Genomic DNA, 144,179 nt, shown 5'->3' with positions numbered 1-144,179 from the left:
AAAGAGTGATAGGCAAATCCATATTTAGAACAATTTCCAAATCTGAAAGGAATTTCCTCAGCTAAACAGCCTTCTTAGTTGCTTCACAAGACGCTACATATTCGGCTTCCATAGTGGACTCCGTGATGCATCCTTGCTTGATGCTTCGCCATACTATAGCCCCTCCATTCAGAGTAAACATTGACCCTGATGTCGATTTGCGAGAATCTCGATCGGTCTGAAAGTCAGAGTTGATGTATCCTGTAAGGATCAAATCCTTATCTCCATACACGAGCATGTAGTCCTTCGTTCTTCGAAGATACTTGAGGATCGTCTTGACCGTAGTTCAGTGATCAAATCCTAGATTGGATTGATACCGACTGACAATCCCTACTGCATAGCAAATGTCGGGTCTGGTACACAACATTGCATACATCAAGCTTCCTACAAAAAAAGCATAGGGAAACCATCTCATCTCCTTAACCTCTTGAGGTGACTTAGGACATTGATCCTTAGACAAAACGATTCCATGCCTGAAGGGTAACAAACCCCTCTTGGAATCCTGCATTTTGTACCTGATCAACATTTGATCAATTTACGATGTCTGAGATAGGGCTAACCATTTGTTCTTACGATCTCGAATGATCTGGATCCCTAGAACATACTGTGCCTCACCCAAATCTTTCATTTAGAACTAGGAAGCTATTCACTTCTTAATGTCAGGCAGATACCCTACATCATTCCCAATGAGTAGGATATCATACACATATAGTACCAAGAAAGCTACTGAGTTGTTGATGATTTTCTTGTGTACACAAGGCTCATCAATGTTTTGATTTAAGCCAAACGACTTGATAATAGTGTCAAATCTGATGTTCCAAGATCTAGATACTTGTTTCAGCCTATAAATGGTCCTATTAAGCTTGAAAACTCTTTGTTCTTGATTAGGAACTATGAACCCCTCTGGTGGAGTCATATAGATGGTCTTCTCAAGATTACCATAAAAAAAAAGGCAGTCTTGACGTCCATTTGCCATATTTCATAATCATAAAGTGTGGCTATGGATAGGAGAATCCAGATAGACTTTAGCATGACAACAGGTGAGAAAGTTTCCTCGTAGTCAACTCCCTCAACTTGGGTATAACCCTTTGCCACGAATCTAGCCTTAAAGGTTTGCACCTTTCCATTTACACCTCTCTTTCGCTTATAGATCTACTTACACCCAGTAGGTTTTACCCCATCAGATGAATCAACAAGCTCCCAGACATTATTGAAGTACATAGACTCCATTTCCTAGTTCATGGCCTTAACCCATTCATCTTTGGCATCATCCTCCATTGCTTTCTTAAAAGACAACAGATCCTCGACCCTATCATTCATAATGATGTTTTGGGCTTCAGTCAAACCCATGTAGCGATCCGGTGGGTTCATAACCCTCCCATTACGTCGAGGTAGTATCAACTCTTGAGCTGGTTGACTAGATGTCTCGACCTCAACAACTCTTGTTGATTTGTCAGTTTGTTCAACAACTCTTGTTGAACGCTCAGCAATCTCAGTCTCACTAGAGATATCATGCAAAACGAGCTTACTCCATGGCTTATGATCTCTCATGTGATCTTCTTCCAAGAAGATAACATTAATGGAAACAAACACTTTGTTCTCACTCGGATCATAGAAGTATCCGCCTCTTGTTTCCTTGACGTAGCCTACAAAGAGGCAAACCTTCGAATACGGTTCCAACTTCTTTGGGTTTGTCGCTAGCACATGTGTCAGACAGTCCCAAATCCTGAAGTGGCGTAAACTACCTTTATGACCTCTTCATAACTTAAAAGGTGTTTCAGAAACACTTTTCGAAGGAACGTTGTTCAGGATATAATATGCAGTCCCCACTGCAAAACTCCAAAACGAGTCTAGAAGATGAGCATAACTCATCATAGACCGAATCATGTCCAACAAGGTTATGTTTCTCCTTTCAGATAAACCATTCTGCTGAGATGTACCAAGGGTCGAGAGTTGGGACGCAATCCCACGTTCTATCATATAGTTTTGGAATTGGTGGTCCATATAATCTCTACCACGATCAGATCATAGTGTTTTTATCTTCTCACTTAACAAGTTTTCAACTTTAGCCTTATACTCCTTGAACTTGTCAAGAGCTTCAGACTTATGTTAGATTAGGTAGAGGTACCCAAACCTTGAATAATAGTCTATGCTATCTATCAATTCCTAGAGTTTGAAAGAGATGAAATATTCATATCTACCTTGAGCTTTAACATTCATCAGACCACAGAGGTCTGAATGTACAAGCTTCAAGGCTTCTTTGGCTCTGTAGCCCTTTCCAATAAAAGGTTGTTTGGTTATCTTGCCTTCGAGGCATGATTCACATATCGGCAAGTAGTTTTCTTCTAAACTCTTTAGAAGTCCACTTTTCACCAACTTCTCAATCCTATTGAGGTTGATGTGACCTAACCTCAGATGGAAAAGATGGGCATTTTCCGTAGGAGAAACCTATGGTCTTTTAGTTGTTGTTGCCGTACTGAACATTTCAGTGTTAAACAAGGCTTTTATGATTAACGGCCCTAGTACATATAAGTTACTTTCTATTGAACCATAACCAATCTCCATTCCATTCTTGAAAATAAACACTTTATTCTTAGAAATGGAGACGGTATAGCCTTGTTCAATGAGATAAGAAATCGAAATTAAGTTTCTCTTAATATGAGGAACTATGAAAACATTATCCAGTAACAGATAACATTTCTTGTTAACAAATAACTTCAGCCTTCCTATAGCAACAACTGAAACAACCTCACCAGTACCGACTCGAAGAGTCATCTCTTCTAGTGGTAACATTTGCCAGGAACTGAATCCTTAGTAAGAGGAACTAGCATGATTGGTAGCACATGAATCTAGGATCCAGGCAGAATCATCATTCTTTACCAGACACGTCTCCAAGACCAATAAATCATATTTACTACTTGTCTCCTCTTTTGGAGAGTAGTGGGATCGAGGTCGTTTGCCATGAAATTCGTTTCACACGATTCTTTCCACTGTAAGTAGTTGCTGAAAAGAAAAACACATTGACCTATGTTTGGTTTTAAGCAAATACCCGTTGTAAAACAAAACAACATCCAATAAAGTTTTAGAAAAACTAATATGATTCGTGTGTGACATCTAATTTCACAACGATGCTTCAAAGGTTTAGGACAAAAGCCGCCGAATGGTGGTCAGTTATCCCTCCTCTGAATTGAGAAGTTCTCAACCAGTCATTAATACCAGAACAACTTTTGCTCCTATAACGACTAGCCATCATTGATTTGGCCAAGAGATCATTAACATACTTAACAATCTCCCATAAGTGTGACCTGCCATTTTAGGCCCTAGAGGTATGCCCAAAAAAGATAATCCAAAGGGAAAAAATCCAATTGGGGAAAAATCTAAAGTGACCCTATCCATTTCTGAAGTTCACCTTGATCTTAACCAACTGCCCTAGAGGCCCTAGAGTTCACACCCTCAGGGCGCCACGAGGGAGTACAGAATGATCTCACGGTGTGAACCAATGACAGAGACCATAGGACATGTTGACACACACTCTTCACCCATTTACTATAAACACTCTCTCCGTTCACCTTGATATTGACTCATGCAAACACCATCCGAAGGGAGATGCTCCCAGGGCACCACGAGGCCAAACATGAATCTCATAGTGTGAACATACAGGAAGAAACATGAGTGGAATCATAGACATATCAGATACATCTCTTCCTCCCACTGAGTATTTTATAACCTAGGGTTTAGCTTACTTAAAAAAACATGGCTAAGAATTTTAACTAAGTGATTTTTAGGTTTGCCCAAAAGTAACATTTACCTTGGATAGTGAAACAAATTTTGATCATCATCCATTAAACTCTTTAACGGAGTCTTTGACCAAATCGTCGCATGCTTGTTGAAAATTTATCTAATTCACCTTTCCAGGTAGGTTTCTAGGTAGGGGTGTTATGTTTCCGTCAACTTAAGAACCCCAACCTAGCCAGAACCCGCCTTATACAAAAGGTCCCTTATAGATAGATTTACAACATATTTAATCTTTTATCCAAACCAATTTAATCCTATTAAACCGATTTTGAAAGATTAATCTAGGTTACTAAACTCTTCAGAACCACTTGAACTTAGGTCTATCTTAATCCAATTTTAAAACCCTTTTAAAAAACTTGAGTTCATCCTAGGTCCACACACAACTTTTTCTTATTTATTTTTGGTCTAATTTTCTTTATAACACTTATAAACTAAAACAACCACCACAATGCGAAGCTAACACATGCAAGACATTCATAACGATTATAAACAGGCTAAGTGTCATGCTTAATGCATTGTCCATTCATTGCTACTTCTTTTATATAACACTTATACAAAACAGCAATGAAACAAGCAAAACATGCTTCCATTCACCCTTAGATATAATATTTATAATAAAAGGATGATGCATGACAATTCTCACTGCATGCAAAATATAACTCTTATATTTCATGATGCATGTGCATGCTTTCAAGTAATTTCTTCATGCTCAATTATAAAATTTATAATACATGATGCATGAATAATTGCACAACCTAAGGTGGGTTTTAAACTATATGTCAAACACTTTGGCATATAAGAACCATACATCACATGTATAATAAACCAATGTTGATGAATCGGGTAAAATTGCCTTAAAATCACAAATGGAAAGCTATGTATTACAAAGACAATGAGTCTCTGGTTTAAATAGACGAACTGGGTCTTGAACCGCTCGGGCAAAGCATCGCGTCACCAACCATCTTGTACTAAACTCCTCGCGATCGTCTACACGATAAAAAACAAATGCTTTGCTCTATTGCTTACTTACGCTCCCAGAGCTAAACGATCGTTTAGCAATTACTACACGATTATTTAGAAAAATCTAAATGATAGTTTAGCTATTACTACACGATCGTGTACCATTTACTAAACGATGAAGCCTGAGATACACGATCGCTTAGCGCGTTCCACACAATGCACGCGTTCCGCGATCATCTAAATGACTACAATGCCGCGAAGCACCATCGCCTAAGCGATCGCTTAGCTAGCGCCTCCGTATCGTATACGCGCGATCGTGTAGGTAGTAACTAAGCGATGAAGCTTGCTAACTACACGATCATCTAGCACTGCCTTTTACTAAATGATGAGCACCACATGCTCCCACTACGATCGTCTACCTCCAGCGCGTACTCGATCGGGTAACCAACACTACGCGATAGAGTAAATGATTTACCCCATTGCTTAGCATTAGCTAAACGATCATTTAGTAAATACTACACGAACATTTAGAAAAATCTAAATGATCACTTAGTTAAATCCCAACGATTGTTTATCTAAGGCTACACGTTACAACCAACACTTGGTCTTCTTCTTCATTGCGAAGCGCATCTCCATGCTTTGAAACTTCATCACGAACGACTTGACTAACTTGAACTCTTTGAATTACAGACTCGATTGTAAAATTAATTACCAAAAAACACAGGGGCCCTTACAAATTAACACTTTGTAATTACAGAAAGCTTTAACTGAAGGCAATTAAGCCTGAAACATTCATCAACTTCATCCACAAATGCACTTAACGATTAAACACAAGTGCAGAATCCCACCACGACTGTCAAATGAAGTTCAAAACAGAGTTGTAATTTGGAATATCAGAACAACCTGGTTCTGATATCAATTGAAGGAAATCAAATACGAGGATTTCCATGAGCAACAAAATAGATCATTCCAAATTACAATCATGTATGAACATTACAAATTATAGTTGTAAAAAAAAACATATGGTTATGCATTCATTACAGAAATTACAGCATGATAACTACAAATGAACAAGGAAAATGCTACGAACATTTGTAGACTCATTTCCATGCTCCTTGCTCACGAACGCTCGAAACAGCAACCTCGAATTCTCGAACAACATGACTGCTTCGCAGCACGAACACCACATACTCGTCCTCAGCGATCGCCTCGGTCATGAACACCACAGCAACACGAACAGCCTCCACAGAACCTTGATGGCGTCGAGTTGAGTATGACACCACCAAAAAGGATACCTTGGTATTCTCGGTGTGAGAATCTAGAGGTTGGGTTCTATGTGGACTTGGATTGAGGCAGAAAATGGAGGAAACAACAATTGTGTACATGGTTGGGCAAGTGGAAGATGGTTGAAACCTATCATATAGGTCGATGCCCAATCGTTTAGCAAAAGCTAAGAAATCGTCTAGCAAAAGCTAAGCGATCGTTTAGCTCATCTTTTTCAAGAGAGAAATCTCTAAATCAATTTTGACAAAAACTTACTAAAATTAGGAAAAAAAAATTCCTTTTATCTTACAGTTACCATGAACCACCAATAACCTCCCACTTAATTGATTATTAGAGAAAAAGATTTAATTATCCAATAATTAAAATTATTATAAATATAAATGATAACCAACTTATCTACTATATTTATAACCTATAGTTTTAATATTTCATCTCATGAAACATATAAACTATAGTTCTTTTTCTATTCAACGATACTTAATGTAAATCTCATTTACATCAATCCTCCACTAGATGTATCTCAGACATCATACCGATCATATCATATATAATCGAATTACCTCTTGTCAATTTGAACATTTCAAATTAACACCAAGAACTGATCCTCAACTGAATCCATTAACTACCAAGTGGACCTTATGGACCTGTAGCCTGAAGCTCTAATGGTACGTGAATAACTGACTAAACTCTTTAGTTGCGTGATCCACCATCCGTTAACTACCAGACACTCCACTAAAAACCGATAGCTGAACTCTCCTTACCACAAATATATTATGTGTCCATCCTAACCAATCAATAGTGCGATAACCCTTCACGGATCGCTTGTAAGTACAGCTGGTCCAATAACCGTTATGCTCCTGTAGTTACATCTAACTTCTTAAGTACCACTTATCCCTCTAATGAACATAAGTCATAGTCCTACTATGATTGAGTCATCTCTTACAAAGAGAAGTTGTGGCCACTATGTTCAAGCCCTGGAATCAGTCCTTAAGGGAGCAATCTCTCTACTTATCCCTGGAAAGGAGTGAACTCCATCTTGTGGATTGAATTCCCAGCTCCCAGAACAGACAAGTCCCCAAAAAGATAGGCATGTTGAGTTGGCAAACTGGCCACTCTCAGCCATACTAGTCAAAGGACTGCCCCTCAAAGGCAGGGGTTCCCAAAACATTCAAGATTGAGGTCGTGTCACCTATGGTCATTTAGGTGAGATGTAAGTCTCTAGTATCAACGACGTTATATACAGAGTCTAGTCATCTCGTGGTCTGGGTCTTATACAAACTCTTTGTATAGAATACCCCCGCTCGCACGTCTCCACATGAATGGTCAGGATCTACCATCTGTAGTAGTTTACAACACTTGTAAACCTCTACAAAGAAGGTCGTATCTGTAGTGTCACTGGGATTAGGTATCCCACCTTAATTCTTATACTACAGACCTATTTAGGTTATCACTTAATTCATGATCTACTTGTATATCACATATACATGCTTAAGTTCACATAAGATAGCCAAGGAGCTTTGTTTATTGGATATGAGTAAATGTCAGAATTAAATAACAATTATTTTATTCATCAAACAATGTGTATCTTTACAAAACAACTAGACTCTGGGAGAATTAGGACACCAATCCCAACATGACTGACTTTAATTATACGACGTGGAAAGAATCACTTAAAATTTTTTTTCGTGGTTAACGACCTTAACATTTTCATGATTGAGGATTGTTCTCAAGTCCCAACCCCTGATGCAACACGGAATGTTTGTGATGCATACGAGATGTGGACAAAGACTAATTCTAAGGACCAAGTTCACATTTTAGAAAGCATACCTAATGTATTAGCCAAAATATTTGAGAGCATGGTCACTGCACATTAGATCATGCAATCAATACAAGAATTGTTTGAGTGAAAGTTCTCAAAATTCAAGCAAATTGTGGTTGATGACAATGAAATCAGTAATGTCAGCTTCTTAGATAAACTTTAGTCCATATTGAATGCTAAGGGAAAAATAAAGAAACCAATTATTGTTAAATCTAATGAAGTTGAATGACAAATGTCCTCTAAGATGAAACTTGAAGTTTATGATATAGGTTGTGGAGCTGATCCCACTTCTCTTACGAAAAGGAAGAACTCCAAATAAAATAAATCTGATTTATTTTTCTTGGAGACGTGCTTAGTAGAGAATGATGATTCTTCCTGGATAGTTGATTCAGGAGTTACTAATAACGTATGTTCTTCCCATCAAGGATTTAATTCCTGGAAATAATTAGTAACTGGAGAGATGACTCTCAAAGTCGGTATTGGTGAGGCCATTTCAGCTATTGCTGTAAGCAAGCTTAAGTTATTTTTAGACAAGAAACGATATATGTTATTAGATGACGTGTCACACCTCACCCCGAGCCCGAGGAGAGGAGTAAGTGACCGAAAATACCACCCTTTGGCGATACCTACTGCCCATCTGAACTTCTTTACTACACTCAGTAAACTTTAAGTCAAGGAGATAACAACAACTGATTAAGTAGGCCCATTTTATTCCAATAGAGTAATGTTTATACAACTCCAAGACTTAAACAACAAGGTTTACAACAATCACTCTTTAAAACCCTTTGGAAGTGTGACTGTGGCTTGTGGCAGACCTTAACCTTAGCAGCACCCTGGAACTCCTCACGTTTCACAACCTGGGAAGAAAAACATTTGAAAACGAGGTGAGCTTGCTAGCCCAGTGAGTGACAAGAAAACTGATTCTTATGTAAAAGAAGTACCGTCATGCCTTAGGTACTTTTGCTCAGATACCTTCTCAAAACTCTTCCTTCAGTATCGAGCTACTCGAATACCTTCTCAAATGTCCTTCGGTATCGAGTTTCAAGTAAAACTAGTCATATAATGACTTTCTTTGAAAAGCATAGAAAACATGTCTTTATCTGAAAGATCTTTCTTTAGAACACGGTTTCCTTAAAACATTGTAAATATTTAGTCAAATATTTAGTCACTCACCTTGGTCGTTTAGGAACCTTTCTCTCTAGAAATTCCTTGATCACCTCAGGCTCCCTTTTGAACCTTAAGATCCAGATTCAATTTAATGCTCAGATTATTCATAGTTCTAAGCCTTATCTCGATATACTTCATTCTACAAACATTCTCTAAAATGTCTTAGGAAGCTTACCTAAAATTCTTAGCTCAAAACTCTTCGTGGTTTGGCCGGAATCATCAAAACATCAAGACTGGCCCAAGCTTACCTGACAGCTCGACCCTTCTTTCTTTTCCTCACTCTTTAGCCCGATTCCTTGGATATTCTTCTTCGGCAGCCCTACCCTAAAAAATAGACTTAGGTGGCTTTAGAATCACTCCAAATGCATAAGTATTCTGGGAGATATTCTCGTCTGAAGTTGATGCTACTTCCAGTCTTTACTATCCGACAACATCTCCTTCTCTTGGAACTTCATGACCATTGCATGATCTTCTCCTAACGCATGGTCTCCTTCAAATCCACCTTCTAACACTCTTCCTTACATTATTTGAAGAGGATTTAGCTTATGAATGGAAGAGACATCTTGTGGTGGTATTTATAGGCCAAAGGAAATAATCCTTATCATCTTTACCAAACCTCCAATGCATGACACCTCCTACTTTGGGGTGTTTGCACCATGTTTTGCCACCACCATCTACTTCCTTAACATTCACCTACTCTCATGCCACACACCTACTTGAGTTGTCCTACTCATGCATAAGACTTCCTTTGCATGAAACTTAATTCATCCAGCTCTTACTAACTCAAGTCTACCCATCTCTCGGTATAGCCATTTGTCCGGATGAGTTCATCAATCTTGCATAACGCAAGCCTCAGCACTGCTCCATTGCTTAGTTCCTGCATCTGTCGCTTTGCTCCAGTGGCCCATCGTGTAGCTCAATTGTTTAGTAAACGATCTCACTCTAAATGATTTTGCACATAGCCTATCGCTTAGCTACCGTGCCCATCGTTTACCTCCATCGTTAAGCGCTGGAGCCTTATCATCTAATGCATCCGCCTATCGCTTAACGTCATCACTTATCGCTTAGCATTCCGCCTATCATGTAGCTTTTCTACTCAACATCTAGTTAGCAGGGCTATTGTTTAGCGCCTACGCCCATCGCTTAGTTCTATCGTGTAGTCTATCGCTTAGCGTCCGCGCATCGCTTAACGCTTAACGCTATCGTCTAGTGCTATTGTCTAGTGCTATTGTATAGTGCTATTGTCTAGCGCTATCATCCAGCTTCTTCGTTTATTGCCTAGCGCTTACACTGATTGTGCAGTACTTTGCCTATCGTATAACCTGATCGTCTAGCGCATCACTCCTCATCGTTTAACGCCATACGCATCTATACGATCATCTAGTGCATCGCTTAGCTCCGCGCATTGCTATACATCGCCTACCTCATCGTTTAGCTTCTCGCATTGTGATGGTTGGGAAGATGGAGGTAAATAAATATGCATTTATCGTTCGTTATCCATGCGTCGCTGGTCATGCGTCAAATATGCAATATGCGTCTAAGAATGTATGCAAAGACCATGCGTTCCTGCCACAAGTTTTCTTGCTCTCTCGGTAAGTATAATGAGATCGTAAGTTTCTCAAGTGATCAGAGGTCAAACTCAGGGACTTGTAGCTAAATATTGCGAGTAATGTGTTTGCGGTGAAGAATAAAAGAATATTGAAGGTTATGGGCTATGCGCTACTCTTACTCCTAACTAATAAGACAAGATAATCATGTAAACATGGTTGACAAAAGATTATTCCCATCTCTAGGAACACTGCTTACTGTTCTTAATACGTTCAATTACTTATCCTCTCGGGCAGTTGGTCGCTGCTGATTCTACTCATAGACAAACATTGCGTCCACTTATAGACAAGCGTTGCTACAGCTTCACACTAGGCAAATAGGATTTTCTCACAACACTCATGCAACGCACACCTCTTGGTGGTTTGCTACATGCTTCATATGTCTATGCCACATGATTAAGTATGCGACACTTTAGCAGTCTTACTTAGTGGTGCAATGAAAGTAAAGGATGCTAAGTAAATGAAGATGGAGATGGAATCAAAGGAAAATATAGAAATGCATTGATCACAAAATGTATTAATCGCTTAAGCCACAATATAATACAATACAAAGATAGAAAAGATATGGAGGGCTAGATGGAAGTAATGTCTTGCTTCCATCAGATGAGTGTCAAGGCTGCCGGTGGTGCCATGGACAGGCAGTGGAGTAGTCTCTCTCGAGATCTAACTCCGACGGAGCTTCGGTCGTCACTTGGAATGGTTGAAGGGATGAAGAACTCTCAAGATTATCTTCTCACGCTTTGGTCTGGATCACAAGGATCTGCCCGAAGGCAAAAGCTCGGATGTCTTCAAGCAGGAAACCCCGGATGCCTTCAGGCAGGGAACCTTGGATACTTGAAGTTGGGCTCTGAGGTTTCTATTTATAGAGCTTGATCGCCGACAGCAGTAATGGTCTTTTTCTGAATTTCTGCTACTAACAGCATGATGGACCTACTTTGAATCTCTACTGCTAACGGCATGGTATGTGAAATGTCAACATCACCTTTTGATACTCTCGAGGTATGCGTTCATGTTTGGTTTCTGGAGTATCATCGCGTTCCACCACCCTTGCGTTTATTCCTCTATTATGGTTATCACTCTGTAGTCGCACCCACTATGTGATGGATGCATATGCGTCGAACATATGCGATCGCGTATGCGATGCCTCTGCGATGGCGAGATTCACCACATGCAATTGATTCCTGCGTTAGCTACAAAAATAGAAATTTGTTCGCAAAATAACGCATAATAGTGGGTTAGCCAAGATTCTTAATGCCGATCAACGCAAGCTCATTTTCTCATGAATTCTTAGTACAATCACGCATATTTTACTTAACAACCCTCATAATTCTAAATAAAAGGCCTATAATGACGTACATTTCTACCCGTTATCACCCCCCCCCCCCCAAACTTAGAATCATGCTTGTCCTCAAGCATGCTTTATACTTAGAAATTCATAATTCATCCTCTGACTTTCCTTTGCGATGGTCAACCTCTCAGAGTATAATTTACTCATACCTCTAACCTTGGCAGCAACACTCTCCTCATCTTCGGCTAGTTCTTCAAAGAAATCTTTTCTAAGCTTAAATAAGGCAAGCCTCTGCTTAAAAATTTTTTACTCATGCCCCGCAACTTTGCGTTTAGCTTTTAACAATGCGTCCATTTAAATTGATTCAAAGCTTTGCAATTTATTATTAGAAATTCGGCGTTGAACCTAGTTACGCTCTTCATTTTGGCTTGCCCCCACGGGTGTCATGCGGATAGCCAACTTCGGTTGCATGCCATATTCAACTCAACTCTTGCCTTGGCTTAATTTGGCTTGCACCCAACAGAGGAGTTGCTTTTATCCGTCGATCCTGGCTACTTACTTTCGTTTTAGCTTGCCCCTATGGGTGTCATGCGGACATCCAACTACGGGTAAATGCCTTTCACAACTTACTCTTATCACTTGAGTTTCCCCTTTGTGCTGACAGTGGAGTTTTTTTTTTTTTTATAGTATATATATATTCTCTTTTTTTCTTTTTTTGAATAGCATAACAATGTGATAGACACATTTTTTCGGGACCACTGCCACCCCGAAACTTAGAGAGTGGTAGTGCTCTTGCCTAAAAGCTAAAGACAAACTCATCGGGAATGCGGTAACAAATGTTTGAGCAGAGATTTACACATAATAAAACTTAGATTGTCAAATGTTAAAGAAGCTATTAAAAGAGAGGTGAGCTTTGCGATGTCTAGTTAGTAGATGTAGTGAATTATACGTACCATCATAGATGCAATGCAAAGGTAGGCAAGCAGACAAAAGAGAATTTAAAAAGGATAATGCATACAAGATAACAAGAAAATAACCTTTGAGTAGAATAACACTTGCAACCATGCCTAAGAATTAATGTGGTCAAAGCCATGCATTGAATGATGGAGAGGATTCTTCCGCTGTAACTGTGCACCGAGGAGAATTATTGTTGCACCTACAAGGAGCAAATGCACCGCATCCAAGAAAGCAGCCGCATATCCAAAATAACAATAAAAATAACTAAACTAGAAAAGCAAGGTAAAGATAGAGTAGAAGACGTCCCTGAAGAAATTGGAGTGAGGTTGTCGCAAGGAGTCTTCCATAAAAGAGATTGATCTCAACTGCTTATGTCAAGAGGCTCACTCTGACCATTGGAACTTCCGGCAATTGTTCGGCGCTTGCTGGTCGCTACGCGCTTATAACTACCTTCAGCTCATGCGACTAATTGCCCTTCTATTTTAGGGTCAATATAGGCTTTTGGCGCATCGCCTACACTTCAAATATTGTTTGCAACTTGGTCGCACAAGCTACAATACTCCCAAGGTAAAAAGGTTGCCTACGGAAACACAAAATTCAACAAACTATTAGCTGCCAAGTCTCTGACAACGGCGCCAAAAACTTGATGGTTGGGAAGATGGAGGTAAATAAATATGCGTTTATCGTTTGTTCTCCATGCGTCACTAGTCATGCGTCGGATATGCAATATGCGTCTAAGAATGTATGCAATGACCATGCGTTCTTGCCACAAGTTTTCTTGATCTCTCGCCAAGTATAACGAGATCGCAAGTTTCTCGAGTGATCTGAGGTTGAAATCAGGGACTTGTAGCTAAATGTTGCGAGTAATGTGTTTGCGGCGAAGAATAAAAGAATAGTGATGGTTATGGGCTATGCGCTACTCCTACTCCTAACTAACAGATTAAGTAGTGGAAGTATGACTATGAAAGATAGAGACACGATAACTATTAACGCGTAATAAAATACATGGGAAAATAGATAAAATGGCAAGGATGACTTCACCACAACACTAAGTTTGATCGCAAGGGTAACCCCAGCTAACGCAAGCTATACGATTATGCTACACACACTTAACAAAGACGCATGCGATGTATATGCGATAGTGTCGAGAGGCCTTATTTCTATGTCTCTATTCTTGCTCATGTGCTCTCACACATAAACAAGATGACCGCATACCACCATATACTACTTCTGGACGCATGCACTGTGATCGCATCCTATAGGGTGTATGCAATGTGTAATAGCAAACAGAGCTTATCTCTAAGTCTCTATTCTTGCTTATGCAATCCAGTCAGACACTCTCAAGCCTAGATTTAGTTTTTAGACCCCTCTCTCATGTTTGTTTAAATGATGAATGATGCGCTCATAAGACAAGATAATCACATAAACATGGTTGACATAAGATTATTCCTATATCTAGGAACACTGCTTAATTTGCTTAATGCCTTCAGCTACTTACCTCTCGGGCAGTTGGTCACTGCTGATTCTACTCATAGACAAGAATTGTGTCCGCTTATAGACAAGCGTTGCTATAGCTTCACACTAGGCAAATAGGATTTTCTCACAACACTCACGCAACGCATACCTCTTGGTGGTTTGCTACATGCTTAAGTATGTGATACTCTAGCAGTCTTACTTAGTGGTACAATGAAAGTAAAGGATGCTAAGTAAATGAAGATGGAGATGAAATCGAAGGAAAATATAGAAATGCATTGATCACAAAATGTATTATTCTCTTAAGCCACAATGTAATACAATACAAAGATAGAAGAGATATGGAGGGCCAGATGGAAGCAATGTCTTGTTTCCATCAGATGAGTGTTAAGACTACCGGTGGTGCCATGGACGGGCAGTGGAGTAATCTCTCTCGAGATCTAACTCTGGCAGAGCTTCGGTCATCACTCGGAATGGTTGAAGGGATGAAGAACTCTTAAGACTATCTTCTTACGCTTTGGTCGAGATCATAAGGATTTGCCCAAAGGTAGAAGCTCGGATGCCTTCAGGCAGGGAACCTTGGATACTTGAAGTTGGGCTCTGAGGCTTCTATTTATAGAGTTTATTGTCGATAGCATTAATGGTCCTTTACTGAATTTCTGCTGCTAATAGCGTGATGGACCTGCTCTGCTGCTAGCGACGTGGTAGGTGAAATGTCAACATCACCTTTTGATACTCCCGAGGTATGCGTTCATGCTTGGTTTCTGGAGTATCATCGTGTTCCACCACCCTTGCGTTCATCCCTTTATTATGGTTATCACTCTCTTGCCGCACCCTCTATGCGATTTACGCATACGGTTAATTTCTGCAACATCCATGCATCAAACATATGCGATTGTGTATGTGACGCCTCTTCGATGGCAAGATTCATCGAATGCGATCGATTCCTGCGTTAGCTACAAAAATAGAAATTTGGACGCAAAATAATGCATAATAGTGGGTTAGTCGAGATTTTTAATGCCGATCGACGCAAGCTCGTTTTCTCATGAATTCTTAGTATAATCACGCATATTCTACTTAACAGCCCTCCTAATTCTAAATAAAAGGCCTATAATGATGTACATTTCTGCCCGTCATTACATTGCTACATGATCGTCCAACGCCCGCCTACATGGTCGCCTACCTCATCGTGTAGCTCCCCTCACTTACCAGACGATCGTCTACCTTATCGTTTAGCTCCCCGTATTGTTACACGATCGTCCAGCACCCACCTACACGATCGCCTATCTTATCATGTAGCGCCGCACACTTACTAGACTATCGTATACCTCATCTTGTAGCACTGCTCAATTGCTACACGATCGTCTGCCCAACACCTTGCATTCAACATTTCACTTTCTCTGCTCTTACTCATGCATACCCAACGCATGAGCAACTCTTGGCAACGCCTCTTGCCAATACTTCGGCTAATCATGCGTTCAACCTCACAAGCGCATGGGGTCCTTTCTACTCATCTTATGTATTAATGTCTCCAAACACTCAAGCATGGGTTCTTTTTGACTTTACACTTAGCCAAATTTCACCCATTAAGGCTTAACTCAAAACTATTCAAGGAAAATCTATTCAACACTTAGAAATTTCCTTCTCTTCAACATAGGATTTAACTTTCACTTAGTTAATTCCTTTTATCACCTGCTTAAGTAGGAAAAATGGAAATCCGGGTTTCACATAACGTATATGTAGTTCCTCGTATCAAGAGGAACTTAATTTCCGTTTCTTGTCTAATTGAACCATTCCTTATCATTCTCTGAGTATAAAGTGTTTATTTTCAAGAATGGAATGGAACTAGACTTTGGTTCAATGGAAAATAACTTATAAGTACTAAGTCGTTAGTTACAAAAGTCGTGCTAAATACTGAAATGTTCAAAATGGCAACAATTGTTAAAAGACTGAGAGTTTCTCCTAAAGAAAATGCTCATCTTTGGTATCTAAACTTAGGTCACATCAAGCTCAATAGGATTGAGAAATCGGTAAAAAGTGGACTTCTAAATGGTTTAGAAGAAAACTCTTTACCTGTACGTGAGCCATGCCTTAACGGCAAAATGACAAAACGACCTTTTTATTGGAAAAGGCTATAGAGCCAAAGAAACCTTGGAGCTTATACATTCAAAACTTTGTGGTCCGATAAATGTAAGAGCACGAGGAGGGTATGAATATTTCATCTCTTTCATAGATGATTATATTTGATTTGGGTATCTATACCCAATACAACATAGGTCTGAAGCTCATTAAAAATTCAAGGAGTGCAAGACTAAAGTTGAAAACCTGTTAGGTAAAAAGATTAAAACACTATGATATGATCATGGTGGAGAGTATATGGACTTAAGATTCCAAAACTATATGATAGAACATGGAATTAAGTCCCAACTCTCAGTCCCTGGTACACCTCAACAGAATGGTGTATTGGAAAGGAGAAACAAAACCTTGTTAGACATGGTTCGATCGATGATGAGCTATGCTCAACTTCCTGACTCGTTTTGGGGATATGCAGTAGACAATGCAGTTTATATTTTGAATAATGTTCCCTTAAAGAGTATTTCTGAAACACCTTTTGAGTTATGAAGAGGTCATAAAGGTAGTTTACACTACTTCATAATTTGGGATGTCGAACCCATGTGCTAATGGAAAACTCCGAAAATTTGGAACCTCGTTCAAAAGTATGCCTATTTGTAGGCTACACCAAGGAAATGAGAGGTGGATACTTCTTTGATCCAAGTGAGAATAAAGGGTTTATTGAATAGGGTAAAGAACAAAAGGTTTATAAGCTTAATCGATCCATTTATGGGTTGAAACAAGCATATAGATCCTGGAATATGAGATTTGACACTGTGATCAAATCGTATGGTTTTGAAAAAAAATGTTGACAAACCTTTTATTTACAAGAAATTTGTTAACAAAACTGTCACTTTTTTGGTGTTGTATGTTGATGATATTATACTCATTGGAAATAAAGTAGAATTTCTAGCTGACGTTAAGAGATGGCTAGCTATGCAATTCCAAATGAAAGATTTGGGAGAAGCACAATATGTTCTTGGGATCCAAATAGTTCGAAACCGCAAGAACAGAACTTTAGCACTATCTCAAGCATCTTATATAGACAAGATGTTGTCTAGATATAAAATGTAAAATTCCAAGAAAGGAATGTTACCTTTCAGACATGGAATTCATTTGTCAAAGGAACAAAGTCCTAAGACACATCAAGAGGTTGGGGATATGAAATGAATTCCATATGCATCAGAAGTAGGGAGTTTGATGTATGCTATGCCGTGTACTCGTCCTCATATATGCTATGCAGTTGGAATATTCAGCAGATTTCAGTCCAACCTTGGATATGATCATTGGACTGTCGTTAAGAATATTCTCAAGTATCTTCGGAGAATGAGAAATTACTTGCTCGTGTATGGTGCTAAAGATTTAATCCTTATAGGATACACTGATTCGGTCTGAAGACCGATATAAATTCGAGGAAATCAACTTTGGGGTCAGTATTCACTCTAAATGGAGGAGCTGTGATGTGGTGAAGTATCAGGCAAAGTTGTATTGCTGACTCCACAATGGAAGCAGAGTATGTAGCTGCAAGCGAAGCAGCGAAAGAAGCAGTATGGCTTAGGAAGTTCCTATCTGATTTGGAAGTGGTTCCAAATATGCTCATGCTAGTCACCTTATATTATGATAATAGTGGAATGGTTGCAAATTCAAAGGAATCTCGAAGCCATAAACAAGGAAAGCACGTCGAGCAGAAGTACCATCTCATCGGGAGATTGTACACAGAGGAGACGTGATCGTCACGCAAATAGCCTCACAAGACAACTTATCTGATCCATTTACAAAGGCCCTCTCGGCCAAAGTGTTCGACGGTCACCTAGTAGGACTAGGTCTACGAGATATTTGTAACTAAGGAAGTGGGAGAATTTATGGGTATTTGATGCCTTAGTTTATTGTATTTATTCTTTTGTATTTATTCTCTCATTGTAACTCAACATTGTATATATTTATATATAATGATCCACTGGAGTTCCAGTCCAAGTGGGAGTATTGCTAGGTTGTGTGTCCTAAAACTCGCAGTTTTTAAAGTTAAACGTATTCTATTATCAATAAAGACATTATTCAAAATTTCTTCAATAAAGTTGTTATTGAATCTTTAAATTGCATTCGTAAAGTCTAAATCCAATAAAGTAAGATCCATGGCTATTACATGAATACTTGAACTTCATATAGAGACATAAAGATGGATCAAGTTTGAGTAAATAACAAAAATGGTCTATAGTATACGAATAAAATTGGGTGCCTTATTCTGGTAACACTATTGGATGCGACCTACTCTGTAGCGATTATAAGGTGTTGTAAAGGTGCTACAAACGAAGTGATTCTGATTCGTTCATGTATTGACATGAGGAGTGGGGGCATCCTATGCAATGAGTTTGCATAAGATCGAACCAAGAAATAAGTCACTCTTACTTTATAACGCTATTTACTGTTTAAGACTGACTATTTTGCTGAGATAACCTAGGTAACTCGATCTTAATCCTGAGCTAACTATGAACTCTTATTTATTCGAGACTCTCCTTAGATTTGCATTGGTGAGGGTTGGCTCAACAGTGTCAGCTCAATAAGCCTCCCATTTCTAGGGTAAGACCGGGTAGATAGTTGGGGACATAGGGTGCAAGATGGAATTTGCACCTACCCGATTTAGGGATAGGAGAAAGGTTGTTCTCTTAAGTACTGAATCCAGGTCTTGAATAAGGGGCCCCACCCTCTCACTGGTACGAGAGCGGTCCAGTTTAATGATTGGAGTCAGATGTAATAGAGGATCAGTAGGAACTTAAGGAGCCAGATGTAATATCGGGGGTAAAACAACATATTGACCCAGCTGTTATTACAAACAACCTGTGAAGGGTCGACTTACTTATTATAGTTAAATCATGTGAACATAAATATATCTACAGTGAAGAGAATACAGCTATCGAGCTATAGTGGTGTGACTTAATAGTTAACTAATATTGATTAATTTGAATTAAAGAGTTTAGCTAATTAATCTTAATCGTTGGAGCTCATGATCTGTAGGTCCATAAGGTCTCTCTACTAGCTCGTAAAATATGAACACCTTGAATTAATAAACTAAGTGAATTTGGAATGATATCAAATTGAATTTCAATTTGAAAATGGGGTTTAAATTTAAATAAGTTCAAATTCAAATTAGGTTTGTATAATTATATTTGATATAATTAGTATTTAATTTATTGACATAAACAAAATTGGAGAGTTTATAATATTTAAATATTGATTTAAATATCAATTACATGAATGGAATTCATGTTTAAAATTAGGTGTGTGATCAATTTAATATTTGATATGTTTATTAAAAATCAAATTAGTTTCCAATTTTAAATTCAATTTAAGAAATTGAATTTTGTAATTTTAGATTTGATTAGTTGAGAGTCAATTAAATCGAAATTTTGATTAATTATAGAATTAATTAAAAGAAACAAATTTGGAAAATAATTTGAAAATAGAAAATGAGAAATTGGGTTTTTTTCCCACATTTGACCCAAGCATCAGGTGTTTTTTATGCAATCACACACAATTCCACTTAAATATTCAAGTAGGTTCTGGCATGTTGGTTGATTTGAAGTGCTTGTATGTTGAAGAAGGATAAAAAAAACCTCTCAATTGACTGAGATTAGAGAGTTCTATTGCTGAAAAAAAGGTTTTCTGCAAACTTCTTCTTCTTCCTCTCAAACCCAGAAACTTTACCTCACAAATTCACTCAAATTCAAGGCTGAGAATAGTAGAGAAGATCTCTTGGTGGTTCACTAACGATTTGGAGCTGAATTGACGTGAAGAGCAGTTTGGATTTGGAAGAATTTATCAAGGTATGTTTATTTGAAACCCACTTGTGATTTTCTGCAAAAACATGCTTTAGAACTCAAATTAAATATAATTATAGTGCTTATTGATTCTGTTTGCTTCCATTGCAAGCTAGTATATCCTATCAATTGGTATCAGAGCGTGATTTAAGCACTTAATTAATGTTAATTTGAGTTTTGGTGGGTGAATTTCTGATATTGCATGTTTTGGACTAATATGGATGGTTTTTCAGCTTTGGTACTAGATTTCTCTTTGATTTCTAAGTTAAATTTGTAATTGGCTCTTGATTGATGAGGTTATATGTTTGCTCAAGAGTTTGTAATTTATTTGGAGTCATTAGAGTCCAAATTAGGGTGTAATTTGGAGATTGAAGCAAGCAAGGTCGTGGAGCAGGTTTTAAAGGACAACCATCTACCCAGGCAGCGTTGCAACGTTGCTCATCCTAGCTGAGCAATGCGCGGTTCGATCTGGTTCACGCGGGAAAGGTTTTGGTTCGACCAGTTCAGGCCCAATCCGGTTCGGTTCAACCATTCTTGGACTGGTTCATCCCATTTTAATGCTTTGGAGGTCTGGTTCAGGTCGGTTCGGGCGATTCTACACCAAATTGGAGCTATTTTTGGATCGGTTTTATAGTTAATTAGTTATTATGTTGTCTTAGGATGCCAAAGTTGGACCATATCAGTATTATTTAAATAATAATGCATATGATGTTTGTTGTATTGAAATTTAAACATGTTTGTGCATGTTGTATGCCACTTAGATTTAAAATCCCACCATTAGAAGCATGGTACATGCATTATGTATATGTTATAAATTGTTATAATGTATAGAATGCATGTTTAGGGTTTCTGTTATTTAATACGATTGTTGTATTAAATTTTGAATGCCTTTGATGTATGTTGTGGATGCAAAAGCATGTCTATATTTATAAGTTGTTATAAAATTTGAATTAGACATTAAAATCCATAACAAAGATACTGCATGCTCACGTAGGTTAACCACCTATTTTAATAAGTTAAAATAGGTCGACATTTTTTAAAACGTGGTTACAAACTCAATCGGTGTATAATCCTGTCTAAGGCTGGAGGTACTTAAGTTGACAGTCTACGGAACACCTCCTACCTGGGGATTATGGCTGAATAATTGAGTGTTGTTAACAGGTTTTATAAGCATATGTGAGCAGTGTGAGGTAATAAAACGGTTTATCACCTAGACATTATAGGTTTAAAATCCATTTATAAGTGTCATCTAGTAGGTTCGTTCCACCTCAAGAGTTGAGGGAACCTCGACGTAGTGGAAGGGTTGCGAACCCACCCGTTCGCTATCTGGATCTCACGAAAATCCTTGCTATGGTAGCAGATGGTGACGTTGAGGATCTGTTGTCGTATCAGAAGGAAATGGAGGATGTAGACCGGGATGAATGGGTTAAAGCCATGGATCTCGAGATGGAGTCAATGTACTTCAAATCAGTATGGGATCTTGTAGATCAGCCTGATGGGGTAAGACCTATAGGTTGTAAATGGATCTACAAGCACAAATGGGGTGCTGATGGGAAGGTACAAACCTTCAAGGCTCGACTTGTGGCAAAGGGTTATACTCAGGTAGAGGGAGTTGACTATGAGGAGACTTTCTCGCTTGTTGCCATGTTAAAGTCGATCTGCATCCTCCTGTCTATTGCAGCTTATTATAACTATGAGATTTGGCAAATGGACGTTAAAACGGCCTTTCTGAATGGCAATCATGCGGAGACCATTTATATGATGCAACCCGAGGGATTCATAGCCCAAGGTCAAGAGCAAAAGGTTTGCAAGCTGAATCGGTCCATTTATGTGCTAAAACAGGCATCTTGATCTTGGAACATACGGTTTGATACTGCGATCAAGTCATATGGCTTTAACCAAAACGTTGATGAACCTTGTGTCTACAAGAAGATCATCAATGCTTTAGTAGTCTTCTTAGTGTTGTATGTAGACGATATACTACTTATTGGAAATGATGTATGTCTACTAACTGTAGTTAAGAACTGGCTAGTGACCCAATTCCAAATGAAAGATTTGGGAGAGCCTCAGTTTGTTCTAGGTATACAGATCTTTCGGGATCGTAAGAACAAAGTGCTAGCACTGTCTTAGGCATCGTACATTGACAAGATGTTGCTCAAGTACTCGATGCAGGACTCCAAGAGGGGCCTACTGCCATTTAGGCATGGAGTCACTTTGTCTAAGGACATGTGTCCTAAGACGCCTCAAGAGGTTGAGGAGATGAGACGCGTCCCATATGCGTCTACCGTTGGCAATTTGATGCTACGCTGTGGGCATAGTCAGCAGGTATTAGTCTAACCCAGGCCAGGGTCACTGGACCGCAGTGAAGAACATCCTGACCATTGGAGCTTCAACCTATAGGTCCATAAGGTCCCCTCTGTAGCTTAACACGGATTTATTTGAGAATTAATTTTGGATTAATTTGAAGTGTTCAAATTAATTGATGAAATTAATTATATATGTGATATAATTAATATAATGTATTTGATACTTTATAATATGAAGTATTTGAGAGAAATTTGAATATGATTCAAATACTAATTATATGAATGAGATTCATATAATTAAATTTAATATAAAAATGATTTATATTAAATATCATAAATAGTTGAGAGGAATTAAATATTTGAATATGATTTGAATTTAACTATATGGATGAGATTCATATAATTGATTTTAATATAAATATGATTTATATTAAATGTCATGCATTGTTGAGAGAAAATAAAAGTATAGATTATATCGTATTTGATACAATATAACAACTATAGGTTATGTGTTATATTTGATATAACATATAGTGTGTGTGTGTGTACATATATATATATGTATATATATATATATAAAAGGTAGTTATTATATATATGTACATTATTATTATTATTTATTTATTTGATTAAATTAATTTTAATTTTGTTTTAATTAAAGGGAGGGAGTTACAATTCCCTTCCCTAAGTTCTCCGGAAAAAAAAAATGTGCAATGTGTGGTTGGGAGTTTAGTCGTCTTCTTCCACCATTTGAGGAATTGGAAAAAAAAAAAAAACTATCTTAGTTTCTCTCCCAAAAAATTCACAGAGAAGAAAGGTTCTTCTCGTCCTCTCAATGTCTCCTCTTCTCTCTTCCAAATATTGGGAAAAGCCCACAACTCCTGCCAATTCTCAACACTAGAGAATACAGAAGGTTCCAGTTGTGGTGGTGTCCTAATCAAAGAAGAGATCGTGATCTAGATTAAGGGAAACGTGAAGAAACTGGCTTCAAGGATAATTTTTTCTTTCCATTTTCTTCACTCAAATGACTGTTGTAATTTTTAGATATTATGCATAATCTCTCTTTTATTCTGTAATTCTAAAATTCTGTGAAAATAAAAAATGAGATCTATCCCACTTCCACACAGAAACTGTCATTGGTTTCCCTTCAGAAGGGACGTTTTGTCTAAGGCTAATTCTATCTAGGCTGGGGTATTTAAGTTGACGAAAACGTAACACCCTTACCTGAGAACTTACATGGAAAGGTGAATTAGATAGATTTGCTACATGCATGTAATTGTTGACTAAAGTTTATCAAAGTGTTTAATGAACATTAATCAAAATTTTTTAACTATCCAAAGTAAGTGTACTTTTAGTAAATTTAAACAATCGCTTAGTTAAAATTAGTAGCCGGATTTTCCAAAGTTAAAGTACCCTAGGTAAAACACTCGATGGGAGAAAAATGGGGTATATGATACTTTATTTTACTTTTTCACTTTTCTCCCTAAAAGTTCACATTGTGAGATCTATATTCGGCCTTGAGGCACCTTGCTTGTGTCCCCCTACGGATGGTGTTTGTATAGGTCAATATCAAGGTGAGTGAAGAGTGTTTATAGTAAGTGGGAGGCGGGACGTGCGTCAACACATCCCACGGTCTCTCTCATTAGTTTGTAGTAAAGCTTTATGCTCGTCCTCAAGGCATCTTTGCTCGTGTCCCCCTACGGATGGCGTTTGCATGAATCTTTACTCAAGCTCCAGAAATGGATAGGATTGCTTTAGTTTTTTTTCCAATCGTTTTTTTCCCTATGGTTGGTTCATTGGGACAGAACTCTAGAATCTAACATGATGGTGTTACACTTACAAGAAAATGTTAAGCGAGTTTAACAATTTCTGGACCGAACATTGGTGACTGATAGTTACAGTAACGAGGAGTTGTTCTGTCTATTGGTTGAGATTGTCTCATTTCAGTGAAGGGACACTTGATCACCCTATGGTGGCTTTTGTCCTATATTATTGAAACATCATTGCAAAATAGATGTCACTTAGGGTGTATTAGATCTTTTTTCTAAATTCGATTGGTTTTTGCAAATGGGTTAATGCATAGAGTACTAATATAAATAGATTGTATGGTTTCAATAAATTTCATTATGACTTCCACTACATTGAATTTACTCGATGCTGAAAAACATAACAGTGAAATACAACATGGAAAAACACAATTAATACAATACTAATCATCGATGACCTTCGTTTTGTCCTAATGGAGGATTGTTCTTCTCTTTCTACTCAAAATGTTCGGGAGATATATGAGCATTGGACACGGGAAAATTAAAAGGTCCACGCGTATATCTTGGCAAACCTTTTAAAAGTCTTGACCTGAGCCCATGCTCACTACTCGTGAGATCATAGAGTCCTTGAGGGGAATGTTCGGATAATCGTCCACACAACTCAGGCATGACACTCTTAAATTCATCTTCAATGTTATATGCAAGAAACGGCATCTATTACAGAATATGTTCTCAACATGATGGTTCATTTCAACATGGCAGAGATGAATGAGTCTATCATCAATGCGACCAGTCAGGTTAGCTTCATCTTGGAAACTGTACCAGAAAGTTTCCTATAGTTCCGTAGCAATGCTATTGTGAACAGGATTGACTACAACCTGACCACCTTGCTCAATGAGTTATAAATATTCAAATCCTTGATGAAAAGCAAGGAACAAAAGGGTGAAGCAAATGTTGCTTCATCCTCTAAGAAGTTCTATAGAGGTGCGACCTCCAGAACTAAGTCCATACCTTCTTCTTCTAGTGCCAAAAAGTGGAAGAAGAAGAAAGGTGGAAAGAGGAAAGCTAATCCACTAATTGCTGCTAGAAAGGCGAGCCAAGGCTACAAAGGCAATATGTTTCCATTGCAATCAATAGGGACATTGGAAGAGAAGTTGTCCTAAATACTTAGTAGAAAAAAAAGAAGACCAAGCAAGGTAAATATGATTACTTGTATTGGAGACTTGTTTAATGGAGAATAATGATTCTGCCTGGATAATTGATTCAGGCACCACTAACCATGTTTGTTCCTCATTTTAGGGAATTAGTTCCTAGAGGCAAGTGGTAGCTAAGGAGATGTTGATGCGTGTTGGAACTGGGCGCGTTATCTCAACTGTGGCAGTGGGAGGACTCCAACTTACTTTACAGAATAAATATATTTTACTTGAAAATGTATTTGTTGTTCTTGATTTAAAAAGAAACGTAATTTCTATAAAGTGTTTGATTGAACAAAATTATACCGTTAATTTCTTCGTAAATAAAGTGTTTATTTCCAAAAATAGTGTAGATATTTATTCTGTTAAGCTAGAAAATAATTTATATGTGCTAAGATCATTGGAAACTAGGCCCTCCTAAACACTGAAATGTTAAAAATTTCGATAACTTAGAATAAGAGGGTTAAAATTTCTCCTAAAGAAAATGTCCAACTTTGGCACCTAAGATTAGGACACATCAATCTTAATAGGATTGAGAGATTGGTTAGGAATGGACTTTTATGTGATTGAGAAGAAAATTCTTTACCAGTGCGTGAGTTATGCCTTGAAGGCAAAATGACTAAAATATCTTTTACTAGAAAAAATTCACAGGGCAAAGAATCCTTGGAACTTGTACATTCAAACCTTAGTGGTCCAATGAATGTTAAGGCAAGTGGAGGGTTTGAATATTTCATCACTTTTACTGATGATTCTAGATATGGTTATGTTTATTTAATGCAATAGAAGTTTCAAGCTTTTGAAAAGTTCAAATAGTTTAAGGTTGAAGTTGAAAATGCATTAAATAAAATATTTTGATCTGATCGAGGTGGAGAGTTTTTTGGATCTTAATTCCAGAACTATTTGATAGAACATGGAATAGTATCTCAACTCTCAGCTTCTGGTACACCTCGGCGGAATGGTGTATCAGAAAGGAGAAATCAAACCCTGTTGGACATGGTTCAGTCTATGATGAGTTATGTTTTCTTACCTGATTTGGTTTGAGGTTATGTAGTATAGACTGTAATTTATATTTTGAGCTGTGTTCCATCTAAGAGTGTTATGAGAATACCTTTGGAATTATGGAATGGACATAAAGGTAGTTTACATTATTTCAGGATATGGGGTTGCCCAGCACATGTGCTTGAGGCAAATCCTAAGAAATTGGAACCCCATTCAAAATTGTGCCTATTTGTAGGAAACCCTAAAGGAACGAGAGGTGGCTACTTCTACGATCCTAATAGAAAATAAAGTGTTTATATCGACAAATGCTGCATTTTTAGAAGAGGACCCATAAGGGAGCATAAGCCCCGTAGTAAGATTGTGTTGAATGAGCTTTCCAATGAAACTACTGAACCTTCAACAGGAGTTGTTGAAAAACCCAATACGTCAACAAGAGTTGTTGAAGTTGGTTCAACTAGTAGATCACCTCCACCTCAAGTGTTGAGGGAACCTCAATGTAGTGGGAGGGTTGCGAACCCGTCTGTCCGTTATATGAGTTTAACAGAAATACTAGCTATAGTAGCTGGTGAAGATGTTGAGGATCCATTATCTTACAAGAAGCTAATGGAGGATGTTGACAAATATGAGTGGATGAAAGCTATGGATCTTGAAATCGAGTCTTCAATTCTATTTGGGATCTTGTAGATCAACCTAATGGGGTAAAACCTATAAGTTGCAAATGGATCTACAAGAGGAAATGGAGTGCTGATGGGAAGGTGAAAACCTTCAATGATAGGCTTGTGGCAAAGGGTTATACCTAAGTAGAGGGAGGCGACTATGATGAGATTTTCTCACTTGTTGCCATGTTAATGTCTATCTGAATCCTCCTGTCCATTGGCACTTATTATGACTATGAGATTTGACAAATATACATCAATACTGCTTTTCTGAATGGCAATCTTGAGGAGACCATTTATATGAAATAGCCTGAGGGATTCATAACCCAAGATCAAGAGCAAAAAGTTTGCAAGCTTAATCGTTTCATCTATGGATTGAAGCATGCTTCTCGATCTTGAAATATAAGATTTGATACTGCAATAAAGTCTTATGGCTTTGATCAAAGTGTTGATGAGCCTTGTGTTTACAAAAGAATCATCAATAGTTCAGTAGCTTTTCTAGTGTTATATGTAGACGATATCATACTCATTGGGAATGATGTAGGTCTACTGTGAAATTAAGAATTGGCTAGTGACCCAATTCCAAATGAAAGATTTGGGAGAGGTACAGTTTGTTCTGTGCATTCAGATCTTTATAGATCGAAAGAACAAAATGCTAGCCCTGTCTCAGGAATCGTACATTGACAATATGCTTGTCAAATTTTTATTATAAAACACCAAGAGAGGTTTACTACCTTTCAAGCATGGAGTTATATTGTCTAAGGAACAGTGTCCTAAGACACCTCAAGAAGTTAAGGAAATGAGACGGATCCTCTATGCATCGGCTGTAGGTAGCCTAATGTATACAATGTTTTGTACTAGACTTGACATCTGTTATGTCGTGGGGATAATGAGTAGATATAAATCTAATCTAGGATTTGATCATTGGACCGCCATTAAGAATATCCTCAAGTATCTACTGAGAATGAGCGATTACTTACTTGTGTATAGTTCTAAGGATTTGATCCTTACAGGATACAAGGACTCTGATTTTCAGACTGATAAGGATTCTAGGAAATTCACATCAAAATTAGTGTTCACTCTTACTGAGGAGCAGTAGTCTAGAGAAGCATCAAGTAGGGGTGCATTGCTAACTTCATCATGGAGGCTGAGTACGTAGCGGCTTGTGAAGCTGCTAAGGAAGCTGTGTGGCTCAGGAAGTTCTTGACAGATCTGGAAGTAGTTCTAGACATGTCGAAGCCCATCACCCTTTATTGTGATAATAGTGATGCTATGGCTAATCCCCAAGAGCCTTGGAGTCACAAGCACGGAAAGCACATTGAGCAAAAGTATCATCTCATCCAAGAGATTGTGCATCAAGGGGATGTGATCGTCATGCAAATAGCTTCGAAGCACAACACTGTTGATCCATTTACAAAGGCCCTCATGGCTAAGGTGTTTGAGGGTCACTTATAGAGTATGGGTCTATAAGACAGACCACATTTAGTCTAAGGAAAGTGGGAGATTTTGTACTAGGCACGTTTTATGCCTTAGTTTATTGTTTTGTGTACTTGTATATTAGTATGACTTGTATATTATACACCCCACTAGTTTTAGGACAAGTAAGAGATTGTTGGAGTTGATGCCCTAATCTCGTGGTTCTGTAGTTTGTAATTGTATCGTACAAATATTTTATTTATTTAATAAAATGTGAGATGTTTTATTTGACATTTAGTAGCTTTAAACCCACAAACCAATAAACTAACATCCAAGATTATTATCTGTAGCTTAAACATGTATGTAGAGACATACAGGTGCATCATGTTTAAATGATAACCTAAATGGTCTATAGTGGATGGATAATACTGGATACTTTATCCTGGTGATACTATGAATACCATTCGCTTTGTAGATGTTACAATTATTGTAAAGTGCTACAAATGATCTGATCCTGATCATTCATATGGAGACATGTGAGTGGGGGTATTCTATACAAAGGAGTTTGTATAAGACCAAACCACAAAATGACTAGTCTCATTATATAACGACGTTCATAATAGAGACTTACATTTCACAAGGATAACCATAGGTGACATGACCTGAATCCTGAGTGAGTTGTTAACTCCTACCTATGAGGGTAGTCCTTTGATTTGTATGGGTGAGAGTGGCCAGATTACCGACTCAATAAGCTTACCATTTCGACGATTCGTCTGATTGAGGAGCTGGGAACACAACTACACACGATGGAATTTACTCCTTCCCCAATGTTGGGGTAAGTAGATAAATTGCTCCCTCAAGGGCTGATTCTAGGGTTTGAACAATGTGGCACCACACTCTCTCCTAGCCCGAGAGGGGTTTAGTCATAGTTGGACTATGACTTATTATTCATTAGAGAGATCAATGGTACTTAAGGAGTTAAAGGTAACTATAGGGGCAAAACGTTAATTTTGGCATTGCTGTACTTACGAGCAATTTGTGAAGGGTCATCGCACTTAGTTATATCCAATAAACACAAAAAGATATCTGTAGTGCGTAAGAGTACAGTTATCGATCTTTAGTGGAGTGATTGATAGGTAATGGATGATAAATAATTTAACTAATTATTCAAGTACCATTGGAACTTCAAGCTATAGGTCCATGAGGTCCCATCTTTAACTCAGCTGGGATTAAATGAGAATCAATTTTGGATTAATTTGAATTTTTCAAATTGAGGTCCCATCTGTAACTCAGCTGGGATTAAATGAGAATCAATTTTGGATTAATTTGAATTTTCCAAATTAACTGAGGAAATTAATTATATGTGAAATAATTAATTTTACTTAATTATATATGATATAATTATTATAATGTATTTTATATATTATAATATAAAGTTTATTTGAGAGGAAATAAATATTTGAATATGATGCAAATATTAATTATATGTATTGAATTCATATAATTAAATTTAATATAAATGATATTTGTATTAAATACCATTGATGAGAGAATTAAAACTATAGGTTATATTGTATATAATACAATATAAACCATAGATTATATGTTATATATGATATAACATATAATTATATACATATATAATATATATTATATATATACACACATATAATAAGTTAGTTATTTATATATATATATATATATATTATATAATATATATATATATATATATATAAAATTAAAATTACTTTATTAATTATTTTAATTTTATTTTGAATTAAATGGAGGGAAATAATTTCCTTCCCTTAATTTCTTTTAACTCGTGTAGTGAGTGGTGGTGGTTTTTTCTGGTGTTGATCTTCTTTTAGTAAGTTTCATTACACAAAAGAGAATGGGGATTAAAATTAGTGTGGTTGCTCTGTAAAAACTTCCCAAGAAAAATTCTCTACTCCTCTCAATTCTCTTTTCCCTTTTTCCAAAAATCAAAGAAGCCCACAACTCTCTTTGTGATTCTCATCCTTAAAGAGAATACAAAAGGTTCTAATTGGTGGTGGCCAACAGAGATTGTTCTGATTGATCCACGTTTTTGCTCAAGGCCTTCATAGGTTCCATCACCTCCAATCGCTTAGAACATGTGCGTGTAGGGGTTAGAGCACTGCGACACTAGTGTCGTAGCGTAACGCTACACTGCCTCCAACATTGCGACGCTTGGCAGTAGCACCGTGGCATTGTCACCTAACACTATGGCGTTGGGCTTTTATGCTGTAGTGTAAAGCACAATATTGCAACACTGTGCCTTTACGCTTCAGCACAGAACACATGTATCTACTTCATTCTTGGCCTATTTCTTCTCTATTTTCCACTGATCTTCACATTAACTCTTGCTCCTCGATCGACACAGACTTACATACTTATTGCATAAACTAAAATGCCCAAAAAAACAGGCCCTTACACATTTAATAATATTAAAGTGATAAATCTAAGTGCCAAAATTAGAAATTATCCATTTTTGCAAAACAACATTTATAATGCAGTACAATCACCTTTTCTCTGATTTTCTTTTCAAAATTGAAAAACAAATGCACGATTTGGCTCTAATACCAATTGAAGGAATGAAATTTCTTTGTATGCCACGCAATCGAAATTCAACTTGAAACACATAAAATGTAGAGAAACAAATACAAATTTACAAAGGATAAACACTGATAAAAAAAAAAAAAAAAACTATAAGCATGCTTGCTAATTGAGAGGAAAGGAAGAAAAAATTGCTTACCCTTGAAGAATTTTTCTCTTATCGTAATTCCTCTCCAAGAGTCATGAACAACATGAATTGTTTTGCACGAACCCCAGAAAAACAACCCAACGAACAGGACACCATCACTTGGAACCTTTGTTATTCTCAGGAAAAGGATAGAAAGTGTGGTCTCCTTTTTGCTTTTGAGAGAAGGGCAATGCAGAAGGTTTGAAAGAGAGTGAGATTTCTTGGGAGAGAATTCTTCTGTCAATTTTTTCACGTTATGATCATTACCCTTGAATTTTTAATTTAGACAAAAAATCAAAAAGAGAAGAGATGGGAGTTACTGTAACTCCCATCAACGTGAATGCAGAATAATTCTCCAAAAGTGGAGAGTTATTTGACTAATATTATATTAATATTATACTGATAGTAAAATATTAAATAATATAATATTAATTATAATATATGGTTGATTAGTTAAGCATTGATCAATGAACCATATATTATGCACCTTGATCACATTAAAAATGCAACGCTCCCTTATAACATGTAGTTTTAATATAAATATTATTCATATTAATGTTAACTTATAGTATTTATATGAATCTTATTATATAAATAATATTTGAATCTTATTCAAATATATATCTCTCACATTTTATATAGATTTAATTATAAACCATATTTATAATTAACTATATACTATAATGTATCGACATACATTATACTTATATTAATCACATTAATATAATTAACTCCTTTAATTCCCTTAAATAATTTGAACAATTCAAATTATTCTAAAAATAATTATTCCTTGTTTTATCCTTAGTGAGCTAGCAAGGGGACCTTATGGACCTACAAACTAGAAGCTTCAATAATAAGATATTAATTAAACTCTTTAACTAATTAACCAACATTCATTAACTGTCGATCACTCCACTAAAGACCGATGACTACACTCTTCACATTGTAGATATATTTTTGTGTCCATAGATATAGCCAATCAACAATAAGTTAATTCTTCACAAATTGCTCAAAACTACAGTTAGGTCAAATTACCGTTTTACCCTTATAGTTATACCTAAATTTTTAAGTACCACTAATTCCTCTATTGAACAATTAGTTATAGTCTGACTATAAACTAGATTCTCTAGTCAGTGAGAGGGTGAGGGTCTTCATTGTTCAAGATTTGAAATCAGCTCTCAAGGGAGTAATTCATCTACTTACCCTAGAACCGAGAAAAAATGAATTCCATCTTGTGTAGCTATGTTCCCAGCTCCCTAATCTGACAAATCCCCAAAGTGGTAGGCATATAGAGTTGACAAATCTAGTCATTCTCACCCATACAGATCAAAGGATTGTTCTCATAGACAATAGTCCATAGCTCACTCATGATTAAGGTCGAGTCATCTATGGTCATTCTATTGAAATGTTAATCTTTTCAAGTAATGGTGTTATAAAGAGAGCCTAATCATTTCGCAGTCCGATATTATATAAACTCTTTTTATAGGATACCTCCACTCACATGTCTCCACATGAACAATTAAGATCAAATCACTTGTAACACTTTACAACAGTTGTAACAATTACAACGTGGGCCATATCCGTAGTGTCATAAGGATAAGGCACCTAACCTTATCCATATACTACAAACCATTAAGTTATTACATAAACATGATATACTTGTATGTCAACCACATACATGTTTAAATTACATAAAATAGCCTTAGATCTTAGTTTATTAGATTGAACTAATGCACAATTAAAATAATTTTTATTTTACAATTTGTTTATATAAGTTTACAAATTATGAGAAAAAAAGAGATTTAGGACACCGATCCCAACAACTTCAACTTTGATTTCTTCTCTATTCTACAATTCTCTTATTGACTTAAGCATCAGAGCCATTTTTCTTTGTTTTGTAGAACCTCTCTTCCCTAAATTACAAATTTACCGTTGTTGTCACATGGAGGTCAGGTGCGTTTTCTCTTGGCCAAAATTTGGCATCGACAGTTGGTGTCGTCTGTGGGGACGAGAATGATTTACTAATATAAGATTGAGAATCTTTGTAAAATTAAGGAAATAAAGGCTATAATGGCTTAGTTTCTATAATCATGTTAACGAAGAATTTCTGAAAGTGGAAGCCATGGGTGAATTAGATCCCCATGGCCAAAATCGAAGGAAGCCAATGTGTCGAAGAGTTGAAGTTGAGTTGAAGATGACTTAAACCAAGGTCGAGGCCGAGGCTACCAATTTCAAGGTTGAAGTCGAGGCTGGGACTACCAATGCCAAGGACGAGGATCCAAGTTGAAGAAAAGATCTAAGTCGAGTTTAAGATTACTTAGACCGAGGCAGAGGTACCATTGCCAAGGCTGGGACTACCAATGCTAAGGCCTAGGCTTCCAATGCCAAGGTCGAGGAGACCAAGTTGACACGAACATCCAAGGCAAAGATTGAGGCGACCAATGCCGAGGCCGAGGAGACCAAATTGAAGTGAAGAGCCAAGGTCGAGGCTAAGGCCGAGGCCGAGACTATCAATATCGAGGTAGAGGATATCAAACTAAGGCTAAGGAAGCTAAATTGAAACGAATAGATAAGGCTGAGGCAACCAATGCCGAGGCCGAGGAGACTAAAGTGAGGCGAAGAGTCAAGTTCGATGATGAGGCTTAACCTAAAGGAATTAAATTTTTTAGCAGAAGCATGTGAATGCAATGCCAGTGTCAAACAATTTTAAAAACTAAAAAATTAGAGAAAACAAAACGAAAACAGGATAAACAATAATTATACAACATCCTCCTAAGAGAGGAGAAGGAATAAGGAGGAACTTACCCTTGAAGACTACTCTTAATGTGATTCCTCTCCTCCTCTGGGACAGCACGAACAATGTTTAACTCAAACTTAATGTACTACAAAATCTTCCCATGAACTAAACAGATCACAAATAGGGAACACCATGAAAAGGACTTCCTTGCTATTCTTAGGCAAGGAACACAGAGTGTGGGATCTATTTGTGGTTTTGAAGGGGAATAGTTCTTGAGAGTATTTTTTTGTGCTCTTGAGAATTCTATCATTTCTCTGTGTTTCCTCAACAGAGAAATGACAGAATCCTATTTAATGAGCATAATTTAATATATATTAAATCCTATTTAATAAATAATTAAATTAATAATATTAATTAATTAACAATTAAATATCATATATTTAAATTTATTTGAATCATATTCAAATGACATCCTCTCACAAACCTATAGTTTTAATATGAATCTCATTCATATTAATTTTAACCTATAATATTTATATTAATCACATTCATATAATTAATATTTCAAATATTAAAAATCACATTTATAATTAACTATATATTATAATGTATCAATATCCATTATACTAATTTGAATCTCATTCAAATATTTATTTCTCTTATTAATTATAAACCATATTTATAATTGACTATAATGTATTTATTCGAATATTTATCTCTCTTATCAATTATAAATCATATTTAAAATAAACTATAATGTATATACATTAATTTGAATCTTATTCAAATATTTATCTCTCTTATACATAGTATTAATTATAAATCATATTTATAATTAACTATGTATTATGATGTATCAATATATATTATATTTTATACTAATCACATTAATATAAAATTTCCCTTAAATAATTTGAACAATTCAAATTATTCTATATTCTTTGTTTTATTCTTAGTAAGCTAGTAAGGAGCTCCAATGATGGAGATTAATTAATTTTAAATTAATTAACATTCATTAATTGCAGGTCGTTCCACTAAAGATCCACAACTGCACTTTTCACACTGTAGATATATTTCTATGGTTGTCCATGGATATAACCAATCAACAGTAAGTCAACCCTTCACGAATCACTTGTAACTATAACTGGTTCAAATTACCGTTTTACCCTTGTAGTTACATCCAACTTCTCAAGTACCACTAATTCCTCTAATGAACAATTTGTTATAGTCCAATTATAAACTAAAACCCCCATGGGTCAGTGAGAAGGGTGAGGCACCTCATTGTTTGAGATCAAAATCAATTATTAAGGGAGCAATTCATTCATTTAACCTAAAGTCGGGAATGAGCGAATTCCATCTTGTATAGCTATGTTCTCACTTCCCTATTCCGAACAAATTTCCAAAATGATAGGCTTAATGAGTCAGTGAAACTAGCCACTCTTACCCATATAGATCAAAGGATTGCTTTCATAGCAGAAGTTCACAACTCACTAAGGAGTAAGTTTAAGTCACCTATGGTCATCCTATCGAAATGTTAATCTCTTAAAGTAACAATGTTATAAAGAGAGACTAATCATTTCGTAGTTTGATCTTATACAAACTCTTTATATAGGATATTCCCACTTGCATGTCTCTACATAAACAATCAGGATCAGATTGTTTGTAACACTTTACAACTATTTTAACCATTACAAGTGGATCGTATCTGCAGTGCCACAAGGATAAGGCATCTAACCTTACCATATACTATAGACCATTTAGGTTATTACTTAAACATAATCCACTTGTATGTCAACCACATATTGTTGGGGTTGATGCCCTAAATCTCATGGGTTTCGTAATTTGTAAATTATATGTAAATAAAGTATTTATTTAATAAAAGAAGATATTATTTTATTTGACATTTAGTTTTCATTAACCCAATCCAAAAAACTAAGATTCAATGTTATTAAATGTAACTAAACATATATGTGGTCGACATACAAGTGGATCATGTTTAAGTAATAACCTAAACAGTCTGTAATATATGGATAAGGTTGAGTGCCTTATCTTGGTGATACTACAGATACAACCCATTTTGTAATTGTTACAGTAGTCATAAAGTGTTACAAATGATCTGATCCTAGTCGTTCATGTGGAGGCAAGTGAGTAGAGGTATTCTACAAAAAGAGTTTGTATAAGGTCGGACCGTGAAATGATTAGTCTCTCTATATAACGTTGTTCCTTGAAGAGACGTATATTTTACTAGGATAATCATAGGTAGCTGATAATGGGCAGAAATGCACGTTATCATTGTGCTAAGTTATTAAACAATGTTGGATTGCATTGATGAAATATGTTAAATTGCATCCATTAAGCATAAATTCTATAATATTGCGGGCGCATGCGTTCAACGCATTAGAACTATTGATTTTTGTATTTTTGTGCAAAATATGCGTTAACGCAATGCAAGATTGCGATCATAGGAAATCATCGGTCGAGCGCAACTTTACCGCAAGAACTTTGCATTGATCGTGCTCGCAAACATTCACCCGAGAAGGATCACCGCAACTTGTTAGCGCAACAAGGTGGGCGCATCTGGGTGAAATGCCAATTAAGAGCGATGGGACAAAAAGCTGATGACAGTCGAATCCAAATTAAGTTGACAGCCGATAACGGTCACAAAGTACATTCAGCTTTATCGGTAACAATCATTTGGCGCGTCAATCAGGAATTAAAGCTGTCCCATCTGTACAACCGGGAGAGAGAAGCCATCTTTTATCATTGATGCTCTATAAATACCAAGCGCATTCTTTAGAAAAGGGGTTCACGATATATATAACCGGTTCACCGCACGTTTTGTTCATAGTTTTCTTCCATTTTTAAGGCGGAGTAAGAGAAGAGTGGTGGCACCAGAGATTGCCCAGGAAAACTCGAGAGAAAACCTTGAAGCGTAAGAGCAGAGAGCGGGCCGACTCTTGCGAGAGCGAGAATATCTTTAGAGCACGAATAGAAACAGCGTAAATGCCTGACAATAAGAAATTGCTATCAGGCTCTTTACTATACTTGCATTGTCGTTTTGTACTTCATCTTCATATCATTCAATGGAAGTTCTATTTCTACATCTGCTCACTCTCTTAATACGCATGAGTAGCTAAACTAGTTGAATAGGTTGAGAAGAACTAAGCCAACATGACCTAGGAAGTTCATTGCTTGCGATTGTCTTATTTCATGTTGTGCCAAATACCCTTTAGAGTTACTCGAGAGAGAGTCTAAAGAAAGAACCTAATGTCTCGAGAGAGCTAGGTTAGAATCTGGACTCGAAAGAGCAAGATTAGGCTTGTATAAACAAGAGATACGGACTTAGAGATAAGCTTTGTTTGTCAACTTGCATCGCATGCATCCTAGGAATGGGAATGATATTATGTGGTCGCATGCATATTTATGTGAATGTCATGTTGTCATCGCATAAATAGAGATAAAGGTTTATGTGTAAACCCTGTAGACTTATCGCATATTTATCGCATGCGTTCTAGCCTTAGAAGCCACGGTATTCACATCGAGAGGTGGTTTACTGTTGTATGCAGGTTGCATGATCGCAAGCATGAACACATTCTAGGGAGTGTTAGCCAAAATCTTTCTCAACCCGTTCACCGCATATTCATCGCATTTCCCGTTTACCAACTCTTTTCAAACTCTGCCGCATTTGTTATTTATTTTTAATCAACACAATCAACAACCAAACACTTTATTTATTTTCCCGATTACTACAAAGTTTTCATAAAAAATTACAAACGCAATCTATTTTACACTTGAATTCCGCTGGGAAAACTTGAGTGCACAACGCAATTCCATCAATGCATGTCATCCATATTTCCATTCAATAAAATAACGCACCAAGTTTTTGGCGTATTTGCCGAGGACTTCAGCAAAATAGTTTATTAACGGTAATTTTTTTTTTATTTGCAGAACTCTCAATCTCTGACAAATTACGACCTGGAGATTGAGAGAACGTTTAGAAGAAGATTGAGAGACCACCAACAGCAATCACAATCCGATAAAGAAGAGATGGCGAAGCAGCCTGGAGGTGGAGCACCAAATGATAACAATGTCATGGCGAATCCGATTTTATTGGCAAACGATTACAATAGGCCCATTAGGAGGACTCTATATTGGGCAAGCCTTGTGTGACTTGAGGGCCAGCATAAATTTGATGCCACTGTCAATTTTCAGACAATTAAATGTGGGGCAACTTGTGCCCACATCAGTGACTCTCCAATTGGCTGACAGATCTCTGGTTCATCCAGAAGGTAAGGTGAAGAATGTGCTGATCACGATTAATAAATTTATTTTGCCAGCTGACTTCATCATTTTAGACTATGAGGCCAACAAAGATGTGCCCATCATTTTGGGGCGACCTTTTCTATCAACAAGTCATGCTCAAATTGATATGCACAGGGGAGAAACCACTTTGAGTATAAACGGACAGAAGCACAAATTTAATATAATTCATGCCATGAAATTCCCAGATGAAGCCTGCAAGATTCTGATGATGACTTGAATTTTATTGAAGAAGAAAATTCTTATGAAGAGTATGAAGAAGAGAATGCCAACGCATCCGTTGCTGCCTGTAATGCGATCATAGCAAAAACAAACAAAGAAGAAGAAATGATCGCAACGCAAGAAGTAGAGTCGACAGAAGAAAGAAAAACAACATAACCTTCCTTAGTGGAGCCACCAACACTTGAACTAAAGACCCTACCAACCCATTTGAAGTACACATTTTAAGGGCAGAATGAGAAGCTGTTAGTGATCATTTCCTCTGCGCTAAAAAAAGAATAGGAGATGCATTGATGAGCATTCTCAAAAAACATGTGCGAGCAATTGGCTGGACGCTCACTGACATTAGAGGAATTAGCCCTGCGTACTGCATACACACCACATTCATCTTGAAGACAACCACAAAGCAACAATTGAAAATCAACATAGACTCAAACCTGTGATGAAAAAGGTTGTCAAGAAGAAGATTATCAAATGGCTAGATGCGGGCATTATCTATCCCATAGAAGATAGCACGTGGGTCAGCCCTATGCAATGTGTGTCGAAAAGGGGCGAAATGACGGTAGTCCTAAATGAGAACAATGAGTTAATACCGCAAAGAACCATCATTGGATGGCGCATACGTATGGATTACCGTAAGTTGAATATGGCCACAAAGAAAGATCACTTCCCTCTGCCTTTTATCGATCAAATGCTAGACAGACTAGCAGGGAATAATTTTTACTGCTTCTTGGATAGGTATGCCGGATACAATCAAATCATGATAGCTTCTGAAGATCAAGATAAGACCACATTCACCTACCCATATGGGACATTCGCTTTTCGCTGCATGCCATTTGGCCTCTGCAATGCGCCAAGAACGTTCCAAAGGTGCATGATGGCGATCTTTTCAGATTATCTCAAGGACTCAGTGGAAATATTTATGGATGACTTCTTCGTTTATGGGAACACTTATGAAGTCTGCCTAGCTAACTTAGAGAAAATTCTGAAGAGATGTGAAGAGACAAATTTGGTACTCAATTGGGAAAAATGTCATTTCATAGTCAAGGAGGGTATAGTGTTGGGACATAAAGTCTCCCGGGATGGCTTGAAGGTGGACAAAGCAAAGATTGGCGCAATCGAAAAACTTCCACCTCTAATCAGTGTGAAGGTTGTGCGAAGCTTCTTGGGGCACACCAGATTTTACAGACGATTCGTCAAGGAATTTTCTAAGATAGCACGACCACTGAGTGCGTTGCTAGAGGATGATAGAAAATTTGAGTTCGATAACAACTGCCTCAATACATCCAGAGTTTTAAAAAAAGCGTTGATTACCGCACCCATACTGATTGTGCTGGACTGGACATTGCCATTTGAAATCATGTGCGGTGCAAGCGGGTATGTGATGGTTGCAGCTTTAGCGCAAAAGAGAACAACAATTTTGCACCCCATCGCATATGCGAGTAAAACTTTAAACCCTACTCCAACAAATTATACCACTACAGAGAAAGAACTCCTGGCTGTGATTTTTGCGTTGGAAAAATTCCAAGCATATCTGTTGGGAACTAAGGTACTCATCCACACCGATCACTCGACAATCAAATATATAATGATAAAGAAGGACGCAAAGCCGAGGCTGATCAGATGGGTTCTCCTCCTTCAAGAATTTGATATAGAAATAATTGACCGGAAGTGGATAGAGAATCAGGTTGCAGATCATTTTTCTAGACTGGAAAATCCTAAAGTTGACCGCAATGAGACTGAGGTGAGTGTCGTGTTCTCGGATGAGCAGTTATTCCACATAGAAGAATTGCTCTGGTATACAGACATCGTAAATTATTTGGTTTGTGAACAATTCCCTGAAAATTACACTTATCATCAACAGAATAAGCTCAAGAATGAATGCATACATTATTATTGGGATGAGTCGAATCTGTATAGGAAAGGTGCAGACCAAATTATTCGGTTATGCGTACCAAATGCTACTCAACAACGTATATTGTCACAATGCCACAACTCATCATATGGTGGGCACTTTGGAGGGCAGCGCACCACAGCAAAAGTTTTGCAAAATGGATTCTTTTGGCCTACATTATTCAAGGATGCGGCTGACTACGCAAAGAAATGTGATTGGTGCCAACGCACAAGCAACATTTCATAGAAGAACACAATACCAATGAACACTATCTTAGAGCTATAATTATTCGACGTATGGGGAATTGATTTCATGGGACCATTCCCCCCTTCACATGGTAAACACTATATTTTATTGGTCGTTGATTATATCTCCAAGTGGGTAGAGGCAATAGCATGCGCCGCAAGTGATGTGGCAGTAGTCTCCCAGTTCCTGAAGAAAAATATTTTCACTCGATTTGGTACTCCTCGTGCCACCATAAGTGATGAAGATCCCACTTTATCAATCACAATATCAAGGAGCTGTTGCGCAAGTACAATATCCTCCATAAAGTGGCTACCGCATAACATTCGCAAACAAATGTTCAAGCTAAAGTGTCCAATCGAGAAATTAAGTTGATACTTGAAAAGGTAGTAAAGCCTTCACGGAAAGACTGGGCGACTAAGCTTGACGATGCGTTGTGGGCATACCAGACCGCATTTAAAACACCCATAGGTATGTCCCCCTATGCGTTAATATTTGGTAAGGCATATCATTTGCCTTTGGAGCTGGAGTATAAAGCACTGTGGGTGGTAAAGAAGCTGAATTTTGAATTAAAGAAGGCAGGGGAAGCATGGAAAATGCAACTGGTCGAGCTGGAAGAATAGAGGAACAACACATATGAAAATGTGAAGATTTATAAAGAGCGCACCAAGCACTGGCATGATCAACGCATATGCGGTAAGAACCTCCAAGTCGGGCAAAAAGTCTTGCTTTTCAATTCACGTCTGCGACTCTTCCTGGGAAAGCTAAAGTCACATTGGTCTGGACCGTTCGTTATTCAACAAGTACTTTTGCATGGCACGGTGGAATTATCAAATGACGACGGAACCAACATATTCAAAGTCAATGGGCAGCGAGTAAAGTCATACCATGGAGAAGGCTAGCATCGCCAAGTCGACTCCACAGAACTAAAGAAATTTGAATGACGAAGGAAGTAGGTGGTCCCTGCGTTATCAAATGATCGCAACTTATCAGGGACGCAAGTTTTAAGAAACCTCAATTCTTCAACTTTTTTCTCTACTACTCGGAATATTTACTTTCTTTTCAAATCCTGATCTATCCTTGTTTTACTATCACTTTCTATTTCTACAAAAAAAAAAAAAGAAAGAAAAATGAGATAACGAGTTTTATTTTGTTTAAAATAATTTGACTCTCTCTTTTTTTCTTGCAATGATTGAGGCGCTGGATTGCGGAGATGTTACGCGAAGAGGCACTTATCTTATTCCATCACCGCAACCCAAAGAAGAGAGATCGCCACAAAGATGGATGTGTCAATACAATGTGGGCGATAGCGCAAAATTTGGGGGTGTACTCTTCCTTATCTTTATTTCAAATTTTGCGCTATCACATCGCATGTTAGTTTTTCAAGTTTTACCACCGCATCTTCTTTAATCACCGCAATCATTTGACATAGATAAATTTAGTGAGTTACCGTATTCTATTTCTTTGCCAAGTATGATTTCAATGATGAAAAATATGCTTCTATTTCTTTCGTATATATTAGAGTCAACTTAATCTTAAGATAGTCACCTCATGAAATATTTCTAGAAGTTAGGAGTTTGCTAGCTTTCTTTCAAACTCTCTTTACAACGACTTCAAGAACGTCACATAACTTATTTTAATCTTTTGGCAAAGAGGACATTTTCGTATTTTAAATTTGGGGGTGAGGTATTTGTTTTCGACCTTGCTATTTCAAAAAAAAATTGAGAATAACAACTCCACTGTCAACGCAATGGGAAACCCATGTTGATAAGAGTTAAGTTGTGAAAGACACTTACCCGTAGTTGGATGTCTGCATGACACACGTGTGGGCAAGCCAAAACAAAAGTAAGTTACCAGGATCAACGCATAAATAAATGACCACAACTCCACTACCGAATCGGTATGAGTTTAGTCTAAAAAAGAGTGCATTGCTCGTAGTTGAATGTCTGTATGACACATGTGGGGGCAAGCCAAAACGAAGGCAAGGCACTTTGATCAGCGCAAGTTTAGAAAAAAAAAAAAAAAAAGCAATGAAGAAAATTTTTGTGCAAGGATAAAATCATTTGTCACCCCTGTAGAAAATTTTCTTTTTGAAATAAATCATGCGATGTTCCGGAATTTAGTAAAGCCCTTTTAAAATTTAAGCTTGCAATCCCTAGGTCTTAGACATATTTTAAGAAGAAACTTGAATAAGACTTAAGAGAATTCTGGTATATAGAACTTGAATAAAGTATCCTTGAGAAATCTAGGAAAAGAACTTTGCGGTGGACTTGCTAAAGGAATCTTTAGCTTATGCTTGAGGACAAGCATTGTTTAAATTTGGGGATGTAATAACGGGTAGAAATGCACGTTATCATAGTGCTAAGTTCTTAAACAATATTGGATTGCGTTGATGAAATATGTTAAATTGTGTCCATTAAGCATAAATCTAAAATATTGCGGTCGCATGCGTTCAGCGCATTAGAACTATTGATTTTTGTATTTTTGTGTAGAATATGCGTTAACGCAATGCAAGATTGCAATCATAGGAAATCATCAATCGAGTGCAACTTCACTGCAAGACTTTGCGTTGATCGTGCTCGCAAACATTAGCCCGAGAAGGATCGTCGCAACTTGGTCAGTAACAAGGTGGGCGCATCTGGGTGAAAGGCCAATTAAGAACGATGGGACAGAAAGCTGATGACAGTCGAATCCAAATTAAGTTGACAGCCGATAACGGTTACAAAGTACATTCAGAGCGTCAATCAGGAATTAAAGCTGTCCCATCTGTACAACTGAGAGAGAGAAGCCGCCTTTCACCATTGATGCTCTATAAAAACCAAGTGAATTCTTCAGAAAAGGGGTTCACGATATATATAATCGGTTCACCACACGTTCTATTCATAGTTTTCTTCCATTTTTAAGGCGGAGCAAGAGAAGACTGATGGCACCAGAGATCGCCCAGGGCAACTCGAGAGAGAACCTTGGGGCGTAAGAGTAGAGAACGGGTCGACTCTCGCGAGAGCGAGAATATCTTTAGAGCACGAGTAGAAACAGTGTAAATGCCTGGCAACAAGAAATTGCTACCAGGCTCTTTACTATACTTACATTGTTATTTTATACTTCATATTCATATCTATTCAATGGAAGTTCTATTTCTACATCTGCTCATTCTCTTAATACGCATGAGTAACTAAACTAGTTGAATAGGTTGAGAAGAACTAAGCTAACATGACCCAGGAAGTTTATTGTTTGCGATTGTCTTGTTTTATGCTGTGCAAAATACCCTTTAGAGTTACTCGAGAGAGAGTCTAAAGAAAGAACCTAATATCTCGAGAGAGCTAGGTTAGAATCTAGACTCAAAAGAGCAAGATTAAGCTTGCATAAATAAGAGATAGGGACTTAGAAATAAGCTTTGTTTGCCAACTTGCATCGCATGCATCCTAGGAATGGGAATGATATTATGTGGTCGCATATTTGTGTAAATGTCATGTTGTCATCGCATAAATAGAGATAGAGGTTTATGTGTAAACCCTGTAGACTTATTGCATATTTATCGTATGCGTTCTAGCCTTAGAAGCCACGATATTCACACCGAGAGGTGGTTTACTGTTGTATGCATGTTGCATGATCGTAAGCATGAACACATTCTAGGGAGTGTTAGCCAAAACCTTTCTCAACCCGGTCACTGCATATTCATCGCATTTCTCATTTACCAACTCTTTTCAAACTCTGCCGCATTTGTTATTGTTTTTAATCAACGCAATCAACAACCAAACACTTTATTTATTTTCCCAGTTACTGCAAAGTTTTCATCAAAATTACCAACGCAATCTATTTTCACAAGTCCCTGTGTTCGACCCTGGACTTACCAGGAAACTCATAGGAATTTACACTTGAATTCCGCTGGGGAAACTTGAGTGCACAACGCAATTCCATCAACGCATATCATCCATATTTCCATTCAATAAAATAACGCACTAATAGCTTGACCTTAATCCGAGTGAGTTGTGAACTCCTGTCTATGAGGGCAATCCTTTGATCTGTATGGGTGAGAATGACCAGATTCGTCAACTCAATAAGTCTACCATTTTAGGGATTTTGAGTAGGGAGTTGGGAACACAACTACACAAGATGAAATTCACTCATTTCCGTCTTTAGGGTAAGTAGATGAATTGCTCCCTTAAAGGCTGAGTTTGGATCTTGAAGATGTAGGATCGGTATGACAACTCTAGAGGGGGGTGAATAGGGTTTATTTAACTTAATGAAAACTTTACTAATATGGGCCCAAATAAACAAGTTAACAATTTTTTTGTTAATAATTTATTTAAACAATAAATTCATGCAAACAAATTCAACCCAAGATAATTAAAAAGTTAATAATACTACTTTAAAGCACCCAATTTGATTCTAATAACAAGATTAATAAGGGATATAGAAATTCCAGAACAACCAATCAAAATAATCCAATATGAGAAATTAATTTCAAGAACAAAAAATTGCAATTAAATTCAAGCAATAAAATATATTAATAAATTAATTGCAAAATTAAATAGGAGAGGGATATGAATGAAATCAAATTCTCGTGAAAGCATGAGATCGCCTTGCATTGAGTTTTTCAATTTTATGGAAATAAAATATAGCAGTCCACACAAGAATAATAGAGGATGAACATCAAAATTAGCATGTTATAGAAGAAGAAGAAGAAGAAAAGGGATAAAAGGACCTCACCTTTGTTGAATCTAATCTTATCGTAAATTTCTCTCGCTTATCTCATGAACACCTTTTGGACGATAAAGGACACCACCGTAAGAATAACCTTGTTATATCTAAGACTTCAAGAGTTAGATGTGTGGTCTCTAACATTGGGAAGGGGGAAAGGTAGAGAGAATTTGTTGAGAGAGTAGAGAGGAATTTGGTGGTGGCTAGGGTTCTTTTTCACAAATGAATCTCATACCCTAAATGGGCTATAAGGATATATTTATATGGAGAAGAGTTAACCCCTTCTCCAAGTTTTTCCAATTCCACCCTTTTTAAACTAATTAATTAAAAAGCCCTTATTTAATTAATTGGCATACAAATTAAATAACCATATATTAAATCCAATTTAAACATATATTTAAAGCCCTTTCCAATATTGCATCTCATTCAAATTTAACCCGTTAATATTCCATACACCTTTCCAATATTAACGTTAATTAATTCTTCATGAATCTAACTCATATGAGTTTAATATTTGAATCTCATTCAAATATTTCTCTCTTTCATAATTTGGATTATAGATCACATCTATAATTAACCATATTTTATATTAATCACATTAATATAAAATTCCATCAAGTGATTTGAACAATTCAAATCATTCCTTTTTACTATCCTTTAGTGAGCTAACAAAGGGACCTTATAGACCTATATATTAAAAGCTCCAATGATATGAGATTAATTAATTAAACTCTTTAATTAAATTAATCGATGTTCATTAACTACCAGTCACTCTACTAAAAACCGATAGTTACACTCTTCGCACTATAGATATATTTCTGTGTCCACGAATATAACCAATCAACAGTAAGTCGATCCTTCACAAATTGCTCATAACTACAATTGGGTCAAATTATAATTTTACTCCTTTAATTACATCTAACTCCTTAAGTACCATTGATTCCTCTAATGATCAAACAATTTATAGTCCAACTATGAACTGACACCTCTCAAGCTAGTGAGAGGTTGAGGCCTTAATGTTCAAGACCCGAAATCAACTATTAAGGGAGCAATTTATCTACTTTTCCTAAGGTCGAGAAGAAGTTAATTCCATCTTGTGTAGTTGTGTTTCTAGCTCCGTACTTGGACAAATCCCTAAAATGGTAGGCTTGTTGAGTCGACTAACATAGACATTCTCACTCATACAAATTAAAGGATTGCCCTTATAAACAAGAGTTCATAACTCACTGAAGATTAAAGTCAATTTACCTATGGTCATCCTAGTGAAATGTAAATTTCTTCTAGTAACGATGTTGTATAGATTCATTTTGTGGTCTAGTATTATACAAACTCTTTGTATACAATACCCCCGCTCACCTGTCTTCACATGAATGATTAGGATTTGTAGCACTTTGCAACAATTGTAATAACTACAAAGTGGGTCGTATTTGTAGTGTCACCAGGATAAGGTACTTAACTTTATTCATCTACTACAAACCATTTAGGTTATTACTTAAACATGATCCATCTGTATGTCGACCACATACATGTTTTAAGTTACATAAAATAACCTTGGACCTTAGTTTATTGGATTGAATTAATGCAATCTAAATGTTAATAAAATATTTTTTTATTTTATTAAATATATATTTTGTATTTACAAACTACAAGATGCATGAGATTTAGAACACCAAATCCAACATTCTCCCACTTGTCCTAAGGCGAGTGGGATGTATAATATCAAATCCAATACAATAAACTAAGGCATACAATATACCCAACAACATCTCTCATTTTCCCTAGATTAGATGACTCATATCTTGTAAACCCATGCTTTCCAGGTGGCGCTAAAAAACTTTAGCCGTGAGAGCCTTTGTAAATAAATTAGCAACATTGTGCTTGAGGCAATCTATGTGATGATCACATTTCCCCGTTGCACAATCTCTCTAATGAAATGATACTTGCGCTCAATGTGTCTTCCTCGTTTGTGACTTCGAGACTTCTTGAGCCACTACACCAGTATTATCACAATAAAGGGTGATGGGCAAGTTCATGTTTGGAATGACTTCCAAATCCATTAGAAAATTCTTGAGCCAAACAGTTTCTTTAACAGCTTCACAAGCAACTACATATTTTGCCTCCATTGTGGAATCTACAATACATCATTGCTTAATGTTGCACCATGTTATAGCCCCTTCATTCAGAGTAAACACTGATCCTGATGTGGATTTTCTAGAATCCTTATCAGTCTGAAAATCAAAGTCAGTGTATCCTATAAGGATCAAATCCTTAGCACCATACATAAGTATATAATTTCTCGTTCTCCTAAGATACTTGAGAATAGTTTTAACCGCTGTCCAATGATCAAATCCTGGCTGACCATTCCCACTGCATGGGAGTTGTCGGGCATAGTACACAATATGGCATATATAAGGCTACCTACTATAGATGCATAAGGAATCCGTCTCATTTCCTAAACTTCTTAAGGTGTCTTAGGACACTGTTCCTTAGACAACATAATTCCATTCCTAAAAGGTAGTAAACCTTTCTTGGAATTTCGCATTGAATATTTATCTAGTATTTTGTTAATATACGATGCTTGAGACCAAGGCTAGAGATTTGTCCTTACGATCCCTAATGATTTGGATCCCTAGAAAAAATTGTGCTTCACCCAAATCTTTCATTTGGAATTGAGCAACCAACCATTCCTTAATTTTGGTAAAAGAACCTACATCATTCCCGATGAGTAGGATATCATCCATATATAACACCAAGAATGCTATTGAACCATTAATGATCTTCTTGTATAACCCAAATATAACCCAAATAACCTTCCCACTACATCGAGGCTCCCTTAACTCTTGAGTAGGATGTGCTTGACTCGATGAATCAATATCAATAACTCTTGTTGAAGTGTTGCCTTCTTCAACAACTCTTGTTGAAGTTTCAGTAGTTTCTTTGGTGAGTTCATTTAATATGATTTGACTCCTTGATTTTTGCTCCCTAATGTGGTCTTCTTCCAAGAAAGCTGCATTTGTCGATACAAACACTTTATTCTCTTTTGGAATGTAAAAGAGACCACCTCTTGTTTCTTTGGAGCAGCCTACAAAAAGGCACAATTTTGAACGTGGTTTCCAATTTCTTCGAACTTGCCACAAGCACATGTGTTAGACATCTCCAAATCCTGAGATGTCGTAAGCTACTTTTACGAACTATCCATAATTCAAAAGACATTTCAGAAACACTCTTTGATAGAACTTAGTTCAAAAGGTATGCTACACTCTCCCCTGCATAACCCCAAAACGAGATAAGAAGAAAGGCATAACTCATCATGGATCGAACCATGTCTAACAGGGTTCTATTTCTCCTTTCAAATACACCGTTTTGTTAAGGTGCACTAGGTGCTGAGAATTGAGATGTGATTCCATGTTCTATCATATAGTTCTGGAATCTTATATTCATGTACTCTTCACCTCAATCTGATCAAAGTGTTTTTATCCCCAATAAATTCTCAATTTCAGCCTTATACTTCTTGAACTTTTCAAGTATATCAAACTTATGTTGCATTAGGTAAACATACCCATATTTAGAATAATAGTCAGTAAAAGTGACAAAGTACTTAAAACATCCTCTTGCTTTAATATTTATTGGACCACAAAGGTCTAAATGTATGAGCTCAAGGATTCTTTGGCTCTTTAACCTTTTTCAGTAAAAGGTCCTTTTGTCATTTTTTTTCTTCTAGATAAGATTCATATACTGGTAAAGAATTTTCATCCAACTTGTTTAAAAGTCCATTCTTAACCAATCTCTTAATTCTATTGAAATTAGTATGACCTAGTCTTAAATGCCGAAGACGAGCATTTTCTTTTGGTGAAACTTTCCTTATTTTGTTTTGTGTAGTTGTGGTGTTGAACATTTCAACATTATGGAGCATTTTAGATACTAACGACCTTAATACATATAAGTTATTTTCATTTGTTGCAGAATATATATCAACACCATTTTTTATAATAAAAAAAAAAGCTTTATCACGAATAAATGATATATTATAAGAGTGTTCCAACAAACAAGAAATTGAAATTAAGTTTCTTTTGAAATTAGAAACAAAGTAAACATTGTCTAACAATACAAACTTAGATTCAAAAAATAACTTAATGCTATCTACTACAACTACTGAGACGACCTCGCCTGTTCCAACCTGAAGAGTCATCTCTCCAGCCTCAACTTGATTCCAGGAACTATTTTCCTGTAAAGAAGTATAAACATGATTAGTGGCTCTTGAATAAAGTATCCAAGCATTTTTATCATGCTCTACTAAACACGTTTCTAGAACTAGTCAATCATATTTACCTTCTTTTTCTTTCTTCTTTTCAGCCAAGTAGTTGGGTAATTTTGTTTCTAGTGCCCATCTTGATTGCAATGGAAACAGGTTTCTTTCACAACTTTGACCTTCTTACCCTTCTGGTAGTAGTAAGTGGATTATCTTTATTCTTCCCCTTACCACCTTTCCACTTCTTCCACTTTTTGGGGTTTGAGGAAGAAGGCGTGGACTTAGTCCCAGAGGTAGAACCCCTTTGGAAATTTTTTGAGGAACTAGCAATGTTTACCTACCCGATTTGTCTTTTGACTTTCATCAAGGACTCGTAAGTCTGCAGCTCATTTAAAAGGGTGGTAAGATTGTATTCAATCTTGTTTATAACCGTAATGATGCAAGAACTGGAGGTAACTTTTCAGAAAAGTTTCCATAATAAAGCTAATTTGGCTGGTATCATCTATGACAACGTCATTCATCTTGGCCACGTTTAAGTGGATCATCATGTTAAGGACATGCTCCCTAGTGGATGATCCCTTGTTCATGCGGGCCTTAAATATGTTCTTTAGAGCATCATGCTTGAGACCATGGGCTTGTGCTTTTTTGGCCAAAACTTCATATAAGCTTGCCAAAATGTAGACTTTGCCTTTGTCATTGGCCTTTATCTACCTGTCATAGGCTTCACAAACGTATTGTGAAGCATTGGGTCCAGGATTTGGAGGAAATTCCTCCACTAGATGAATTTTAAGTCGTCGATGACCAAAACTATATTAATCGTATTCTTCCATATCACGTAATTATCGCCATTTAGTTTATCAAATCAAACAAAAAGATTACTACGCTAGTCATTTTGTTAATTAAAAAAAAACACTTATTTTAGATACTTATGCAGACATTCATTTTAATCCAATCAGCTTAGCAAAACGATAATGGACCCAACATCATTTTATCTTGCAATGATACTTCAGTGATTTAAAATAAATACCACCTCAGGGCGAATAGTTATTCCTTCACTAAATTGAGACATTCTCAATCAAATATTTCTGCGAGTATTTTCCCATCACGATGAGCTTTCACATGTATCTGGGAAGGATAGGGCAACCAAACATTTTTGTGAGTGTCATTGGTGATGGTATCAAATTTGTTCTAGGAAATGGAGGACAAGATTCATCTAGTATCACAAGACTATGCTATCCCAGATAATCAACAAACCGAAACCCAATTGCTTGAGAATGTAATGAAGATCAAGTAAATATGTCCACAGAGAGAGCAAATGTACAAGATATCTCACAGGCAAAGCAAGTGTATCAGTGGAGCCATCTAGAGAGAGTAAGAGGAAACGATTGACATTCCAAAATGAAATGATTGACATCATGCGATCAACCGCTAATATATAGTTAGCACACATAGGCAAATTCGTATCATGGCAACGGAGAAGTATGAGTTAGAATTTGGATGTCAAAATGAGGTAGTTGATGCCATATTTTCTATTGATGGGCTGACTGATGATGATAGATGTGACCTTATTGATATCATTGGCACGGACATACAAAAGATGTATTGGTTCCTCATTGTACCGGAACAAGTACAAAAAATGCTATTGCATCCATTTATTTGCTCGGACCCTTTATATTGACCACTTATATTTCAACTCAACACTATATATTTGTGAATTTGTTTTTTGAACCTGACACATGTTTGGTTGTCTCATATTATTTTGTGATGTAAAAAAGAATGTAACTTTACTATACTAGCACCTTGTGAATATCATTATGATATGAAAGATAAATATTTTATACACACTTTGATTTTGACATAAACGATATTATATAAATATAAACTATTAAGTTATTGAATGCTTTAACATTTATGTATAGAACATGTTAATATTTTTTTTATAATAATGTTAAGTTAGCAAGATTAAATACATATAAAAAATCAATTCATAAGTAATTGATGGTTAAAAATGATTGTCGGATAGGAGCAAAAAGTTCATTTTTATTGGAATATGACATGTATTTTGGTGGAAAAATATAATTGTTTTGCAATTGTGTGATTAAAATTAAATATGTTACATTTTTCAAAAAACGAAAAAAAAAATGTTGTCCAATTTTTAATTTGGTATAATTTATTTGGAATATGTTTGGTGTTTAGAAATGGAGAAAAAATATGTTATGTAATTGAGTGTTAAAAAATTGAATTGAAAATTTTGTGTTTAGTATATCAATACTTTATAGAGAATTTGTTGTATTTTAAAAAAAAAATTGAAAGTTTTTTGTTTTTGTCTTAAAAAAATTGGAAAAATATGTGTACAATTTTCAACAATAGCAAATAAATAAATAAATAAAAGACAAAATCATTTTCATTTAGAAAAATTGCACCAAATACTCCAACACAATTCAACTCAGCACTCCAAACATAAACTTTCTGACTCAACTCAATTCAACTCAGCATCCCAATCACAGACAAAAATTACCAACTCAACTTAACACTACAAACCAAACATAGATAATTTAACTCTCCAAATAATTTATTTCCCTAGATAATAATTACCAACTCAATTTACGTGCCAAACACCCTTAAAGTAATAATTCTATCAATTTAAACTCGAACTTTTGTGAGCATATCAACTTACACCATTTATTACGTTCCATTTAGAAAAACATCATGTAAAATTTATAATTTTATCAATTAAATTCCTAAAATTTCATAAGTTGATCAATTTGGATTCTTAGACTAAATTTCTCTTGAGAATTGTTTACGCATTTGCTCTAATTGTCCATTTTGTTAAATCGATATTTGAAAAAGCGTACACACGTTTGAGAATTGATGCATAGATGAACTTCAAAGGTAATCGCAATGAAAGATCTAAATTTATTGACTGGACTTTAATGGGTTTAAATTAATATTTTGTCTTTAGCTTTGATATTTGACCTTAACTTTGGGGGTTGTATCAATGAAAATCCTAAACTTTCACAAGTGTCTCTCTTCTCCAAATTTGATTCAGTCAATACCATGTGAAACTTATAATTAAAGTCAATTAAACTCTCAATTTTTCAAAAGTCAATCAATTTAAACCCTTTATTACGATTATCTTTGAAAATCATTCCTGCATTAGTTCCCAAATGTGTGTAGATTTTTTCAAATGTTGGTTTTACAAAATGGACGATTAGAATAAATGCATGAATGAGTTTGAAAGAAACTTCTATTTACTCTAAATTGATTCATTTATGAAAGTTTAAAGGTTTAATTGATACAATTAGAAGTATTATAGAAGTTTTTCGAACAGAACGTAATGAAGGATGTAAATTGATACAATTACAAAAGTTCAAGATGTAAATTTGTACCATTATTAGTTGGGGGTTGATACAACCTCTAAAGTTTAGGGATAGAAGTTGGTACTTTCCTTTAATTTTATTTGGTCTAAATGCTATTTTAGTTATTGTACTCTTGACTTTAGTTTATTTTGGTTTATTTTTACAATGTTTATTTTGGTTTCTATATTCTCAACTTTAGTTCATTTCAGTCCTTGTTATCTAAAAAAGAGATCATTTTGGTTCTTGTATTTTTTTAAAGTACAAGGATCAAAATGAACATTTTGAAAGTATATAAACTAAAATGAACAAAAACAAAAAATACAAGGACCGAAATAGTAATTAAACAATTTTATTTGAACAAATTTATTAATTGAGAAAGAGAGATTTAACTATAGCGCGTGGTGTACACGCACATTTCTCAGCGTGAAAGTAGAACACACATGCATTGTTTCCCGTTACTCTCGTTGGTTCCCGCTAAAGACTTGTTCCAGATTCCCCACTTCAAAACCCCCACTCTCTTCTATTTCACCATTCTTCTCTCAAATCCTTCTTCCATCTCTCTCTCTCTCTCTCTCTCAATTTTCCTCTTCCTTCCATCCTCTTTCTGCAACCATGGATGAAGAATACGACGTCATCGTTCTCGGTACCGGCCTTAAGGAATGCATTCTCAGCGGCCTTCTTTCCGTCGATGGCCTCAAAGTATTCTCTTCTCTCTAACCTTCTTTTTGTATCATTATCAGTTTCGAATTGTTAGATGATATAATTGAATTCTCCTTCACCCATCTAATGGGTCAGGTCGATTGGTGATTTAAGATGGTATCTAACTAGATGGCCTAGGTAAGTCATGTGTTTAAGCTCAGTGAATTTCGTTGAATCTCTGTTGATCTAATGGCTTTGGGAAGAAATTGCGTGTGGTTTGTGTGAAATGTGAATCCTTTGTTTAGGATTAGGAATGTATAGAACCGATGTTGAAACTATTGTCGATCATTACTGTGATTTGTATTTTCGATAGATCTGTGATATGTAGATGTTTATGAATTTGGCGTTTGGAAAATCTGGTGAGGATGATAAATGGAGTTTGTAATGATGTAGTTGTATCGTTGGTGTACGAGAGTGTTGAACTCCTGAGGATGAAGTTTGTTTCGCTTTTCGCTAATGGTTTGAGGAATTTTTGGTTCGCGGTTGTTTTTTGTTTAAATAATTCTTGTCAATCACTGCTGGGTTTTGCTGTTTTGAATACACTTGAGAAACCTTATGTTTATGGTCTTTCTTTTTTTTAATTTCAATCATAGTAATTGTTTGTTTGGCCAGTATTCTATCTTTGCCTGAATTTTTTCTTTTGAGCTGCTAATTGATTTAGAACTATTTGGGAGGAACAACTTTTCTGCTATGGATAAATGTTTTTCAAAAATTTGTTTTCCTAAAACAATTTGTTTTTGTTGTAAAATCATCACATTTTGAAGAACGGTTTCAAGCACACATAATCTTTGAATAACTTACGACTCTTCTTTTGGGACATTTTCCTTGTCTAAGAATCTGTTCTTTGCCTGGTCTGGTCTTGAACATGGAGACTTTAGACTTTTCCCCCTTGATTTTGGGATTAAACCAGTAATCTTCTGGAACAGGTACTTCATATGGATAGAAATGATTATTATGGAGGAGCATCAACCTCTCTTAATCTCATACAGGTTGATTATAATCAAATTCATGGTTTAAGCTTCCAATTAATTAGAATTCTTATTCCCTTGACCAAATTTTCTGGTCTAAATTAAATGTTTCTCTTCCCCCTTACAGCTCTGGAAGCGCTTCAGGGGGAATGATAAGCCTCCAGAACAGTTGGGCTTGAGCAAAGAGTACAATGTTGATATGATACCCAAGGTAGGTACATAATTTTTCTCCATTGTCATGCTATGTTTGATATGATACCGAAGGATGGTTGTTTTTAAAATTTGGCTCTTACCTCAAATATGTTTAGAGAAAAAAATACAATAGGAAATAAAATATATTGTTAATAAACGAACATAATTTCTAAAACCAGAGAGCTATAAACAAATTGTTATAGAAGGGACTTACGTGTTAGGGTCGATCTGAGCGATTCTGTCCATTTTTTTCCTCCATAGTTCATGATGGCCAACGGAGGTTTGGTACGAGTGCTCATCCACACAGACGTTACCAAATACCTACACTTCAAGGCTGTTGATGGTAGTTTTGTGTACAACAAGGGAAAGGTAAACTGAATGCTTATAGAAAGTTTCCCTTGTTGTTTCTATTTTTTATTTGTTTCTTTCTTAATAATAACAAAGATGAAAGAAAGAAATGTTAGGCTGTTAGTGTATCTGATAAACTTACTTGTCTACACATTGCTGTTTTTTTTTTTTTTTTCCTTTTTTCTATTCTTCAGATTTACAAAGTTCCAGCTACTGATGTTGAAGCTCTGAAGTCACCACTGATGGGACTTTTTGAGAAACGTCGTGCTCGAAAGTTCTTCATTTATGTCCAAGATTATGAAGAGAGTGATCCAAAATCTCACGAAGGATTAGATTTAAGCAAAGTTACAGCTAGAGAACTCATCACGTGAGCATGTCTTTTCCCTCATACTGTTCATATACTAGATTCGATGTTGCCACTTTTATTTTGAGTGGAAGAGAGTCTTTTCATTCATTCTCCTGATTTTGTATTGCAGGAAGTATGGGCTAGAAGATGATACAATTGACTTTATTGGGCATGCTTTGGCACTACATTTTGACGATAGTTATTTGGATGGGCCAGCATCGGATTTTGTGAAAAGAATGAAAGTAAAAAGACTGTCTTTTATGCTTTTTACTCTTTACTTTCGCCCATGCATATGTTCTAAAATTACAAATCAAAATTGAAAATCCTGCACTGCATTATATCAGACATTTGTTGTATATAGCTTTACGCAGAATCTTTGGCACGGTTCCAAGGAGGATCTCCCTATATCTATCCACTCTACGGACTTGGAGAGTTACCTCAGGTATGTTTAGAGCTTTAAATTTTTTAATATCATACAAGTGAAATTTTCTCATCATGTTATTTTAAATTTCTGGCAGGCATTTGCCCGTTTAAGTGCCGTTTATGGTGGAACTTACATGCTTAACAAACCAGAATGCAAGGTAAACTGAGAGTGTACCTCACTAACAGTTGCCTTTTAGCCTAAGCTCTGTAAACTTCTTGATCCTCATCATGTTCATCATAAATCATTGCCTACTATGTAACTTAAAAGCTAGAAGTAATTGCTTTCTGCTGAAAAAGGTAAGAATTAATAGCTTATCAGTAAATGCATCTCCATACTCCCATTATTCATAGCTATTTTGAAGAAGGAAACAGTGATATTTGACTGCTGGAGAATGAATTAGAAAATACTAAGTTTATAATGAAACTAACCGTTTAAGCCTTTGAAGTTTAACGTAGTACTAAGTCATCATCAACAAAACTGCACTTCTGTTATTTGCTTTAATGCGACAATTCAACTTGATGTTGGTCACAAAAATGTTTATCTATACTACTACTTTCTTGATCTTACTCTTTTTATTATGTTGATGCCAGTGAATAATTAGTGCCTTCTGAACATCCCGCATTTGATTCTTTTGAGATTAATCGATCTTTGGATAACAGGTCGAGTTTGATAGCGATGGGAAAGCTTACGGTGTGACTTCCGAAGGGGAAACTGCTAAATGCAAAAAAGTTGTTTGTGATCCATCGTATCTGCCAGACAAGGTAACTCTCGACATCGAAAAAGTTTTAACCTATGGATTATTGTGCAGAATCAACCACATTGGTTATAAACCATTAACCAAGAAGGCCAATAACTGATATCTATAATATATATGCTAGAGAATTGCTTATATTTTATCTGCCGGACCCACTCTATTGATTCAACAGGTTAAAAAGGTTGGAAAAGTAGCTCGTGCAGTTTGTATAATGAGTCATCCAATCCCAGACACCAATGATTCTCATTCAGCTCAAGTTATCCTGCCCCAAAAGCAACTTGGCCGTAAATCAGACATGTAAGTGTCTATGCCAAAACATTACAAACATTTTCTTGCATTACATGACATGAAATGGTTTTGTTTTATTGTAGGTACCTCTTCTGTTGTTCATATGCACACAACGTTGCTCCAAAAGGAAAATTCATTGCTTTCGTTTCGACAGAAGCAGAGACCGATAATCCTGAGGTTGAATTGAAGCCGGGGATTGACCTCCTTGGGCCTGTTGATGAGATATTCTATGAAACTTATGACAGATATGTTCCCACAAATAATCATGAAGCAGATAATTGCTTCATATCTACGGTAAAGTTCACAATTCTATTTCTTCCATTCTCATAAAAGAAATTGTTAGAGACGAATGAAAAGCATATTGACATGTTTAACGATCTTTGAACATTGGTTTTTAATGCAGAGTTACGATGGAAGTACCCATTTTGAGTCTACAGTAACAGATGTGCTTGCCATGTACAGCAAGATCACTGGAAAGGTAATAGACGTCGCTACTAATTTTCTTACCACTCACATAGATCATTTTGAAACGGTTCGAATTTCTTTTGAAAAGTTTTGACTAGAATTTTCCGATGGTTTTAGAAACGTAGGACCTGTTTAGATTCAATAGGGAAAAAAAAGATTATAAAGAATAATCACTTTTATTTAAATTCTATCGATAAAAATTGTATACAATAAATTTTGAGAGTGTCTCAAAAGGTATTTCAAATGATTGACAAATACTTTCGTTTTTTTCAAAATGACTTAGTTTTAGAATCAAACACTTGAAAAATTAATCCAAACACACTACGTAAAAACCTAATCATGAACAAACTTAGCTTCTGGTTAATAATGATTTTATTTTTAGTTTTCTGTTTTTGAAACTTAGATTTGTTTTCTCATAAATTTCATTCTATAGTTTTTACATTTTTTTTGTTATTTTAGAAACACTCGAATTCTTAGTCATGTTCTAAACATAAAAATTAGTTTTTGAAAACCATATATATATATACTTTAGTAGAAAGTGGATAGAAAAACGAGGAAACTTATTGGTAAAAATAATGTTTGTAAGCTTAATTTTTTAATATCAAATCGGGTCCCTAATTTTTTAAAAAAAATATAGAGTTAAAAACAAAACAGTTATTAAAAAAGAAAAAAAATCTGTTATTTGGTTATTAATACTGTCTATTTAAATTAACTGTGTGATATATGGATGGTGTCAGGCCCTTGATCTTTCTGTGGATCTCAGTGCTGCAAGTGCTGCTGCTGAAGAATAAGATCATTATTGTGCCAATTCTTAAGAGAAAAAAGAAATATTTTTGTTTGTTTGATTTCTTTCTAATTTATTGTTTTTTTTTTTCTTAATTTTTTCTACAAGCCACTTTCTGCATCCCAAGTGTGTTGCTCATTTTAATCTAATGGATTCCAAATATCTTCAGATGTCGATTCCCATCCATTATTACTATCTTTTCCTTCACGTATAAATTCTCATTATAATTCTAGTTCTTGCCATTACCAACATATATATATATATACTTACATACATACGGCTCGTTTCATCTCAATTTTTCTTTTTCTTTTTTTGTTCTACTTTTATTCCTTGTTTGTATAAAGAGAAGAATTTAAGAATAGTAACTCATCAAGTCAAATAATACAATAATCTAATGGCATGACAAATGTTGAATAGAAGTTGCATGTAAAATGTACTCGAAATGTTCCCCTTATTTTTATCTCTTAAAACAACTTTGCATAAGAAAACTGTGTTTAGCAAATAAAAAAACTATGCACATAAAATGGTAATGCGTGTGGACTCACTATTTTGAAATTAGAGATTTGATCTTCTATTTTTGTAAAAAATAAAATATGAAAAAGTGATTCGAGTTGATTAATTCTGACTTTATAATCCTAATTCACTTTTTTTTCTTTTTAATCTCAAACCCTAATACATGCACAATCTGACTCTATGACCATCTTTGTATGGGCGCTCATTCTTTTTGTTTATTAGATAGGTTAATTATATAAGACTATTGAAATTTCAATTGTAATCTACTTTCAAAGCCTTATTTTAATTCTTCAACTTACATTGTCCCAAAATATCCTTGAAGAATAAATATTTAAAATGATGAATGAAAATTGACGTGATATATTTTTATGGTGTAAAATAAAGGAAAGACATATGAGACATAGAAGTTCTCATTTACGTCATTGAATGAATGAGGTTTAAATGATGTCAAACATATCACTTTAATTGAAATGCATGGCAATGACAACCTTAAGTTGCCAAAATGAACATAACTCAAATAGTATAATGTTTATGCTATCGGTCTCAAGATCAGAGGTTCAATTCTCTCATTCCACATATGGTTAAAAAAACAAAAAGAGAAAAAGGGAACAATCCCCGATATTTATTTATTATTTTTATTTAAAATTTAATTAAAATTGTGTATTTATATTGAAAATGTAAATATTTTATGTTAAAAGTTAGTACTATTACTGTTTTTTTAAAAAAAAAAATTTAAAGGGATTTTCAAAAATAGAAAAATAAGAAAAACTATTTACATAAAATAACAAAATTTAATCTTCTTTGATAGAGGATGATCTTGATAGAAGTCTATCAGAATAGTGATAGAAACGAATAGAATTCTATCATTGATACTATGTGACAAACGATGATAAAAGTGTATTAATTTTTTTTTACTAATTCTACAAATAGTTTGATATTTTTTTCTATTTGTGAACCTTTTTCTTATTTTAATGTATAATTTTAAAAAAAACAGAATAGCATTTCTTATTGTAAATTGAATAATGAATTAAGTTGTTTTCTTAAGAAAAAAACTAACATCAACAATCTAACATAAAGTAGCTTACCACTTTATACATATATGTGTGTATACATACTCATACATATATGTATTTATATATATATATATATATATATGTTATAAAAATAATAAACAATATATATTTAGGGTGGTTCAAGATCAGTGATCCCCCATCCCTAATTGCAAACCCAAATTAAATCTTCAATTTGACCCCATATCTGATCAAACCAAAGATTCTTCGTCTTAATCAGATGAGGACTTATGGGGACTTTTGCAATTCCTAGGTCCTTAATAATAATAATAATAATAATAATAAAACTTATCGATTAGATTTAAAATTGAATTTAAGACATTAATTATCATGTCAAAACACAAACATTATTATACATATGGTAAAATAACAAATATTTAATATTCATAACTATTGAAATAATATCTACCATCCAAATAAACAAAAAGTAATAATAGATCAATATTCAAGGTGGTTGGGGGATCGAGAATCCGAATTAAATCCTCAATTTGACTCCATATCCAATCAAACAAGGGATTCTCTACTCCAATCAAGTCGGGATATGTGAATTCCGAATCCTAATTTTACACTTAAATGTGTTTTCTTTTTAAATTATCGTAATTTTCCACTTAATTGTGTGTCCCTATTTAAATTTGTATAAATAAGTTGAGTTTTAATTGGTGAAATTGTAATGAAATTTGTATAATAAGTAGGTTTATGAGAAAGTTAGTGTGAAATGGTGAAGAATGAATGGGGATTTGAAAAAAAAAATATGGACATTAAGTTTGGAAAATTTGGGAAAAATTGGCTAAGTATGGAAAATTTATGTGAAATGCGTGTTGTGCACAAAGCACTGGAAGGCAAGTGACTAGTGGCACAATCGTGTAGAAATTGCACGGAGACAAACAATGTTCGCAGTAGCTAAGAGTGAGATCATTGAGAGCAAGATTTTGAGCAAAAAAGATTGGAGAGAAAAGTTGGAGAGAAAGATTAGAGAGAAAGATGGAAAGAAAGATGGAAAGAAAATGGGAGAGAGCGAGATTGGAGAGAAAGTTGGAGAGGAACCGGGAGAGAGCGAGATTGGATAGAAAATGGGAGAGAGCGAGATGGGAAAGAGCAAGACCAGCGAGAAAGAGGAAGAGAGCGAGATTTTGAGCTACAAAGTTGGAGAGGGCGAGAATGGAGAGAGCGAGACCAGCGAGAAAGTGGGAGAGAGCGAGACCAGCCTGTGTGTCAGCCACACCTTGTCCGGTGCTGCATTTGAACGTCATGCCCACACCTCGCCTATGCATTGAATGGCCAAGCAAGCTTCTGGGTGATGTATTTGGACGCGTTAAGGTGGATTATGCATTTAAATACCCTAATTTGAATACAAACAAAGCTTGAAGACATAAGAGCAAACGTCAACTAAAATCTAGGTGTCCAATTAAGAGAAATTCTTAAACCCTAAGAAATTGTGTTGGATGCGTTTGGGAAGAATACATTGAACCAAGGTGAAGTCAGCTTACGTTGATAAAGGAATGATTAAACATTTGGTCATGCAGCCAAGTAGGTGTTGTCAACACCACGAGAGATTTGAACGCCTATAAATAGAGTTTTGGGATTTCATTTTCAAATAAAAAAATCATAAATTTCGTAGAGAAAGTAAAGGGCAGTGAGGGTTCAGAGAAATGTGTCAACTTGGACGAGGAGATCTTCCAATATACTCGTGAGTTTGGAGTGATTCCAAAGCCATCTGAAAGCTCTGAAAATCTAGTTTTCAAAGTAGGGCTGCCGGAGGAAAAAGCTCAAAGGAACTGGACTGGAGGTTGAGAAGAAGGCAGAAGGGTCAGACTGTCGGATTAGTCTGGGCCAGTCTTGAAGGTTTTGATATTCCGGCCAAACCACGAGGAATTCTGAGCTGCAAGTTTAGGGTAAGATTCCTGGGACATTTTAGAATAAGTTTGTAGAAGGAAGTATTTCAAAATAAGGTTTAGAACTATGAGTAATCTAAGTTGTAAGTTGAATCTGGATTCTAGGGGTGAAAAGGAGCCCGAGGAGCTACTAGAGTGAAAAGCTCCTAAGAAATCGAGGTGAGTGGCTAAAATGTTTTCGAACTAAAATGTTTTTAAGCTGTTTTGGATTACAACATTTATAGAAAGCCAACAGGATACTGAAGTGCGATGCCGAAGTACAAGGAGAAGGCATCCACCCAACTAGATACTAAAGTACAAGGAGAAAGTATCTATTGGTACTGAAATACGTTTGAGAAGGTATCTTAGTAGCTCGATACTGAAGTACAAGGAGAAGGTATCTGAGCAGTAGTACCTAATGTGACCAAAGGTGAATAAAGTCAAAGATTGAGCAAAAAGGTTCTCTCTGGACTAGTAGTTGGTGTTGTTTCTCTCTCCCCCCCCCCCCCCCCCCCCCAATAAGTAGCAGTCAAATCCTCTGAAGATAGCTCAGTATCTGCTCCGCCACTAAACGACCAAAAGACTTGTAACCATTTGCTAGGTGGTTACAGTTAATATTGTACACATGTTGTTTTTGTTCATATAGGGACTAGGGTTTGTGGGTTTTGGGACTTGTAAATCTAGTGTTGTAATGACTCTAAACATATTATGTTTCTAAGTTAATAAATTATAGGTCTAAAGACATCCCGTTGCATATGAATTGTATTTGGTATCAGAGTTACTCCGCAAGAGTTTTTAGGCAGTAAGTGTCAACCTAAGGGTTGATAACTACTGCAATCACGCCATTCTCTAGGCTAAGAGGGTGGTTTGGGGCGGGGTGCGACAGGATCTATGGAAACCGAGACAAACGAAGATTATTGGAACCCACCGATGAACTCAGCTGTCCAACTATCAGCTGCTGTCACGTTATCGTCGTCGCGAGAATTCTCATAGCCATATAAAAACCAGCACTTTTTGGTGAATCATCATCGGAAAATTTTGCCATTCCTAGGTCCTGACATAATAAAAATAATAATAATAATAAACTTATCTACTTGATTTAAAATTGAATTTATGATATTAATTATCATATTTATCCAAACACAAACATCTCATACATTTAAATAACAAATATTTGATATTTATAAATATTGAAATAAAATCTATCATCCAAATAAACCATAAGTACATTTGATTAATTCTTTTAAATTATTATTAAGTTTATTCTTAAAACAATAGACGGGACTTTTAATTAAGTCTGGTTTTTAGGTAAGTAAAGATGGTTTTAGCATTTGTTGTTACATTTGTTATTTTGGATACAAAAATTGGATTGGGTCAAAGAAAATTTCAAGGACAAATATCAATTTATATCCTTAAACTTTGAAATTTGTATCAATTTAAACATTAAACTAAGAATTGTATCAATTTAAACCCTAAACTTTGAAATTTGTATCAATTTAAACCCCAAACTTACATTCATAAATATATCCAAATAAAACACGATAGAAGGTTTAACTTGATACAATTATGAAAGTTCGGGATTTAAACTAATACACTTATAAAAATTTAAGGTTTAAATTGATACAATTATAAATTTGGAGTTTAAATTGACACAATCCCCAAAGTTACACAATTATTAGTTCAAGGTTTAAATTGATACAAACCTAAAGTTTAGAAGTATAAGTTGATATTTACATAAATTTCTAATACTATAATAATACTTACTATTTCCATTCATAATTTGACACATCATCGAAGGATATATTATATATTATTCATTTATTTCGTAAACCACACGTAATTCTTTAAATTCTATTTTTGTAGCAGACAATGAATGGAGGTAGTATGAAAAATTGTCTATACGGCTACGGTATTAGAATTTTCCCCACTTGGGTCATTACAATCCATATAGCCAAGTGTCAAGATGATTATATGCTTAAGTTCCTATATTCACAAACAGACCGTAACTTTACAAAGGCTATCGAAACGAGATTCTTCTATCCAAAACATATATACAACCTATCTTAAGTCATTCAAGATCAGGTAATGAAAATTTTCAGTTATTCCAGAATATGGCTTCTAATGAGTTGGATTAATTTCCCCTTGAACCCTAAACTCTAGCTGGGCCTATTGGAACAATGCTGCTTGCTAGAATCAAATGTTGGATGTTCATTGCTTAGGATCAGATCATGTTGTCTATTATCACTTGAGTTTGCGGTAGATTCAACCACTTGCTTTGATAGGAACAAATTGTTCCTTGAGGAGGAAGAAACGTCGATCTCAATTCCGTCATTTCTTTCATTTCCCTCCTCCTCTGAGTCTTCTACTACACAAGTGACAAGTTCTTCACTTGAGCTGGTTAAGATCAATGGTTCATTATCTGCTTCAGTTGGATGGTTCAGACTCTTTGTTTCTTGAGGTGTGCAATCTCGCCCCAATTCGAATGTGGTTTGCGATTCACGATGCAATGGCCGAGGTGACGGTGTTCTACCTGTATCTTTTATGTTTCTAGAAAATCTCCCCTCCCAAGATATTTCTAATTCTGTAAATTGTTGGCCAAAGCTGAAGGCTGATGAACATTCAGAAACTGCCGAAGCTTGGTGGCGATCTTCCAAGCATTGTGGTGATTCATCAGCTATTTCACCCTTCTCCTCTTCCTGCCCCCCAAAAAGGAAACAAAAACTTTTATTTTGATAAATTGAAATAAAAAACAATAGTGAAGGAATGGGATCAAACACCCTGCAATTTTTAGGGATATATCATTACTACTAATCAAATCATAAGAACTGTAATTTTGAGAAACTATAGAATAAAGGTAAGATATTCGATCTAACTCATGTTGCACCTACTCATGCCCATAAAAAGTAATAACAATTTCTATCAATGAGTTAACTAAACTTGGGGTCATTTAGATTGACTTACGAAAAAAGTGTGTTCTTTAAAAAATTCATTATTATTTAAACACTTTTGACAAAAGTCGTTGAAAATACACATCAAAAGTTATTTTGAGTGGTAGCCAAACACTCCAATTTTTTCCAAAATGACTTATTCTTTAAATTAACCACTTGAAAATGCATTCCAAACACATTAGTTGAAGGTATCATATTATCATCCTCTATTTCAATCACACTAATGGCCATTTCAGAAAAGACAAATAAATGACTTGTTCATCTTTCATGAAAATGAGTAAAAGCTTTTGGGGCTAAAAATCTTAGTATAACCTAATTTATTCTCCAGCCTTCTATCACATTATTTTCAACTAGTGTTACGTAATGGATCAACATCAATTTTGTTAGGGTCGGACAGTCTTATTTTAGAAGTCTCATTATCCTTTGTTCTAAGGTTGCCATAGCTATTTTAAATATGTTTTCCACTACTAAGCTCACTCATGATCTCAATTATTGTGTTCCATTACTTTCATAATTGTTGTATGTTTCATAAGGTATATTTTGTTAATTAGCTTTAATTGGTAAATGATTGATAGAATTAGGTATTGTTTCCTCGTATGTTGTTTCCTTTTTTGTTTTCCTTGTTTATTGCTATTTAGACTAGTCTTGTATTCATCTTTTCAAGCAAGGAGGACGAGCATTATTCTTACTGTTATCAATTACATATTGTTACATTTTTTTTTATAACTACTCTCATGTACTTCATTATATCCAATGACAAGTTTGGGCTGCTTTTTCATTTTTATACCTTTTTCCTACTTGGTCTGTCTTTTATCAAACCCGTTTGAATGTAAGGACTAAATTAGAATGAACCTCAAACTAGAGAAAAAAATGGTATTAGAATGGATCTCAAACTAGAGAAAAAATAGTATTTTAACCTTTTTTATATATACTTTTTTTCTTTTCATCATCCCAAGCGAGAGCAAGAGGAGCATCAGAAGGAGGAGGATGGTGTTCTTTTCTTGTCTATGCCATTATTTCTCCTAGTCATAGGTACCATTTGTTGACTTATCAATCTTTGTATCTGTTCTAGTTTCTACTCAACAACTTGAAAGAGTATAAACAATTATCTTTGTAACAAGTTGACAGTACTCCTCAAAGCGACTTTTGAAATAACTGGCACATAATTCAAATCTACCCTAAAATTCAGGGACCTTATCATGACGTATTTAGCACCCATTCTCCACTCCATCCCAAAAATCATCATTGCATCTAAATTGAAGACCACATGTTATGCTGGCAGAGACTAGGCAAACTAACGTTTCATTGTCAAACTAGTATACCTATAGTATGCAATCACATCCTCCATAACCAATGACTTTGAATCAATAAGCAAACGAGAAGTATAGCCATCATATGAAAGAAAACACTAAATTACCTCAATAGGTGGCATAACACTCCCTGATTGTCTTCCTATTCGTTGATAATTTGTATCAGATGATACTTTATACACCGATCCAAATTCTTTTCCAACACTTGAGAAATTGTCAGAATGAGTCATTGTGAAAATATGTGCCTCTCCAAGGTCAGAATCACTGGCATCGGAAGAAGGATATTTACCAATGCTACCAGAAAGTTCCTTTGCTTGATTACTGACCATGATTTCATAAATTAACTGTAGTATATGTGCACGTTTTAGAGAAACCTCCATAGGATGGAACCAATTCTGGCTTAGCTGGAAATCGTATTAATGTTAGACATACAGAAACCAACACAAATAAAGGCAAACACAATGATAGTAACCAATGTAAGGCCATTGAAGGATTAAGGTTCAGTACTTGTATCATACATATAACAATTTCTACCGAACGCTAAAGGCACCGGAACTGGAGGAGGTACCCATTAAGGTACTAACTGCCTAAGTGCTAAATAAATATAATGTTGAGAAATTGCATGATGGAAAATATTGATGAAATAGCATGTTAAAGTAACTGATAACGTTACGTAAATTGATAACTTGTAATGTACGCACCCGTGTTCTTATGGGTTCTTGATGCCGAATTTTGGTTAAGAACCAGTGTGCCAGTATGCTGGAAATCTTGTGAGAGAATGCATGATTCTATGTCTAATGTACACTTGATAGTTTGGATGACATGTTCTGATTGATGATGTTAAGTATGCTTGTGAGAACATTAAACTTGGGTTGTGCTTGTATTGAGTTATTACGTGTTTGGCTTATGAGAATGGTGAATAAGAATGGACACAACGACGATGATGAATGAGACAAAGAATGTGATGACAATAGAAAGTGAAGATGTAGAGGTAGCCCTATTAGATTGAGTAGACTGATAAGAGGAGTATATCTACGAGGGAAGGAGATCCCACAATGGATTCCTAACTCGCCTTGATAACAACAAAAATAAAACTATCATTGTCAATTGATGTGATTCCAGATCATACTCTAGTTGGGTGCAGCCTCCAGATGAATTGGTTATGCCACGATCTCTAATAGTTGGGAGTGCACAAATTTGTTGCAACGGAGGCTCAATTGTGGTACTTTGTTTGTAGAAGGATTGTTACGTGCAAATAAAGTCCCACATTAGCTAGGAAAAAAAGAGATTCATGATATATGAGTGAGAACAATTATCTCCATTGATATGAGTAGGTATATCTTTGTTCGAAAGGAGGAGATCCCATAACGTGATCTATGCTCATGCTCTCTCAGGATGTTCCCAACTCGCCATGATAAGAGAAAACAAAACTCTCATTGTCAATCAATGTGAACAATGCTCATGCTCTATTCAAATGTTGCGTCGAGATTAATTGGTAAAAGCAAGCTATGTCGGAAGTGGTTGAATTTTTTGAGGGAGGCTCAAATATGGAAATTGTTTGAGGGGGGATTGTTAGGTGCAAACAAAGTCCCACATTAGTTTGGAAAAGATAGAGATCTATAGTATGGAAATTGTTTGAGGGGGGATTGTTAGGTGCAAACAAAGTCCCACATTAGTTTGGAAAAGATAGAGATCTATAGTATATAAGCAAGGACGATTATCTCCATTGGTATGAGTCATTTTAGATGAAATCAAAAGAAAAACGGCGAGACTTTATGCTCAAAGTAGAAAATACCACATCAATGTGGAGATAGGTAGAGGTTGCATTGTACTCAATGACACGCTAAATTTTAGTTTCATTATATGTTTCTATTCAAAGTTAACAATCTTGAATATAAGATGGCAAATATTAAAAAGATAATACTTAATTAAGTGGGTAGAAACCAACAGGATACGCCACATATAGGGGATTTGTAATTTGATCAGATAGAAGGACAAATGACCTACAAAGTTTGAGAACTTCAAGATTTTGAGTGGGTTGAAGTTAACTGGCGCACCCTCCAAAAAAAGTTCCACATAATGGAGTAAGAAGAGACCACAGTCAAATGAATTTTCCTGTTGTGGCAACTGAAAAAACAGCAAAAACAAAAGTCAAGGTTAGACATGGGAACACAATATGCACAATTATCTACTATCAGACAAATGTTCGAAAAAAATTGTTCATGCACAGAGTTTATTTTTGAGTTGACTAACCCTCAACCCACCCCACCCACCCCCCCTCCCCCCCTCACCCAAAAAAGAGAAAAACCATTGTGTATATGCCATTGACATTTCAGCTGCACAAAAGTAACATCTTTGTTCTTCGGTCATTGTGGCATTATGCTCCACTCCATTATACTCCACGAGAACACCCATGTGCCACAACGCTATTACAAGGAGACATCAAGAAATTTCATTTATTAAGCTCTTCACCTAGATCATCAATCAAACACAAAACCTGGGAAATCTTCCATCATAGAATCCCCAAATTAATCAAGGTTTTACTGATAACTGTGAGTGTCTGACCAATAAACACGCATCTCAGTGTAAGATAAATATCTTTTATCACATTCTCAAGCTAGAAGTACGTACGCAGCAATAGAATTTCTCTTCAAGATTCTGCCAACGGTAGGCTCAGTCAGAATATTTGGTTGCTTAGTTAGATACCTGAAGACTTAAATCAACCAGCTGTTCAGGAGGGGGGAAAACGGAACCTAGGAGAATGAGGCCCGACTCCATATCCTCCACATATGTTAACATTTAAAAATGGGGACCTCCAAAAGAAACTTCTCAATCAAATAAAAATTTTAGAAAGAAAAAGAAAGATTATATGGTATTATACACTATGAGAAGTATTATTCTTTCATTTTCCGCTCTTTTATTTTATTTCTTTATTTTATTTTATTTTTTTGTGTTGGGGGGTGGGGTGGGCAGAGAGCGGAGGATCTTGACAATGGCAGCATACATTCAAAATCTTAGTTTCCCAGGACTACTTTTGAAAGCTTCAGTACCTCTAGAGGGAAAAATGGCAAGGTTAAGAACATTGCAGAAACATCCTCGTCGTCATCTCCGTCACCATACCTCTCTTTCCACTCTTCACATAAATAACTGTCACATTAGAATCTAAAACATGATTATGCGGTAACTTTTTAGATTAGAATCTCAAAGTACAAAGAATATTACAAAATATAGGCTTTTAAACTAACATCGCAAGAGATCTATAATAATTAGATAAATTAAGATATAAAATTCAAGGAGAAAACAGGAATAAAGGAGAACAAAAGGAGAAAAAATCATTAACACGAAATCAAATACCATAAATAATATTCCTGGTGAAACCCTTGGTGATAACAAAAAAGACAACATTGGTTCTCAATGCAAAAAAAAGCTCCAAAACTATTTCCAGTCAGTTCTCAAGACCAGAAATATATTATTTGTAAATTGTTCAAATTTTTTCTATCTAGGTAGTCTCCTAATACCGTCCAAGAAAGAGGTTCCCTTTTTAGTCACCTACCTTTTATCCCAGTTTAACTTTATTTAGGAGCCATCAACTGAAGTTTAATTAGGAGTCCTTTTAATTCCAAACAGATCTTTAGCCTGCTAAAACCGGCCCAAGAGATCGTGACCTAAATCTATGACCCAATGCATCATAAATGAATTGGAGAGTACAGAAGAAGGGGCATGACGTTATGTTCGGAAGAGAGGGAGTCTGAAGGTCTTTGTGAACTGTTTGGCTAAGTGTCTTGGTTGGAGTGATTCCTAGGTTTCCTGAAATAGCTAACAGTTGTGCTTTTCTTATTGTATCGTTGTTTGGCTAGTTCTTGGGTAATTTTGGATGATTATCAATTGAATATCAATAGAACAGTGTTGTTCTTTCTCTGTTTGTGTGTGTTTCTTGCGAGTGAATTCATGAAGGAAGAACCCTAATATATTGGTATCAAAGCACCGTCAATCCTGGGGAGGTTAAGATAAGTGACTCAGAAAAACAAGAGATGATTGAGGGAAATGAGAAAGACATACTTGGGAGGAAGTGAATGCTGAAGGAGGTCGGGCAGAACCTTTGCAAGGCTCACAACTGAAATGAAGGACAGCCAAGACATAGAACAGTAGCTACAGTTATGCGATTACTTATTTTGAGCTGAGCTTTGTCAGCTACAGATGGATTTATTAAACAAGTCTCAAAGATTTCATCCTTAAGAGTTGGAGATTTCGCTCCAATCATCAAAAGAATGTAATCTTCTGATAATAAGAATTTAAAAAAAAAATCAAACTTATCACCTCCTTTTCTTTTTTTAGTTCATAATTTTTTTTTGAAGAAACTTCAGCTGCAAACAAACTTGAATGATGCAAAGAGATCTACTTAGCTATAGAGAAAGGTAGATACTCCCAAATCCTTATTGACTGAAGAATCAAAATTCCTTTCCATGAGCATGCAATCCCATTTCTAGACTTCCAAAGAAATTCATTCAATATTTCCTAAAAGCCCGACCCCCTTTTCTGGAAATCCAACCAGAACCATAATTGAACTTCGGCACCCCCATTAAAAAGGAAAGAAATCTTAATGAACCAACAAAAAATATTTGAACTTTTAAAGATTGGAAAGCAGCCATTTTCTACAAGCATCTGCTTGCTTAACTTGACACTGTAAGGACAATGCCGAAGTGAGACAAGGGATTGATCCAACCATGATAAATATATTCCAACAAAGTTCATCATGCTCCTAATAGGTTCCACTTGGCCAAGAAGGAGGGAATTGATGTAAAGTATTCACTGATATCTTTTAGCTGATTTCTTTGTTCTTTGTAAATCTTGGAGTTCTTGAAAAAATCAAGATTGGAAGTTATATTCTTTTCAACTGAATCAATTAGCAAAGGTTTTTTTTCCCCAAAAGAAAACAAAACTTTTCATTGATATAATGAAAAGAGGCAAATACTCCAAAATACAAGATATGAATAAACAAAATATAACGAAAGGCAACATTAACAAAACAATACAAGTCAAATATCAATCAGAAAATATAAAAGCTCCCCAATTCAGACAAATATCTTGGATGGAAAAATTCACGAAAAACATACACAAAGAATGCCAAGAGGAAGCATTAAGTCTTGCTACTTCAAAACGATTGGATGCTTATCTTGGGAAACTCTTTGGTTCCTTTCGAACCAAATTTCAGCGAAAAGTGCTCTGACAGCATTCACCCATAGAAAATTTCATCTTTGAGCAATCTCCTAAAAAAGGCAACCCATGCCATCTCCATCCTAATGATTTGCAACCAAGCCATTCGGCATTCAAGCAACTCTATAAAGCCAAGGAAATCTCAGGCTAAGAGTCGAATTAGCTAACTAAGTGTCATGCCAAAAGGATATGCAGTTACCACTACCAAGCTTGAAACCAGAAAAGCTCTCTACTTGCAACCAGACTCTTGAATGCTTGTCCATGGACTTCTAAGGCTTAACCCTCCCTTTCCAGCCGTGTGCCAAGAGAAATGGTCACTACCATGAATACTATAAATTACTTTGGCCCATAAGGAATCAGATTCATGCAATAATCTCCAGCCCCATTTTGCAAGAAAAGCCTTCATTCCTATGCTTCAAACCACCCAGACCAAGACTCCGGCATTTTGAGACTTGGAAGTCAGCTCCCAATTAACCAAATGACTGACTTTTTTACCATTGTTACCTTCCCAAAGGAATGACTTAATAATTCTTTCAAGAGTGGATTCAACTGCAGTCGGCATTAGGAAAAGAGACATCTAACATATTGGCAAATTTTCCAATACGGCCTTACATAAAGTAAGCCTGCTTCCTCAGGAAAGATTGAATCTTTTCCATTGATCGAGTTTCTTTTGTACGTTATCAATAATTGGTTGCCAAAAAACAACGCTTCTTAGGGTAACCACCCAATGGAAGACCAAGATAAAGGAAAGGCAAGTGTTCCACTTTACAATTCAGATGGGTTGCTTTTGAATGAGTGATATCATCTTCCACATTCAACCAACGTAAAGCTTATTTGTCCGGGTTGGCTTTCTGCCCTGAAGACCATTCAAACAGTTCAATCATCTTGGCAAGAACAGCCAGCATTTTGTCATCATATTTGCAAACGATAAGAGTATCATCAGCAAATTGAAGAATTGGAACATTAATCTTATCTATCCCGACTTTGAAGCCTCCACAGGATCCTTTTTCAGCAAAATAATCGACAAAAGCACTTAATACTTCACTTACTAAAAGATATAAGAAAGGAGGAAATGGGAATTCTTCCACGAGCAAAGTTAGCTACAAAGGAGTTGGTTACACGCTGTGAATGTCATCTAGGCTGTTTTGTAACCTTTAAACTGTAGTCAGCATTTTTTCATCAATAACGTTTCAGAATTCTTCCACTTAGATTAATTTCTGTTGGATTGAAAAAACCTTGAACAAGAATGCAAACATTGGTCAAGTGTTCCACTATGCATGTTTCATTAGGGCCCACTCCTTCAAGGTTCCAGTAAGCATATTTCATGAAGGGTTTTTTAATTCAAAATACTGAATCTCTTGGTATGCTTTTTGAGACCCACATAGTTAATACTGATGTTACGAGGTGTAAATAAAGAAATTCGCCCCAAGTTAGTAGGGGTTAGTGTTTAAAGTGTTTTGTGTTAGTATTTTGGCTTATTGGTTATTTCGTTAAGTTGTGAGCATGTTCACACCTAACCCAATCTTCTCGAATGGAAGGGAATGCTATACTTTGGTTAAATCACGGAGTGACCCAAAAATTTTGAGGGGATGAGTTGGAGGGGAAAAAAATTCGGTATGCACCGAAACCGACCAACTGGCCGGACCGGTCAGTTTAAAAGGAGTGTGCAAAAAAAAAAATTGATTTTTGATTTAGAAAAACGATATGGTCGGTTTCCGCGTTGGTTTTTGTAGAAAACCAACCCTAACCGACCCCTAATCGCCCCATTAAGAGTCGATGAAAAGGAATAAGCCAAGCACCAATTAGAGCATCCCAATGATCCAAAACAGATCCATTAGGAGATGAGCTAACATCAAGAAGCCAAAGGAAAGAAGATTTCAAAGAAGTTTGCAACCATATATCAACCCAAAACATGATTCTGCTGCCATTGCCCAATTTGAAATGAGCAAGGGCATCAAATTGCTTCCAAACCTTTGAGATATACATTCAAGTGCTTCGAAAGCTCAAATTAATTATTGTAGCAAAATTCCAATCAAAAACCCAGGAACCATGAATGTTTATAATGACTTTCCTCCAACAAGCATGTGGTTCATTCATAAAACGTCACCCCCATTAAGCTATGAAAGCCATATTTCTGGATTTTAAATCGCCAAGACCAAGTCCTCCATCCAACTTTGACTTTGAAACTAAGCTCTGTCTCACCAAGTGGTTGATATTGCTACCTGCATTTCCTTCCCAAAAGAAAGTACACAACCCCCACCATCACAATACAAAGATAGCAAACGCAACTCATCCCATAGTAAAGCTCTCCTGGTAATCATTTGAACCATACACATAGTGATCCAACATTCTTTTTGTTGATAGGAAACTTTGACTGATAATGAATATCATCCTTGCAAAAATTCCAGAACTTGCAACTTGCTTTCCTACCAAAGAAACAACAACCTCCTGATTTGCCCCAAGATCTCACATAGACCCAACGAACTTCTCATGAACTCCAAATGGATTTGATTAATTTCTGATCAATAACTTCCAATTTGGTTTCCAGAATCAAGATCTAATCAGGACAATATTCTCTAGATATATATAAATAAGGATAAATATTCTCTAGATTTTTCTACTTCAAATTCTTCTTTGCTAAGAAGGGATCGGAAGCTGTTAGTTCAAAGAATCAGATTCCAAATGAATAAATTTGGGTTGTTTCCATTGTGTATTTTAATTCTCCGAGGTGAAAAATTTTTCTGAGAGTAAAACAAGTGAATCTTATTCAGCTTTCATATAGTCATATAAATCTAGGATTGTATCAGTGTGTTATTAATGATTCGAGTGAAGTCTATCTCATAGTATGACAACATAAATATATGCATGCCTGCCTGCCTACATATGTATACAAAATATACAATAGAACAAGAAGTATGAGGATACAATGGTGACTTTAAAAAATTATCAGCATTAAAATCAATCTCTCAAGATAATTTATCACTTGAAGAATATTATAACATAAGCCTATAATATCTTTATTCTCATTCATAGTGATTTGCAATATATTGAAAATAAAATTTGTCCACAAATATGCATTATATTAACGCATGCACACCCAATAAAAGAAACAAGGAATTCTTAACAAATGAAATGCCTAATCGTGAAGAAACATATCTCACAAGAAACTTGCAAAACAACCTTTACAACATCAGAAGTAAAAATATAAAAATTTTCCTTGGAACCAATCAAATAGATATATGAGCATATTACTTTTGAAAAAGATTCTTCAGCCCTCTGTGGCTCCCTTTAATAGAATCCATATGCAAGATGCATGGTACCTTGGATAAGTTATCACGTTTTTTATCTGCAAGATATTATGAAAATCTACATGAATAAAAGATCATCTTAGTAGTACCAATGACATTTTCATCAAGTGCTTAACATCTTGCCTTTCAAATTTACCACTTCACCAGGATGGCAGATGACAACCAAACTCCAATGGAGACTGTCACCAAGATTTGTAATTAGAATTAGAAAAAAGTACTAAAGGAAGAATAGTCAACTAAAATAGGATGCTTAATATATAAGTTATAACCTGTAGTTAACAGGAATGAAGATATAATCCTTTTGAAAAAGATTTACTTTCTTTGTCCATTTGTGAACACGCTGATATGCATCCCTTCCTCCACAAGCACTCGATAAATTTTTGTCAAGGTCCACAAGCTTTCGAAAGAAAAAACTATTGAAGAAGTAGAACCTATTGTTTTTCTCCGGTAGAAATTTATTTTTGAGATACCTACAACCAATTCATGTCTTAATTTTCAGTTTTCTTATTGAAATTAAAAGGGGGGAAAAGCGCTCAAATATGAGGTGAAATAATTGGCAGTGGTAACAGAGACAAAATAATGTCTCATTGAAATGAAATAAGCAAATAAACCGTCCTACCACTTCATTAGATAAGTTTATTAGTTGGTCATCCAGTCAGCAATTCTCTTTGTTAGTTAGTAATAGGTTAAATCATACAAAATACCATAAACTTTGGGATAGGTTTCAATTTTATCCATATTATTCCAAAAAATACCCTTGGTGCTTCTTCTAACAAAACAGTCCCAGGATCCTAGGCTTTAGGAAAATGAGAAGGTTGGCAAAGAGTAACCTCTTTGGCCGCACAAATAATGTGAAAAATTTTACATGAGCTTTTCCCCTACAACAGTGACGTGGCTCACAAGTCACAACAACCTCTCGCAAGGCTCACATAACTATCGTTGGACAAGTAAGCAAACACCCACCCACAACAAGGTCACACAAAGCCAACCTTTACGGGAAACTCTTTCCCAACCTCAAAGTGGGAACAATCGTGGTTCATTGTGGTTCTCATCTCTCCCCTTGGAGGTATACTTATCAGAATATTGGGTAGATTGCTAGTCGCGTTCATCGTCGTATAGGTGATGGCACTGCTACCTTTTTTTTGGATGGACCCCTGACTTAATTGTGGTATTTTATCTACTATTTTTTGCTGCCTGTTCCGCCTTGCCCTTCACCGTAATGATACTGTGGCGGCTGTCTGAATTGCCGATACTGATTCTTAGGACCTTCACCTTTGTCGTCATCTTAATGATCTGGAAATATCTAAATGGGCTATTTTAACCACCATCTCACATATGTTACTCATCGTTCATCTGCTGATGTTTGGATTTGGCCTTTAGACTCCTTGGGTTGCTATACTATTAAATCTCTTATGGTTGATTTGATTGGTCCTGTCGAACCTCTCCGAAAGGACCTCTACCATGCTATTTGGAAGGGCTCCTATCCGAAGAAGATCAGAATTTTCTTATGAGCCATAAATACAACTTTAGATTGCAAACCCGTAATGGCTTACATGCATCTCTCCACTTCGTGGTGCTCTATATGTTGCCATAGTTCTGAAACATAGGCTCACTTGTTTGCTCATTTCTCTTTTGCGAAGCATTTCTGGAATATTGTTTTGGAAGCTTTTGGCTGGTCTTTGATCTTCCCTAACTCTATTTTTTTTTATCTTGGCTTCTCTGTTTGTGGTGCATCTGTTTGGCGATTATAGAAGAGCTCTTTGGTTGGCTATTGTGTGGAGTTCCTTTTGGACTCTTTGGGGGAAACACAATGGTCGCCTCTTCAGTGATATCTTTTAGTTTTGATCGATCTTTTGATTTGGTGCTTACCATACTTTCAATTGGTGTAATTCTGAGTCTCCTTTAAATTCTTATAGTTTATCTTTCTTTCTTTCTAATTGGAGAGACTTATTGTAATTATCTATTTCATACATCAATGAAATGTTTCTGTTTCCAAAAAAAAAAAAAAAAAAAAAAAAAAAAAAAACCTCAAAGTGGGAACAATCAAAGACTAATGCAAAGAAGGATCTTCGTTGGACAAAGGTACCCAACCGACCTACACAACCTTTTTGCAAGCTTGCAGGCACCTGTCTGCGCCCTGCACATGTGTGCACACGTGCACTCGCCTATCTACATTCCCACTGCCTTGCACACATGCGCATGTGCCCACTGTGTGTGCAACAACATTAGGGCACACGCCTACAACCATTTTCCTTTAGGGATGAGCTTCCACCTACATGCCTACCCACCAACGCAAGTGTGCTTCCCAGCCCACTCCAACTTGCTTGTGTGCCAAGTCATGTGCATCAAGACTTGGGGTCGTAATAAACCTCCACCAATCAAAGTCCTCAAATTATGTTGTTAAAAAGAGCAAGTTGATGGCAAAGATGAACCCATGGCCGGAGGAAATGTAACTTTCACGAGGTAAAAACTCAAGTAAATCACCTTATCCATGTGACCTAAGAGGCTCCTCTTAGTCAGCCTTCTCGTTTGTCCAAAGACTCCCCAGATTGTTTTGCTAAAAGAAGCACCAACGCACAACACAAACAAACAAATTGGCCAAGGGATCAATCTCCAAGTTTTTCAATTCCATCAATCACTTCCCACAATTTGTGGGCTGTTCGAGACTCTACTAAGTCAAGTAAGCTAATTATACCTGTTATAGTTTTATTGTTAAGGTTTTCCATTATGGTAAATATTTTGTTTCCTTTCCTATGCTCTGTATACTTGCATATATTTATATCTTTGGTGAATGAATAGAATATTCTGATTCTCTCTCAAACCTAAGAGTTTTACATGGTATCAAAGCCCTCTAAATAAACTTAGAGTTTTGTGAACCTTAGGGTTTGAGAATTTAGAACCAATTTGTGTTACATCTAGGGTTTTGTGGAGAGGTGAGTTTAAACTTTTGCTCACAGCCACGGTCTTCGGTTCGTTCGCCGCAGTTAACCGCCGCGGGAAAAAAACAGGTAGTTTTTCAACACCGCCTAGTCCATCGAGGAGCCCAACTGCCAATCTACAGAACCCCAAAGTCCAGATTCCATCTAACCAACGCGTGAGGCTCACGTGCCACCTTTTCCCTTCTGCCGTCGATCCACACACCGGCGCGTGTAGGTGCTTGCGCCACCTGTTTTGGTTCGTCTTCTGTGGGTTTCTTCGGTTTTGTTGACTCTTCTTGGTGGTGTGTTTGTTTGGGCTATATACTCACTGCTTGTAAAGACATCTCTTCGGTAAATTAGAGTTTGATTCTCTTCTGTCCGGTGTCTATTTTTTGAGGTAATGGCTGATAAGAAACCAGTAGTCATGTCTGAGATGGTTCCTATGGTGTCAAAAGTAACTGAACATAAGTTGAATGGATCCAACTATTATTCATAGAGATCAAATGTCCACCACTTTATTAGGAGTATGGAGATGGATGATCACATCACGGAAGAGTCACCGATTGATGCTAATAAAAAGATTTGGTGGCGAGACAATTCAAGAATGCTTCTACAAATCAAGAATTCTATTGACCGTGAAATTGCTGAACTAGTAAATCACTGCGAATCAATCAAGGAACTATTGGAATATTTGGATTTCCTTTATTCTGGGAAAGAGAATATTAAAAGAGTGTTTGATGTTTGTAAGACTCTATATCAACCTGATCAAGGAGAAAAATCTCTTACAAGCTACTTTATGGAGGTTATACATGTGCGGAATTCAATGCCTTGATGCCAATCAACACAAATCCAAAAGTTCTAATGGCTCAACGTGAAAAGTTGTTTATCATGAGTTTTTTAGTAGGTCTTGCACCTAAATATGAGATGGCTAAAGATCAAGTGTTGTCAAGCTCAAATATCTCATCGTTGGAAGAAGCTTACACTCGAATACTTCGTACAAAGAAGACACAAGCAGTTATATCATCTTATTCTAGTAGTACTTTTATTGGGTGCACAAATGATTATAGAGGTAATAAGGGGGTTGAATCAAATAGCTCCAAAGGTCATCCTAACCACCAAAGATCAAATCCAGGAGGTGTTGTTTGCTATTACTGTCATAAACCTGTCCAAATGAAACGTAAATGCAGAAGATTGATGAATAAGGATCAGAAGGTGTCATCACCCTCTACACATGTCGCTTCTACTCTTGATAATCTTGACAAGTCAATTATGATTTTTGCAGAGGAGTATGCTAAATTTCAACAATATCAAGAGTCATTGAGGGCATCATCTTCTACTCTCATTACAGCCATCGCAGAGACAGGTAACATTTTTAAATGTCTTCTTTCCTCCACGTCAAAATAGGTCATTGACTCTGGTGCTACAGACCTTATGACAAGTAACCCCAATTTATTCTCTAACCTTTGTACATATACTTCTTCACCTAATGTCACTATAGTTGATGGAACCTCCACTCTTGTTTTAGGATCAGGAACCATCCATCTTACTGAATCGATTTCTTTGTCATCAGTTTTAAATTTACCACATTTCTCGTTTAATTTGATTTCGATCAGTAAATTTGATGAAAAACAGAGTAGAGAAACACCAAGATTTTACGTGGAAAACCCTAATCAGGGAGAAAAAACCACGGGATAAAAGGATTCTTATTAGAAAACTGATACAAAGAAATATAATGCGACCACCAGCTTAAATAGAAAAAAGGGAAACCCTATGGTACAATGAAAAAGACAAAATGCCCTTAAAGTATATTTCAACACTTCTCCTCAAGTTGGGGTGTAGATGTCAACAAGACCCAACTTGCTCACACATGCGTCAAACAGCTGTTTGGGCAGTCCCTTTGTTAGGACATCTGCAATCTGTTGATTGGAAGGAATATAAGAAACACAAATGTTGCCACTATCAAGTCTTTTCTTGATAAAATGTCAATCAATCTCCACATACTTTGTTCTGTCATGTTGATCTGGGTTATTTACTATGCTTATTGCAGCTTTATTATCACAGTAGAGTTTCATTGGACTGGTATGCTCTTGATCAAGGTCTCTAAAAAAATTTTCAAGCCAAATCCCTTCACAAATTTCCAAACTCATGGCCCTATATTCAGCCTCGGCACTACTTCTGGCAACAACACCTTGTTTTTTGCTTCTCCATGTAACAAGGTTACCCCACACAAAAATACAATACCCTGATGTTGATTTTCTGTCTACTACAGATCCTACCCAATCAGCATCGGTGCAAGCTTCAATGCATCGCCTTTCAGTTTTCCTGAACATCAAACCTTTCCCTGGAGAGGTTGTTAGATATCTCAAAATGCGCTCCACTGCCCTCATGTGTTCTTTGTATGGAGACTACATGAACTGACTTACCATACTCACTGCATATGAGATGTCGGGTCTAGTATGAGAGAGATATATTAATTTCCCAACAAGTCGCTCATATTACTTAGCTTTGCATTTGGAGTGTCAATTGGTTTGCAACTTGTCATACCTGTTTCCTTAAGCAAGTCCAGAGTATACTTCCGTTGGGAAACTGAAATTCCTTCTTTCGATTGGCCTACTTCCATTCCAAGGAAGTATCTTAGTTTTCCAAAGTCCTTGATTTCGAATTCTTCAGCCATATTTGCCTTCAATCGGTCCTGAAATAACAATGTCATCAACATAAACAATCAAAACTGCAATCTTCCCGAATACTGACCTTTTAATGTAAAGAGTATTATCAGAATGATCCTGTTTATATCCTTGCGATTTTACAAACATAGTAAACCTACCAAACCAAGCTCTTGGGGACTATTTTACCCATATAAGGACTTCCTTAATCTGCAAACTCGATGATTAAACTGTTTCTCAAATCCTGGAGGAGGACTCATATAGACTTCTTCTTCCAACTCTCCGTTAAGAAAGGCATTCTTCACATCAAGCTGGTAAAGAGGCCAATCCTTATTAACTGCAACAGAAAGGAGGACCCGAACAGTATTTTGCTTTGCGACGGGCAAAAAAGTCTCGGAATAATCAACCCCGAAAGTCTGAGTAAATCCCCTGGCAACTAATCTGGCTTTGTATCTATCAACTGTTCCATTGGGCCTATACTTTATTGTGAACACCCATTTACATTCAACTGCTTTATGACCACTTGGAAGATTGACTTGATCCCACGTATGATTTTTCTCGAGAGCTCTCATTTCTTCCATGACTGCGGCTTTCCATTCAGGGCTTTCCAAAGCTGTGTGTTTACTGTTTCGTATCACCACTATGTCTAGATTTGTAATGAGGGCCTTGAACTCAGGAGACAAATTGCTATAGGACAAATAACTCTGCAGCGGATATTTTGTACATGATCTAGTACCTTTCCTTAGGGCAATCGGAAGATCAAGGGATTCATCTCTATCTTTATTTCCTTCTTACATACTGCACTCACCCTCTTGTTCTGTTATTTTCCCACTTTCAACGGTTTTTTCAGTGGGAGTAAGAGACGTTTCTTTTCCAGGTTCTACCATGTTCTCAAGAGTCACACAATCATCGTCTCTACACCATCATCGACTTCGATTACATCTTTGCTGTCATTATCTTCCCTGCTTTTGCTCTCAACATTTTCAACACAAGCATCGGTTTTATCACATTTATTATCATGATCAAGGATAGGACACTATTAGTACTTGGAACTGATCTCTGTTCAGACTCATGGACTGGGGCCGGAGAGATAACAGGCGGCGCTATTTCCTTCCTGAGATTCTTCCTATAGTATGTGATCCAAGGGACTTGTTTGGTCGGGAAGATAGGTTCATTGGTATTGACACTGATATCAAGGATGGGTTCAGGTAAGACAGAAAGACTGGGACCCCAAATGGTTTCTTCACTAGTATGCTCCCCCTGAAGAGAACCATTGGGAAAGAATAGATGATCTTTAAAGAATGTCACATCCATAGAGACAATATTTTCTGGAAGAGGGATGATAACACTTGTACCCACGCCGTTGTAGTGGGTACCCCACAAAGACACATTTCTGAGTTTGAGGGATAAACTTGATACGGTTAGGGTCGTGAGTATGGACGAACACCACACAGCCAAAGACACGAAGGGGGACATTAGAAAGAAGTCTGGTATTTGGGTAGGACTCTTTGAAGAAATCTAAGGGGGTTTGGAATTTTAGAACCCGGGATGGCATGGGATTTATTAGATGGGCTGCTGTCAAGATAGCATCACCCCACAAATAAGAAGGAAGGGAAGTTGACAACATAAGAGATTGAGCAACTTCAACTAGGTGACGGTTTTTCCGTTCGGCCACTCCATTTTGTTGAGGGGTGTACCCACAGGAACTCTGATGGACAACTCCGTTTGAGATTAAGAATTCTCGTAAGGCATTATTAAGGTATTCTCGACCATTATCACTCCGAGAATAGCAATTTTGGCATTGAACTAGGTTTCTATAAAATTGTAGAATTGTTGGAAGGCCGAAGTAACTTCTAATTTGTCTGTCAAAAAGAAGACCCAGGTTAGTCTAGTATGATCGTCAATAAAGGTTACAAACCAACGCTTCCCAGTTATGGTAGTAACAAGTGACGGACCCCAAACATCGCTATGGAATAGGGTGAATGGTTTAGAGGGCTTATAAGGCTGAGATGTGAAAGAAACATGAGGTTGTTTGGCTTGGACACACACATCACATTTCAACTTAGAAATATTAATATTGTGAAAAAGATAAAGAAATAAATAATTCATATACTGGAAATTAGGATGGCCTAGGCGGTAATGCCATAACATATAATCAGTTTCAGAAACAGAAAAATGAGAAGAAAACAAACTAGTCCTATCACATATCCTAAAGAAGGCTTCTTCAGTGAGGAAATAGAGTCCCCTGTCATGTCGGGTAGTGCCAATTGTCATCCCCGAGTTTAGATCCTGAAAAACAATAGCATTAGATGACAAGATCACACGACACTTCAAATCCCTTGTAATTTTACTAATAGATAACAGATTGTAAGAACCTTTTGGCACATGCAACACATCTTGGAGGATTAAGCCTGCAAAGGGCGACACCCGTCCTTTTCCAGCAACGGGGGCAAAAAACCCATCTGCAATTCTGATCCTTTCATTTCCAACACCGGATTGATAAGACAAAAATTGATCCGAGGAACCAATTAAGTGGTCTATGGCTCTTGAATCTAATATCCATGGTTTATTACCAGTTATACTCACAAGGCCAAAGGAGTGAAAAGTACTTGATTGAGCAATTGCACTTACTCCAACTGTAGTAGTAGTGCTCTGAGTGGTTTCCTGATTCTGAGGCTGAGTATCTCCAGTAACAGATTCACCTACAAGAGCCCAACTTGGCTGTCGTTTCTTACCATTTGGTGGTCGGCCGTGAAGCTTCCAGCACTGATCTTTCGTGTGCCAGGGTTTCTTGCAATGTTCACACACTGGGGGTGGCTTATTGTTCTGTTTATCTTGGACAGTGCCAGATGTTTTGAAAGCAGTGGAATCTGTTGGTGTTACAGGTGTACTGTTCATGACCCTCGACCTATCTTCCTCCAGATGAACTTTAGAAGACTTCCATTAGGGATGGTATAGGTCTTGTCCCCAATATATGACTTCGCACTGTATCAAATTTAGAGTTGAATCCGGCAAGAAAGCCATACATGCGGTCAGTTTCCTCAGACTGATAATGTAAAACTCCTCCACAAGGACAGTTCCAAATCATTTCACAGCACAAATCCATCTCTTGCCACAAGAGACAGATTGTTAAAGTAAGCAGTAACGTCCATTGTCCCATGCTTACATTCATGGACCTGCTTAGGTATGGTATATAAACGAGAGGCATTCTGTCTCCTGGAGTAGAGTTTTTGAGCTGCCTCCCAAATATCACGGGTTGTGGCCGCATACAATAATGGTTTTCCAACCTGAGGTTCCATACTTCCAATCAAAATCAATCTCAACAAAGAATCCTCTCCTTTCCAAATTCGCTCTTGGGGATCACCTATCATTGGTTTTGGTATTTCACCTATCAAGTATCCAAATTTGTGACGGCCCTCAAGAGCCATTTTAATGGATTGAGACCAAGAAAAGTAATTATCACCATTCAACTTTTCTCCTATAATAAAGCTAGAAGAATTGCCTATACCTCCAAAACATAAATTTGAGGAGTAAGTAAGGAACAAAGTTACCGAATTTTCAGGATATGGGTTTAGATCTGGTTGGATATTGGATGACGATCCCAGGACTTCCCCAATAGCAGCTATCTGCTACTGGAACATCTCGTTCTGTCGTTTAATCTGTAGCTGCAACTGGGTAACTTAATCTTGGATTATACTCCCTTGGTCCTGGTGGTATGATGAAGAATCTCCCCTTCCAAACTCACCCATGATTGGCGAAAACTGCCCCATTCTATTGCTCATATTCGGCTAAGAGACACCCACACATCTTCCATCGATTTTTTGGTGCAGCAGCGGCTAAGGAGGGAAGACAGATTGCGACGGCAACAAGCGAGACAAACTGGGCAGCGCCATTCAACTCTGTCTGATAGCGACCGAATCTGATCGTGGCTGGGCAGCTCCGTTCGTCTCCATCTGATTGCGACAAAATCGGATCGCGACTAGGCGTCACTCACAGCTGGGTCTGGCGGCTGGTCGATCCTTCTTCGAATGAACCAAGCGGCAAGTCGCAGGGCTACGGTGGCTGGTCTGCTGGCTGGTCAGTCCGGATCGGCTGGTCGGAATGGATTGGGTGATCGTCACAAAAGTGGGGAAGAAGAGACTGAAAATATTTGTCAATGGCTTTTTGGATAATACTGGTTATATCTGGGTTATTCGTTTGGGATTCTCCTATTGGATTTTTCTCAATGGTGGCCAGGGTTTCGTCTCCATGCTCTGATACCATGATGAAAAACAGAGTAAAGAAAGAAAAATAGCACACCAAGATTTAACGTGGAAAATCCTAATCAGGGAGAAAAAACCACGGGTTAAAAATGATTCTTATTAGAAGACTGATACAAAGAAATACAATGCGACCACCAGCTTAAATAGAAAAAAGGGAAACCCTAGGGTACAATGAAAAAGACAAAAATGCCCCTAGAGTACAAAATCTTAATTTCAACAAAATTCACTCGTGATCTTCATTGTTGTGTCTCTTTTTTTTCCTGGTTATTGCTTATTTCAGGATCTTACGACGAAATAGACTATTGGGAAGATATTGGCTTAAGGATGGACAATAGGTATTACAAAAGTGGTGTCTGCTGTCTTCACATCTCCTTTTGGGTCGGGGAATGAACTGGGAAGGAGGTGTGGTACGCCTCTGCCGTCTGCATGGAAATAATGCACAGAGAGGTTCAAAATCTCTCCTTTTGGCAACCAATCATGGAAACCCAACTCCTTTTCGGTCTTCTCTTTATGAAAATCCTAAATCTCTCCTTTTGGCAACCAATTGTGGAAGGACTGCAAAGAGTGGCTCAAAATTCGAATCATATTTTGTTCTCAAAAGTGGTTTTCTCCCTTATAAATGCCAACCTTGTGAGTTGTGAATCTACTACCCATACATTTTTTGTATCTATTTTCTAGCTCCAGAAAAAGATAGAAGCATCCGTTGAGAAGTTATTTTGAAATTTGGTAACAATGATGGGAAGAGTCAATGCACAATAATAAAGTGCAATAGTCTTCTAGGGCTTAACTGCAAGGCACAAATATTTTTGCGAGGCACACTATATATAAAAATACTACATAAAAAAAAGGCAGTCTAAGCGGAAATAAAGAAAACCTAAACACAAGGAATTTTGCATTTAGGCTTAGTCAATTTTATTTTGTTAGTTAATAAAGAAGGAAAAACCTTAATAAAAATAATGGAGAAACCCCAAGGCCAAGGGTTATGGACCTTAGGGCTTCACATAAGGTGTGCACCTCATGTGTGGCTCTCCTTGGGCACCAAACTTGCACCTAGGACCTAGGCGCGAGCCTGGGTGGTCTTTTTAAAACACGGGATAAAGTGAAACAGCCTTTGAATCTAGAAGGGCTCCTTATTACTGATCTAAGGATAAGAAACAATGCTCTTTTATCAAAATGGCTTTGATTGTTTCATGTAGACAAAAAATTGTGGAGGAAAGTTACTGCAGCCAAGTGTGGGTCCATTCACCATGATTTAAAAACTGGAAACAATATAAAAGATTATCCTATGGCCCCTGGAGATACATCAACACTTGGGGAGACTTTGTGTATCCAAACATGCAAGTAATGGTGGGAAATAGAAGAAGTACAAACTTATACCGGATGGGCCATAGAGCCCTCTCAGATAGCTATCCCCTCCTTTTTTTTTTTCTATTTCCAATGCAAACGAGGCTACTGCGGAGGAAATGTGGGATTATCAAAATTTTTCATGGAACCTAAACTGTGGAAGAAATTTAAACGAGGAGGAAATTTCTGGATGGGCATCCTTGATCTCTTATCCCTACAGCCTTTTCAGCTCACTGACAAGGAAGACATGGATTCAGAAGTTGAACAAAGCCAGTTTTACAGCAAAATTAGTGGTCTACTGTAAGGTAACCCCTTACAAGAAGATATTATTGAATGCAAACTCTTGCCCGAAGGCAATACAACCTCCCTTCTCTATGTGAGAAGCTTCTACTAAACCAAAAGCTGAGAAATAAAAAATATCCTCCCTACATTATAATACTTCCCTACTCACAGACACCACACTCACCCTGGTCCCCACAGCCCAAGCATCTTCCTAAAGTCCCTCATACAAGAAATAACTAACTCCCCCCCTCAATTACCATTTTACCCCTTCTCTGGTATTGATGGATGATTGGAGGTTGCATATCTACCAACAGACCAGGCTTCATCGAAATCTCAACATCTTTTATAAAGTCATTTGGAGGGACTTCTAACCCGAAGAGGAGAATTTCTTCTTTGGGAGATCAGTTATGCTCGTTTAAATACCCAAGATCGAATCCAGCTTCATGCTTTTGAATTGCTTCAACTCCAAGTTGATGTAATGTTCAAAGCTAAAAGCAAGTCACATAGCCATCTTTCATAAACTGTTCAGCAGCTAAGATGATTTGGTCACATGTTTTAACAGGCTTCAATTTGTCAGGGGTTGGTCCCCCTGATATACAGGATTGGTTGGCCCTTGTCCTCATGGATCACCCCTTCACATATGAAAGGAGGGCTATATGGCTCTATATAAGTAGGCTTTTATATGGGCAATGTGTAACGAGCACAATGCAAGAATTTTTAATGTAAAGGAGCGGCTTTTTAAAGACTTGATTGAACAAGTCCTTTTTTCATATATTTTTATGGGTGTAAGAAAGTTTCTCCTTTTTGCAACTATCGTCTCAACACTCTCATATCCTACTGGAGAAACTTTTATAACTTCATTCGATGGGAATTCCTATTTTTTTAAGAGTTTCATTCTATCGATGAAATAATTTCCTATCCATTATCGTTTTAATAAGCTGAAAGTAGTGGAAGGTTAAAAGATATGAAATTCCTAAGTAACCATAGAACTAAAATTGCAACTACGTCCGGTTATGATTTGGATTTTCTTGCCTTTCTATTTTGACGATACATTAAAATTTTCTGCACTATTTTTTTTTTTTTTTTTTTGGAAAAAGATATGAGCTTTTCATTGATTAAATAAAAATGTTAATAATAGTACAAGCGCAATAGATCAGGACGTACACCAAGGCATCTCAACTACGTCGACACCGCCTTAGCACCCATCTCATCTCCAAACAATAAAATATGGATACAAGAATAACCATCAAAGGTCAAAACAAACAAAAGGTACTACAACAATACAATCGGAAAAAGAGAATTTTCCGCACCATTTATTTCAGCTACAAATACCCTCGCTATAAAAAATAAAATTAAAAAAAATAGTTTGGCAATGGTAATCATATAATTAAAAAAAAAATATATGAGGATTAAAATGAAGAAATATACACAAATAATTTCTAAGATAAAGACAAACAAAAACCAAGAGACAGACTTCCGCTAGAGACGGGAGAAAAGCTCAAACTTACTTTACATAAAAGTCGATGATAGTATCGTTAATAAATGTCTCTGGCTTCAGAAGCTCAAGGTCTCTCTTACTAATGGTCACAGCATCAGGATCACCCTCTGGATAGATGACCTCTTCAAAAGTATCAACAAATCTGAATAGATCAGTTAAATTTGTAAAATGATAAAGTAAACATCGGAAGATCTCATTAACCCAAATGAATAAATGAAAGAAACAATTTTATTGAAGCAAATTAACATTATAAAGCCAGAAGAACCAAAAGAATAACAATTTAATAGATCTTTTCTTTCCAACGGAAAAAAATCATTGATAGATGAAAAAATAACAGGCCTATCAATAAAATTTTTATTTATCCAATTTTTACCCTAAACAAATAAATAATATTTCTATCCAAAGATCTAAGCTGCAATAGCAAAGAAAGAAATAAAGCCTATCAACTCATAGAAAGTTGTAAACCATCATGAGTTGGCCTAGTGGTAAAAATTGAGACATAGTCTCAATAAATGACTCAGAGGTCATGCATTCAACCCATGTTAGTCATCTACCTGAGAACTAATATCCTACGAGTTTCCTTGACATCCAAATGTTGTAGGGTCAAGTGGATTGTCCTGTGAGATTAGTCGAGGTACACGTAAGTTGGCTCAAACACTCACGGATAAAAAATTAAAAAATTTTAAAAAAAAGGCAAAAAAAGAAATTAAGAACAACTCCCCAAAAAAAATTAAAAAAATAAAATAAAATAGCAAACCCATTCTATAATTTCCCACAATAAAGAATGCTAATGCAATTTGTTCTCAATAGTTTTAGTGAGAAATAATGATCTTATATTTAATCAATTTGTTCTCAATAATTTTAGAGAGAACTAATGATCTTATATTTAATCAAACTGAAGATACATATATAAATAGGCAACTAAGAAACCCTAATTTAGGAGATATAAAATTACAATAAAGGACAACTAATCATAATTACAATATAAATACATATTATAACACTCCCTCTCAAGTTGGAGCAAATATGTCAATCATGTCCAGCTTGTTGCACAGATAGTTTATTCTTACTCTGTTTACTCATTTAATAAGGAAATCTCCCAATTGTTCTTCAGTCTTCAAATATCCTATAGATATCAACCCTTCTTGTATTTTCTAGCGAATAAAATGATAGTCCACTTTAACATGTATAGTTCGTTCATGAAATACTGGGTTAGATGCAATATGGAAAGCAGCTTGATTCTCACACCATAGTTTAGCTGGCACAGTAACACTGAAGCCCATCTCAGATAAAAGTTGATGTATCCACATTGTTTCACACACAGATTGTGTCATAGCTCTGTATTCTAACTCAGCACTCAAACGGGAAACTATATTCTGTTTCTTACTTTTCCACGACACCAAGTTTCCTCCTACAAAAACACAATATCCAGAGGTCGATCTCCTATCTTCTCAAGATCTAGCCAAATCAGCATCTGAAAAACATTCAACCCTTATATGACCATGACCTTTATATAAAATTCCACGTCCAGGTGCAACTTTTAGATAATATAGGATTTGTTCAACTACAGCCCAATGATCCACAATTGGAAAAAAAACATCAACTGACTCACAATACTCACAGAATAAGCAATGTTAGGTCGTGTCACTGTTAAATAGTTCAATTTTCCAACTAATCTTCTATATCTCTCAAGATCTTTAAATAATTCTCCTTCCTTAGCAAGTTACAAATTTAGTACCATCGGAGTACTACATGATTTGACTCCTAATTTACCTGTCTCAGACAACAAATAAAATACGTATTTTTGTTGGGACAGGTAAATGCCTTTCTTGCTTCTCATTACTTCAATACCCAAGAAATACTTCAATGGCTCCAAATCTTTGGTATGAAATTGACCCTGGAGAAAGGTCTTGAGAGAAGATATACCTGATACATCATTTCGAGTGATAACAATATCATCAACATATACAACAAGCAAAGTAATACCATTGTCAGATCGTCGATAGAATAAAAAATTATTGGATGTACTTTTCTTCATACCCAAAACCTTATCATTCTTCCCCTGAGCAACAAACCCAGATGATTGCTCCATATAGACTTCCTCTTGAAGATCGCCCTGAAGAAAAGTATTCTTAATGTCAAGTTGATGCAAAGGCCAATTGTGAGTAGCAGCCATAGATATAAATGGTCAAATGGAAGTTAATTTGGCAAGAGAAAATGTATCAGAATAATTAGTCCCATAGATTTAGGCATAACCTTTAGCAATAAGACAATCTTTCAACCGAGGCATTGTTCCATCGGAATTAACCTTTATAGCAAACACCAATTTACACCCAATAGCCTTCTTTCCAGCCAGACGCGAAACAAGATCCCAAGTACCATTATCATCCAAAGCAGTCACCTCCTCAATTATTGCACTATGCCGCCCAAGATGAGATAAAGCTTCATGAACAAAGTTAGGGATAAAGGTGGAATAATAAATGAATAAGTGGGAGAGGACAACTGGTTATACGAAACAAATAAAGAAATAGGGTAAGTACAAGTGCGTTTACCATTTCGAAGGGCAATGGAAAGATCATCACTTGGTCCCGGATCAGATGTCGAGAAAGCCAGCGATGGAGGAAATGGGTCTAAAGGTGGTTGTGGAGGACGCCTGGAGTAGACTTGAGTAACCAAATGATCAAAAGGAAGAGACACAGGGGAAGGTGGAGGAGAGGATAATGTAGAAGAGGTAATCTCGTAGATAAAAAGATCATTATCCTCCCTCTGACACGGACTCGACAGTGATGGACTAAAGGATATATCTTTGAAAAATGTAACATCAGGAGATATAAGATACCTATTTAGAGTAGGACAAGAACAACGATAACTCTTTCAAACACGCGAATAGCTTAAGAAAATGCATTTCAAAAATTTTGGATCTAATTTGGTACGATTTGGACGAATATCCCCAACAAAACAAACATAGCCAAAGATCTTAGGGTCAATAAGAAACAAAGATTTCGTAGGAAAAAGAGTACGATAGAAATCTCTCCATTGAAGATAAAGGAAGGCATTCTATTAACCAAGAAACAAGCAGTGGACACAGTACCAGTCCAAAATTTCTTTGGAACATGCATTTGAAAGGATAAGATGCAGGCTGTTTCAAGGAGTTGTCTGTTCTTTCTTTTAGCAACTCCATTTTGAGATGGAGTGTCTGCACAAGAGGATTGATGAATGATGCTATGACCACATAAGTAAGATCCAAGTACATAAGAGAAAAATTCACCACTATCCCCCTCCCCTCTCCGTTTACCGTCACATAGCCCCCGTTCCTCCTCTCTCCGGCCGACCCCCCTCCATCTCTCCTTCCTTCCTCTTTCCCTCGCAACCCTTCCTCTGCCTCTCGAGCCCTTCACCCTTGTTTGCATCATGATGGAACTAAAAAGCTGTCGCATTTCAGACCATTTCTTTTGTATGTGGCGGGTGGAGAATGGTTTCTAGTTGGAAAATTTGAAGCGAGGCCAGAAAACGTTCCTCTCTTCGACATCAGCGCTATGGCTGAACAATAGTCTCGATCGACTTTTGAATGGCCCAACTTTCGAATTCTTCCTCCTAAAAGAAAGAGTTGATCAGGGCTTCATCCGATTAGCAAAGTTTCAAAGCAAGAATCAGTGGTATATTGAGTGTGCTGTCTGGCCATCTTCAGGAGGCAGAAAGAACATTTATATTCCTTATGGTGATGATGAGACAGGTTGGCAGGAATTCAAGGAAATGGTGAGCTCATCTATTTTAGACCCCTCATCAATCGGTACGTCTTCTTTAAGCAATCAAGCACCTTTAAAAAAAAGTTTCGCAGATGTGGTGAAGGGCAAAAAGCTTTCCAACGATTTATTACCAGAGCATCAAGTACACAAAGCCTTCAGATCCCAACCCCAACCCTCTGCTCCAAGCAAGAAAAAACAGAGTAAGCCCTGTTTCTGGGTTAAAAAGGACTTTGAAGCTCTCCAAGAAGACTTTCATCATTTATGGCTAGTGTCAAGGCTTTTTGTCCACAATGAATGGAAGGAAATAGCACGAGTCTTGAGAGGATCCTTCAACTCTAATATCGTTCTAAATCCCCTTCACGCAGATACAACACTAATCAAAGTTGAACAAGGGGACCTAGCTAACTTGATCGATTTTCATGGAAAGTGGCAACAAATTGGTCCCTTTCACCTTTTATTTAAGAAATGGAATTCGAAAAAGCACGGTAGACCAACAGTCATGAAAGGATTTGGGGGGTGGTTGAGCATAAAAAATTTCCCTCTTGATTTTTGGAGCCGAAGTTCTTTTGAAGCCATCAGAGCCTACTTTGGAGGTTTGGAAAGCATAGCGATTGAGACTCTTAATCTCAATAACTGTCAAGATGCCAAAATCAAAGTTAAAAGGAATTTGTGTGGTTACATCCTGACGACTATTGAAGTTAAGCATGAAAGCCTTGGCAGTATCTTTTTGAATTTTGGTGATATTCATTGTTTAGACCCCCCTATTATTAATTCTAGTGAAATTTCCATTGATGCTTTTTCAAATCCAGGATTTATTTCGTTTAAATCAAGTTTTGAAGGATGAAGGTGTCGATTCACTTGCTATACATCCAGATTGGTCTTTTCTAGCTTACCCTCAGTCGATTCTAAGCTACTTGAGGGATCCAAAAGCTCCATTAGAAACTTCTTTTCAGCCATCAAACCAACCGGAGAGGTTTCCCCGGCCAAACAAAGCAGAAGAAAGGGAAATGACATATAAAGTTAGTTGCAAAGGGAGTGGAAACGTCTCAGAGGAAAGCGAAGTCGCATTTATTGAAGATAGAGAAGAATTCTGCCAGTCTATTTTTAAATAAAGGCGCCTCCAATAATCTAAATAATAAAGAAGAAGAAGGGGAAAGTTCATGTCTTTGTATCAGCCCCTTAGCCAACCTTTCTAATACCCAAAAAGTATTTATCACGCAAGAAGCATCTGAAGAAGCGCAGGGTAGAGAAAAGAGTGGCTCAGATTCGCTGCTTTCCAATAACTCAGGAGAAACTGAAAAGTCACAAGAGGATGGACAGGTCAGCTGTCTTCAAAGGGCTACACAGGGAGGCCTCTGTTTTAATCTAGCATTTGAAAATCCTAGCTGGCACTCAAGAAAGTCCCCGACGGCTCTTCTTCATGCCAAAATCAATTAAATGCTGGGGACCACTTCTCTAAATTCTTTATCCGGAGAAAAACCTCTTTCAATAATAAATGGACAGGACCTCATGACATGGCCTCAAAGGCAGTAAGGGTGGCAGCAGGCTCTTCCCTTCCAGTACTGAATCAACAACCCGGACTTGTTAGAGGTTAGTTGCATGAAAATCCAACTTCCTTCTCCAAACTCAAACAAAGCCTCCCTCATTCCATGTTCTAAGCAGCTCAATCACACCAGATTCACTATTCTGGAATCAAGTAGCACCTTCACAAAGGGATTACCCTGCTCCCCTCCTAAGCCAAAAAGGTTAGAAATATTGGAGTTGGACTCACCCTTCAGTACAAGCAATGTAGAACTGGAATTTTTCCCTGATTCTGCTCAGGCTGAAAGACTTCAAGACTCTGCCCTCGGTTTAGATCTACAGGCTCTATTCTCCCTTGAAGAAAAGGAAATTTCTTTGGAGCATTATACTCCTTGTTCCCCACCAGTACAAATACCAGAAATCCCAGACCACTTAACATCCATTGTTTAGGATTGTGGCTTCATCTTGGCCTGAAGTTCCTCTCTCCTGTCAGCCTCTTCCCACCGTTAATGAAGATACTCTCCTGGAATACAAGGGATCTTAAAGACATAAATAAAATAATTGCACTCAGAAGACTACTCAAAAGTCTGCATCCGGATTTAGTCCTCATACAGGAATTAAAGAAAGGAGAATTTTGATGTTGCTTTCATAAAATCTATTTGGAGTTCTAAAGAAATAGGCTGGGAAACAGTGGATTCTTTTGGCAAGTCTGGTGGCCTGTTAACAATGTGGGATAGTAGCAAAATAGAAGTAATAGAATCTCTTAAAGGGGGCTATTCCCTGTCAGTCAAATGTCGTACCCTATGCAAGAAAATATGCTGGGTTACCAATGTTTATGGACCAGCTGATTATAAGGAGAGAAGATATGTTTGGCCTGAACTCACTGCCATTTCAGGCTACTGCCCTGAAGCTTGGTGCTTAGGAGGGGACTTTAACATAACCCGTTGGAGACATGAACGATCACCTATTGGAAGATATACCAAAGGAATGAAACTCTTCAACAATTTCATTGATTCAGCCAACCTACTGGAAATCCCTTTTATCAAATGGAAAATTTACATGGTCCAAGGGTGAAAACTCCACCTCTAAATCTCTACTGGACAGATTCTTTATCAATAAGGAATGGGATGAATTATTTACCAACTCAAGGGTGAATCGCCAGGTACGTTTACTTTCTGACCACTTTCCATTGCTCCTAAGTGTAGGCACTATTTGTTGGGGCCCCTCTCCCTTCAAATTTTGTAACAGTTGGCTGTCCAACAAAGAGTGTGTCATCTCCATCGAAAACTCCTAGAAGAACAGCAACATAAAAGGATGGCCAGGTTATGTCATCAATGCAAACTTAAGGCTGGTCAAAGAAGCAATAAAAATCTGGTCAGTTGAATACCAAAAAGCTCAAACCAGGAAGGAAATGGCCTTGTTAAAAGAAATAGCTGAAAAAGAAGTTCAGATTGAATCATTGGACTGGGATTCTGAGGTGGCAGCCAGCATCTCCACTTTAAAAACAGAATTGTTAAGCATTTATAGGCTGAAAGAAAGGGACCTAATACAGAAATGTAAGCTGAATTGGATGAAATTAGGAGATGAAAACTCTAGCTTCTTTCATCGGTTTTTGGCAGCAAGGAAAAGGAAGAACCAGATTAATGAGCTCCTCAATGATTAAGGGGTGCCTACAAACTCATTCAAAGAAGTTAAAGGAATTATTCTAAGCTTTTATGACTCCCTCTACATGAAATCCCCAGGAATCAGATACTTACCAGCCCCTTTAAATTGGCCTCGAGTCACTCAAGTTCAGAATGCTTTACTCACTGCAAAGTTCATGAAAGCTAAAATTGTTTTGGCTATCAAATCTTTGGGGAAAAATAAAGCCCCCGGACCAGATGGCTTTACTACAGAGTTTCTTTTGAGGTTTTGGTCTTTGGTCAAAGATAAGTTCATCAAGATTTTTGAAGACTTTCACTCGAGTGGCAAATTGAACGCTTGTGTAAGAGAAAATTTCATCTGCCTCGTCCAAAAGAAAGAAGATGCAATTTCCATCAAGGATTTCAGGCCAATCAGCCTTACTACGTTAACTTACAAAGTAGTTGCAAAGGTTCTTGCTGAAAGACTAAAGAAAGTGATGAATTACATCATCGGCCCATCTCAAAACGCTTTTATTGAAGGAAGACAGATTCTTGATGCTGTTTTGATTGCAAATGAAGTGGTGGAGGAATATAGAGCAAAAAAGATAAAGGGTTGGATCCTAAAACTCGATATGGAGAAAGCTTTTGACCAGGTGGATTGGTCCTTTTTAGAAAAGATCTTAATTGAAAAAAATTTTGACTCCCATTGGATTTCCTGGATTTTGGGCTGCATTCAAGACCCTAAATATTCAATCATCATCAATGGAAGGCCCCGAGGTCGCATTCTTGCTTCAAGAGGCATTAGACAAGGTGATCCATTGACCCCTTTCCTCTTTATCTTATTAAGTGAAGTGCTAGGATCTATTGTTGACAAGTTGTATGTCCATGGAGTATATGAGGGCTTTATGGTTGGAAAGGAGATGATTCATGTACCATTGCTCCAATTTGCGGATGACACCCTCATATTCTGCAAATATGACAACAAAATGCTTCTAAAATTGAAAGAAGCAATCAGTCTTTTTGATGGTGTTCGGGTCAGAAGGTTAACTGGGAAAAGTCAGCCCTCAGTGGTGTTAATATAGAAGAAAGGGATTTGTCTTATATGGCTAGACTTCTTAACTGCAAGGCCGAAACTCTCCCCCTCACTTACCTTGGTTTGCCTCTTGGAGGCTATCCTAAACAATCCTCCTTTTGGCAGCCTATGGTAGAAAAGGTTCACCGGAAACTAAACAAGTGGAAACGGTTCAATCTCTCAAGAGGTGGCAGGGAAACACTCTGTTCTTCAGTTCTCTCCAACCTCCCAATGTACTACATGTCTATCTTTTCAATGCAGGACTCCGTGGTTTCTTCCCTAGAAAGATTAATCTGAAATTTCTTTTAGGAAGGCCATAAAGGAAGCAAAATCAATCACCTGGCTAAATGGAGCTTAGTTTCTCAGTCTCATTTAAATGGAGGTCTCGGTTTGGGAGGACTCAAAGCCAAAAACTCGGCCTTGCTCACCAAATGGGGCTGGCGATACATGAAGAAGGGGGATTCCTACTGGCAGAAGATTATTGCCAGCATCCACGACAAAGGTCTTTTTGATTGGCATTCATCTGGAAAGTATGGGAATAGTTTGCGAAGCCCGTGGATAAATATCTCAAAAAGCTGGTCCAAGTTGGAAGGTTTAGCTCCCTTTATTGTTGGCGAGGGAAATAGAGTCAGTTTCTAGGCAGACCGTTGGCTTTTTCCTTCTACATTGTCCTCTCTTTTTCCCTCTTTGTTTAGGATCTCCTTATTGCCAAGGGGCTCCATGGCTGATCACTGGGATCATTCCTTAAGTTCTTGGTCCATCATTTTCTGTCGATTGCTAAAAGATGAGGAGATCGCACACTTTCAAGCCTTGTTGCTTGCTTATCAGAAAGGTCAGTAACAGCAAGCCCGGACAGCCGCTATTGGTCTTTGGAGGCCTCAGGCTCATTCATTGTTAAGTCCCTCACAGCCCATCTTTCCTCGAAGAATCCAATGGAGATCTCCCTTTTTAAAGCTCTTTGGAAATCTAAGAGCCCAAAGAGAGTAAACATTCAGATCTGGATTATGCTCTTTGTTCTTTTAAACTGCTCCATGGTTTTACAAAGAAAGCTACAATCGGTCGCCTTACTGCCTTCTGCTTGCCCCCTATGCAAATTGGCAGGTGAAGATTTTCCGCACCTTTTCTTCTCATACACTTTTGCAGAAAAGTGCTGGTGGTCCTTTTTTCTCATGTTCAATTTTGTTGGGGCATTTAGTGATGGTTTCAGAGGCAACATAACTTATCTCCTCTCGAGTCCCTCTCTCCCAAAGAAGCCACGGTTGCTATGGATCAACATGGTCAAGGTCATTCTGTCAGATATTTGGTTTAAAAGGAATCAGAGAATTTTCCATGATGCTGGAAAAAGTTGGGAGTTTCGCTTCGATTCTGCTAAAAGAAATGCTTCAGCTTGGTGCTCTTTGAATAAAGAATTCGATGGCTTCTCAATACAAGACAATAACTTAGTACGATTTTTCATTAAATATAACCAAAACTGACATGAGTCACAATTCAAAGATGACAAGGAACGAAATTCTAGATAAAGTTTTTTCAACACGAATAACGATGGATGACCCAAACGACAATGAATTTCAAACGGGGATATAACTCCAAATCAAGCCACGACTTTCGGTATCTGATGGTCAAAAATGTAAAGGCCCTCCGACTCATGTCTTTTACCAATAATATTCTTCGTCATACAATCCTGAAACAAGCAATAACTAGGAAAAAAAACAAACAAAACAATTAAGGTCACGAATAAGCTTGCTAACAGAAATTAAACTACAATACAATTGAGGCAAATGTAATATAGAGGACAAAGAAAGTGATGGAGTGAGAGAAATGGTGTTGGACCAAAGAATAGAGGAGGTTGATCCATCTGCCAAAGTGATGGACAGAGATGAGACAAAGGACAAAGACATAGAAAATAAGTTAGAATTACCTATCATATGATTGATGGCACTAAAGTCTGACCCATTTGGTAGATGAAGTAAGAAAACATTTCGTATTACCTGTCTCGGCAATGGTAGAAATAGGATTTGATGAGAAGATGCCTGCAACTTCCTGGAATACTTGAAATTTAGCAAAGTCATCAGCAGAGATGGTAACAGGCTTCTCAGCCATATCATTGGTGGAAGCTATCTGAACATGGTGAGATCTTTGAGTCTTATACAACAACTTTCGACAATCACGTTTCATATGTCCTGGCTTACAACAATAATGACAGACAATCTCCTGAGAATCTGATCTTCGATTATCATAACTAGGCTTCTAAAAATTGTTTGTCATCTCTAAAGTACCCCGGGAATTATTATTATTCTTACTCATAAGAACACTATTAGGTTGAGAAACAGGCGAACCGGATTGAGAACTCTCAATACGAAGAACACAATTGAAGACTTCCTCTAATGACGGATCTTCAAAATAAAAAAAAAAAAAATCTATGTTTTAGCCATTCCAAACTCAGGTAAAAATTCATTCAAAAATATCATAACAGCCATCTTTTCTTACTGAGCTTGTTGAACCTTGACATCAGAGCTAAACTGCAATATTAAAGCAAGTTCAGCAACTATCTTCTTAAGTCTCGTAAAGTAACTTGTAACAGATTCTACTTTTTGCTCAGCTCGAAAGAATTGCCTACAGACATCAAACATTCAATTGAATGTGTTCTTTTCCAGAGTATAGAAATTCTAAGAATTCTAGGAGTTCCTTCACAGAATCACAATGATCTACCAAACCAACAACCTCACTTTCGATAGAATTCTTAATCTAAAGATAAAATCGCACGTCATCGCAACGCCAAGCTTTTTTCTTATCATCTTTTGGTGGCCTCTCAGTCACATGATCATCCATATTTGTACTAAGTAAATAAAATTGAATCGTCCGACGCCAATCATAGTAGTCCGATCCATTTAACTTGTGCTCAGTTATCTTCGATGCCAGGGAAATTACATTAGATACTACCATATGCTTCACTTCATCCATTATGAGCTAATAAACAGTTTGTAGATCTCACGAGCGGAAAGAGCAAACAGAATCCAAATCAAAGATAAACCAAAGAACAAAACAGCTCCAAATTAAAACAAAACAGCAACAAACCCTAAGCACAAAAGGGTATTTTTCCAAATGACTCACAACTGAGTAGATTTCAATGGAACCAAATGCATAGAACAATAAAAAAAGATGAGTTGAGAAGAACCCAACCGATGAAACGTGGAGAGGTTGTCCCACGCGCCAGCGCATGGCAACGGAGAAGAATCTTTGTGGCAGCACATGAACCTCACGCGTGGCCGTTCTCGACGACTGACACCTGCAGACGAGAGCGGACGGCGACGGCACTTCTCCTGGGATGGGTGGTGTAGACAAACAGCCACTCAAACTTGATGAATCAACTCAAACCCTAACCTTGCGAGAAGCATAAACCCTAACATAGCCGTCGAACAAATATTCCAAATCTTAGACAGTTCTGATACCATGTTCTCAATACTTTTGGAGAGAATAATAATCTTATTCATTAATCAGGCTGACGATACATATATATATATATATAGGCAACTAAGAAACCCTAATCTAGGAGATATAAAATTACAATAAAGGACAACTAATCATAATCACAATATAAATATATATTATAACAAACCTTACCCGGCTTTGGCTCTCTTCATTTGTTTTCCTTAATCCAACCAGGCCCAATTACAAACAAACCAAGCTCAATCTTATTACCCACTTAACTCAATCAATTTTCAACTTTAGACTGATAGGAGTTTGTTAAATCACTGATTGACTCAAAAGCCAAAGTTGATGAGCGCAGGTAAATTTAGTATCATATCAACATTTTAACATTGCCCATCACCAGTGGGCTTGGAAATTTGTAGAAGACCCAAAAAGTGGAAATAAAGATTAATTTGGGGTAGAATTAACCTTGCATGAATTTAACACATGACCTCTTAGATCCTTTTACTTCGATGCCATGTTTCCTTTTAAAGGAAAAAGAACTTTTCATTGATATAATGAAAAGAGATTAATGCTCAAAAGTGCAATGAAACAAAGAAAATAAGAGGTAAAAATGAAAGATCATACTTGTACAAAAGCACCTAACAAATCGATGCAAAGACAAAGATTAAAGAGAAGAAATAAAAGCTCCCTAGTTAAGACAAATATCTTAAATGGAAAGTTTTGCAAAAGATTTGGATAGAGAACACCAAACGGAAGCGTTTCACCGATTGACCCATAAACTTAAACTGATCGGTGAACGTACATTTAAGATTATTTCAACGATTTAACAGAGTTTGTTTTGTTCAACTAGGAAATTTTCTCCTCAAGGTATTCTCTGTTCAATTGGCTTGGAAGATTAGTTTCTTTTGCATTATGCTACAAATTTTGATATCAAGGATGTTCATTCATTCATTTTTTTCTTATTTACTTCATTTTGGTTTTAAAACTCCATGATGAGTTTTTTCTAGGAGGGATAAAATGATGTGGTGGGGTTAAGGCAAATCGTGGTATCTTGGTCAAATTCTTGATTAATTAAGATTAGAATTAGTTTCCTTGATTTAAGATTAGGGTTACCTGTAAATATAAAATGTTTCCTTCCTGGTATTCGTAACTTTTCATTCATAATAAATAAATACTTTGATTTGATTCTTGGAGAGAGTTCTCCTTTTATCTCTTAGGTTACATCAAATGCCAGCAACTCAACAAACGGCCACATGGGAATTGTAAAGATGTGATCTTGATTTTTAGAAGCAATAAAACATAGAATGCAAACAGAAGGCTGCAACAAAGAAGATGGTTTCTTTTAAACGATTCTGGCTGTATTCACCACTTCATTTAGCAAATCCACATTAGAACATTGATCCCCTTTTGGGAATTTTTGATTTCCAAATGGTAAAAATCAAATACTTTGCAAGTGAAGAACAGGATGAATGGTGATTAGACAAAAAAAAATAAACCACAAAAAAGCTGAAAGGAGATTTCCAGAATTTCACATCCTCTCTGTTCAAAAATCTAATGTCTTCCAGATCAGATTAACAGCATTTCCAGTATTTAACAGGGGGATCTTGGAAAGAAGGAAAGGAATAATGTAAAAGTAGTAAGTCTACTCACTCAGAAAAGCAATGCTTCAGGGAAAAAACATCGCTCTGTCTCCAGGAAACAATTTCCTCCCATTTGATCATGTCACTGTCAAGAATGTTAAATAAAAAAATAATTAATTGTCTATAGTGATCTAAATTTTGAAACGAGGAATTTCCACTCAAATCAACTAATTCAATGCTCAGATCACACAAATGACATCCCTGCTGCAAATAACCAGGATATAATGTATAAATTAAACGAGTCCGTACATGCTAGAATCTTAAGTGACTAGAAAAGATGTATTCAATGTATTCGTTCTTTTTCATTTTTTGAGAAGGATACTTCAATGTATTCGTTCATGCTATCATAACTTCGTTTAATTCAACAATTTCTTTTAAAAAAAAGGTGGTAAACATATCCAAAATTCTAATCATAGGATTTTCTTTTCTGACATCACATTGTATTGTATTGCTATCAGTCTCTAACCTTAGCCATTATTATCTTCAAAAAATAAATAAATAATCCAATTCTTTAAGTAGTTTTTTGATATTATATAAGCAAAATGATGTCAGAAAAGATTATAGTCTGGACAAGCCCAATAGAAAAACAGAAAAAGAGAAGAAAAACTCACTCGTAGTCTGCATTCCATAAGTCATTATATCTAAGATTCAATGTTCTGATTGCTTTCTCTCTTTCAGACCAAAGAGGGTCACAAACAGAAAACTTCAGTAACTCTATGCCTGCACAAATGTTAAGAAAGACAGAGGAATGATGCCACCTCAGGTAACACGTATCCTTGTACAGAGGACAGAAGTCCAAAAAAACATCCAGAAATGAAATTACCCTCCTTTGAAGGGGGAAAAAGAGCTTAAATAACATTAAAAGAATAAAGTACAATCAAGAAGTCTTCAATAAAACCATTAGGTCAACCTGTTGGAAAGGTTGGATGGCATTAATTATCCTCATTTACTAAATATGGTCGATGCATTGCATGAAATAAATAAATCCACCAGTTCTGGACTTACAAAGAAATAGTTGGTCATACATTAATAATCTTTCCCATGGATGGAAATTTGAGACTTCCTCACCTTTGATAGCACAAAAAAATAAATAAATAAATAAAAATCCAAGGGCGGTTTGGAGTTGGGAGTTCTTCCTTTTTGTTCGAATAGCTTGACTTTGAAGTCTCATCCAATTAAGGAAACAATTTCGCCTAAAAAAATTAAAGGAAAAATTTCATTCATTTTTCAAATGACAAGAAGTTCCTCCCTCTCCCCATCACCACCCAACCTCTTTCACTGTAGCACCTTACAAGGCCACCAAATACTTGGGTAGATAGCTTCTCATTCTTTTCTTTGACCCCAGGACCATTTTTTGTAAGGTCCCACACTTTTTAAACAAAAACGTAACTTTTAATTGATGAAATATACAGTATGAACTTCACACGGGAGCAAAAAGAGAGAGAAAAAAACAAAATGAAAAAACAAAACATAAATATAATTATATTGTAAAAATAAAAGCATTCCAACTACATATACCCTGCAAAGAAAAATCAACAAAAGATTTGGGGCACTGAGTTGAGTTCTGAGGTTTGAAGTTAATATGTTGGAGTTAGGAAATCTATGTTTGGAGTGCAGAGTTGTGAAGATAGAGTTTCTCGATAAATATACAAACTTCAATAGTGAACGCTATTTAAGTTAGTGGCGTCGAGTTATTTAACACCACCTTATGAAGTCGGTGGGCTAGACACCCCTATGGGTGATGATTGTTTTTATTTTCATTGTGAAAATTACATCTTTCCAGAAAGTCATTGTTCCACTTTTTTACTAATACCTTATTTGTCTTCCAAACTATTTTACTTAACTCGTAATGATGTTCGGATCCTCCAAAGTTATAATTCATAGTGGAAAACATTGGTTTATGACTTTTATAGATGATCGTGTTGGGTTGTATGTCCTAAAACTCACAGTTTGTAATGTTAAACGTATTCTATTATCAATAAAGATGCTATTGACCTTTATAAAATAAACCTGTTATTAAATATGTGAATTGCACTTGTAAAGTCTAAATCCAATAAACTAAAGGTCCATGGCTATTATATGAATACATAAACTTTATGCGGAGACATAAGAGTGGATCAAGTTCAGTAAATAGCCAAAATGGTCTATAATATACAAATAAGACTGGGTACCTTATTCTGGTAACACTATCGGATGCGGCCCACTCTATAGTTGTTACAATTTGTTGTAAAGTGCTACAAACGAAGTGATCCTGATTCGTTCATATTGAAACGAGGAGTGGGGGCATTCTGAGTTTGCATAAGATCGGACTAAGAATTAAGTCATTCTTACTTTATAACGTTGTTTAGACTATTTCAAAGCGATGACCTAGGTAACTTGACCTTAATCCTGAGCTAACTATGAACTCCTGTTTATTCAGGATTATCCTTAGAATTGCATGAGTGAGGGTTGGCTCAATAAGCCTCCCATTTCAGAGGTAAGACTGGGTAGATAGCTGAGAATATAGGGTGCAAGACGGAATTCACTCCTACCCGCTTTTAAGGATAGTAGAGAGATTGTTCCCTCAAAGTGCTGACTCTGGGTCTTGAACAAGAGGCCCACCCTCTCATTGGCCCGAAAGGGACTCGGTTTAGTGATTGGATCACAAACCAATTCTTCATTATAGGATCAGTAGGACTTAAGGAGCAAGATGTAATCTCGAGGGTAAAACAATTTTTGACCCAGCCGTTATTACAAACCTATGAAGGGTTAACTTACTAATCATGGTTATATCGAGTGGACATAATATATCTATAGTGAGGGAGTGCAACTACTGGGCTTTAGTGGAGTGACCTGGTAGTTAACGAATGGTGGTTAATTAGGTTAAAGAGTTTAACCAGTTAATCGTGGATCGTTGGAACCCATGATATGTAGGTCATGAGGTCCCCCTACTAGCTCATATCGGACTAAACCTTAGAACAGTGTGACGAACGAATTTGAAGTGTTCAAATTCGGTTTTTGGAGAAAAGCATTAAATATATACGATATATTTAACATAATGTTTAATTGTGAATTAAACATAAAAAGAAATGAAATAGGAGATATTTAAATAAGATTTAAATATCAAGATTATGAATAGGGATTCATATAAATTGGGATAAGGGTTGGATTTAATATTAAATTAAATTAATTAAACTGTTTAATTAATTATTTAATATTAATTTAATTTTTAAAATTGATTTTTAGAATTAATTTTGAAATTAAATGGATTTGATCAAAATTGCATTATAAGTCAATTTGTTAACTAGGTCAAAAATGTAATGGAAGTCAAATTGTTGACTTTTGATTCTTGAAAGTCAAAACATCAAATTTGTCGACTTTGGACTTTGAGAGTTAACTTTGACCAAGTTAGTGGAAAGATCCAACCTTTGTGAGTGGGAAATGCCAACTTTTGCATAGCTAAGTGTTGTATTCTGAGGTGGTAAGAGGAAATCCAAGTCAGGGTTTAGTGAACTAAACTCTACTCCTTCATCCTTAATCGAACATCAGTATTATAAATAAAACCTTTGATAAATAATGCACCTTTGACCTTATTAGAAGGATCTATTAGTTCAATGTCCTCAAAGTTCAAGAAGATATTGCCCATCTTGTCCTCTTTAATCTCAATGGTCGAAGGCATAAAACCACATAAGTTCTCTTTAACTTGAATTTTAGCTTCAGAACAGTTGAGAAGATTCAAGATTTCTGTTGCAATGTTTTCAAGACCTCCGAAGTGTACCCTAAAGGCTTCGAACATTTGTCTGCTCCAATAGTCCGACGAAGGTTTTTGATCAAAATCCATCCCCCATAACCTTTCATCAATAACAGCCTACCATGCCTAAATTTATTCCATTTTTCAAACAACTGATGAAATTCACCACTCTCTTTGCCATCTGCCAGGAGCCTCAATCAATTCCTCCAAGGGATTGATAAATAACTTCGGTTTGGAAGTATAATTCCAAAGTTTTGCAAATCTCTTTCCAATCATTGAACTCAAACAACTTTAATACTGTCCATGAGTTGCTAAAGTCTTCCATAAAAACTTCATAATTCTTGTGCACCCCATAATATTCCTTGCTCTGACTTTTGTAAGCTGGTCTTGCCTCAACCGGTTCATTATATTAATATATAGAGAAGAGCTCGGAGTACAAGAGGGTTATACAATGAGCAAAACGAAAATACTAGTGCTTCTATTAGGATCAAGGGGTGCACTCGGACGTCTCAACTAGGTTGACACTCCCTTAGCACCCTCATCACTTCCAATGCAAACCCATAGTGGGGAAAAGACTTTAACAAGAGTATAATTCGAGGAAACAATAATCGTAAATCAAGCGAAAATAACGATCTAAAAATAGAGCCAACACAGTGGCCTAGAACTTAGGGAAATAAATAAAAAGTTCAAAGAAACTGGGAGGGGAAAAAGGGAAAAGTTGAAATCCGGCACTGATTAATGTTGTCCGAAGGGGGAGGTGAAGATGATGGCCCCCTAGTTGAGATTGAAATCCGATGGACTGTAGGCATGGAAGGGTTCGGAAAGAATACACCAGGAGGAGGCTTGACGGCGGGCGGCTTCAAAACGGTTTTGGCATCCAAGAGCTTTGTTGTGGAAAATCCTTTGATTTCTTTCAAACCAAAGATTTGCCAAGAGGGCTTTTATTGCATTACACCATAGTAGACGTGTGGGGTTGTGGAGATTAGGGCCAGCTAGGAGTTGTAACACATTGCTTTTGAAATCATTGCACATGATCCATGAAAAGTTGGAAAAACACAGTAGTTTTTTCCAGCACCAATCTGAATAAGGGCATGTAAAAAAGAGGTGAAAGGAGTCCTCACTGTGTTGGAGACAGAATGGGCAAGCTGATGGAGAAAGGGAGGATGCTGGCTGTTTTCTTTGAAGAACTTCAGCTACATTCAGCTGACCGAAAAGCATAATCCAAATGAGAATATTGACTCTTCTTGGACTCTTTGTCTTCCAAATAGCCGAGAAGAGGGGCTTTTTCAAAGGGGAAAAAGGTGATAGGTGTACTTTAAGGGAGCTAACAGTATAAAAACCAGTGGTTGAGATGGACCACACTCTTTTATCAAAAGAGTGAGAAGGACTTCTACTTGCAATTTTCTCCGATGAATCTTGAAAGGCCAACACTTCTTCATCTTTGAGCAGTCTTCGGAAGGAGATGGACCAAGAAGCCATGCTGCTGTCCCAATGATCAGCGACTGAACCATTGGGAAGCATGGAGATTCTGAATAAGTTTGGACAAAGGGTGTTGAAGGGGGAAGATCCTTCCCATGGGTCTAACCAGAAAGCAATTCAACTACCATTACCAAGTTTGAAAGTGGCCAAGGATTCTACCTTAAGCCAAGTCTTTGAGATGCTAATCCATGGACTTTTCAAGCTTCTACCACCTTTCCCTGTTGTATGCCAATCAAATGCATCTTTATCATGAATACTTCTTATAACTTTGCCCCAAAGAGAGTTTTCCTCACTGAAATATCTCCACCCCCATTTAGCAAGAAGTGCAATGTTCATAGATCTGAAACCACCAAGGCCTAGACCACCATCTGCTATAGGTTTTTGAACCAATTCCCATTTAACCAAGTGATTTTGCTCGCTACCCTTGTTACCTTCCCAAAAGAAACTTCTTATTATCCTTTCCATTCTAGATATTACTCCTTCGGGCATGAGGAAGATGGCCAAGTAATGAATTGGAAGGTTTGAAAGGACTGAAGTGCATAGAGTGGCTCTTCCTCCCCTGGAGAGGTTAAATCTCTTCCACTTGTCAAGTTTAGCTTGTACTTTGTCTAGGACCGACTGCCAAAAGGAGGCTCTTTTCGGGTAAGCCCCAGAGGCAACCCTAGGTAATAAAAAGGAAGTTGATCAGCCGTACAGTTCAAGGATGCTGCTGTACTAAAGAGGTCACTGTCGTCCACATTGATGCCATAGAGGGCTGATTTTTCCCAATTTACTTTCTGCCTTGAACACCATTCAAAGAACTCCATTGTATGTTTAAGTTTTACAAGCATAGAGCTGTCATATTTGCAAAACAGTAAAGTATCATCCGCGAATTGGAGAATGGAAACTTGAACTTGCTCTTTTCCTACTATAAAACCTTCAATAATGCCGGATTGGGTGAGTCTGGAAATTAAAGCACTCAATACTTCACTAACAAGGAGATAAAGGAAAGGGGTGAGGGGATCACCTTGCCTTAGCCCTCTTGAAGCAGCCACTCTTCCCCTTGGTCTACCATTAATGAAAATCGAGTAAAGTGGGTTTTTGACACAGCCCATGATCCATTCTATCCATTTCTGATTGAAATTCTTAGATCTTAGCACTTTTTCTAGAAAATCCCAATCTACTCGGTCAAATGCTTTCTCCATATCAAGTTTAAGAATCCATCCCTTCTTCTTTTTTGCTCTGTACTCTTCAACAGCTTCATTGGCAATAAGGATGGGATCCAAAATTTGTCTTCCTTCTATGAATACACATTGGGAGGGAGCAATGATGCTAGGCATTATCCCTTTCAATCTCTCAGCTAGCACCTTAGCAATGACTTTGTATATTAAGGAGGTTAAGCTAATGGGTTTGTAATCACTGACCTTGATTGCTACTTTCTTCTTTTGAATCAAACATATGAAGTTCTCTTTTATGCAAGCATTGATCTTACCATTCTTGTAGAAGTCATTAAAGGTGTCTTGGAAGCTTGACTTGAGAGGAGTCCAAAATTTCAACAAGAATTCTGAAGTGAAGCCATCGGGGCCTGGAGCTTTGCTTTTGCCAAGAGCTTTTGTAGCTAAGACGATTTCTGTGACTGAAAATTTAGTTTGCAAGAAAAGATTCTGATTCATATTCACACATGGCCAATCTAAATTTATTGGAAGATGCCTCCACCCTAGGGATTTTAGAAAAAGATTGCTGTAATAATTGATTATTAGGCTTTCAATCTCTAAACTCGACTTTGTTGGCACTCCTTGCTCATCGACTAACTCATTTATGAAGTGTTTCCTCTTTTTTGCTGCTAAGAATCTATGGAAAAAGCTTGTATTCTCATCTCCCTACTTGAGCCAATTTAACTTGCTTTTCTGTAATAGGTTGATTTCTTCCAGCCTATATAAGACCATAAGATCTGATTTTGATGAAGACCATGCTGCATAATCACTGCTGGAAGGGGGGAAAACTCGGCTAGAGTGTCCCATTTTTCAATTTCTGCTAGCAGGCTCTCCTCCTTCCATTTTAGTTCTTCCTTATAGCTGTAATGCCACTTTTTTACTGCTGTTTTGACTTCTTTTAGCTTCTGATTGAGTACAAAACCAGCCCATCCATGCGCTTTACTGTCAAACCATGCTTTCTCAATAATTTGGATGCACTCTTTGTTGAGCAACCAGCTGTTGCAAAACCTGAAAGGGGAGGGGCCCCAGCTGAAAGAACCCGCCTCTAGTAAAATTGGGTAGTGATCTGAAAAAATTCGTGCTTGTCTATTGGTTCTAGAATTTTCCAATAACTCATCCCATTCTTTTGATATAAAAAACCGGTCTAGTAAGGATCTTGAAACAGAGTTGCCTTCCCTTGACCAAGTGAAGCTCCAATTACTCAACCGAATTTCCAAGAGTTTTGCTTGTTTAATGAAATCATTAAATTTTCTCATGCCTCTAGTACTTCGGCCCAAGGGGAATCTCTCATGTGCCCATCTTGTGATATTAAAATCACCACCCATGCACCATGCCTCTTCACAGTAAGCTACCAAAGAAATTAGTTCTTCCCACACAAATTTTCTTTCTTTATAGTCGGTTGGCCCACATACATTAGTGACCCAACAAATCTTTTTACAAATAGTGGTACATTTTATTGAAAGGGAATATCCACCTTTGAGGGTTTCTATTACCGAAATCATATTTGTATCCCACATTGTCAACAAACCACCTGAAGCACCAAAGGATTCAACAAAATCCCAACCGACATCTTTGGAACTCCAAATGGATTTAATAAAACTTGCATCAAAATTTTCTTTCTTGGATTCTTGAAATTAACACCATTGAGGGGTTAGTTTTCTTTAGGAATCGTTTAAGGGCCAGCCTTTTATTACTATCTTTGAGGCCGACACTATCTTCATCTTTTCGAAATCAGAGTTTAGAGGCAGCCTTTGCAATCGAAAGTCAATCCAGAATTAGGTTGCAATCAGTGATTATGCTTAAAAGGTGTGTTGGGAGGTCAGAAGGGATTGATGGATGCAGGGTGGGTTGGGCAGGGCTGGGGGCTTTTACCTCAGAAATGTTGTTCTCCTCTGTTCGAAATAGAGTATTTAAATCAACACGCAAGGATGCTTCTGTTTTTTACTCTTCTTGATCTCCTGAATTGCTGATCCAATCAGTTTCCTCACTACTAATACTAAAAGGGGAGCCAAGAGGGCTATCCTTCTCTTCATTTACTGAGGCATCTGGGGGAAAACTAGGAGTTCCTTTCAGAAATGGACACTCCGGGTTGGGTGGGGGGAGAGAAATTTGGCTTTCTGACCTGGTAAAAAGAGGGTGTTCTGGTAATGAGGGACTTCTGGCTTCTTGGAGTTGAACAGACACTTATTTAGAGGTGAAACAAAGGCTTTTAGAATGTTCCTTCAGATACTTTCTTCTGATAAAATGCTTAAGAAAAGTTTTGAAAAGGCATGAGGGGTGGCGTGCTCTGTGCAGCCGCTTAGAAGTTGTTTTGCAGGGTTTAGGAAGTGGTTTAGTGCTAAAGGGAGGAGGAGGTTTATGGGTCACATAGGCAGAGGAATCGGGGCTCCTCTGTTAAAACAGGGGGGCGAGGTAAGTGGGGGAAATATGGTTGCTTAAGGGTAGTAATGACAGGGGAACTGGATGATCTGGTAGAACAGGAAGGGGCAGGGGAGATGTGCTAAAGCAAGGGGCGGGAGAAGAAGGCTTTAGGGTCGCTTGGACTTCGGACGTGGTTAAGGTATGCTCAAAAGAGGAAGAGGCTGAGGGGAGCACCACGTTGCAAGGGAGAAATAACTTACTTTTCTTTTTTCTTTTTGGCGCGAGTGTCTTTTTAGCTTCTAAATGAGAGAAGACGGCTAGAATTCCCTTTTTCCAATTCTCTTTCTTCTTAATGGCAGAGAGGGAGTTAAAAGCAGGCCATGGAACTCGAGGGGCCTTAATACTTACACTAGCGCCTTAGCTGGTGAAGCACTTAATTCAGAAGACTGTCCGGCTTCCTTTGATTTAAAAAAATTTCTCTCGGAGGACTGCTGCTGCAAGACAGGGGAGAAGGACTTTTCAACTTCCTTCCTTAACAGATCTCTCCCGTCGAGGCTCAGTGGACGGTTAAACTCCTCTTTCGACAATGAAGGCCTTTGAAACTCTGAATTAATGCTAACTAAACCCAAAGGTGGTGACTTTTCGCCTTCCCCTGAATCTCCCCTATTGATTTTCGAAGTCTGTGGCTTTTGGAATTCTTTCTTCTTTTTTGCCACTGCGCTTGGACTTCTTGAAAACTTTGGCTTGGACTTGGCTGACAATAGGAAGGACCAATCAGATAAATCAATTTGGGAAGCGGCATCTTCATCCTTCAAGACTTCTTGTAGTCGTACTAAGTCTATTGGATTGGAGAAGAAGTCCTTAAATAGAACATTAAAAGGTAGATTTGTAGGCTGATGACAGCAAGTAATATCACCAAAATTTAAGTAAAAACTTCCACGAATTCCATCTTTGATTTCAATGGTGGCTGGCATGAATCCACAAAGATTTTTCCTAACTTGAATTTTAGCTTCTAAATAGTTGAGGAGATTAATTGTTTCTAATGCAATTGCAATGAGTCCACCAAAATAAGCCCCGATTGCCTCAAAGGGCCTTCCATGACTAAGAGGGTTCCATTTTTCCAAAAGAAGATGAAAAGGGCTAAACTTATTCCATTTGCCCTGGCTTGGCACTTTTTCGGTGAAGTCTCCTTGACTGAGCTTGATGAGAGCCTTGTCTGCAAACAAAGGATTGATGACAACATTGGTGCCGAGACACTTACTTAATTCTTTGGCGATTTCCTTCCACCCATTTGATACTAGTAATCTTGAAATAATCCATAAATTACTAAAATCTTCAGTCAAAACATCACAATTCTTTTATGTCCAGAAAGAATGTTTACTCTGTTTCTTCGAGGGTAGAACAGGGGAGGGTGAAAAGGAAGAAGCTAAGGGAGGCAGGGGCTTAAAGGCTTGTAAAGCTTCGGAAGAGGATTTACCACAAGAGGGGAGAGCAAGGCTACTACTACTGACCGGCCTCTGATTAGGGGAGGGACAAAGTGGAGAACTAACCTGGATATCAGGGGGTGCTCTGAAATTTTGGATGTAGCCTTCGATCATGTCCTTAAAATCTTGCCAACCTGATTTTTCATTGAATGGGATGTGGATATTCTTTCTTCCTCCTGAGATTAGCCAAACAACACATTCTACAAACCACTTCTCCTTTGCACGAACTTTGGCCAGCCTTATGAAGCTTTGATCAACTTTTTCCTTTAATAAGAAGAATTCAAAGGTGGAACCATATAGAATTCTGCGAAAACTCTCAAAGAGACATTTAGTTGAGGTTAAAAGGAGAGAAGAATGGACTGTCCTTTCTTTAAGTCTTTTATGAGGAAGCCAGATCCTTCTTGCCCCATATGGAAGGAATGGTCAAGGATGCGGCAGAATTTAAAGTCCATGGCTGGAAACAGAACAAAACAGGGTGCAAAAAAGAGCAAGAGGAGGAAAGGGGCCGGAGGGTGAGCAGAAGGGAGAGGGTGAGGGAGGCAGTCACTGGAAAGAAAGGTGCGGGAGGGCATGGTGAGCTCCGATGGAGTGGACGGAAAGGAGGGCGCAGGAGGAGGGAGAAAGGGAGGAGAGAGGGGAGAGCGTTTTGGGAGTCATCTTAATTAACTATGCTGCTCTCCCTCAACCTCGACTTTTGTAAGCTGGTCTTGCCTCAACCTCAATCAAATTCTAATTTTCCTTTATTAAAACTGAGGATGGAGGGTGACTTAAAGACTTGACAACTTCCACATAACTGAGGCTCTGATCACTAACTCTTGGAGATTTTGCCCCTGATAAGGGTAAATGTGAAGAGTCGAATGAGAAAAACTAATGGATCTGATGAAAGAGAAGCTCTCTTTTTCCAAGAAGTCAAAGCATTTCCAAAAAGGAACGCCACCCTTGATTTGAATACCCCATTGGCACATGAATGAAACGATGACCCCCTGTAATAGGCCAAATTTCACACCTTAGAAATCCAGCAAGAATCACGTCAAAATTTGGATAACCTTGTTGCACCTAAGCCGTCACAACCATTTCTTAAGAAAAAACGGTTACATGAACCTTGCATCAAATCTGATGATGAATTCACAAACCATCGTACCAAATGCAGAAAATGAGTCATTAATTTTACAACTTTTGACCTCCATTATCCAAAAGTAACAATTTGAAGAGACCCTAGCAAGTAAAATCCAAAACTGAACACAGAACTGACGACCGAGAGAAGGCAGAGATGGTTGATGGCGGCGGCAGATGAAAATGGCAAGCCAGTAAGAGAAACCACCCAAGAAAACCTTTGTTCTGTGACCTTCACAGCGAAGGCAGTGATCGAAGGGCCGCGGAGGCAGTAGTCAGATTGACGACAGTAGGCTGAGACCAGAGGTTTGTGGTCGAAGTGGTCTGAGGACAGTGGTTGGGAGTCGGACAAAGACTGGGAAATGTTCCAGAAAAACAGGGATTTTGGGATAGGTTTCTTTTCTTCAAACCATTATCATTAGTTCATAGTCTACACCACACCTTTTTCTCATGCTAATACTCTCCTATCTCTGAATTTGGAAATAAGTCTTCCAACTCCCCTCCGGATAGAAAGAAAAAAAAATTTAAATGACTGTTTTTAAATAAAGGAAAATGAGCCAACTTATTTACAAATACAACAAAATGTCACTATTCTATCAGTGATAGATGATAGAAGTGTATCGCGGTCTATCACTGATAGACAGTGACATTTTGTTATACTTGAAAATATTTTCAGTAGTTTTACCATTTAAAACAATTACCCAAAGAAAAAAAAGACCAAAAACTCAATACATATAGTTGGATTTGTACTTCTAATTTAAACTTTTATATTTAGACATAATCAACCTTCAATTACCCATCAAAAATTTGATTCCAACATCAAAAAACCTGAAATGTCATTTGAATTTGCAGCCCTCGTGCAGTGCTTTCCTTTGAGACGAAGATTAACAATTGCAGTTTCAACCTACATGAGAAAAATACTTACAAATAGATCTACACAGAAACACATAAAACAATGAAGGGAAAAAAACAATGTTATACCCTACTACACCATTCTGACTCAATGCCAACAACGTCAGAGACAGCCCATTCGGAATCAAATGTCCTTTGCAGCCCACTCACTGCTGAACCTTGGAGCTTAATGCAGGTACAAGAAAATATTAACTTCGATGTTGTACACCAGTTGCCTTCATAGATGACAAAATCAGGGAAAACAACTGTCACATCATCCTGAAAATTATTTTTAAAGAAATACAAAGGTTATTACAAGCATCTCACCTTATTGAAAAGCAGTCAAGTAAGATACCAATTCTCAAGATGAAAAGAACAAAAAACAAAGCAGTAAATCACACATTTTCTTGAACTTATAACTTCTGATATCAAGATCAATCACAGAACTACTGTATACAATGGATACTTTCCCTGAACTTTATAGTCTATAGTCCTTTACTGCATCACCATCATACATATATTTCTCAAAATGAGATAACTTGCAATCAAAACCCAATTTCAGAAGAAGCATGAGAAAGCAAGATCCTCAAGTTTAAGCTCATTTACATTTTTTTCAGACATTGATATAACTCTTCAAGAAATGGCCTTGATTCTAGATGGTGTTCTCTCACAAAGGATGGAGCTTCCATGAGCTCCTTTTTCAGATTTCAGCATTAGGATCCCCCCCACCTTCCATGATGTTATTATCTAGAACATTTGACGGTTCAAGATTCCAGGAGATTCAAGTGGAGATGCTTAATGCTTGAAGTATTTGTGTCAATGTTTGGAAAAATAATATTTTTCTCTTATTTCCGAAAAAAGACCCTAGGTAATATAATACAAGAAAAATCTAACGAAGGGAACTAATTATAAATAATTAAAAGATATAAATGACTAATTCGAATATAACTGGACTATACACAAATCTACACTCCCCTCAAGCTAGGTTGTATAGAATACAATCCAAGCTTGGAATTGCACTCATCAAAACTTCTCCTCAATAAAGCTTTGATGAGAATGTTGGTAATTTGATGGCAAGATGAAACAGTGTAGTTCCACTACATTCTTGTTGACTTCAGATATGAAATATCGATCTATATCTACGTGTTCCGTTATGTCATGATGTACAGGATTCTTTGCTACATTGATTCCAGCTTGACTGTCACAATGCATTTTGATTGAATTTTGAGCTTCTATCATTAGTTCTTTCAAAAGCTTCTGAATACACATCCTTCACAAATTCCCAAAGCTAGAGCTCGATATTCAACCTCTGCATTGCTTCTAGCTACATTTGACTGTTTTTTGCTTCTCTAAATGACTAAGTTATCCAAAATATAAAAGCAATATCCAGATGTAGATCTTCAATCAGTTAACTCTCTAGTCCAGCTAGCATCATTATAAAGTTCTACCATTTTGTTTGATGACTTTTTAAATAATAGCCCATGACCTAGAGTACCTTTAAAGTATCTTAAAACCATGTTAACAACGCTAAGATGATGTTCATTTGGACTATTCATGTGCTAATTAACAATGCTCGCAGAATATGATATGTCTAGTCAGGTATGTGACAACTAACAAATAAATTAACTTTCCCACAAGCCTTTGATACATGCCCTCGCCAACTGGACTAATCTCTTCCATGGTCTTGGCCTAGATTTGGATCCATAGATGTTTCAGCAAGTCTACACCCAAGATTTGTAATCTCCTTTAACAAGTTAAAAATATATTTTTGTTGAGAAATGGCAATATCATCCTTAGATCTCGTCACCTTCATTCCTAAAAAGTAAAAACTATCTCAAACTTCCCAAGTCCTTGAAACCACTTAAGGATCTCCAATAGATTATTTACCGGAATGATAATATCATCTACATATACAATTAGGATTGCAATTTTGTTGTTTGCAGATTTCATAAAGAGTATGATCAGTTTGGTAACAATGACAACCACTTTTAATCATAACTTTGGCAAATCTGTCAAACCAAGCACAATGAGACTATTTTAAACTATATAAAGACTTTCTCAACTTGCATACCAAGTCTATTAGACTTATTTTCCATTCCAAAAGGAACCTGCATATAAATTACTTCGAGTTCACCATTCAAAAAATCATTTTTGACATCAAGTTGATGAAGTGACCAATCTTGATTTACAACTAAAGATAAAAGGACAATAACAGTGTTTAAATTAGCAACATGAGCAACAACTTTTGATGATCGATACCATATGATTGAGTGAAGTCCTTAGCCACAAGTCTTTCTATGAATCTTTCAACACTGTCACATGACTTGTATTTAACTGTGAAAATCCATTTCTAGCTAACAGGACTCTTTCCAAGAGAAAGCATTGTGAGAGTCCACATTCCGTCACTTTCAAGAGCTTTAATTTCCTCATCTACAACCTTTTTTCACATAGGATCCTTAAGTGCATCTTGAATGTTCTGTAAAATTTGAATATTGTGCAATTGAGTTACAAAGGTTTTATAAGACGAAAGTAATTTCTCATATGCCACATATTTTCAATAGGATGGCTAGAACAATTCCTAACACCCTTTCATTGAGCAATTGGCAATGTTGCATCATCAATCGAGGGCAACATAAAAGTGATGTTCCCATAAGTGGAATTCAAAGAAGATATGTATGGTTCAAGTGGTTGACATTTAAAGTCCAGCAAGGTAACCATTTCCCATCTTGAGTAAACAATGGGACTTCGACTTTGTGAGACAACTAAAGATTTAGAAACTTCTAAGACTTCAGGTTCAGAAATAATAGGTGGGTCCGATATGGAAATAGGTAGCTCATTTAGAGTAGGACCTAAGACTTCGGTTTAGGCTTCTAGAGACTTGAGACACGGGGACCCATTATCCCCCTTTTTATTTGTTATTGTGGTGGATGTTTTAAGTCGTATTATCTCTAGGGGAGTGGAAGGAAATATCGTTGACCCTTCAGGATAGGTACTGAGGAGGTCGCTTTATCCCATCTTCAGTTCGCAGATGATACAATCTTGTTCTGCTCGGGTATTGAGAATTCCTTTTCAACCCTTAACCACATGATGTGGTTTTTTGAAGGCATGTCAGGGCTTAAAATTAATAAGAGTAAATGTCAAACCCTAGGTATCAACTGCGAGCAGGACAAGCTTAATAGGTGGGCTAGAGAGGTTGGTTGCGACATTGGAACTTTTCCTTCTCGTTATCTTGGTCTCCCTTTGAAAGGAAACCCGAGAGCTTTGTCCTTTTGAGATCCTATTACTGAGAAAATCCAGAAAAGGCTCAACACTTGGAAGAAAGATTACTTCTCCAAGGCGAGGAGACTCACGCTGATTAGATTTGTGCTGAGTAGCATCCCTATTTATTGTCCCTCACCATTTAGGGCCCTAGCTCAATCTGCAAAAGTATTGAGAAATACATGAGAGACTTTCTGCGGAAGGTGCATATGAAGGTAAAGGATCTCATCTAGCTAGCTGGGAGGTTACGGGACACCCTATGCACCAAGAGGGGTTGGATATTGGGAATTTAAAACTTCGGAACAAAGCTCTGTTGGCTAAGTGGTTGTGGCGTTTTTCCCTTGAGCCCGAATCCTTATGGCACAGAGTTATTGGTGGTAAATACGGAATTCATCCCTTTGTCTGGATGGTAGAGGGGGTTAAAGGCACACACCGAAACCCTTGAAAAGACATCGTGTTAGAGCTCCCTTCTTTCTCCATTTTGGTCCGTTGTATCGTGGGGGATAGTCCATTGTTAAAATTACACCGCTTTTAACAACAGGTTCAATTCCATCAACAACCAAAATTAGATAAGCATTCAATCAAATTAGAAGACGACGACAACATAAAAGCAATCTAAACCACCCAACTTACACCTTGCCCTTTTTTAAACTCTTTATTACATTTTTTACATTGTTGATATCATCATCATCATCATTTCCTCCTTCAATCCACCTTCAATCCCCTCAAAGTTCGTTTACCGTCGTCCAAGACGAAGAAAATGGGAAAGATTCCCCACAATAATGACACAGGGAAATGCCAAATTGAGAAACCAAAAGAAAATTAGCAAGGTGAGGTTTTTTAACCCAAAATTAGGGGTGTCAATCTTTCCGGTTCTTTGGATAAATCCCTAGGAAGGTGAGGTTATTTACTTGGCAAGTGCTTCACGGATGTGCTAACAAGTTGGACAAGCTTATGGGGAAAATGCTCTTGCTTGTGGGGCCTTTTCGTTGTATTCTTTGTTGGGAGGTGGAGGAAGATTTGGAACATATTCTCTGACGCTGTGAGTATGCGATTTGTGTCTGGGATTCATTCTTTCAAACGTTTGGCTTGATGGTTGCTCGGCCTAAAGAAGTCAGTGTTGCAATCGAAGAGTTCCTCAATCTACCTTTTGGGAGGAAAGGCAATTTTTTATAGAGTGTAGGGGTGGACGTGATCTTATGGGTTTTGTGGGGTGAGCGGAATAGGAGAGTGTTTAAAGGGGTGGAAAGGGACCCTTCAGATACTTGGTCCCTTGGTCGCTTTCATGTTTCCCTTTGTGCTTCGATCTCGAAGAATTTCTAAAATTATCTTATAAGTATTTCGTTACTTCGTATGGAGGGAGTTCCCTTCTTGAGAGCTTGGTTTTTTGTATGCCCGTGTATTCTTGCATTTTTTTTAAATGAAAGTTGTTGTTTTCATTAAGAGAGAGAGAGAGAGAATTAGTAAGTACAAAACCTAAATGATTGTGATTTCCACGCAAGAGAAGCCCTAGATTTTTTAAGAATTAACCAAACCTTCTTCGAGAACCTCATCCTTCAAATTTTTTATCCCAAGCCACAATCGTTGAAGAGCCCAAATCAAGTCATGAAGCTTTAAAAACTTGCATCACAGTCTTCAAAAATTGACTTCCACAACGCAAAGTAATTTTCTGCAAGGAACCCAATCCTTGTGAATTCTCCATGGGAAATACTAACCCCAATGCCCATGGAATTTGTCGAGGAATTTTTCAGGTTTCTTCTACACCCCTTTAGCATACCACTTACCCTTTTTCATCATTTTGAGTGCCTTCTTGATCAACTTCAACCCATTCTTTTAAGCCTATTTTCATACATTTGTCAATGTGACTTCACTCTCATGGCCTTCTCTTTGCTAGATAAAGATATTGATTCTTTTATATCCTCCCTAGCCAATTTGATTTCCTCTTTAATTTCTTGTATCTCCTTCTTTGATTTCTCTGAATTTATGCTCAATTGTATCCCACGTCAATTGAAGCATCGAACCAATCTTCTCCTCCAATTGATTTGTCCATTGACGTCAATTAATGGTAGGGTACTATTCTACTACTAGACGTCAATTAATGAATCAATCGATTCTGTAATTGGTATGGTATATTCCTTCAGGTAAAGTCTTTACACACCATCACTTAATTCTAACCCCATGGCTAGAACCGAACTACTTAATTTGATAGAACCCAAATATATTGAAATATAAAAGATAACATAGTACTGGTACTCCTCCCTTGAGATATCTCTCAAGCCTTTGTTCACTCACCAAATGCCTAACTTCCTCTTTTCCCATTCCCTCTATTTGCAACTAATTACCATAACAAGCTCCCTAACTGATTTATTTTCTAATATATGTGGGTGTCTGGGTCAATTTACACACACCTCAACTAATCTCACAAGACAAACTCGTCCAACACTACAACATTTGAGTATCAAGGAAACTCATAGGATATTAAAATCCTAGGTAAGTGGCCACCATGAATTGAACCCATGACTTCTTTGTCCTTTATCAAGGTCATGCCCCCAACTTACCACGAGAAAGAATACACGAGCATACATAAAACCAAGCACACAAAAGAAGGGAACCTTGCTTAAAAAATGGGACTCCATCTATACAAGATAGTCCTTATAAAATAGTTACAAAATGTCCTCAAAATACATGTGTGACATTTTCCAAACCTAATTTCTCAAAGATGAAATGCTCCCATGCATAACCACCAAACCAATTTCATTTTTGCCATATCCACCAACCTCATTAATACTTTTTTGATTAAAAAAGAAACTACTTTAATTGAGAAAAATGAAAGAATACAAGGACATACAAAACTTCTATACGTACATTTCACATACGTTTTTAATGAAATATCATACTAACTGCTATCCAATCACCACAATATAAGTAGGATGTTCATCCCATATGAAAACTATAAGAATTAAGTATTTGCTACATGATTAAAATGATAGTAAGTAGGGGAAAACATCAAAATTCACAATAAGCCGAAGTGTCCACCTCATTGGTTGAAGAACAAGAAAGCAATTGATCATTGGTTTCAAAAATCTCCTGCTTTGTAGATCCACTACCTTCGAGTGACCGATCTACAACAAATGCAACAAAAGATGTGCAATTTTATAAATTGTAACAAGAAGCGTCAAATAACCCATAGCACTATGTTATCAACCAAAAAAAACATAGAGCTACATCTTTCTAGAATATTTTTCTTCTTTCCCAGCTTAACCATTAGGAGACAGGATAAAACATGAATAAATCTAAATATTCAAAAAAAAAAAAAACTTAAAAGTGGGATCACCTGCACATGTATCTTCAGTATCAAGATCTGTTGGTCCAGGGCTAATTTGATGACTTGTATTCAGAGTAGAGATAGAAACTGAATGGGAGGTTCGAACTTCAGTTAGACAAACAAATTACAAAAATAAAAAATAAAAAGAAGTAATTTGAATGCACGGAATCTGGATCAACCGGAGCTTTGCACATAAAAACTAAACATAAGGAGACGAGTAGTTGCACAAGAGGAGGGCATTCATTCTTGTTCACCAATGCTCTATCTTTTTCTAGCGACCACATTCTATTCATAAGAAAGTGATGTTATGGATGGTAGATAGATTATAAATTTCACTTGAGGAAGATTTTGGCTAGGAGGAATTCGCAAAAGGAAAGAATAGAAGAGCTTCAACGTTTGTTGGCAACAATTAATGAAGTCATGGGAATAGAGATGATGGAAGAATACAGAAATGATACTCTTGTGGATGAATTTACAAAGAAATCTTTAGATCAAATACTGTCTATTCTTCCCAAAGCAGATTGAGATGGTTCAAGGCATGTTGAAAATCAAAAAGTTCAAAAAACCAGGTGAATATTTTTACATGGATGATGCATAAAGAGGCATAGCCAAAAAAATGCAAAGAAAATGTTTAGGAATGGCTTTGTCTCCTTCAGTATGTGTTCCGTGCCTCTTAGCAGGTGAAAATCAATCTCATTTGTTTTGTCATTGCCCACAAGTACTGAAGTTACTGTTATGTGCATTTAATTGCTCTTGGGTCTTAGATAAAGGGTCAAAAGATAACATTTTCAACTGTGAAGAGGAGTGATGCTGAAAAATAAAAACAACTTTATTGTTAAATAATTTTTAAACAATATTGTCTAGGATTATTTTAAAGCTAAAAATAGGTGCAATGTGAGTTCTAACAAGTGAGGATAAAGGTTCAGATACCCTAACCTTCAGAATCATTGTGAATGAGTTCGTTGCTAACATCTTCAGAGAAACTATCAGTGTTGGCACTTTTTCCAACTAAAACAGAGGTAAAGGAAGAAAACAACCTTCAGATGCCAAACAAGTTATAGTAAATGGAGCTTTCCATGGAATCAAACCATGAGAAGGAAAGGAGGGGTAGGGAAAAGTTCTGAGACACTTCACATGCATAATCTATAAATAAGGAGAAAAAATTTATAAATAAAATAAAACCCAGAGAAAATGTAATAATAAGGAAAAGAAAAACGAAATACAAGAAAATAACAAGTGATGCTCGAAGGAAACAGACAAAAAAAATATTACCTTACCTTCAGCATCAATAACAATGAACACATCGCTAAGATTCCTGCTTACACTTTCAGCACCTTTTGCAACTGGATAGAAGGGATATGAAATAGTTCAGACAGCACAATTAATATAGTAGTGGCCAACCTATATTACCAAATTATGGACACCAAACATATGCGCATACAGGTTGCATTTTGAAGTTTGATCCCCACTCTTACCAACACATTATGCTAAACGAAGACTCTAAACCAACATAAGAACTCACAGTTATAAAGCTTGGCACATCCATCAACAATCACAGCATTCAGTTTGATACATTGCCATGATCATTGATGACATACTTGGAGAACATTTCTGAGTCCTGAAGCAGCCAAACTGAATGATCATAGTTCATAACCAATATAGTTCGTTGCAGAGTTCAAAATTGGCTTCTAGTTAATGGAGAAATCAACCTCTGCCAGTACGTATATTCAATGAATAAAAAAGCTTCATATAGAAAAGGAAATTCCAAGGGAATAATTCGACATTAATGAGGTTTGATCAAATCGATGTATTCATTTTTCTATTTACAGAATTACAACGATGTTTCTAACATTAAAACCAAGTCTCAAGACTTAAAACACATATCTGTGCTGCTTTTTTCACTTTTCAAATCATGAGTTTACTCAACGCATAATTTCATCCCCAAATTTAGTTTAAATGTTTGTACTACATATTTTTCATTGGTACCAGCTACAGAACTGCATTCTGTTCTACTGGTCTAGCAAACAAGAAAATCGGCAGACATACAATCTCAATCATTTATCCGAAAACTATTCTTCCACTGACTATAACTTCTCCACGCACAAGAACAATGTACCTTTCCAAATCATATAGAAGAAAACATTCTTTCTCATTCAGTTGCCGTGTTGATTCTCATCTCCCAGAACCAGAACGATCAAATTCACGCCTCCCAAACACCGAAAGCATGCAAACGATTCCCGTTTTCACTAACTCTCAAACCAACGAAACAAACTACACCACAATCATCCATATCGATTGAAAAGTAGTAGAACGAAGCACTCACAGCATTGGAGAAACTGATGTTTGGCAACGGGAGAGCTCTTGCGGGCAGAAAACTTGCCGAGCAAGCTTCGAGACACTTTCTCAACGCGATCGTCCTCTTCGCTGAAGTCGAAAACGGAAAATCTCTTGCCTCCACCGTCGCCTCTCTCTCTGCCCTTTCTGCTTCTCGATGAAGATGGCTTGGAGGTCCGAGTCATGGCTCTGAAGCCAATGTCAGTGATGGTCAGAACATCACTACAACCGAATATATAGTTTCTATTCTGAAAAAAATAAAGCTGTTTTTATAATTTTATTTTTTAAAAGATTGTGTTGCTTTTTTTCTCCTTTTTCTTTTAACATTACAACAAGAAGCCCTTAGGTCGTTAGCTGGAGGATTTTTTCACGAAAATTGAAACAGACATGTAAGATATACATTTTAACCCTTTATAATTGTCAACCTCATTTTCTATGAGATTTCTTTTTCATTCCAAAACGGTGGATTTTCTCAACTTTCCATCTTTTCTATTTTATATATAATTTTATTTTAAATTTAGCTAATTAATATTTATCTAACAAATTTAATATAAATATTTATTTTAAATCACAATAATCTATTAAAATATTTATTTACTTTAATTTTACCATAAAAAAATTATTAAAAGAATCTTTTTTACATCTTATTAATTAACTAGCTAACAATATCTTAAATATATTTAAAAATTAACTAAGATTGATTAAATTTCTTTTAGAATAAACTAAGATTAGTTAAATTAGTTAGTACAAAAACCCATTTTTTAATTATAATAATTGATTACTTATTATTTTTAAATCGAGTAATTATTTACTGAGATTAATTTTAATTTGATCCTTCATTACGAACATATAATAATTATTGATTATTATAATTAGTTAACCATCTATTGTGATTAATCTTTATTATTTCATTCATTATTAACACATCATATTTATTAAAAATAATATTCTTTATTAACATATCGTATTTTAATCTCATTTTTTTCTTTTTTATGTAATACTTTGTTTACTAAAATATATTTTTTATATTATTTAATTAAATTAAAATTACTCATGGGGAATTTAATTACTTATAAAAATGATTAAGTATTATATTATAATTAATATGACGCTCATTAAATATATTAATTGCTTAATTTTAATTATAAATTACTCAACTTTCAAATATCTATAATTAAAATTATTATTGATTTTTAATTAATTTTTATCAATATATTGAATGATATTTATTGTTTAGCTAATTAATCTATTACCATTTATATAAGATGGTTATGCTTAATTTCATAAATTAAACATAAATATAATTTTTGTTCAAAAAAATTATTATAGCATTTCTCATGCACAACCAAACACACTTATCTTTGATTTTCAGATATTTTATTCTCAAACATCTATAAAACCTTAAACCAAACGACCCCTCAAAGTTTGCAGACCAAGGAACTGAAATTATTTGAGAGTTGGTTTGTGTATAGAGTTTTTTATATGGATGAGAAAATGGGTTTTATGATTAATGTCCTACCCCCAAACTATGAAATTTAATCTTCTACTCATGTCAAACTTCATCTTTTTTAGAAAATTCTAACAAACTACGAGAAAAATAGGGAAACACAACAAACATTTTATAAAGTATCACATTAGGGACGGTCATGTAGCCCGAATGCGATGGGTCATCTCTATCGTGATCTTCATTTTTCTCACCCAAAAACACAACAAACTGTGAGAAAAATGGAGAAAACACAACAGAAAAATAAAAATCGCAATGAAGATCGTCATCACATTAGGGCTACGATAGACATGGTCATCCCTAACGTCATACGTTACAAAATGTGATAATGCACTCTGACGTAAGTAGAAGGTTAGATTTCATACATTAGTGGGGGTAAGTCATTAATCACAAAAGAGTGTGTGAATGGGTCACGCGTACAAAAAAATCTTGTGTATACTAGAAATATAAATAAAAAGGAAAAACCCTCATCTCGTCCTTTCGAAATACTTACAGTTCTAGCAAAATGCTCATGATCAACACCCAAACTTGCTAATGAGCAATGAAGACGTACCCTCTGAAGTATGTAATCATGTAACTGGTATTTGGTTTTAAATGCAAGTGCATATTGTTAGTAAGAAATACAAAAAGTACTCCAAATATCATACACAAGGGAACGAATGTAATAAAAGTTCTAAGATGAACCAGACTTTCCTCAATAAACATAAGTTGAACAATAATTCATAAAGCTTTTAGAAAACATTTAGAGTCACTCACAGTCTTTGATGTCAACCCTCCAACGCCTAACACCAATAGGCATTGATTACTTAGCTTAATTCTCAAGCTTTAACTTGACTAGGCAGCAACAACTTCACCATGCATCCATCACATACGTCCATGTCTTGCTTTAGGCATTCAAGACTCCTATGCATTCAAGTTTCCAGCCCACGCCTACAACCAATCGCATGGCAACCTTTTCACCAATCGTTTAGCTTATGTGCCCAACTTGTGGCACATCAATGCATATTCAATGCATTCACCTAGTCGCGCACCTCATGCTTTAGTGCAACCTTGCACCAGCTTATCCCTTGCACGCAACTCAGCCCTCAACGCATGTGTTCAGCATCACCGTCTGGCCCTTCAAGCTACTTGCTTATTCAACCCAAGTAGCTGCATGCTTGTTCAAGATTCCAAATTCAACTCACAATTTTAATAACTAATTTTTTAGGCCTTTTCTTAAGAAATTTCCTTCTACAAACTTGCTTTAAAATGTCTTAGCAAGCTTATCTTAAAATCTCAATTCATAATTCTTCGTGATTTGGCCGAAATCCTCAAATCATCAAGGCTAGCCCAAGCTTACCCGAGAGCTCGACCTTCAGCCATCTCTGCCTGATTCCTCTGGAGTTTCCTTCCAACAATCCAACCTCAACAACTAGAGACACTCAGGGTTTGAATGGCTCTGGAATTACTCCATTTGCATGAGTAAATTGCTCAAACCCTCTCTTCAAATCCAAGCTTCCTTTTTATACTAGCAATTACATGATCACCCTTCAATGTCAAGCTACCACCTCATGCTTAAAGAGATAACAACAAACCTGAGCATGATAGTTGGCTTAGCTAGTCATTCACTAAGCTGATCATTTCTTGGCCATCAATGCAAGGGTCAGCTCCCAAGCTAACGCTTGCAACCACATGGTTGCATGCCTCCACATAATGCATCGCCTGCATAGTTCACCTTGAGGCTATCGCATCCCTTCTTTGGTCACATATTCCTAAGCTAATGTATGTCCTAGCCCACGCATATCTTAGTCTTAACATATCATTAACCAAACGTTAAGCCTTCCTCAATGCTCAACCACCCAGCATCGCATCGCATGCCTCATGTACCTCGTGCCAGGACTACCAACGCTTCCAAGCAATCGCATAACCTTCCAACACCATCGTATACTTCCTCGTTCCATCGCATACCTCTAGCGTGCATTGAGTATTCATCGCCTTATGCTCATCGTGCACAACATCTATCATCTTGCATTCATTGTTTAACGCCTATCGTGCAACCCCACATGCCCTATGCGATCATCCTCGTGCAACACCTCAATGCCCAGCGCCTTGCTCGTGTGCAACCGAGCGCTTCCCCACTTACGCTTGGCCTACTCGTTGCACGATGGCTCCTCCTCTCTGCACGATCAAGCAAGTCTCAGCACATCCCTTGCACGCGTGCGCTGGGTTTAGCACCTAACCTTGCGCCAATGCCCAACATGCCTTGCCCGCATGCTCACTAACCTCACAAGTTCCTTGCTACCAGATGTCTTGTCAACGCATCATGAAAGATCCTTCAACCCATGCGTTCATCCTTAGCTCCAACACATAGTTTTTCTTTGGCTTCAACACTTAGCCTCACACAACCTCATGCGTCAATACTTTCCAATACCAATGCATGCTTACTCTTGGCATCTATATTTAGCCAATTTTCTACTTGTTAAACTATCTAAAACTCACTCGAGACTAAGTGTTTCCAACACTTAGAATTTTCTTCCTCCATCCCTAATTTCTTTACTTCCTTTCATAACTTTACTTTAACATGCCCATTACTGATTATATAGGAAAAATGGAGTATGGGGTTTACATGATGCTAGTATAAATATTAAGAAAAATAAAGGAGTTAGTGTATCTCAATCTGAATATGCAAAGATCATAGGTAGTATTATGTTTCTAATGAACTATATCAGACCTGATATTTTATACGCTGTGAGTAGATTGAGTAGATATACACATAATCCTGATAAAGATCATTGGGGTGCTCTTCCTCGTCTATTAAGATATCTTAAGAGTACAATAGATTATTGTTTTCATTTCAATAAATTTCCTGCTATGTTAGAAGGTTATTATGATGCAAATTTGGTAACTAATAATAGGTCAATTCTACTAGTGAATATGTATTCTTACTTGGTAGAGGAGTCATATCGTCGAAGTCTGCAAAACAGACGTGCATGGCCATATGGAATCTGAATATATTACTCTAGAATTAGTAGGACAAGAAACTGAGTGGCTTAGAAGTCTACTAGGAGATGTACCATTGTGGGGGGCATTAGTACCAATTTCGGTACATTGTGATTCATAAGCTGCCAAGGGAATTGCCAAGAATAGTGTATATAATGGCAAAATGAGGCATATCCATCTTAGACACGAAGCTGTGAAATAATCGTTAAGAGAATGAGATATTTCCTTGGAATTTGTGAGATCTGAGAGGATTCTGGCTGACCATCTAACCAAATGACTAACAAGGAAAATAATTTTAGAATCCTCAGCGAGCATGAGGCTTAAACACTTATAGTGGTCCATAGCCTTCTATTTGGATGGTCTATTGCAATAGACTTGATGGTCCATAGTCCCTTTTTTGGGAGGTCTATTGTATCACACCCCGTCCCAGACTACTTTCTAAGCCTAGGAAAAGACATGATTACAGCAGTTATCAACCCTTTTGTTGACACTTACTGCCTAATAACTCTTGCGGAAATAATACTGATACTAAGTGACCACACCCCGCCCCCGAGCCCGCACTTCTGAGCCTGAGGAGAGGCGTGAGGGACCACAAATACCACCCTTTTATGATATGTACTGCCATCTGAACCTCTTTAATATACTGAGTAACTTTAAGTCAATGAGGTAACAACAATTGATTAAGTAAGCCCATTTTATTACAACAATGTAACGTTTATACAATTTCAAGACTTAACTACAAAGGTTACAACAAAAACTTTTTAAAACCCTCTGGAAGTGCAACTGTGGCTTGTGGCAGACCTTGACCTTAGCAGCACCCTAGAACTCCTCACGCTTTGCTACCTGAGAAGAAAAACATGAAATAACATAATGAGTTTCACAAAGATCGGTGAGTGGTAAACAACTTCTAGAGTCTATTACAACTCATATAAACAAACATATCATAAATACGAGATTACATTCAAACCTCAACCTTGAATGAGTCTGCTTTTAACTCTATCTACGTGCACGGTAGATAGCTAAACAGATAACTACTTAGAATGAGTATGCTATCTATCTACACACACGGTAGATAGTTAACTACTACTAATCATGAATACTTACTCTAATGCGTTTCCTTTTGTCTTCTATCTCTCCTATGTGCACATAGCTTCCCACTCATGGGCTCAGAAGCTAGGCCCGTCAGCCCTCTGACCATCCCATACGAGGATCCTCCCATAGGCTCAGGAACTAGACCTCTCGGTCCCCTGACTATCTCGTGAGGTTTTGCTTTTGGGCTAAGGAACTAGGTCTATTGACCACCTGATCATCCCGATTACATAATCTCATTCTCATGCTAGATACTCATACACAACATAAGCATATACAATTTACTCTAAAATATATGCTTTAAGACTTAAAGGAAAGTACCACTCACCTTGGTCGTTTAGAAACTTTTCTCTCTAGAAGTTCCTTGGTCTTCTCGGGCTCCTCTTCAACCCTAAATTCCAGATTCAACTTAAAGCTCAGTTTACTCATATTTCTAAGCTTTATCTTGAGTACTTTCTTCTACAAACATGCCCTAAAATGTCTCAGGAATCTTACCTAAAAATCTTAGCTAAAAAATCCTCGTGGTTTGCCCGGAATATTCAAAATATCAAGACTGGCCCATCTTACCCGATAGCTCGACCCTTATGTATTTTCCTCATTGTCTAGCCTAATTCCTTAGAGCTTCTTCTCCGGCAACCCCACCATGAAAACTAGACTTTCATAGCTTTCAGGTGGCTTTAGAATCACTCCAAACGCTCGAGTATTCTGAGAGAACTCCTCGTCCTAAGTTGATGCTACTTCCAGATCTTCCTGTCCGACAGCATGTTCCCTTCTTGGAACCTTTAACCAATGCATAGTCTCCTCCCAATTAGTCCTCATACACTCTTCTTTATGTCCTTTGAAGAGAATTTGAGTTCTCATCTGAAGTCCTTGGCTCTATTTATAGACGTCCAAGACTTCTCTAAGGCCGACATCTTCTACTTGGTCGCATGTCCAAGTGTCCTTTCCTTACACTATTAATGCAACCTTGCGTCATCGCAATCCAAGGTGTCCTCCTCTTCTTTTAGCCAACACATAGCCCTCACATTTTCAGGCCTTCTTGTGCATCCACCTCGTTTACTTAAGGCTTAAGATTCTTCCTCACAAGCCATATATTCAGATGACGACCTTGAATGCGTCCATCCTTCATATGCGTTCATCTAACCACAAATGCGTCCATCCAAATGCCACAACATTCCTATGTTCGGACACCATCAATCGACGCATGCGTCCATTCAATCTTACCTTGTGCATCTAATTGAAGCAACTTGGTCACATATGCTAGATGATCGCAAGGTTCATCTTTGGCCGCATATCCTTCTCTTTCGCATGGCTTACCTTTGCCCTATGCACTCAACTAGGATAATGACCAACACTTTTTCAATGCATACTACTAGCTTGTCCTATGCGCCCACATGCCTTCGGATGTCCAACGCATAGCACATGTCCAACACATAGCACATCACCAAACCATAGTGTTGCCGCATACCATCGTGTAGCACTGTCGTATCCATCGCATCCATCGTTGCATACCATCGCATCCATCAGGTAGCACTGTCGCATCCATCGTCGCATGCCTTTATCACCGCATGCCTCTATCACCACATGTTTCCATCACTGCATACCTTCGGCTGCATACTCCCATGTAGCAAAGTTGTCGTATCCATCGCGTAGCAAGGCCGTTGCATCCATCGTGTAGCAAGGCCGCCGCATACCCGATCAATACGTGTGCATGTCTCTAGTGCCTTGCGCCCATGTCCGCACAACCTAAGGCTGCCGCATGCGTTTTCTAACCTCTTCAAGACATTTGCTGCTGCATGCACTACTAACCTCCCAAAGAACCTCTCAAAGTCTAATGGCCAACACATGGCACACACTAATGCATGGCGCCCAAATGACCTCTAAATTGAGCAAGGCCAACGCATGAGCAACTCTTGGCAATGCCTCTTGCCAATACTTTGTCCAATCATGCGTCCAACCTTACAAACACATGGTTGCCTTTTCAACTTACGCGTTAATGTCTCCTAACACTTCACGCATGGGTCCTTTTGATCTTACACTTAGCCAAATTTCATCAACTAAAGCTTAACTTAAAACTACTCAAGGAAAATCTATTCAACACTTAGAAATTTCCTTCACTTCAACATAGGATTTAACTTTCACTTAGTTAATTCCTTTTAACACCTGCTTAAGTAGGAAAAATGGAAATCCGGGTTTCACATATTGTGATAGGCTTGATGATCCATAGCCCTTTATTTGGGTCCTAATACGGACTTGATGGATAAAACAAAAGCCTTTAAATGATCCATAGCCCTTTCTTTGGGTGGTCTTGATATGGACTTGATGGATAATGATGAAATCTTCATAGCTCAGTATCTGAATGGTTTATCTTGACAGACTTGATGAAGTCGTTTCTAGTACGAACTAGATGACAAAGTTTTCATAGCTCTTTTTTTAGTGGTTTGTCTTTGTCAAAATTGATAAAGCATTTGACGTGATGGTGAAGGTGTGACTGCCTTCTATGAAAGAGTTTAAGGGTCTCTTTCTAGAGCTTTCATGTTGATCCGAGATTTATCTGCATGGCCTTAATTAGCACACTTTATATTGCGGAATCAAGAAAAAACACTTAGACTAAAACATGTTGTGGAGGTCTCAACTAATGTTATTGAAAGTTCAAGAGGTAATTCACTTTCTCTAATGAAGTTGTTGCTCCGCTTCACTATGCATCAATTCAAATCGTTAGATACTAATGTTTAAGTTGATCTTCTATCTTTGCTTAGAATAATTTCTTCAAATAATTTTTTTTATTTTAATTTTTCTATAATAGTCATTTGTAAGGGATTGTTGGAAATCACTGGGCTTGAGTTAAAAGAATCCCACATTGGAGAATTAAGCAATACCTTGAAGGAATAAATATCAAGGCATGCTAGAGATAACTCCAAAGTGTGGTAATGGTAGAAGCTTGAAGATTTTACAACATGCATTCTAACACAAGAATACAAAAAAAGCATAAAGCTCGAGAGATTTAACTCCATGAAAATTCACTATGTATTTAAATTAATTGAGAAGACATCTTGAAAAGACACAACCTTTCTCCTATAATGTCTAAATTCAGCCTCAACTTTTAAATTTAGCTTAGAAGTAAGCATTTAATCCTTCTTAAGGTTCATTTGAGCTAGGTTGAGTTTATTGAGCTTCATTTTCTTCTTCATTTGAGCTTGTTGAGCCTCATTTTTCTTTTGGTTGGTCAGCTTCTTATCAGCTTAACTTGAGATCATTAGGCTATTTAATGTGTTTAATTGATTACTTTATAGGTATCAAGAAATTTGGAGGTAAAATAAAGCATCAGGGAGAGAATAAAGCTAAAATGTATCAATTCGGAGCCATAACGAAGCTACTGGGTCAAAAAAAAGAGAAAATAAAGACAAAAACACCCCTGAAGAAAAAGAGAAAATAAAGACAAAAACACCCCTGAAGGCTAGCATCGTAGCCCTAAAAGGTAGAATATCCCATTTGAAGCAGAGTTGCGATGTTTTCATGTAGCGTCATCTGCCGTTGAGGTAAAGGAACAACATGCAGGAAAAAGGCGAAAGGGCCACAACGTTGCAAATATTTTCTATAAATATGAAATTTCACTTTAGGTTAAAAAAGATCTCAAGCCCGAACTTCCTCTCATCTTTTCCTCTGTTCTTTACTTCTATTTGTATTTCAGCCTTTGAAGATTAATCTGGCTTGTATTTTGAACTTTAAACCTTAATTATGGCTTAGGTAATTTTGCTGGCTCAGGGATAGGATGAAACCCATTGTGCATTGTGGGGATTTTGTTCTTAATTAATTTTAGATTTTATGTTGAATGTTTGTAGTTCTTGAATGCATAACAACTTCTATGCTTTAAATTTATGAATGGTTTGACCAATCATTCATCTTTTCTTTATTAGGCTAGAGATTGGCATATAGTATTTGACATGTAACCTTGTGTTAATTGCCAAGTAGCACATATCAAAATATTCTTGTGTATATTGATTGACTGTTTAGAATGGCCTGTTTACAACATTGCATGATTTGATTAATTCAAGAACAAAATCGATTAGTAACTTAGGCTATTCAAGTCTAATCATCTTAGTGAAATCCCCTAGGCTCAATGTGGATGTAAAGTTTTTATGGACGATATCAAACCCAATTAATCGAGCATGTAGTTTAATTAAATTCTAAGATAATGTTGTACACTTGTGACTACAATTGTGGCAAGTAGGTTAAGCACATGCATGAATAAGAAGTTATCTTTAGGAGTCTTGTGATCAATCAAACAATTGGGTGGATCCTAATTCCTAAGCTAGGCCTCTTTTATGTTTCTTGCACTTTATTTTTCTACATTTAAATTCTCAAATGATCACAAAATTCCCCCATTTACTGATTTAAATAGAAAACTTAACTTGTCGGAACTATATTCATATTTCCCTATGGTTCAACTCAGTCTTACTACCAATACTACCAATAGTAGAAGTTCTTGATCATAATTATAAATGTTATTTGATTGTAAAAACCCTCGACAAGTTCTTGCTTTTAATGGTCATATATGACTCAATCTCAAACTTAAGTGAGTTATGAACTCCTACCTGTGAGGACTCATCCTTTGATGTGCATGGGTAAGAATGACGCAAGTAGCCGATTTAATAAGCCTACCATTTTGGAGACTAAACCAAATAAGGAGCTAGGAACGTAATTTTACAAGATGGAATTCACTTCTTTCTATATATGATAAATAGATGAGTAATTCTCTTAAGTGTTGATCTCGAGACTTAAATAATGAGACCTCACCTCTCATTAGCTCAAGAGAGGCTTGGTTTATGGTAGCATCATAAACATATTGCTCATTAGAGGATCAATGGAACTTAAGGTGTAAGAGATAATTATAGGGGTAAAACAGACATTTGACCTAGGTGTAATTACGAACAACTCGTGTAGAATTTACTTGCTTGTAATGATTATACCCATGTGTTGGGATTGATGTACTAAATCTAGTATATCTCGTGGTTTGTCATTTTGTTAACGTAAATTATTTATCTAATGAAATAAAAGGTATTTTATTTGACATTTAGACAACATTAATTCAATCTAATAAACTAAGATCCAAGATTATATGATGTCATTTGAACAGTATGTGTTGACATATAGGTGGTTCATGTTCAAGAAATAACCTAAAAGGTCTATAGCAAATGGATGAAGGTTGGGTGCCTTATACTGGTAACACTGTGAATACGACCCACTTTGTAATTGTTATATGAGATGTAAGTGTTACAAACAATATGAACCATATTGTTCATATAGAGACATGTGACTAGAGAGATCCTATATAAAGGAGTTTATACATAGATTAGATCGAGAAATAATTAGTTTGTCTTTATAACCCCGTTACTAGAAGAAACTAATATTTCATTAAGATGACCATAGGAGACTTGACCTCAATCTTGAGTGAGTTACGAACTCTTGTTTATGACGACAGTCTTTTGATTTGTATGGGTGAGAGTGGCCATGATAGTCGACTCTATAAGCCTACCATTTTGAGGATTTGTCTTATTAGGGAGCTGGGAAGACAACTACACAAGATGGAATTCAATTCTTTCCATCTCCTAAGAAAGTAGATAAATTGCTCCCTCAATAGCTGGTTTTGGATCTTGAACAATGAGGCTTCAACCTCTCACCGCCCGAGAGGTGTTATTTATAGTTGGATTATAAACTGTTTGTTCATTAAAGGAATCAGTGGTACTTAAGAAGTTAGATGTAATTGCAGAGGTAAAACAGTATCTTGACCGAGCTGTAGTAATGAGCATTTGTGACGGGTCATCATTCTGTTGATTGGTTATATCCATGGACACAAAAATATATCTACAGTGTAAAGAGTGCAATTATCAGTCTTTAGTGGAGTGATCGGTAGTAAATGAATATTGATTAATTGGATTAAAGGAGTTCAATTAATTAATCTCATATCATTGGAGCTTCTAATCTGTAGGTATAAGGTCCCCTTGCTAGCTCACAAAAGGATAGTAACGAGGAATTATTTGAATTGCTCAAATAAAATGAGGGAATTTTATATTAATGAGATCAATATATAATGGTTAATTATAGATATGATCCATAATCTAAATTATGTAAGAGAGATGTATTTGAATAAGATTCAAATATTAGATTTATATGAATTGGATTCATAAAGAGATGTATACATTTATGTGATATTTATAAATTAATTAACTCCATATTAAATTTGATTTAATATAGTTACTTAATTGATTAATTAATGGTTAATTAATTGATTAACAAATAATAGAGATTAGAGGTTAGCATAAATATCTGCATAAATATATGATATTTATGATGATTAATTAAATGTATATTAAATAGGATTTAATATAGAGTTATTTAATTAATTAGCACCGAGGGCATAAAAGGAAATTCTTGGAGAAGTAGTTAATCATTCTCTATATAAATACATCCTTATAACCATTTTAGGTCAGATTTTGATATCACACAAAAACCTAGCCTCCACCTTCTCTCTAATTTCTCTTTAGAATTCTCTACCCTTTTCCTTCTCAAAATTCTTAGAGACCACACTTCCAAGTTCTTTGAATCCTAGAGAATAGAAAGATAACTTCATTAGTGGTGTCCTTCTATGTTGGAAAAGTTTGAGATCATTGACAACGGTGGAAGAAGAAAACTAGAGGAATCAACAAAGATAAGTTGTGATTTCTCCTATTCTTCCTTTTCAAGCATGCCTATGTTTTCTTTGAATGTTTATCATAAATTTACATGTTTTATTTTATTATTTTTGTTTATCTAAAAATTAGATTTCTAAATGCAAGGCGTTCACACGCTTTCGTGGGAATTTGATTCCTTCATTTTGGACACAACTTGACCCATATTGCAAAAAGTGCATCACTGCATTTGTAGGTCTATAATGGAGTTACCTATTGTTAAATGAGTGAAAAATGATTAACTAATTTTAGATCATTGGACCTTATAATCATTAGGTTCATAAGATCCCCTTGCTAACTCATACGAACAATTAGGGATCAACTTTGTTGAAAAAAGTTGAAATGTTCAAATTGATATTTAATATATGTGATATATTAAATGAGAAAAAACATATTTATTGTATTTAATACATTTATTCTTCTTGTAGGTGGTTAACAAAGTCAATAATTATAGGAACAACAACTTGAGAAGAAGTTATAGATGAAGGAATTTTCACCCTTTTTGAATTTTCACTTTACATGGTTCCAAACTCCCACCAATTTCTTCATTCCTTCTCGTACTGCTTTTGATTTTTCTAGATAACCAATGAAGAAATCACTGGTTGTTCTTGAATCTAGTTTCTTTTCACGTGGATTATAAGTTCTTACTTCTACTTTGCAACCTTAAACATGTTGAAGTCTTAAACTAGGTTTCCTTCATGTCCACAATTCAAAAGGTGTCTTTCGAACTTACTTATTAGGAATCCTATTTAGTAAGTATTGATCGGTTTTTAAAAGCATACATCGACAAAGATGAGTTAATTAACACACTCCTGACCATGTTCATTAATTTACAATTACGTCCTTCTACAACATCATTTTGTTGTGGTGTCCCTAGCATTGTGCATTGAGCACATATGTCATGACTTTCCAGGAGCAAATGGACCAGATGTTGAGTTGAATGAGAGAAAACATAAAAATAGAACAAATATAATAAACTAGGACATCATATACCCAATATTTCTCCCACTTGCCAACTCACAGTTTGTAATACATATTTTATTATCAATTATAAAGATGTTATTCGACATTTATTCAATAAAGTTGTTACTGAATTTTGTAAATTGCATTTGTAAAGACTAAATCCAATAAACTAAGATCCATGACTATTATATGAATACTTGGACTTTATGTGGAGACATAAAGATAGATCAAGTTTGAGTAAATAGCCAAAACGGCTATAGTATACGAATAAGGTTGGGTGCCTTATTCTGGTAACACTATCAGATGCGGCCTACTCTGTAGTTGTTACAATTTGTTATAAGGTGCTACAAACGAAGTGATTCTGATTTGTTCATGTATTGACATGAGGAATGAGGTCGTTCTATGCAATGAGGTTACATAAGATCGGACCAAGAAATAAGTCATTCTTACTTTATAATGATGTTTACTGTTTAAGATTGACTATTTCGCTTAGATGACCTAGGTAACTCAATCTTAATCCTGAGCTAACAATGAACTCGCTTTTATTCGGGATTAACTTTAGATTTGCATAGGTAAGGGTTAGCTCAACAGTGCTGACTCAATAAGGCTCCCATTTTAGGATAAGACTAGGTAGATAATTGGGGACATAGGGTACAAGATAGAATTCATGACTACTCCATTTAGGGATAGGAGGAAGGTTGTTCTCTTAAATATTGAATCCAGGTCTTGAACAAGGGTCCACCCTCTCATTGGCCTGAAAGGGATCTAGTTTAGTGATAGAATCACAAACTAATTGTTCATTAGAGGATTAGTGTTACTTAAGGAGTAGAGATGTAATTTCGGGGGTAAAAACAACATTTGACTCAACCGTTATTACGAACAACCTGTGAAGGATCGACTTACTAATTATGGTTAAATCAAGTGGACAAAAATATATCTATAGTGAGGAGAGTGCTACTACTGAGCTATAGTGGTGTATCTCGATAGTTAACGAATATTGATTAATTCGGTTTAAAGAGTTTAGCCAATTAATGTCAAATCGTTGAAGCTCATGATCTAGGTCAATAAGGTCCCTCTACTAGCTCGTAAATCTTTAATTAGTATATTGAGTGAATTTTAAGCGTTCAAATTCAATTTAGGAATTAAATTTGAAAGTTCAAATTTTAAATCAAGATTTGAAGTTGAATTGTTCAATTTCAAATTAGGGTTCTGATTATTATATTCGATATAATTAACGTTAATTTATCGAAATTAAATGTAACTAGAGAGTTTAAAATATTTAAATGTTGATTTAAATATTAAATTAAATTAACAAGATTCATGTATGAAATAGGTGTTTTATTAATTTAATATTTGATATTAAATTATTAATTAAATCATTTAATTAAATTTATTTAATTTCAATCAATTTCATTTTTTGAGAAATTCAATTTGAGAAATTGAATTTTACATTATATTTAATTTAATGTAAATTAAATATATTTTAATAAAATTGAAAATAGGAAATTGATTGAAGTTAGGGGAAAAATCCACATTTTGGATTTGATAGTGGATGAATCCCAAATGGCAACACCTAGCCACTAAAATTATGCATTTTGAAGTGTTAATAAGCATTATTATTTAGTGCTTGCATGTAATTGCTACATAAAAAACTCAAATTTCTTAGATTAAAAGGGAGGAATTTCTGGAATTTGGGAAATTCTGCTGAAAGTCTCTCTTTCTCAGAAACTCTCTCCATTCCTCACTCAATTGACTTCGAGTTCCACCACTCAAATCCAAGTTGGAGAATGGTAGATAAGATCTCTTGGTAGTTCACTGTTGATTTGAAGCTCAATTTTGTAGAGAGCAACTTGGAGTTGAGAGAATTCATCAAAGGTATAAGTTATGAAACCCTATTTTTTGAAATTTTTTTCAAGCTTGCTTATAAATTTCAAATTAAGTGTAATTAGGGTGCTTATTGATTCTTATTGCTTTCATTGCATGCTTGTACATCCCTTCAACTAGTATCAGAGCATGATTTAAGCACTCAATTAATGTTAACTTGAGTTTGGTGGGTGAATTTCTAAACTTGTATGTTTAGTGACTGATATGGTGGTTTTATCAATTTTGGAATTTGATTTCTCTTTGATACCCAAATTAAATTTGTAATTGGCTCTTGTTTCATGAGCTTATATGTGTTCTTTAGAGTCTTTAATTTATTTGGAGTCAATAGAGTTAAAATTAGGTTGTAATCGAAGTGAGAAGCAAGCGTGGTCGAGCTATAGATTTCTGGATTGGAGCTTCTGCCTGTCAGCGTCATGACGCTATTCATCGAGCATTGCAACGCTTCGGGCATAATGATTAACAGCATTGCAACGCTGAGATGTAGCGTCACCACGCTATTCATCCCTGCCAAGAACAGCACACGTTCGTGAGTCGGTTTACATCGGAGGTGACTGGTTCGACCGGCTGGTTTCTTCTGGTCCGGTTCAGCCCGATGTGGTCCGATTCAACATCTTTTGAAGCTCTAGAGGTCCAGTTTGGGTCTGGTTTGGGTCGGTTCATATGGTCTAGTTCATACTTGAAACTGTTTTTGTACCTTTTTTTGTAATAATTTAGTTATTGTTGGTTGTTTAGGATGCCAAAGTTGAACCATATCAGTAATATTTAAATATTTATGTATGTGATGTATGTTATATTTAAATGAAAACATGTATGTGCATATTGTATGCCATGTAGATTTAAAATCTCACCATAGGAAGCATATTACATGCATTGGATATATGTTATAAAGAGTTATAATATATAGTATGAATGTTTAGGGTTTCTTTTGTTTAAAATAAGTGTTATATTAAATGTTGAATGCCTTTGTTGAAGTTATGGATGCAAAGCATGTCTAATTTTATAAGTTGTTATAAAATTTAATTAGACATTAAAATCCATAACAAAGATAAACTGCATGCTCACATTGATTATAGTTAAAATAGGTCGTTATCTTATAAATCATGGTTACAAACTCAACCGGTATATAATCCTATTTAAGGCTGGAGGTTTTTAAGTTGATGGTCTATGGAACACCTCCTACATGGGGATTCGAATAATTGAGCATTGTTAACCAGTTTTGTAAGCATATGCGAGCGGTGTGAGATAATAAAATGGTTTATCACCTAGACATCATAGGTTAAAATTCATTCATAAGCGTTATACTTGGATAAAACCACAAAGACTTAGGGTTTTTTAATTAGCCGAAATAAACCTGAGTATAAATATACCAAAACAAATAGAACACTTCAATGGGAATTTAATAACATATATGACATGTTGTTAGAACGCTTCAGTGGGAATTTAATAACGTATATGATATGTTGTTAGAATGCTTCAGTAAGAGAGTAACAACATATATGACATGTTGTTTTTAGCTCTCGCGTCCCTAAGAGTTAACATCGAGATTCATGCTTCACTTCGTATCGGTTATACCTCGACTGCTCCATTCGGAAAGTGTTTGCATGAATCAAGATCTAGGTGAATAGGGGAAGTTGTTCACAGTAAAATCAAATGTACGACGTTTTGATTTTAATTCTCACATCTCTAAAGAGTTTACACCGTGAGGTTCGTGCGACACTTCATGTCACCCTAGGAGTGACCTCCATTCGGAAAGTGCTTTTATGAGTCAACATCAAGGTGAATAAGGGGAAAATGTTCATTGTAAAATGAAATATGTGATAATATTGATTTCAACTCTCACTTCCCTAGAAAGTTCACATCGTGAGGTCCATGCAATGCTTCATGCCGATTATGTTGGGATTGATGTCCTAAATCTCTTTGTAATTTCGTAGTTTGTGAACTCTGTATAAATATATTGTTATTAGTAAAACAAGTGTTATTTTATAAGCTACTCAATCTAATAAACTAAGATCCGAGGTTATTTTATCTAAAGTTTAACAAATATATAGAGACATGCAGGTGAATCTTGTTTAAGTGATAACCTAAATGGTCTGTAGTAGATGGATAAGATTGGGTACCTTATCCTGGTGACACTACGGATACGACCCGCTTTGTAGGTGTTACAAATATTGTAAAGTGTTACAAATGATCTGATCCTGATCATTCATGTGGAGACATACGAGCGGGGGAATCCTATTCAAAGAGTTTGAATAAGATCAGACCACGAAATGATTAGTCTTTTTATATAGCACCACTGATAATAGAGACTTACATTTCACTAGGATGACCATAGGTAACATGATTTGAATCCTGAGTGAGTTGTGAACTCCTGCACATGAAGACGATCCTTTAATTTATATGGGTGAGAGTGGTCAACATTGCTTACAAAGTGAAGAAAGCTTTCTGGTAATGACTCTAGAATAATCCTAACCTGGTTGGCCTCATCAATTCTCGACCCGTTCATCTCCGCCCTGTTGAAGTTAACCATCATATTGAGAACATATTCATTAACAGATGTTCCCTCCTTCATGCATGAGTTGAAGATGTACCTAAGAGCGTCGTGCCTGAGCTGTGTGGACAGTTGTCCGAACATTCCTCTCAGGGACTCCATGATCTCGCGTGTAGTGATTATGGACTCATGCTTCTTGGCCAAAACATCGTGAAGCCTGGCCAAGATATATGATCGGGCTTTTTCCTTCACCTGTGTCCAACATTCATACGCGTTTCAAACGTTTCGAGGAGCGTTAGAAGGTGGAATAGAAGGACACTCCTTCATAAGGACGAACCTCAGGTCATCGATGATCAAAATCGTATTAATAGTATTCTTCCAACTAGTGTGATTCTCGCCATTCAATTTGTTAGCAGCAAGTAAAGACAAAGTAGTGGTAGACATAATTTAAAATTACTGAAAAAGAACATACTAAATAAGTCTACTTGCATTAAACCAATTTTAGAACCAATCAAGTTTTAACAAAATAATTCTACTGTACCATAAGTGACATCTATTTTGCAATGATGCTCCAGTGAGGCAGGACAAAAGTCACAGTAGGGTGATCAAGTGCCCCTTCACTAGAATGACACAATCTCAACCATTAAACAGAAACAACTCCTTGTAACTAAATTTAATAGTCACCATTATTCTGTCCAGATTTTGTTAACATCCTTAACAATTCTGTGTAAGAGTAATCCCTCATTTTAGAACCTAGAGTTTCGCCCTAATGAGCCAACCTTAGGGAAAAGCCGATTAGGATAAGAGATTAAAGCAACCCTATCCATTTTTGGAGATCAAATTAAGAGTTATGCAAAACAACCATCCTTTAGGGGGACACTCTCAGGGTGCCACGAGGCAATGCACTAAAACTTTATCCAACCTAATGAGAGAGACTGAGGGATATGTTGTCACACGTCCCATTCCCATTTACTATGAACAGTCTTTCCATTCACCTTGTTATTGACCTACCCAAATGCCATCCGTAGGGGTGATAACCATGATAGAAGGTCGATCACAAATTGGGTGGAATGCATTGATACTTCAGAAGAAACAATCATGAACGCATGCCTTGGGGTATCAAGAGATAAGATGATGATGACATTTCACCTACTGCGTCAGAAATGGCAGTGATTTAGAGTGGGATTACCAATGTTGTCGGCATTTGAGCTCTATAAATAGGGCCTTGGAGCCTACATTCACGACATCCGAGTCTCTGCCTTAGGCAGATTCTTGTAATCACAGATGAGAGCACGAGTAGACAGTCTTTGAGAATTCTTCATTCTCACAACCCTTTCCGTGTGACGATTAGAGCTTTGCTGAAGATAGAGCTCAAGAGAGACTACTCAACCACCCATCCATAGGGGTTTGATTAAATTGGAAAAATACTAGAAATCAAAAGATAAAAGATGAATGTAAACAGGTAAGGAATGATCTTGCTTCTAGTTCAAGTTATACGTTCAATGCAATTCCTATCATTAAATTCTAAAAGTTAATTAACAATCAGATTATGCTCGCAACTACTCACTCAACTCGATCAAGTTAGCCTCTACAAAGGCCAACAACTAGCAATAACCTAGTTGAGAGAGCATCATAATCATCGATTAAGGTTAGATAGGCCAAACCCTAATCAATGTATATGCTCCTACTTCTATTGGGTTTGATAGCGACCATATAGAATAGAAAACATGCGCATTAGGTTCTAGGATTCAATTGCATTGATTAATTGTTAAGATAACTTACTCAATTAACCGAAATTTCTCCAAATCTAGTAATTAATGCATCCTAGGATAGCCATCAAACACACAATTATTATTGCCTATTGTAGATCTTGGCTAGACATTCCATCGAACACATTGAAAGCAACATATTCAACAATGATTGTGACAAAACTAAGCATCTAGGCTATACATGTTCAAGATATAGATCATTCAACATGCTTCAAGAATTAAAATTAGATTCAAGAAAGCATAAATTAGATTGCAATTCATAAGGAAAAAGAAAACTCAAAAGACTTGCAAGATTCCTTGAAATCAAAATAAGAATCAATCAAACTTCACAAATTCATTGACAAATTGTATAAAGAATTACAAGAGTTTGGCCTTTTCATTGATTTAGCTTGTAACGTTACCCCAACTTCATGACGCTAGCCGACGAACTATAAAAGGTTTTTCTTTCATTTTTGCAAAAAGAAAGGAAGAAAATCCATGGAGGCTAGGATCTCTCTCCGAGTTATTTCACTTCTTTAGTAATTCTTGCTCCAATTTAGGTTAGATTTTATATTTTTGTTGTAATGTAAACAAAACTCTTGTAATTCTTCATACATTTTGTCAATGAATTTGTGAAGTTTGATTGATTCTTATTTCGATTTCAAGGGTTCTTGCAAGTCTTTTGAGTTTTCTTTTTCCTTATCAATTGCAATATGATTTGTTCTTAGAGAAGGAAATGGAATAATTTTGTTCAATCAGACAAGAAACTGAAATTAAGTTCTTCTTGATATGAGGAACTACATAAATGTTATCCAATAACAGATATCGTTTCTTATCCAAAAATAATTTAAGCCTAACTACAGTAATAGCTGAAACAGTCTTACCAGTACAGGCTCTAAGAGTCATCTCTCCAACTTCCAACTTTTTCTAAGAACTAAATCCTTGATGGGAAGAACACACGTGGTTAGTAGCCGCTAAATCAATTATCCAAGCAGAATCATCATTCTCTACTAAGCACGTCTCCAAGACAAATAAATCATATTTATCGTCTTTGGAGTTCTTCATTTCCTAGAAAGTAGTGAGATCAGTATCAGAACCCATATTATAAACTCCAAGTTTCATTTTAGAGGACAATTCTCGTCGATGAACTTCATCAGAGTTAGCAACAATTGCTTTCTCTGTTAGTCCCTTGACATTCAATATGGGCTGGAGATTATCTTGGGAATTAACACCTCTGGTTTCATTTTCATCAATCCCATTTTTCTTGAACAGTGAGAATTACGTTCAGACGATTCCATGTTCTCATGTGCAATGACCATGTTCTCAAACCTTTTGGCCAATGCATCAGGTATGCTTGCCAAAATGTGAAGTCGGGCCTTCGAATTAGCCTTCATCCATACCTCATATGCATTATGAACATTTCGTGGTGCATCATGGATTGGAACTTGAGGACAATCCTCAAACATGAAAATTTCAAGGTCGTTTACCACGAAAAATGTTTTGATAGATTCTTTCTACACCATGTAATTAAAACCAGTCAAAGTAGAAAAGGCAACTAACGAAAAATCAATGATTTGACATTTTGCTGGTAAAACAAACATATTAATCTACGTTAGATTTTAGCATAACTCTTTAAAAAAAAATCCAATCAATTCTAGCAAGATCTAAATGAATCCCATTTCACATCTAGTTTTGCAATGACGCTACAATGATTTAGGATAAAAGCCACCGAAGGGTAGTCAATTTCTCCCTTCACTGAATTGAGACACTCTCAACTAATCATTACACCAGAATAACTTTTATCCCTATAATGATCATTCATCATTGATTTTGTCAAGAAATCATTAACTTGCTTAATAATTTATCGTAAATGGGCTTCTTCATTTTAGATCCTAGAGTTCCACCCCAATGAGCCAACCAAAGTGAAAAATCATTGAGGGAAAAACTAAAGCGACCCTATCCATTTTTAGAGTTTGCCTTGATATTGAGCAACTGCACAAACCATTTGAAGGGGGACACTGCTAGGGCGCCTTAAGGCCGTGCAAGAAGGAAGAAGGTCTCATGGTGCAAACCAATGAAAGAGACCGCAGAACATGTTGACATACATCCTTCTCCCACTTACTATAAATATTCTCTCCATTCACCATCACCATTCGATGGGGACGCTCCCAGGGCGCCACGAGGCCAAACATGAATCTCATAGTGTGAATGTGAAGGAAGAAACGTGAGTGGAAAAATGTCATATATGAAGGAACTCTATTTACAGAGAACCTTTGAACGGAAGCGGATCATCTAAATCCCATTGTGATTGAACACATACATTTACAGTCATACAGAACAGATTATGCATAAAACTTAAATTACAGCATGCTTTGAAATAAAAAAAAAACAAAGGATCAAGAGACTATACCTTTGAAGAATCATTCTTAAAGTAATCCCTCGAATGAACTCGTTCACGAATGCGTCGAACAACCCAAACACTCCTCGAACAAGCAGCAAGCAGCAACTTGATCCTCGAACCAAACAAGACACTACCACTTGGTGACCTTGGTATTCTCGATGTGAGAATCTAAGAGTGGTGGGTTCTGGCTAATTTTGGTTAGAGGGAAGTTTAGAGTTTGGAGGAGGAAGACGATTGAGTAAAAACAAGGGCAGTCCTATAGATGACGAAGTCTATCGCATAGATAAGTCTCTCGATCGTGTAGAAAATGAGGTTATCGTATAGTCTCTCAAGTAATCAAGTAGATACTCGATTGTTAATTCTTATATCATATCACTTGTTCTCAGAATAATAAAATTAAATTTTCATTTATCCCAATTTGCCATAAAACTAAATAAATACCCACTAAGGGTAGTTATGGAGAAAAAAAAATGATCAAATAATTAATAAATTATAAATAAATACGATAACCAACTTATCATAATATATTTATAACCTATAGTTTTAATATTTCATCTTATACAATATATAAACCATAGTTCTTTTTCTCT

General features: G+C 36.6%; 2 protein-coding genes across 2 annotated transcripts; one reads left to right on the top strand and one right to left on the bottom strand.

Annotated features, from left to right (window-relative positions):
- Nucleotides 1-53,595: 53,595 nt before the first annotated feature.
- On the top strand, nt 53,596-58,577 carry LOC120078259 (guanosine nucleotide diphosphate dissociation inhibitor At5g09550). Its single transcript, XM_039032483.2, has 13 exons — nt 53,596-53,834; nt 54,761-54,823; nt 54,930-55,013; nt 55,256-55,363; nt 55,537-55,709; nt 55,819-55,930; nt 56,050-56,130; nt 56,207-56,269; nt 56,772-56,873; nt 57,039-57,163; nt 57,238-57,448; nt 57,558-57,632; nt 58,357-58,577. The coding sequence occupies exons 1-13, from the start codon at nt 53,748-53,750 to the stop codon at nt 58,408-58,410; spliced, it is 1,338 nt and encodes a 445-aa protein (XP_038888411.1). The 5' UTR covers nt 53,596-53,747; the 3' UTR covers nt 58,411-58,577.
- Nucleotides 58,578-63,645: 5,068 nt separating this feature from the next.
- Nucleotides 63,646-122,047, bottom strand: LOC120078284 (Cysteine proteinases superfamily protein). Its single transcript, XM_090313997.1, is given in 18 exon segments — nt 63,646-64,553; nt 66,223-66,519; nt 68,123-68,242; nt 69,166-69,262; nt 74,582-74,675; nt 74,761-74,816; nt 74,907-75,107; nt 87,615-87,746; nt 100,648-100,722; nt 101,249-101,357; nt 112,794-112,823; nt 112,826-112,901; nt 112,979-113,167; nt 119,183-119,268; nt 119,481-119,558; nt 120,408-120,479; nt 120,749-120,814; nt 121,795-122,047. Coding segments are annotated over 18 exon segments (2,514 nt in total). The 5' UTR covers nt 121,991-122,047; the 3' UTR covers nt 63,646-64,013.
- Nucleotides 122,048-144,179: the final 22,132 nt, after the last annotated feature.

Source organism: Benincasa hispida, chromosome 5 (genome assembly GCF_027475165.1).
Source record: "Benincasa hispida cultivar pf3 chromosome 5, pf3_genome.v1.1, whole genome shotgun sequence".
NCBI lineage: Eukaryota > Viridiplantae > Streptophyta > Magnoliopsida > Cucurbitales > Cucurbitaceae > Benincasa > Benincasa hispida.
Note: the sequence above shows the minus strand (reverse complement) of the source record. Positions and strands in the feature narration are given on the sequence as shown.

Bases quoted from the DNA above. Each gene is read 5' to 3' on its own strand.
- LOC120078259 (XM_039032483.2), top strand. From the start codon at position 53,748: ATGGATGAAGAATACGACGTCATCGTTCTCGGTACCGGCCTTAAGGAA. The intron at 56,131-56,206 runs GTATGTTTAGAG...AATTTCTGGCAG, and splicing joins GACTTGGAGAGTTACCTCAG to GCATTTGCCCGTTTAAGTGC. The intron at 57,449-57,557 runs GTAAAGTTCACA...TTTTTAATGCAG, and splicing joins ATAATTGCTTCATATCTACG to AGTTACGATGGAAGTACCCA.